We start from the raw sequence: 121,896 nt of genomic DNA, 5'->3' as shown, positions 1-121,896 counted from the left end.
GGAACCATTGCTAAGGCACAGTTTCATACAGCTTAATTAGAAAACACTGAAGTGGTTGATATACAGTGTGAAGCCTCACTTCTCAATGTATACAATTCTCAATGTGTGGTCTCAGTCAGGAACAGGCACTGATATTATGAACTGGGACAATGAATTCCATGTACATTTTAACAAAATCCCCTCATGATTCTCAGGCACATCAATTTAAGAACCAATCACTTAGGACCAGGCACTGTGGCTCATGCCTGTAATCCCAGCACTTTGGGAGTCCGAGGCAGGTCTAAACTCAGCAGTTTGAGATCAGTCTGGGCAACATGGTTCAACATTGTCTCTAGTAAAATACAGAAATCAGCTGGCTGTGGTGGCATATGCTGTTAGTCCCAGCTACCCGGGAGGCTAAGGCACGAGCACTGCTTGAACCTGAGAGGCAGAGGTTGCAGTTAGCAAAGAATATGCCACTGTACTCCAGCCTGGATGACAGAACCAAACAACTGACTCCCCGCCCCCCCCACCCCAAAAAAGGAACTAAATCACTTAGGTCAGTGCTAGGTGAACTTTCTGTGATGATCGAAAAGTTCATCAATGCTATTCAGTGTCGTAACCACTAGCCACATGTGGCTGAAGAGTATTTAAAATATGCCCAGTGAGACTGAGGAAATAAATTTTTGATTTACTTAAACATAGACAGATGTGCCTAGTAGCTACTATATTGCATGGGGCAGATCTAGATAATTTATACTGGTCAGAGGACATAGGTTTACAGATACAAACCTACAGCTACAAAAGGAAATCCACAGGAGTCACAGCCCACAGAACTGTCTTCTCCTCTTAATGAAGACAAAAGCCAGCTGTTAAAAACAATCCATTTATTGGGTTTTAAACTAGTTACACAATTGAAATAATCAGTTTGGCACTACTCTATACAGGGATTATGCCTGTGTATGCTGACACTTAAATAATGTACCAGGACCACTGCTGTGCTTAGGTCTGTATTGAGTCATTCAGCATGTAGATACTAAAAATATACTGTAGTGTTCCTTTAAGGAAGACTGTACAGGGTGTGTTGCAAGATGACATTCACCAATTTGTGAATTATTTCAACCTAGAAGATACCTTTCACTCCATAAACTTGTCATAGGCAGATGTGATGTTAGCATTGAGAGATGCACACAAAAATGTTACATAAAAGTTCAGACATTCTAATGATAAATGAACTGGAAAAAAAAAAAAAGGAAAGAAAAACCCCACATCTCAGTTTTTGTAACAAGAAAAGATAAAGAAAATAATTTAAAAACACAAAAAATGGCATTCAGTGGGTAGGAAAGCCCAAAATCACTATAATAAAGAACTACATGTGGATCTTTACAAATTACACGATGATGTTGTGTAAATGGTTGCATCTGTACAAAGTCTTGTCAATGCTATCTCTACAGTTTATACATCTCTTACATTTATATAACATATATCAAACAAGTCAATTAAATTATCAAGCCTTATTAGTCTCTCAACGATTCTGCAGGCAAAATAAAAAAGAGAGAGAACAAAATAAAAAGAAAAAAATTACAAAATGTCCACAAACACAGCAGTCTTCCATTTAGGTGGTAACAGTTTTGAGAGGGTCAAACAATAGTTGTAAAGAATACAGGGAAAAACCAACCAGTCAGGATTTTTATTGTTGTTGCTGTTTATTTTTAAAATCACACATTGAATACACACAACAATCAGAAATTTCTTCACCAAACCCCCAATTTTTTAGCAACTGGCTCTATTCAGCACCAAAAACTCCAGTCTGTGGGAGGTGCACAAATACAGACTTCACTTCTGTGTCTTGGTCGAGCAATCCATCAGGTCATTGGTTAGGTCCAAGACTTGCCCTCTTTTCCTTCCCTCTTCAAGGCTCTCCAGACCCAAGGCTCTCAAGGTTTCAGATTTACGGCCCACAGCCTGACTACCATCTAAATCTAGCAGCCATTTGGGAAGAATTCAAAATAATTTGAGATGAATAAAATGAAGGACCTGTATTACAGATGGGTATTCTCCATTCCAAGTAAATTGTTTCTTAATGAGCTCCTAGATCCTGGTCTTGGATGCCATGATCATACTGGGTAATTATTTCTAGACTGAGACTTTGTGACATTGTCAGATGCCTCAAAAAAAAAAAAAAGAAGTGATCAGTATTCTGGAAACATTTCTGGACAAGTTAGGAAACCAAATAAATAGCAACTGAGAAGCTGTGGAACGCAGACTAACGAGATCTAACACAGAAACCACCAAAATGATGAGAGCTCAGCAGAGGCAGTTTTAAAACTTGCAGAGAGCCACCACAGATGGTACCTGAGGGTGTGGAATTTTTGATGAAAAGAGCCTGAAGTGAGGACTAGTCATCTGTATCAGGGAGGAAAAAATTTCAATTAGGTAACAGGACATCCAACTCTAAAAGCCCAATGAATGAAATTCTTAATTCTTCCTATTAGAGTAGGAAGCTTCTAAGTGCTCCCTCTTTAACAGAATGGGTAAGGATCCGATGAAATATTCTCACAACTGTCTAGAACCTGGAGTCCTCAGGGCCACACAAAATGTCCCAGCTCTACCCAGGAGGCAACTAAGAATAAGATTTTTTTTCCCTTTATCTAACTATTCCCAGGCTGAGACAATAAAGGTCCAAAAGCAGTCACACATCAATTCTCTGCTTTATACCTAAAGCAGGGAGGCACAGAAAAATTTTCATTTCCAATGGCCATAGCAAAAGCCATGTTTAAAAACAAATAACCCTCCCACCCAACTTTATCTAAACATTGACATCTAAGAATGTCAGCAAAAAGAAAAAAAAAAACCTATTTCTCAGTCACCAAACCATGTGCCTGAGGATGTCATGTCTTTACATTCAGAACTTTGCTGACTTACCTTTCTATGCATAATAGCATGGTGACACAAGAAGGTCGGTGAGAACAAGCAGTTGGTCATCAGTGAATTGCTGTTTGTGTTCCTGCCAGTTGTCATGGTGAGTCCTTCGGAAATTGGATAAGGTCTTTTTTACAGTCATCTGTAAAGTAGACGAACCACATTATGTTTTAACGTCTCTGGACAATCAGGATCATACGTAGGATATTTTTAGTTAAATTACAATCCCTCTAAGACATCAGATCTCACCCATTACCAAGTGCCACCAAAACAAAAAGCCAATGAGAAGGACAAAGTCAATAGTCTTTTGAGTTACTAAAAAGCCATCATAATTTTTTATTTAACATGAGCTTCCAGTAAAACACTCTGCAATGCTATAAAAATAGAAATTTTTTCCCCGGACTTATCAGTGGCCATTTATACTAGAAATAAGAACAATAGAACAGAAATAAATTAATTCTGGGCAGATGCTCTTCCCTATATTAGCTATCCCTGTCCCTTGGAAGAGCCTATTCCTGAGGATCTTCCAATGTGATGGAGAGCTGTAAGTTGTTTCTTCCAAATGAAAAAGCTGTTCCCTGCTGAGGTCCCAGAACAGCCAACCATAGGAAGAGAGTCCTTTAGGCCTCCGCTTGAAACCAGCAGCTACAGAACAACTGTTGGTCTTCAGTCAGGGCCATAGAAACATAAAATTTATCACAATATTGACAGTACTTTACTTCCATTGGACTGGGAGGGATAGAGGCTACAATAATTTCCTCACTACCAAAAAATCTCATATACATGGGAGCAAGGTCTCTGTAATTTTTAAATAATTAATGGTGAGTAGACTAAGCCCTGGCAGAGGCAGCAGCTTTATGAAAGCAGTAGTTCAGAGAATATAGGAAATTATTATTATAGTTTTTTATAAAACATCACTGATACTACAGGTACAAACTAATAAGGAAATATTGTACCTCAATAGGCTGAGGATCATTTAGATGTGCACTGAGATTCATGAGGAGCTGGGGCATCCAGGTAGGAACATCATAAGGACTAGAAAGGACACATGCACCAAGTCCTAGCACCCCAGCATGGCGTTTGACCAACTCTGCAAAGAAAACAGCATCATATGTGCACATATTTACATGTCTCTAATGTACTTATTACAGTGAGATAAAATTAGTTTTCAATTGTGTTGTTTTCAATATGTGAATTTCTGCATTTAAAATGAATCTACAGGTATCCATATCAAAAACTTGACTTTGAGGTCAAACTGAAAATAATCCCGTATTTAAGAAATTGTTGGTCTGACACAGTGGCTCAAACCTGCAATCCCAGCACTTTGGGAGGCCAGCATTGGAAGGTCACTCGAGGCCAGGAATTTGAGACCAGCCAGGGCAACAAAGTGAGACCATCTCTCCAAAAAAAATGTATGAAAAATTAACTGGCAGACAGGCAGGGTGGCTCATGCCTGTAATCCCAGTATGCTGAGGGACCAAGGTGGGCGGATCACCTGAGATCAGAAGTTCAAGACCATCTTGGCCACCATGGTGAAACCCTGTCTCTACTAGGAATAAAAAAATTACCTGGATGTAATAGCATGTGTAGTCCCAGCTACCCAGAGGCTGAGGCATGAGAATCATTTGAACTTGGGAGGCAGAGGTTGCAGTGAGCCAAGATTGTACCACTGCACTCCAGCCTGGGAGACAGAGCAAGGCTCTGTATCAAAAAAGAAAAGAAAAGAAAAAAAATTAGCTGGGCATGGCAGTGCATGTCTGTGGTTCCAGTTGGACAAGAGGTTGAGGCAGGTGAACTGTCTGAGCCTGGGAGGTCAAGGCTGCAGTGAGCCATGTTCAAAACCACTGCACTCCAAGGAGGGCGACAGAGCAAGATCTTAACTCAAAAAAAAAAAAAAAAAAAGATTTCCATAGTTGTTCATCAATAACAGCATAATTGTACCTAGGCCTATGCAATCCCTGATTCTAAAACAATCTCCAATCAAAATCAGTGTTTTTTCTGGATGTGACGACCCTACCCAGAATACATCAATTCATTAGTTTTTTAACACACAATGTATGAAGAATATCTATTTCTTAAAACAGAGAATTGCAGCATGTCTGTGTGCTAAAGGGTCTCTATTCTTTCTGTAAAGTGCTTTCAAATCTCTCAGTTTCTCAATAAAGCTGTATGTGATCATATGTTTTAGAGTATATTACATATTACATGTGTATGGAAAGTAGGAAGCTGAAGGTAAGGAAAAGAGAATTTGAACTGGTCAAAATTGTGAACAATACCATTTGGTGTAACAAACACCTAAAAATACTTTGCACTTTACCATTAAAAAATATATATATATAATTCTCAGGCCGGGAACTGTGGCTCACGCCTGTAATCCCAGCATCCTGGAAGGTCCAGGTGGGCTCATCACTTGAGGCCAGGAATTCAAGACCAGCCTGATCAACATGGTGAAACCCTATCTCTACGAAAAAGCAGCTGGGCATGGTAGTGCACCTCTAATCCCAGCTACTAGGCTGGCAGAGGCATAAGAATCGCCTGAACCTAGGAGGTGGAGGTTGCAGGGGGCCGAGACTGTGCCACTGCACTCCAGCCTGGCTAACAGTGGAAGATCTTGTTTCGAAAAAATACATATTATAAAATGTATTTATAATATATATATTTTATATATATAATTCCAAAAAGCAAAGATACTAGAATGTACATTGATGTTTTATTGGATTCTGTTATTAGGTAACTTTGTGACCTAATTAAGACACTAACCAGCAGTAAAAGCTTTATATTCTAAACACTTCCTCTAAATTCAATAAAATTCCTACTTACTATTAACCTTTATATGTATTTTCTATTATGATTACAGTTAATGGTGGCAAGATAAGATGCATCTTTGTAATCACATTTACATTTCTCTTTAAACGTGACATAGTAGTCAGATCTTATTCTCGTGTTTATCTTGTGTCTGTATTCAATTAGACTGGAATCTCCTGCAATGACTCCGAACCCTCTCACCAAATGAATAATGAAGTACCAAATACTCCTCTCTCCAATAAAAACAAGGCTTGCTTTGTTTACTTGTTTTTTTTCTGTTAGTACATCTACACCTAAGTTCTAAATTCCAAAAACAGGTTTTTTACACCCTCCAAAATAACTAATTCTGGATCTCTCTTTTTTATGAAGCTATTTTGGTTGTGGGGTAGACTGATTATAATTAGGTAGCAGTTCTACATATGGACCTGCTTTGTATCTACCTCAGTTTTAGCTTTTGTACATTCCAAGTCCTGCTTTCTATATGAAAAGTTCCTCAAAAGAAGGGAAAACTTCCCAGTACCTAGCATAGACCTGGGCACATATAAGTATTCAATAAATATTTGTTGAGTAAGCCTGGTTAACCCTCATTCATTCCCAAAAGGATATGTGTGTTTTCTACCAGCAACGTTACCTGCAGAAGGAATGGTATCTCCTACAGAACCAGGGTCTCGCTTTCTTTTCTTAGGTAGTTTTGTTTTGCAAAGTTGCTCAAAATGAATCTGCATAGGACTGTCCATGGTGAGGAAGTTACACTGCAGCAGGCCGCTTAAGGTGGTAGCAGCCATTTCTCGAACCTGTAGAGATAATAATTTCTATTAGAACTGACATTCTAAGTCTGAGGGAATAATGGAGGATAGGGGGTACCATGGGAACTGGGGTGAAAACCTTCCTGAAATTACATGCAAATTTTGTGTATGCTCTTTGGCAGTTTCTTAATAGAGATTTCAGCAGATTCTCAAAGGGTTTGTGGCCTCATAATGGATAAAAACTACATTAGGGTTATGAGCATCAACTTTTACTTATTTTAGCAAAATTAAATTTCTCCATAAATTATCTTCCCTGCTGATAGCTCTCATCAGGGCTGCAACTGTAAAAGCAGTGCCAGAGCCTGACATTAAGATCAAGTTTTCCTAGACTCTACATCTCTGAAGGCCACTGCTATAGCTCTTTTTGTTAGCAGCAAAGACACAGACCAACCTAATTTCTGTAATTGGCATACATCATAGAGACTTACATCCCGGTTAATTTTTAGGAATTTCACAAGCTGTTGTCAGACTATAAACACAGTTTATATATACAAGTACTAAATGAAGTGTGTACACAGTCCATTTCAAATTGGAATGGTAATTCAACTTTGGGGAAACAAAAAAAGCAGTAAAAAGGCATCCCCATTTCACATATAAATTACAAATATTTCTGTTTAACATTCATGATACACAATGATAATTTTAAAAAACAAATGTTTTGCTCTGTTGCATTCCTTTAAAAGGTTGTTCACAAGTTTATCATCATCATCTGTCAAGAACATAACATTTTCTTTGCTACATTCATTACACTAGCATGCAAAATACATTATAAAATGTTTTACTGGTTGCGCTCTTTCCTATAAAGCTTATATGCCACAACTTATTTGCATATTTAACTACTGATTAGATGGCTTTCACATTCTCAATACTATGCTATAAATATTCTTAATTTGTGTAAATTTTCACATTATATATTTTCACTCGGCTAATTTTCTATTTTTTTGTAGACACAGGGTCTCACTTTATTGTCCAGGCTGGTCTTGAACTCCTGCGCTCAAGCATTCTCCTGCCTTGGCCTCCCCAAAGTGTTGGCATTACAGGCGTAAACCTCTGTGCCTGGCCTGCAGTATATTTTCTTAGATTACAAAAACTGGGATTAATAAATTTAAAGATATAACAATTTTCCTATTAATTTTATGGCTATTAGTTGCTTTTCAAAAAAGCTAGTGCTAACATGATACAAAAATGTGAACTAGCAGTTATACCTTTCACTGCTTATCACTATTACACATTTTTGTTTTCTGAGGGGAGGAAAACACTAAATTGGGAGGAGGTAAAAATGCCTCATTATTATTTCAAGTTTGCATTTTCCTGGTCATTGAGAGGTATAACTTTTCACTGTTTATAGCATGTACTGTCCCTATCTGTATACATTATTATACTACCACCACTATTCTACAAAGTCTTCATGATTCTTGTAGTCAGATATGTACGTTTTGATGTGATACCTATTAACCCAAAGGCTTAGAAAGTCATCTCTGCTCCTATTATGTTCCTATAAATAATATTCAAAACCACTTTCTCCTAATTTTTTTAACTTAAAAAAATGAAAGAGGGGAAGTTTCTTTACTATCTCAAAAGTATATTGTAATATGAGATGTTATTTATTTTTTTCTCCAAATTGCTAACAAGTGATCCCCAACACCTCCAACTGATTTATGCTCTTTCCCAGTGGTAGGGTCTACTTTTGAGATATTTTACCCCAGGGCAAATGTCTATAATTAACTTTAAAAGTGAGGAAAGAAGAATACATTTAGCCTTCTCAGCTAAAAACATACTATTTTCCTCTATTTCTAAGAATTTTCCCTTAAATACAGTAAGATTCTCTTCAAACAGTTCTCATTTATATAACATAGTTCTTTTTCCCATACTATCAATGAATAGAATTTAATTATTACTGCTTTTGGTATTACATGTTGCTTTAAAAATGTGATAGTTTTAATGAACATCATGATTATGTTTATATAACAGCTGTGTTTAAACCTCTATATTATGGAAAAAAATATAAAAATAATGTATAAGGCCAAGACAGGTAGACTGTTGAGCCCAGAAGTTTGAGACCAGTCTGGGCAACAGGGTGAAACCTCACCTCTACAAAAATACAAAAAAAGTAATTCGGTGTGGTGGCGAGTGCCCAGAATCCCAGCGACTCAGGAAGACTGAGGTGGGAGGATCACTTGAGCTCAGGAGGCAGTAGTTGCAGTAGCCGTAACTGTGTCACTGCACTACAGCCTGGGCAGCAGAGCAAGACTCGGTCTCAAGAAACAAACAAACAAAAAACCCATAAAAATGTTCTAAAAGAAGCTCCTAAAACTACATTTTTATTGCAAGTTGTATAATAATTTGTAAGAAACAATGACATAGTCTCAATTTTCCCACTCCTTTAGCATAGTTTTAAAGAACACAATAAAAATTAGAAAAAAAAATCATAGCTGCAAATATTTTAACTGAAGCCTGTTGGAGTCATTATAACCAGACTGTGAGTACCACTGGAACTAGGAGAAATTTCCATTCCTAGTTTCCTGTGAATAAATCTATTTTCAATGCTAGTAAGTATATAAAATACTGTGAGTACTACAAGAAAAAAACTATAAAGTCCACAAAATAAGCAAAATATTCACAAAAAATTACATTTTCTTTTCTTAATGCCAACTTAAGAAGTAGTATCTCATGCCATATTTACTACAACATGCTTCTTACATTAGACTGTATGTGATAATACATTATCTTTTTGTACAAAACATTAATGCAACCTCACCACAAAAGTTACCTTTAATTTCTCTACCAAAGAAAAAGAAAGAACGCCAACCTCATCTGAAGTCTACTGGATAGCAGCATCTATGTGCAGATTTTTACTCCCTTTCCAACTGCCATCATGCACATTCTCATTAGTTCCTTAAAAATCAGTAGAATGAGTCGGGCAATTATAATCATCATGCCCAATTTCTCATGGTTAATAAAACTTGGGCTCACAAGTATTATTTGCCCAATTGCAAAGACAGAATGAAAACATGCTCAATTTTTCTTCCATTTGTATTATAAGGAATCATGATTAGGGTATCAAAACTACTCACATAGAGCTATGTTAAAATTAAAGTTACTTTTATTTAATGTTTTTGAGACAAGATCTCGCTCTGCTGCCCAGGCTGAGTGCAATAGTGTAATCAAAGCTCAACCTCCAGGCTTAAGTAATCCTTCCACCTCAGCCTCCTAGATAGCTGGGACCAGAGGCACACACCATCGCATCTAGCTCATTCTTGAGTATTTTGTAGAAACAGCCTTGCTACATTATCCAGCTGGTCTCAAACTCTTGGCCTCAGGTGATCTCACTGACATGGTCTCTCAAAGTGTTCAGGTTATAAGTATAAACAACTGCACCTGGCCACAAATACTTCTTAAAAAGGGAACCATGATGGTTTTTTAAAAAAATTGACTGAATTGGCTGGGTGCAGTGGCTTACGCCTATAATCCCAGAACTTTGGGAGGCCGAGGAGGGTAGATCAAGAGATCAAGAGATCGAGACCATCCTGGTCAACAAGGTGAAATCCCATCTCTATTAAAAATACAAAAATCAGCTGGGCATGGTAGTACGTGCCTGTAGCCCCAGCTACTCAGGGGGCTGAGGCAGGAGAATTGCTTTAACCCAGAAGGCAGAGGTTGCGGTGAGCCGAGATCGTGCCATTGCACTCCAGTCTGCGTAACAACAGCAAAACTCCATCTCAAAAAAAAAAAAAATTGACCGAATTTCCATTTTCTATAAATTAAATTTTACCTCTAGTTGTTCATCCTCCAAAAGACTTATAACCAGCCACCTGATATCTTTAACTGCATCTTCATTGTTTAGGAAAATAAAGAGGTTATAAAATACCATGGTCTGGAGGTAGGTCAGTACTGTGTATCTTGCATGCCAAGAACTGCTTCTTGCTGTCTGTGAATGAGAAATAAATATAAACGATAAAAGCAGTACTGATGAAAACATGAGATGACAGTAACATTAAACCCAAACAATGTAATATTCTAATTTAACTCTATTTTCACAGGTATAGTTAGGACAAGCTCATCTTCTATTTCCTTATAAATAAAAGGTTGAATGAGGCTGGGTATGGTGGCTCATGCCTGTAATCCCAGTACTTTGGGAGGCGAGTGAGGTGGGTGGATCACCTGAGGTCAGGAGTCTGAGATAAGCCTGGCCAACACGGTGAAATCCCCATCTCCATTACAAATACTAAAATTAGCTGGGTGTTGTGGCAGGCAGCTGTAATCCCAGCTACTTGGGAGGCTGAATCATGAGAATCTCGTGAACCCGGAGGTTGCAGTGAGCAGAGATGGTGCCACTGCACTCCAGCCTGGCCAGCAGAGAGAGACTCTGTCTCAAAAACAAAAACAAACAACAAAAAAACCACACAAATGTAAAAGTCAATTTCAGAAAAGACAATTAGTCATGATTAATGGCTCTTAACTCCTCTGAGGATGGCACATTATTTTACTTTTGGTAGCAGCAGTAGGGTCTAGAAAGCAAATTATTAATGACTTAAATTCTACTACAAAGAAATAACATTTTAGGTTGTTGAAAATATTTTCCAGTGTGGTTATCAAATTTAAAATGTGAAAGCTATAGGGAGATGTCTACTTCTATATAACATGTGCAATGTCTGGATAAAGCTGACCATATGGTATACTAATGTTGCAGGCAGAAAATGTATATTCACTATAGATCTCTCTAGAATAGACCAGGTCATAGATGTGAGGAAAACAAAGGGGAACTGGCAGAAAGGAATCACCATCCCCGTTCCTCATAAGCACTTTTAATCCAAAGCACTTAATAATGAATTAGCTCTCTGCATAGTTTTGGCTTGAGTGACTTGCCCAAGGTCACAAAGATGGTGGCAGAGCCGGGCACAGAATCTAGGTCTGTTTCTTTGGTCAATATGTATGCCTTCTCTTATACTAAATGAAAATTCAAAACAAACAAAATCAGGTACTGTGTGCATTGTAGCCAACTGTGAAATTCTTAGAATGGTAAACCAAAATCCTAATCAAAAGACATAAATATTATAAACAGTCTTACTTGTTTTAGCACCTGAAGTACCAAAGGCACTTGATGAGGGTAAAGCAACCCCTGAGACATTAATGATAAACATAACTTTGCATCTCTTTTCAGTTCATCGTAGCTATTGTCATTTTCCACTGGGGCAATCTAAAAAAATGTAAAAAGGACAAAAATAGAAAAATAATTGCCATTAAGTACAAAGGCATCCTATATAAGAGATAACACATTTTTACTTTTAACAATGTTTATGGGAAATTTCAAATATATACAAAATTACAGAATAGTATATGAACCCCCATGAGCCAATCACCTCTTCAAAAATGACAAACCCATAGATAATCTTTTGTTTCACTGTTTGCTCGCCTCTGACTTCCATTCCCCAATGAAATTATTTGAAACAAATCCCTATTTTATCCTAAATATTTTGTTATTTCTAAAAGGTAACCGACATCATGACACACAAAACTTCATTAGTTATAAAGCAAAAAAAAAAAAAAAAAAAAAAAAGAAGTATTTGGCAGCACTCAGATTTCCCCTATTATCACATTCATGTGTTATTACAACTGTTTTTTGAAATCAGGTTTAACATAATGACCACATATCGTAATTACTTGGTACGTTTCATAAAGCTCTTTTGGTGCATACATTCCCTACACTATCTTTTAAAATCCCTTGCTCTGTATTTTTTTTCCTCAGAGGACAAAGGCTGTGTCTGTTGTTTTGTAGTTTCCATCACTGTGGCCTTCCCTGATTACATCCCTGCACTGATATTCCTTGGCCCCAGTAAGTTCTATAAAATGGCTGCTAGATCTAAAGGTCTGATTTTATTCAAGTTTCATTTTTTGGGCACAACATTAAGTGATGCTGTGTATTTCTTTCATTGATATTTAGTTTTCTCTTCCTGTTATAATCCATTACAAAAAGAGAGGCTTGAGAAATGGTCACTCCTTCTTCATAATTAGCGAGAATACTTAAATATACAAAAGCTTTCCCTCATTCAGAATGATTTCCCTTCTGTCCTCCAAAAGTAAATAGCAATTTTTTAAGAGTATCATTATGAATTACAACAAATCTGACAGCTGTAGCCATTGCCACTTTTGTTTTTCTTTTTTTGAGACAGGGCCTTCCACTGTAGCCCAGGCTGGAGTATCGTGGCACAACCATGGCTCACTGTAGCCTCAACTTTCTGGCGTTGGTGAATCTTCCACCTCAGCCTTCCAAGTAGCTGGGAGCACAGGCATGCACTACCATGCCCAGCTAATTTTTTTTTTTTTTTAATTTTTTTGTAGAGACTGTGTTGCCCATGCTGGTCTCAAACTCCTGGGCTTGAGCAGTCTTCCTGCTTTGGCCTCCTAAAGTGCTGAGATTACAGGCATGAACCACTGTACCCAGTACCCTTATTTGTTTTAATGAAGAAATCAGGTTTGTCTGGTACCATACTTTGATTATGAATGTATGCTGTTTGATGCCTTAAATTCGTTTTAAATCTTTTAAAAGTATACCCTTGCATATTCAGTAGGGGAAAACTTTAATCAAATTTGCTAAGCGACTCTGGGCACTAAGTTACAGGGATATCATTAGGCCAGCACAGGTAATAGAACAAGACTTAGTCTCTACAAAAAACAAAAAATAAAAAAAAGTAGCTGGGCATGGTGGCACATGCCTACAGTCCTTGGGAGGGTGAGGTGAGAAGACTGCTTGAGCCCAGGAGTTCAATGTTACAGTGAGTTTTGATTATACCACTGCACTCTAGCCTGGGTGACAAATTGGTACCGTCTGTTAAAAAAAAAAAACAAAAACCAGTGGCTCACGCCAATAATCCCAGCACTTTGGGAGGCTGAGGTGGATCATGAGGTCAGGAGTTCGAGACCAGCTTGACCAGCATGGTGAAACCCCACCCCGTCTTGACTAAAAATACAAAAATTAGCTGGGTGTGAGAGCACCTCTAACACCGGCTACTCAAGGGGCAGGAGAAGTGCTTAAACCAGGGAGGCAGAGGTTGCAATGAGCCGAGATCACACCACTGCATTGCACTCCAGCCTGGGTGACAGAGTGAGACTCCACCTAAAAAAACCCAAAAAGTTCGCTAAGGTAAATTATGTCTATTAAACACTGGACAAATCACCATAGTGAATTAATACACTCAGTTTGAACTTATTGTTAAAAAAATTACTCTGACATTTGTTAAAATCATTAGGAAAACTTTATTCGGACACATGAGGGGTAGGAGGATTCCTCCTAAACTAACTTAACAGGATTCTTGTGAAAGGCAGAACAGGGCAATCAGATACCAAGGGTGGGGGATTCTTTCTAAACTAAATTAGAGTCTTGCTAAAACTGGACCAAAGACAAGAGAGGCCAAAGACAGGACCCAAGGATGAGATGCAGTCAGAAAGAGGGCTCACAACAGCTGATGAAAGTTTGGTCAAGGAGAGCCTTTGTCATAACAAGGGCATGATGAAGTTCTTGTTTGTTTTAGGCATGCGAAGATATTTTATAATGCTGAGTTTTTAATATTTTACCTCAGTTGATATAATCCTTGGTATTTTAGAAAAAAAAAAAAAAAGATTTATTTTTGCAAATTAAAACCACAGTGAGTTATGTATTTTCACCTGTCCTATTGGCAAAAATCATGATGTTTAATATCATACTGTAAAGCTGAGTATCTGAGGAAATAGCCAATAAAGAGGGGTGTGGAGCAGCATCTAGCCAAAGCACATATTCATTTACTTTATACTGGCAATGTACATCTACGCTCCTACCTCACAGATATACTGGCAAATACATGAAATGACTCACCAAGATCTACACTGCAGCATTATTTCAAAAGCACAAGACTGGAAATAATTCAGATATCTATTGGATCTGGAGACTGCCTGGTTAAATAAACTGTAGTACATCCTTGTAGTTTAGATATCCTATTATTACAAGGTAATCCCTTAAAAATCTCTTCAGGAAAAAAATGCAAATGCATAATGAAGTATGTGAACCTCACTGTTTAACTGTCTGGCAGGATACATACTTAGAACAGTGACTTTTAAAAACAGGGTAATATATGCTTTCTGGGATGTATAAAAATCAAATTTATAGTAACTGCAACAGAAATCAAGAGCTTTCACATGAGAGGTAAAAGATACAAAAATACAAGTGGTTCAATAAAATCTTAGTAATCACAAGTTTGAATTGAAAATGTCAGTATGAGCTATTTCTCTTTAGAAAATGTGCTGTGTCTACCAAATAAGCCCAGAAACACTAATCAACTCAGTAACAATGAATATCCCCTGAGTCTGGGAGATTGCGGCTGTAGTGAGCTATGATCATGCCACTGCACCCCAGCCTGAGTGACTGAGCAAGACCCTGTCTCAAAAAAAAAAAAAAGGAAGTAAAATTGACCATTAATTACTGAACATCAATTGGTGTTATATCAAAATACATTATTTTTTAGCCCTGGCATGTGACAAAAATTACTTCATGAATTTACTTCCATTCCAGTAGGAATTGTGTTTTTAAAGGTTAAAAAAAATTACAGAAGTATAAACTCAACAAGGAGATTCAAAGCCCTGCCTTGTTGGTGTGGGTGAGGAAGAACATGGTGGAAGTAATTTAACCACATCTCCATAATGGCAGGACACCCACAGTAAAGTAACTTAAATTGGAAAATCAAAAATGAGCAGTATAAGGGCATTTCCTTAGACAAAAAGAGGTATGCAAAAGCTTAAAAGTGGTAAACTTGAGCTGGGCAGAGCAGCTCGTGCCCGTAATCCCAGCACTTTGGAGACCAAGGCGCGAGGATCACTTGAAGCCAGGAGTTTGACAGCAGCCTGCGCCACTGTTAGTGAGACCCTGTCTCTACAAAAAATAAAATTAGCTGGGTGTGGTGGCACTGGCACACAAATGTAATTCCAGCTACACAAGAGACTGAGGTGGGAGGATCACTTAAGCCCAGGAGTTTGAGGCCAGCCTGGACAATATGGTGAGATATCACCATCTCTTAAAAAAAAAAAAAATGCAGATACATCTCTTTTGCCCAGCAATTTGATACCTATGAAGTATCCTACAAATATGCTCACATGTACAAGATACTTAAGAAGGGTCAAAGGTGCTATCAACAGAAAATTGGTTAAATTTTTAAATGATGGCACAATTTTGTCATAAAAAGAAGCAATTTTGTGAACTGATATGAAAAGACAGACATGATATACTGAGCTAAAAAACAAAATCAACTTGCAGAATTAAATAATTGTTATTCAAAAAACAATTTCACAAACACATTTGTAGGTTATAGCAGAGACACATTTATATGATGGTCAAAGGTATAAAAGGACACACACCAACCAAGTCAGGGTACAAACGGTAAATACTCAACAGTTCAAATCTCTAGGCATTATAGGTAGAGTTGTTTTCCTTGTCGTTTTATTCACACCTCAGTAGATATGAGGTGATTTAGAGTTTGGGTAGTTAACTGGAGTATAAAAAAGAAGATATTCATTTGCTGGCAAGGTCTGTTACCACCAGAATTTAAGATGACTCACTCGTCTTTTGAATCAGCAGTCTCTCTTCCCACTATTATGAAAAAAATGGGTTTTTCTAATGAAATTAAGACAATATTCTCAACTACAGCATAAGCGAAAATATTCTACTAAAAATGGTAAAATTCTAAAACCTGATAAATTTTACCATGGAGATTATATACTAAACTATGTTAACCAGTAGAAAATGCTATCCATTTAGTTAGCAAAGGAATGACCTTACATTTTTCTCCTGATTATTGAAAAAATAACTTTTCTTTCTTTATTTATTTTTTTTTTTGAGACAGAGATTTGCTCTTGTTACCCAAGCTGGAGTGCAATGGCGCGATCTCAGCTCACGGCAACCTCTTCCTCCTGGGTTCAGGCAATTCTCCTGCCTCAGCCTCCTGATAGCTGGGATTACAGGCACGTGCCACCATGCCCAGCTAATTTTTTGTATTTTTAGTAGAGATGGGGTTTCGCCATGTTTACCAAGATGGTCACGATCTCTTGACCTCGTGATCCACGTGCCTCGGCCTCCCAAAGTGCTGGGATTACAGGCGTGAGCCACCGCGCCTGGCCCGAAAAAATAATTTTTCTAAAGAAATAGGATCAATGAAAAAAGGAAAAAAAAGAGAAAAAAAGAAATAGGATCAATGTGAGGTGACTGTATCCAATGTGCCACAGCATTTGTACATTCTTCTCTAAGTTTCACATATACAAAACTATAGTGGTGGATTTGAGCATTGCCTGAAGTTTGAAACTTAGGATAAAATACCTCTCCTCCCACCTGACCACCACTATTTGAGCCCTTAATTGTTCCAAATTAAAATTCAGCTAAAGAGTAGTAAAATGGTAAGTATGTACTTTACCACTAAGCTCTCTGCTTTACAGATATGTCATTTCACCCTTCTAACAATTCTGTGAGGGATACTGATATTAAACTCACTCTCTTTCTAGAAAAAGAGACAAGTTCAAAAGCTTGTGCAAGGTCACAAAGAAAGCACCTGTCACAGGCAGGATTTTTTTTTAAACTGTCACCCAGGCTGCAGTGCAGTGGCCAGATCTTGGCTCACTGCAGGCTCCACCTCCCGGGTTCAAGTGATTCTCCTGCCTCAGCCTCTTGGGTAGCTGGGACTACAGGTATGTGCCACCATGCCTGGCTAATTTTTATATTTTTGGTACAGATTGGGTTTCACCATGTGGTTCAGGCTGGTCTCAAACTCCTGATATCAAGTGATCTGCCTGTCTTGGCCTCCCAAAGGGCTGGGATTACATGTGTGAGCCACATGTCTGACCTACAGGTAGGATTTTGAACTAGGACTCTATTTACCCCAAGGCCAAGGCTTTGTAAGATATTCTTGGTTGGAAAACTTCTTCCTTTAATCTTAAAAATATGAAGACTCTTAGACCAGAATAGTCAAGTTTATATATAGAAAATATAAATTTAATACATATATATTTCAAGGTTTTTTATAGATACAACACTGCTTTTTATGGGATAGGATAAATAAGATTTTTTAACAGAACAGCCAATGTACCATATGTTTCTTACAACAATGTGTTAGCTGAAGTAGATCCAGCATTTTCACTTATGGTGATTTATCCTATAAAAAATATGTGCAAAGTACAAAAGATATGTACAAGATGTTCACTGTATCATTAATGAGGAACATGTACACCGTGTTTACCATGTGCCTGATGCTGCTTTAAGGACTTTGCATATGCAATCACCCCTTATTCTCTCAATTTAGGATGCTATTTGCTAATGGCAACCCAGGAATTGGAAAATGCACATAATTCCTTGTAATCAGACTCCACCACTCACTCCTCAATTTGGATAATGAAGGTCATGTATTAACTCATTTAATCCTCATAACATCCTCAGGAGATGGGTGGTATTATTATCAACATTTTACTGATAAACGGGATAAAGTTGAATTAGTTGCCCATGATTACATAATTAGTTCATGGGCCATGGAGATGAGTTTGATCCAGGCAGCCTGGCTCAAAACTTCATGTTGTCAATGACTCCACTCACTGCCTCTCTTGTTGTCTATCTAGTGAACAACTGTGATAAAACCAAACATCTACTACTAGAGAGCACACTGGATTTTAAATTCTAAAAGCCTCATAAGAAATACAGATATCTACTTTCTCATGTGGAAAGGTACATAAAAGATATTGATCAGGTTAATAAAAAGAAAGCTGCAGAACTACTGGCATGACCCTAGTGAGAAACAACTGTGTAGAAAAGTAGCATTTGAGGAAATATAAATACAACTATGAACAGTGGCTGTCAGATATCATACACAATTAGTCTTTTCAGTCTTACAGACTTTGTATGAGTATGTACTGCTTTTATAAACTCACAGTAATTTCAAGAAAAAAAAGACATATAAGAAAGATTAATGGTAATGGTAGTTATTTATGAATATTTCCCTTCAACTTTCTAAACTTTCTCTCAATAGGTATGTATTTCTTTTAAAAGGAGAGAAATTAAATTTACACCATTACTGAAATTTTCTACAAACTTCAAGTACCTCTTGTTGCCCAGGCTGGAGTGCAATGGCGTGATCTCGCCTCACCACAACCTTTGCCTCCCAGGTTCAAGTGATTCTCCTGCCTCAGCCTCCCGAGTAGCTGGGACTACAGGCACATGTCACCACACCCAGCTAATTTTTCATATTTTTAGTAGAAACGGGGTTTCTCCAGGTTGGTCAGGCTGGTCCCAAACTTCTGACCTCAGGTGATCTGCCCACTTTGGCCTCCCAAAGTGCTGGGATTTCAGGTGTGAGCCACCGTGCCCAGCCTTAATCTAGTCCTCTTAGATGGTTCTAATTTAGTTCATATAAAGTTATGACACATATGCTAACTGAATCATCTTTATTCGTTGTGTTTTCATCACCCTAACCTCTGAACACTGGCTCAATTCTTATACTTCTTTTTTCCCCCCATCTATACCCATCCCCTTGATGATCTCATTCAATTTCATGGTTTTAAATACCATCTATGTTGATGACACTGAAGTCTGTACCACCAGGCTGCACTGCTCCACTGAACTCTGAATGTTTACCCATTATCTTCACTTATAAGCAGCATCACATTAAAAGCATCTTCATTTAGAGGTCTTATAAGTATCCAAAATATGTTGAAAAGGGAATTTCTGACCTCCTCTTGAACTCCTTCTGTGCTCTTCAAATGGTTTAGTACACAGGTTTCTTTTAAATACTGCTCTTTATCCTGACACTCTACACATCTGATTTATGTGCAAAATAACTACGATATAATGCCTTTGTACATGTGGCCCCATTCATCATGATGGCCTAGGAGATTCTAAACCTCAATGTTAGTGTATCCAGGTAAGATGTGAGGCTTCTCAATAGCAACTTATACTGTACAGCTCTCTAATGATCTAAATTTTTCATAAACTTCAAGTGGATTCAAATCATCCTTCTACCAACCTCACTCTTACATGCTTGCCTGTATTTGTTCTGAATGAAAGAAAAGGGATGGAACCCCAGCTATCCTAACAATCATTGCACATTATGAGTTTATAAATGTTCTATATCCGCTTAGTATGTGACAGAGTAAAAATATTTAAGTACTGGGCAGACAAATCCCACATACACCAAAGACCTACAGGTAAGAAAGACTTATATACTAGCAGCTACTGCCCACTTTTATACCCCAAAAGATCCTAGGGACGTTCATGGGTATCATTCTCTGCATAGCATTCTTAAAGTATTTTAGTAATATAATCTTTGAAAGTTACTGGTACAGTTATCTGTTTGTAATTTCCTAGAGACAAAGTATACTATAGCAAATCAAAAGTTTAGTATGCCATTTGTTAATCAATCAACAATAATAAAGGCCCTCCTCCTTAGGTAATAACTGCACCGATGAAAAAAAATCAAAAAGTGGTGATGTTTGTGTAAAGCCTTTCAAATATACAATTAACAATGTTTTCTTAATCACAGCCAACCATATCATTATTGCAAACTAGATTTTGGAAACTAACGAGTCAACCTGTGACCTTAGTTGTATTAGCTGCATCCCGAATGGATGATTAGATAAAACCACTTCAAGCCATGCCTTTCATTAACAAAATGGCGTTATGTGATACCAGAGGCAAATGATTTCCTGCAGATATTTGTTAGAAACAGTTACAGGCCCTTTAACACTGTAAAATAAACACAATATACTGAATACTTTTATTTGTAGATTACATTGAGTAAAGAAGTCAGAAATGGGTATATTAAAAATTTTCTTTGTAGCTTTTAACTATCAATAGCCCCTCTAATCTGCTATTACTCAGAAAATAACCTGCTATCAGGCAAAACAATGTTCTGTTAAATTTTAATGTAACTGTCAAAATCCTGCTATCACCTAATATTAAAAACATAATTTCAACGAATATTAAACCACTATCCACTAATGATTTTCCACTGATCATTCTACTTTTTAGTGATCTAAGCAATATTTACACATTGTCTGAAGAACTTCAACCATCAGACAATGAACACAAATTCCTTATGAAGGTCAAAAGGAGATGCATTGTTAATTTCAGCCATAACCTTACCTTAAAAAACAAAGGCAGAAGCTGAAGTTGTTCTGTGACTGCTGTAGAAAAGGATCTTCCTGCACTTGCCATCAGCCATTTCAATACTATTTTGAAAACAAAGATGCAGAATAAGTCTTTGCTATTCATTTACAGACCACAAAGTAGAACAATACTGTAATGTTAGTGTCAGCCACTCTAATAGCTCCTTGATGTTACAAAAGAGATCACCTATGTTACTTCATAAATTAGACACTTATTGAGAAGCAGTATAACAGCACCCAAATTAAAATTTAAAGCTTTTGTGCAAAAAAAGATACTACCTAGAGAGTAAAAAGACAACCCACAGAATAGAAAATATTTCTAAATTGTGTATCTAATAAAGGATTGATACTAGAATATATAAAGAACTAAAACTCAAAAACAACAAAACAATCTATTCAGAAATGGGCTGGTACTACAGGTGTGCACCATGCCTGTAATTCCAGTACTTCTGGAGGCCAAGGTAGGAGGAGCCCTTGAGCCCAGGAGTTCAAGACCAACTTGTGCAACATATGAAACCCACTGTCTCTAGAAAATATTTTAAAATTGCCAGGTGTGGTGGCTCACGCCTGTAATCTTAGCACTTTGGGAGACTGAGGCAGGCAGATCACCTGAGGTCAGGAGTTCAAGACCAGCCTGACCAACATGGAGAAACCCTGTCTCTCTTAAAAAAAAAAAAAAAAAAAAAAAAATAGCTGGATGTGGTGGTAAACACCTGTAGTCCCAGCTACTCAGGAGGCTCAAATGGGAGGATCTCTTGAGACCTGGAGGTTGAGGCTGCACTGAGCAGCCTGGATGACAGTGAGACCTTGTCTCCAAAAAAAAAAGGCAGCAGAGGGGTGGGTAATGAATGACACGAGTAGATATTTCTCCAAACAAGATACACAAATGGCCAATAAAGATTCTCAATATCAGTAATCTTTAGGGAACTACAAACCAAAACCACAAGATACCTCTTCATATCCACTAAGATGGCTCTACTTTAAAAAAGCAAGCAAGCAAACAAACAAACAGAACACAAGTGGTGAGAACACAGAACCCTTGTGCATTTGCAGAATGGAATGTAAAATGGTGCAGCTACTGTGGAAGAGTCTGGCCGCTCTTCAAAAACATAAGCACAGAAATACCACATGGTCTAACAACTCTACTTCTAGGTACATAACCTAAAGAACTGAAAGCAGGAACTTAAACAGGTACTTATACAAACATCAATGTTCAGAGCAGCATTAGTCACAATAGCCAAACGTGGAAACAACTCAAATGTCCATCAAACAGATGAATGTGTAACAGATGAATAATATAACATGAATGAGAAATTCATTCATTCAACTTGAAAATACTACATAACATGAAATAAGCCAGAGACAAAAAGATCTACGATCCAACTTATGTGAGCTATCTAGAATGGGCAAATTCAGAAACAGAAAGTTGACAGTGGTTGCAAAGGATGTGGAGAGGGGAAAATGAAGTGTTGTTAAAGGGTACAGACTTTCAGTTTTCTATGATGAAAAGGATTCTGGAGAAAAATGGTGGTGATGGTTGCACAAGGGTGTGAATGTATGTAATGCCACTGAACTGCACACTTAAATGGTTAAAATAGTACATTTTTCATTATGTCTATTTTACCACAATAATAAAAAAAAGTGGTGGAAAAACTGCACAGGGTAATCACATAAATGTTTTCAATTGAGTTTCTACTAATTTTACCCACTCACTGGTTTTCAAGAGTTTAATGCCCTGAGTGCGTTCATCTTCTTCACCAATTCCATTTTCCTCCATAACATGGTTCTGAATTTCTTCATCCACATCCATGAGAGGTTTCAATTTCTCCAGAATTCGAGCAGTAAACTCAGGGACATGAGGCGACGTGGTTGGCGCGGTATTTGGCAAAGAAACATCTATCATGAATATGTAGGTCAGCACACTGCAAAATAAAATACTTAATAATAGGAAAAGGTGCAACATTATAAATAAAAATGAGGACCAAAAGTTATGACCCAATCAAAGTAAACTGTCCCAAGACAATTCCTGGAGTGGGTCTTAGATTATGCCTCTGTGTAAAAGAAGCCTTATAAACAGGTGTTGTGACTGCTCATCTCTGGCTTCTGAGCACACTGCTGTACTAGCTTATATTCAGAGTGTTTCATCTTGTTTCCCACGACACAATAGCAAACAATTTGAAAAAGACACCGTGACACCCAATGACAACATAACCAGCATGTATTATTAGCTATTACAATGACAATTAAAAAGAAAAAGAATTCGAGAAGTATACCACAGAGAAAACAGTACCTACCTTCCTATTCTTTCTCTGACATTTTTGTAAACCTGGGTGAGTTTGGGTTCCAAGTACTTTAGTAGTCTGTGCAATAGTTCAGGCACCCTCCATTCTTGCTGGGCAAGGCCACCTTGTAGTACATAAAGTCGGCTAAAATTAAAGCATAGTAGCATTATATTGGAGGCCCTTTCTGCCTTTACATATTGGCAATACAGATAGACAATATCTGTATTTCACTTAAAACTTTTTCATTTTCTCAACTAATAAATAATGTAATATCTACAATTCAAAATAGCCTCTTTATGATGATTCTATTTTTCCTACATTATTTTCTCTGTATTCACGTTTCATCTCCACTACTAGACAACTGAAATACTGACTTAAGAATATTCAGGGAGTAATCTTTAAACATCAGAATTCAAGTTTTCTCACTAATTAAGTACTTCTTTTTAATGAAATTATCCATATTTCTAATGCCTAACTTTCTACAGCACCATATGCCCCAACCAAGGCAGTTTTTCCTTAAAATGATTACTCTCTCTTTGTATCTTTTAAGCAGGAAAAAGTGAAAAATAAGATATGATGAAATTAATATTGTTACGATACAAAAGGCAATTCCAATAAAAGATATGACAGCAAAGAATGCTGACTCTAATTTGTGTTTAAGTTGCTTAGGTTCCCTACATCTTACTTACTTATCCAACTGATAAATAACTCTAAGTATCATATGTTGTATGGAACCAGATCACATCACCTTCCAGAACAAAGTAATTATTTCATCTAGACTTTACAAGTATAGACCATTCATTTCCATTTATACATCAGTTAACACAAACTGCTGTATACCTCATAGATTTTTTTTGTGTTAACCTCACAGATTTTTAAAAAAATTTACCACGCATCTACAAACGATCCTCCTTCTCCACTCAACGGTGATTCCAACAGCAGTTCAAAAAGCCAATGAAGTTTCCGGGGATCTCTGCTTTCCTGTGTTTAAAATATGAAGTAACAATTAAACAGGGGATCTACAATTCTGTAAATAAATCATATTCAGTTATTTAATTTTATTTTTGAGAACAGATCTAACTCAGTTGCCCAGGCTGGAATGAAGTGGTGTGATTACCTCCCAAGCTCAAGTAATCCACCAGCCTCACACTCTCAAGTAGCTGGGTGACTACACCTGGCTAATTTTTTGTTTTTTTTTTTTTTTTGAGACGAAGTTTCACCCTTCTTACCCAGGCAGGAGTGCAATGGCGTGATCTCGGCTCACCGCAACCTCCGCCTCTGGGATTCAGGCAATTCTCCTGCCTCAGCCTCCTGAGTAGCTGGGATTACAGGCACGCGCCACCGTGCCCAGCTAATTTTTGTATTTTTAGTAGAGATGGGGTTTTACTATGTTGACCAGGATGGTCTCGATCTCTTGACCTCGTGATCCACCCGCCTCGGCCTCCCAAAGCGCAGGGATTACAGGCGTGAGCCACCGCGCCCAGCCCTGGTTTTTTTTTTTTTATAAAGACAGAGTCTCCCTATGTTGCCCAGGCTGTTCTCCAACTCCTGGCCCCAAGCAATTTTCCTGCCTCAGCATCCCCCCAAAGTGCTACAATTAAAGATGAGAGCCACTGCACCCGGCCATATTCAATTATTTTAGAAATACTAAAAACATATGTAAGTATAGTCACCCCTTGGCATTTGTGGCAGACTGGTTCCAGAACACCCTTAGGATACCAAAATCCACAATGTTCAAGTCTGATGGTGTAGTATTTACAATAACCTGTGCACATCCTTCCTGTACACTAAGTCTTCTCTAAAGTATTTGTAATACTAATACAATGCAAATAGTTGTTATACTGTATTGGTTATGGGATAATGACAAGAAAAAAAGGTCTATACATGTTCACTAAAGACACAACTATCCTTCTCCCTTGGTCCCCTGCAAATATTCTCCATCTCAGGTTGGTTGAAACCACAGATGTGGAACTCATGTATATGGAAGGCTGGCGGTATAGAAGAAGAAAATCAAATGAAAACTGATAGGTGACTCAAATTCAAGTATAATTATCATAGCTCATGTTAACAGTAAGAAAACTGTTGACAGCTAACTGGATTATCTTCAGTCAAAGTACACAAGCTATGGATGTATCTGGTATAAAAAAATAATACCTAGGCCAGGTACAGTGGCTCACGCCTGTTAATGCTAACACTTAGGGAGGCTGAGGCAGGTGGATCATGAGGTCAGGAGATTGAGACCATCCAGGCTAACACAGTAAAACCCCGTCTCTACGAAAAACACAAAAAATCAGCTGGGCACGCTGCACACACCGGTAGTCCCAGCTACTCGGGAGGCTGAGGCAAGAGAATCTCTTGAACCCAGAAGGCAGAGGTTGCAGTGAGCTAAGATGGCATCACTGCACTACAGCCTGCGCGACAGAGCAGGACTCTGTCTCAAGAAAAAAAAAATCTATAAACTTGTATGATGTGGCTTTTACTATACGTAAGTTACATTTCCAAATACATGATTGTCACTTAATTTTAAAATGCATTACCACAGCAGAGAAGATATAATAATCACTTAAGAGTTATCTCTCAAGACTCATATGAAAGGCTAAATGGAACCATCTCCAATTACATAAGATGACAGAAGTATGAACAAACTTTCAAGATTCAAGAAGTGAGTTACCTCACTTAGAATAATAGTCTCTAGGCCAGACAAGGTGGCTCATGCCTGTAATCCTAGCACTTTAGGAGGCCAAGGCAGATGGGATCACCTGAGGTTAGGAGTTCAAGACCAGCCTGGCCAACGTGGTGAAACCCCCATCTCTACTACAAATACAAAAATTATCCAGGTGTGGTGGTTGCCACCTGTAATCCCAGCTACCTGGGAGGCTGAGGCAAGAGAATCGCTAGAACCTGGGAGGCGGAGGTTGCAGGGAGCAGAGAATGCACCATTGCACTCCAGCCTGGGCAACAAGAGTGAAATTCCATCAAAAAAAACAAAAAACAAACAAACCAAGTATCTAATCCCATGGAAATAAAAAATTTAAAAACAAAACCAAAAAAGACTGAAGAAATGTTATGAAAGTTCACACACTTTGAGAGACAGTATCAAACATTATTTTGAATAGATTAGTTAGACAAAGAAAGATGTTGGAGAACTTACACAGGACGTTGCTATACAAGCTCCCCAGTCATTGTAAGTTTCTACGGTAATGTTGGACAGTGCTGTTCTAAGCAGAGGGCACAGAAGCTCCCAAAGCTTCTCCACCTACTCAAAACAAAATATATGGTTAAGAGTTAGTGACACTCAGAACTCTTCAAATATCTTTCTTTACCTGGAAATGTACACACACACACACACACACCAGCGCTACATCATTTACTCTATTGCCCAGACTAGAGTACAGTGGCACAATCATACCTCAATGCAGTCTTAAGCTTCTGAGTTCAAGTGATCCACTCGCTTTAGCCTTCCAAGTAGCATGGACCATAAGTGTGTGCCACTATACCCAGTAATTTTTTTTTTAATTTTTCATAAAGATAGGATCTTCTGGTCAGGAACGGTGGCTCACACCTACAATGCCAGCACTTTGGGAGACCAAGGTGGGTGGATCACGAGGTCAGGAGCTCGAGACCAGTCTGGCCAACACAGTGAAACCCTGTCCCTACTAAAAATACAAAAAATTAGCCAAGTGTGGTAGTGTGTGTGCCTGTAATCCCAGCAACTTGGGAGACTGAGGCAGGAGAATCACATGAACCCAGGAGGCAGAGGTTGCAGAACCGAGATTGCTCCATTGCACTCCAGCTGGGGCGATAATGTGAGACTCTCACTCAAAAAAAGACAGGATCTTCTATGTTGCCCAGGCTGGTCTTGAACTACTACCCTCAAGCAATCTTCTCACCCTGGCCTCCCAAAGTGCTGGAATTATAGGCATGAACCAGCATGCTTGGCCCTAATTATTTTTTAAAGCACCTGAATAATCCAGGAAAGTACCTTACTTCCTTATCCTCATACATATCCAAGTATAGGTGAATTTTTTTCCCCCAAAAATATTCAGAAAAGAGTAAATACTTTATACGGCTCTTAAAAAAAAATCTCTTGGCTGCGTGCAGTGGCTCGTGCCTATAATCCCAGCACTTTGGGAGAGTGAGGCAGAGGGATCCCTTGAGATCAGGAGTTTGAGACCAGCTTGGCCAACATGGCGAAACCCTGCCTCTACTAAAAATACAAAAATTAGCTGGGTGTGTCGGTACGTGCCTCGGGAGGCTGAGGTTGCAGTGAGCTGAGATCATCCCACTGTACTCCAGCCTGGTCAACGAGCGAGACTCCGTCTCAAAAAAAACAAAATAAAAATTTCTCATATAACTGATATTCTTAAAAATCTTGTATAATAGTACACTAGGCTGAAACAAAACCTCAATCAAGCCCTCAATGTTTATCAAGATCATTGGATTAAAACTTAAAAGAGGCAATGGTATTTAAACTTAATTTAGTAATTAGCCTGAGACATATCTTCAAATTCCAAGTCTTGGATAAACAGCCCTTAAAAACATGTACAGTTGTGCAGAGACTGCATTTATACACATAGATTTTCTTATAGGTTAATGAGCATACAAATCACCTTGAGGTCTTGATAAAATGTAGACTGATTAGGCCTGGCATGGTGGCTCAAGCCTGTAATCCAAGCACTTTGGAGGCCAAGGTGGGCGGATCACCTGAGGTCGGGAGTTCAACACCAGCCTGACCAACATGGTGAAACCCCATCTTTATAATTAAAAAAAAAAAAAAATGTAGACAGATTAATCTCAGGTGGGCCTGAGATCTTACTTACCCAACAAGCTCCCAAGTGCTAACCCTGCTGCAGGTCCATGGACTGTACTTTAAAAAGGACACACCTTGATTTCATCATTACACTGTGTGCATGTATCAAAATATCACATGTACCCCACAAACATGAACAGTTACTATTATTAATTTTTTAAGTTCCTAAAAAACATGAAAATTAAAAAAAAAAAAAAAAAATGAATTAAGGCCAGGCACAGTAGCTCATACCTGAAATCCCAGCACTTTGGGAGGCCAAGGTAGGCAGATCATTTGAGGCCAGGAGTTTGAGACCAGCCTGGCCAACATGGAGAAACCCCACCTGTATTAAAAATACAAAAATTAGCCTGATATGATGGTGCATGCCTGTAATCCCAGCTACTCAGGTGGCTGAGGCATTGCTTGAACTGGGGAGGTGGAGGTTCCAGTGAGCCATGATCACACCACTGTACTCCAGACTGGGTGACAGAGTAAGACTCTAGCTACAAAAATAAAAAAATAAAAAAAAAAAAAAGAATTAATCAGCAAAAAGGGTTTGAGACAAAATGTCCAGTGGCAGCACTGTTTTGATTTTACCAAAAAAAGCTTTACTCAATGAAGTTACAAGGAAAGATTTGTTTTGCAAAACAGGTAACTCAAGAGTGGCTTTAGTAATGTAATAAGTGACAAGAATACATGTGACATTTTAAAATAAAATTGTTTCTGGCCAGGCACAGTGGCTCACGCCTATAATCCCAGCACTTTGGGAGGCCGAGGCGGGTAGATCACGAGGTCAAGAGATCAAGACCATCCTGGTCAACAAGGTGAAACCCCGTCTCTACTAAAAATACAAAAATTAGCTTGGCATGGTGGTATGCACCTGTAGTCCCAGCTACTCGGGAGGCTGAGGCAGGAGAATTGCCTGAACCCAGAAGGCGGAGGTTGCGGTGAGCCGAGATCGTGCCATTGCACTCTAGTCTGGTAACAACAGCGAAATGGAGTCTCAAAAAAAAAAAAAATTTGTTTCTTATAAGCAAAAGTGTTCGCAGTCCTCCTAAAAGTTGACCAGAACCCTATTTGTGTTTCCTCTTTGATAAAATAGTGGTCTAGCTTATGTTCAGGTATTACTGGCATTTGACCAGGTTATTTTTAGTCTGGTGCATTTTGCTAACAAACTATCCTTAAGGAGGTGTGTGAAAACTAAATCTTACAATTAAAAAGAGGGATACTCTAAAAGGGAGAGTCAAACTCCAACTACCTAGAAGACTAGGCAAGTAATATTAATGAAAAGGAGGCTAAGAGAAAGAACTTAATGAGAAGATGGAATGGCTTCATGAAGAGAGAAGCACACATGTACCATCAGCGAAGTGACACAGTGCAATAATGCAGGACCAGAGTTCCAGGATCTTCTTCTTCTTCAAGACAAACTGGAATTCTTTTTTTTTTTTTTTTAATTTTTCCCCCAATGTGGGTAAATACTCATTAGGTTGTAATTGGTAATCAAAAGCAATGTCTACATATCAGCATATTTTATATCACTGAACATTTCATATTTTAATTATCAGTATCTAATGTGTTGGGAATTGCTACCAAAATGGATAATATAGCTTTAACAGGAAATGTTCTGTACAAATATTAAGACATCACCTTTTCAAATGTCCAATGCTTAGAACCTCTGATTAAACCAGCTATAATTTCTGCAACACATCGCTGGGTGCTTTCATGTGAATCTGCAACCAAACGTTCTAAATGGGGCTTCAGAACTGGCAGGAAGGCATCATCAAAATTCCTAAATATACCCTATAAAACAAAGACAGCTCTTCAGTATTCAAATGACTATGATCTCAATTATGATTATAATATGCCTGTAATTATTCTGTACATTACGAATGTGCTTCAAAACTCTAAGCACTCTCCCCTTTAGAACTAACTGCTTTAACAATGCCGGTAAGTTAAATAGTCAAGAATACTGTCATTTTACACATCACATTAAAACGTAAACACTGAAACAGACATTAGTAATCTTTCTGACTGATTAAAGTATCACACTTCAAAAAAAAAGCTACCAAACATAAAACACAAAGTTATTTTTTTTCTTTCTAGTGTCAATTAAAACAAACATTTAAGATAAATACATTTATCCCTTGGTGTACATGGGTAACTGGTTTCAAGATCCCCACCCCAGATTTCCAAAATGTTCAAGTCCCTTACATAAAACGGTATACTTGCATATAACCTATATACATCCTCCTGTGTATTTTATATCATCTTACGAGTACTTACAATACCTAATACAATGTTTGCTAACTGTATTATGTATTGTTATGTAAATACTTGTTATAATGTGTTGTTTAGGGAATAATGACAACAATGACAAGAAAATAACTGTACATATTCAGTGTAAATTCCAGTGCCATTTTACATAAAAACAGACTTTTAATCGAATATTTAAAAGTTATGAACCTACAAACTGAACAGTCACTAAGCATTACAAAGAGGATATGTAAATAATACACTTACCTTAAAGAGACAAAAACGTCGTGGATTAAACTTATCTTTTCCTTTTCTGTCTTCTAATGATAGAAAAGTAATTAACTGTTCAACAAATTTGGGATCAGAAAAATGATCAAATATAATCTGTTCTGCCTATAAAGTTAAAAAGAAGAATAATATTCAGGGTTTAAAATCCACTTAAAAACATTATTCTGAAAAAGTTAAAATTACAAGATTTTGACACTCAAATGTAGGCTGTATTTTTGTTTCAATGAATTTTTAGTTCTCATAGACTACAATGATTAAAGCTAAATCAGTAAGAATAAGCTAAAAGTTTTCCTGCAGATTCTCAAGTTTGAATCCTGTTTCTCACATTGTGAATTAAAAATCAACAAATGTTCTGCTTGGGAAATGAAGACTAAAAACTACTGTGATACTTGGTGTGCAATTTATTAAAATCCCCGAAACTATAAATCAAGTCCCAAAAATCACTTCTGTATTTAAGAAACACCAGAAGTTAAAAGGTAGACCATTTAGAATCAGAAAATGTTATACCACCATTAACTTTAGGAATATATAAACTTAAAAACCCTTTGTCAATTTTCTTTTCTTTTAAGACAGGGTCTCACTCTGTCACCCAGGCTGGAGTGCAGTGGCACAATCATGGCTCATTGCAGCCTCCACTTTCTTGGCTGAGGTGATTTTCCCACCTCAGCCTCCCAAGTAGCTGGGAATACAGGTATGCACAACCACACCCAGCTAATTTTTTTATTTCTTGTAGAGATAAGGTTTTGCCATGTTGCTCAGGATAATCTCAAATGCCTGGGCTCAAGTGATCCACCTGTCTCACACTTTCAAAGTGTTGAGATTACAGTCATGTGTGTCATGGTTCCCAGCCAAGTCAAGTCAACTTTCAAAGTGAAGTAAATTAAAAGAAGTTTAAGAAGTTTTAACCAAAACCTACCAACATGTATTTATGGAGTACCCATAATTTAGATGCAATAGAAAACTAAAAATCAGTTACTAACTTTTCCTTCAAAAAGCCTGTATCAGAACTGATATAAGGAATGAGCAGCAAACTACATAATGCAGTAGCCAAGGGAGTGCTGAATGAGGTAGTAACTCAATCTTAGATCCATCAAGATCTATGTCAACTGGCACTAGTATAAAGGGGTTGGGGAGAAAGGATTACAGTCACCAATATTTATGCAGTGCTATACTGAAAAACACAAATTATATTAAGAAAAAAACAAAGAAGAACTGAAGTGAGGTTGAGATAAATCAGTGGCCAAAAATAAGATGCATTTTAACCATGGTGAAATGGAATGCTTACCTCTGTCATATCCTCCCTGCTTCTGCCAAGCTTAGGCTGCTCTTCCACACCAGCATAAACAACCATATTCCTATATAGTAAGAGTTCATATTTATAATACGCATAGAAAAAAATATTAGAGCTTCATGGATAAAAGCATTAGAAGGCACTTTTAATGAACTCTAACTAGATGCTAAGTTGGGGAAATTAGTACAGCAATAACAGTCTAGGTCTTAAAAATCTATCAGATCACTGTGTCCTAAAGACAAATAGAGTCAGTAAGAGAGAAAAATAAGTATTTCTCTGGGTTGGTTTAGGCATATGTATTATCAATAGGTAGGAATATAATTTTGAGCAGCTATTAACAACCTCCTTAGCCACATAATCATGGGATTCAGAAAGGCTAAGGGTTTTAGTACAGGAAAGAGGCAGGAATGAGGCATAGCATTGGCAGGAGCAAAAGAAAGAGAGGACTAGAGAAGGGGAAAGAGAAAAGAACCTTCAAGTGCCTCGGAACCTCCCCCAGAATTGAAATATGATAAAACAGTTACATCAAAGGCATTTAATGATAAGGTCCGCATTAAGTTACTACTTACTTTGGCCAGGTGTAGTATCCCCAATGAGTTTTTTCCACAAAGCAACTTGACTCCCATTCTTTTTTAGTTCTTGGTATAGTTTTGCTATCATAATGCAACCAATGATTATCAGGCCTATCACCAGCAATAATTTGAGTGGGTTTAGGATATCCACCTAAGGAAAAGACAATGACATTTTGATGAATTTAAAAACATTCACCCAACAATTATTCTCCTAGTTCAATCAACAGTACCAGTGTAACTTTGTCTTCACAATACAACACTATTAAATTTTCTCAAGGCAAGACCACACCAATATGAGAAACTGCGGGCACATTTCAAAATAGAAAAGATGGGATTATCTACTAAATTGTGTTGAGTCACTTATTTTGGGGGAGAAGATCAAGTATAAAACATAATTTTATGTCAACTATTTAGATCTGAAATAATTTCAGACTTAACAGAGCTCAACGAATTCCCACATATCTTTCACCAAGGCACACCAAATTTTGACACTGTACCATGCATACTTTGATATTCTCTCTCTCCACACACACATACTTATCAAAACTATGAGAATAAACTATTGATACCACCTCAAATAACCAAAATATAATTCTAAAAAAAAATTTACATTAATACAGTAGAATTATTTCATCAATAGACTTTACTCTAATTTTGACAGCTGTCCCACTGAATGTACTTTTTATATATTAAAAAAAAAATTTAGGCTGGGCACTGTGGTTCACGCTTGTAATCCCAGCTCTTAGGGAGGGAGAGGCAGGAGGACAGCTTAAGCCCAGAAGTTCGAGACCTGCCTGGGCAATATAGCGAGACCCCACTCTCCACAAAAAGGAAAAAAAAAAAAAATTAAAAATTTTTCTTCTGGACTACAATCCAATCCAGGATTAAACATTGCATTAAAGAAAATAAAGATATCATATAATTAATGCAATGTTTTAATCTTGAATTGGAGACCAGAAACATTTTATTCTTTTGAAAAATTCTGGTAATACAGTAAGGTATAAGGAAGAAAATTCACCTTGTCCCTAATCCCACAACCCAGAGAGAAACATTTAACAAACTAATAACAGGAATTTAAGTATTTGAAATATAGTTGATGAAATAATTATTATAATTGTTTAGTGGGTGAGATAAATAATATGAAGACAGAAATAGTCAATCTATTTTTGTAAATACTTATCACTAGCTTTTGATAAGTCAACTGTTTCCTTCATAATGTTATTTCATATTTTGTGTTAATATCCATAGAACAACATTTGAGGTCAAGAACTAGAATTTATACATTACAAGAAAATTTTCTGATTTTTATTGGAAAGCACTATTAATTGTTTTCGTAGTACTCACTGATTTCACAAGGGTTAATGGTCAGCTTTTTGTGCGTTCTTTTTAGCTGTTTAAGGATACCGGCAACAGCTGAGATAGCCATCTAGAAAAGAAAACAGGTAAAGGTATGCAATCATAAAAAAATTTTAAATCCCTTCAACGGTTGCCTCCTTTACTCAAAGCACAACTGGATTCTGTTTCTTTAAAAAAACACCTCACCTATTGACATCTGGCAGTACAGCCATATGAGTGCTAATCTGACTTGGAATGAATTATTTGCAGTTCTTACTCCACAATCTTGACCCATGCAAGTCTCTTGAACTAAAAGAACTTTGACACTTTCTTTGTTAAACCAATACCTGCTCATTCTTCAAATCTTAGCCTCAGGGTATATGTAAAGGTCTTTCTCCAATGTATCAGCTTAGGCCATCTGCCCAACCCCTACCTCACCTCTAACACTTGGGAGAGCAAAAAGCTGTACCCTCAGGTTTCTTGTGCCTCCTGAAACACTGCACACCTAATTTTCTAATTTTTCAATCGTTCCCATTAGCCTATAAACTTATTCCCTGCTATATCCCCAGTGTTCAAACACAGGGACTAAACATGTCCCTATATATTTGTTAGATGAATCATTATCATCTCTAAACCAATAGGGGGAGATCTCAAATCAATATACTTCAAGATATTTATTAACCAAGTATGTATTGTTTGTGAAGAATTTAAAGACTTCAAGTACGTACATATTCTTAAATCCAAGACTGGAGCTAAAACAAGGTACCTACCTTTCTAACTACGATTGCATCATGGTTGAGATTCTCAACAAAAAACCGTATGGCGCGAAGAGGCAACACTCGGTCATCTCTCAGCAGTAGAGACAGCAGCCCAATGCCTATATGTTCAAATTTCCAGGGCCTTAAAAGAGGGAGAAATGACAAAGTATATCACACATAAAATCACAAGAAAAAAATATCTGTATGTGAAACACATTATAATTTTAAGTTGCTCAAGAATTAAAAAAGGTCTACTGAAGAACACTGCTCCTACCATTAATCTCAAACTTTCCCTCCATCTCCTCTCCTCTTAATCTGCTGCCAAATACACAAACCAGAGTATAATTTTTTTTTTTTTGGTGACACAGTCATTCATAGCCTTCATGTAGAAAACACCTGTAGTATTTAAGACAAATGCTGTGAGAATTATAAAAATCTTTTCCACTTACAGGTTTCTTTGCTCCACACCATCTAGCAAGGCGTCTACCAAATTTTCATAGTTCCTTAAAAAAAAAGAAATCAGGTGAGGTATTATTTTACTATAATTCTAAAACGAACATCAAAAAATATTACAGAAATTCAAATTCTAGCCTAATTCACTCTCTGTCCTCACTTCTCACCACCTGACTGTAAAGGACCTGGTGAGAAACAAGCCAGAATTAAAGTAGACAGGTGAACAGAGATGCTGGGAAAAGCTCATAAAGGGCTAGGGAGAGGAAACTTAACTTTTCCTGAGTGGACATGCACAAGTAACTCTGTAAGCAGTAATCTATTAATTGGCCGTAATACACGTACACACACACACACACACACACACACAAATACACCAGGTATCTGAAATATATTAGGTAGGCTATAAGAGTTTATTATATATAGACATTCCATAAAACAAATAGGCATACTCATATACTAATTTTAAGGCAAAGACAAAATCAAGTTAGGAAGACCCTTGAGTGTCATCACTGAAGCACTGAAGTGCTTTGGTACCGAGAATCCAAAAACAATTATTAAAATCCTGATACCAAATTTGACCAAAAAGTCATTACTATTATCTTATACAAGAACTATAAAATGATACATTTGTTAAGCTTGAATTTAGGATTTAATGACTGATGTGTACCAGTTATGTAGTTTCTGAAATATTACTACCTTTAAAAAATGAAAGATAACTCACTAGAAAAAAAGATATGATAGTGAAATAACTTTATGCTTTGTTTATTTGAGACAGGGTCTAGCTCTGTTACTCTGATTGTGCAATGGCACAATCTCTGCTCACTGTAATCTCTGCCTCCTAGGTTCAAGCAATCCTCCCACCTCAACCTCCAGAGTAGACGGGGCTATAAGCATGTGCCACCATGCCTGGCTAATTTTTGTATTTTTTGTACAGACAGGGGTTAACCATATTGCCAAGGCTGGTCTCAAACTCCTGAGCTCAAGCGATCCTCCCACCTCAGCCTCTCAAAGTGCTGTGATGACAGGCATAAGCCACCGCATTTGGACTTATTTTTAAGATGGTGTTTTATAACTCCAGAGCTTAAAAAGGAAAAGTAGAAACTTTTGTAATAATTATCTCTAAACTTTTTTGTATTTTTTTCAGAAGTCAATGTGTAAACATCATTAAGCAGTTATGGTATACATCTGTATTTCAGAGATGTTAAAAACTTACGGCCAGGCACGTTGGCTCACGCCTACAATCCCAGCACTTTGGGAGGCCAAGGTTGGCAAATCACTTGAGGTCAGGAGTTTGAGAGCAGCCTGGCCAATGTGGCGAAACTCCATCTCTACTAAAAATACAAAAATTAGCTGGGTGTGGTGGTGCATGCCTGTAATCTCAACTACTTGGGAGGCTGACACACAAGAATCGTTTACACCTGAGAGGTGGAGGTTGCAGTAAGCCAAGATTATGTCACTGTACTCCAGCCTGGGCGACAGAGCATGACTGTCTCAAAAAAACCCAAAATTTACTATCTATAACGTCATCTACTGAAGCACACCATGCATCAATTACCTTACGGCATCAGCATTCTTTTCTTGTTGGCGTTTAAGTCCTTCCTTAATTTTTTCTGGGCTAAGCAATATCTGGTTGATAGAGGGATTTTTTGACTGCTGAAGTAATTCCGCTATTGCAACACATGATTTTGGAATCTTGTTAAAAAGAAAAAAGCAGGAAAAAAAATGAAGTTCTGATGCATACTACGTCGATGAACCTGGAAAATGTTATGCTAAGAGGCCAGACACAAAAGTCCACATATTTTCTTATTCTATTTATATAAAATATTTAATAATGGGCAAATTTGTTGAGAAAGAAAGTGGTTTCCGGGGGCTTCGGGTATGGAAGAATGGCAAGCGACTGCTATTAGTTACTGGTTTTCTTCTGGGGTGATGAAACATTGTGGAGGTCAGAAATGGTGGCTCATATCTGTAATCCCAGCACTTTGGGAGGCCAAGGTGGGAGGACTGCTTGCAGCCAGGAGTTCAAGACCAGCCCTGGGAACATAGCAAGACCCTCGTCTGTATAAAAAAAATTTTTAATTAGCTGGGCGTGGTGGTGCATACGTAGTCCTAGTTACTTGCAAAGTGGAGGCAGGGGATGATTATGCCACGGCATGCTAGCCTTGGGGGACAGAATGAGAATGAGAAAAAAAGAAAAAGAAAAATGTTCTGGAATTCGAGTGGTTACACAGTGCTGTGACTATACTATTGTGGATACAACCTGTACATATTAAAGGGGTGATCTTTATGATATGTGAATTATATCTCAATTAAACATTTTCTTCTAAAAAATATAGGCCAGGCACAATGGCTCACGCCTGTAATCCCAGCATGTTGGGAGGCTGATGTGGGTGGATCACAAGGTCAGGAGTTCGAGACCAGCCTGGCCAATATGGTGAAACCCCATCTCTACTAAAAATATAAAAACTAGCTGGGTGTGGTGGCACGCGCCTGTAGTCACAGTTACTCCAGAGGCTGAGGCAGGAGAGATGCAGTGAGCTGAGATCGCGCCACTGCACTCCAGCCTGAGCAGCAGAGGGAGACTCCGTCTCAAAAAAAAAAAAAAAAAAAAAAAGAAAGAAAAGTAGAATCTAATGACAGTCGCAAATAGCAAGGCTGTGTTTAATTTAAAAGGTATACATTTATAGCAGTGGTTTTTAAAACAGGGGAGGGATGTCAACCATAGTCCCTTTGGCAAGAGAGGGATTCTAATACGCTCACCCCCACATTCTGAGGGGGTATAAATACAGATTTGCAAGTTCTTAGAAAATCTGCTATAACGCTCAACCTGAGCACTACTGAAAGTTATATTCTTTATTCTTTCATTTGTCAAATCATTCTATTTTACTTTTCTTCACTATAAACTACGAACTCAGTAGTTGATCTTTTGTGACTCTGGCTAGCATGGTAAACCTCCTAAAATATAATTCTATGAAAAAATGAAGCTGTGGGTACACACAAAATAAGGGTGAATACAACAAATTAATAATCCTTTGTGGAGCCCTGGCTGTCTCCCCACCACGCTCCAACCTGCTACTCTATCCTGTTATCTATAATAATGATCAATGAAAGTACAAAAAGCAAACAGGTAACAAATGCTTTAAAAAAAAAAAAAAACCACACTGGAATCAAATGCCAAGAATATTACTGGAAAAAAGGCAAGAAAAACAAAGGGCATTTTAACAAGGCAGGATTTCCACTAAGACTTGAATAAGAGAATGGTTTTGCTTACTGTGAAGTCCAGGCCAATTGTTTCATACTGCCTGTGAATCTTTTCTGCAAGATCATCGAACAGTCTCACTATTGATGGCTTTTCCAGGGACATTGCTTGGCTAAGCCCTGAAGAAACAATCGCTGGCCAAGTCTGTACAATACAGTCCCAATCATGAAGGTTTGCCAAGCACACACCACTGTGATTTCCAAGTAGACAATACAAGGCACCCTGCAGGAAAAAAAAAAAAAATTTTATATGGGAAGTAAGAGACATCATGTAGGTGTAGCCAACGCACCTACATGTTGGTTTTAAATGTGTATTGATTACTTAAATGCTTAACATTGGTTAGGAAAATATGTTCACATATTTAACATGTTGCTTTTAGAAACACGAGCCTCACATTTAAGTGGCATCCATTAATATTTTTTTCTAGGTTATTTAATACAGAGTTTGGGACAAGTGAGGTGGCTCATGCCTGTAATTCTTGCATTTTGGGAGGCCAAAGCAGGCAGATCGCTTGAGCTCAGGAATTCAAGATCAGCCTGGGCAACATGGTGAAACCTCTTCTCCACAAAAAATATAAAAGTAAGCTGGGCATGGTGGCACACGCCTGTGGTCTCTGTTACTCAGGAGACTGAGGTGGAAGGATCACTGGATCCTATAAGGTCAAGGCTACAATGAGCCATGTTTGTGCCACTGTACTCCCGGTCTGGGTGACAGCCAGACCCTGCCTCCAAAAAGAAAAAAAAATTTGCTCAAAGAATGCCTATTAATAAGGTAATAAAGAAATGTAAGGATGTTTCTAAGAACATATATTCCATTCTAATTTTCTTCAACTATATCACAAAAAACACAAAATGTGCTACTCTTAAAATTTAGAGTCTAATGTTTGATGTCTGAAATAATTTAGTGAATAGTTAACACGTGGTTGCTGAGTAATTTACAAAGTACACAAACTAAACGATACTGCGTATTTATTACTCATAAAAGTCCAATTAATCACAATGATTCCAATGACAGCAAGTATCCTTTGATGACAGCAGCTATCATTTCTACAATGCTCCTTTTTCCTAAAAAAGAGTTACTAGTATCAAAACATTTGATTTCACCTCACTTGATTCCAATCTAGCTTGTTACCCACCTTGTATTCCGTTCCTCTGTACAGGTTCTCCATAAGGTCACTGAAAACCCTGATTTTGCCAACCTAATAAGATATTTTCCTATTTTGACTGTACTTGAGCTCTCTAATTTTGTCAATTTACACTGCTCTCATTAAGGTCAACAACAGAATAGTCAATGAGTCAAACCTACACTCTCGAATTGTACATCTGCATCAGGGGTCAGCAAGTATTTTCTATAAAGGGTCAGAGAGTAAACAGCAAGGCCATTGTCTCTGTCTCAACTACTCTTCTCTGCCACTGTAGAGTGAAAGTAACCACACATAATGAACATGACTGTGTTTCAATAAAAGTTTTGCAAAAGCAAGCAACTGAGCCTAAGCTACAGTTTATTGACATCTCTGTCTTACAAGCTTCATGGAACATGTTTAGGGCTCATCTTAATTATCTACAAAAAGCAATGACTCTACTCATTAAGTCTTCCTTCTAGAAAGACCTCGCCTTGCCTTCTGTGATTCTTCCTTATATCTTGATACCTTTCTGACCTCTCCAGTGTCACTCAGCTCTTCTATTTGTCTTCTAAAGGAGTTTCTCAACATATGCCCCTTGCTCCTCTTCTTAATCTCCTCCCAGGCTTTCTTATCCATGCCTATAGCTTTCAATCACCATCAACATAAACGGAAATGGTACCTTCAAACTCAGATGTCTAACTGTCCACTTGATGCTCCTCTTAGTTCACTGCAACCACTTCAAATTAAACTAGTCCAAATTAACTATGTCATCTATGCTACACACACACACACACACACACACTCTCTCTCTCTCTCTCTCTCTCTCTCTCTCTCTGATGTGCCCAATGACTAACTGTATGATCCAAAAGCTTAGACATTTTGACATTTCCTTTTTTCAGTTCCCTCATTTTCTTTTTTTTTTTAAAGACAGGGTTTCATCATGTTGGCCAGGCTGGTCTTGAACCTCAGGTGATCTGTCCGCCTGGCCAGTTCCCTCATTTTCAATCACCAAGTCCTATCTGTTCTCACTCCTAAATCACTCTCAATCTATTTCTTTCTACCTGACAGTATAAGTAATCATTATCTATTACCTATACTCTATTACATCCCCGTAGGACGTAGTATTTGCCTAATCTTGTATCATTTCCTTTCTTCTCTACTCCAGTTACATAAGCTTCCATACCATCGCTCAAACTTACCATATTTCTTCCTTCCTGTCTTAAACCGTTCCTTCATGCTGGTCATGCTTCCCTAAACTTTTTGGTCCTTCATCCCCCTCTCCAATAGGCCAGCCAGGCTACTTGGCCACTAGCACTCAAGATAAATAATTCTTTTCCTCAGGGAAGTCTGCTTCTTATATTTTCTTTATCATAATACTGATCACAGAGGTAAATAAGTAAATAATGAGTCTCCTCATATTGGTATAAAAAAAGTTGATTATATAAAAAAATAAAATGAACGAACAGATGCAATAAAGCAAATACAGGAAAATCTTAAAAAACAGAATCTCAGTGGTGAAGATATGGATGTTTACTGTAGAACTATTTCAACTTTTCAGTATGTTTGAAAATTTTTACAGTAAAACAGAAAAAAATCCCTAACCTTGAATTGCTGCTGTGTGACATCTTGTCTATCAGGCCGTAAGAACTCCAAAACCAAGGGAATTATATCTCTGCAACAGAAGTTGTAAGCTCCCAAGGCAGCAAAAAATGTTTGCTGAGCCTTATTTCTCACCTGGAGGAAGTATTATTAACAAAGGACTTTTATTAAATAGTAAAGTACAAAGCACTATAAATTATCAAAAACAGTGATAATTTAAATGTTTTTCTAATTAACAAAAAAAAATTCAAAGCACATACCCTAAAACACAAGTAAATGATTATATTTATCCATATATCAAAAGGGGAGCACATTACCACCAACCAAATCCATGGTTTAGGTTACAATGATTGAAATGTGTTTGATAAAGGGAAGACGGAATAGAAGCAATGTGCATTATTTGCTCAGTAACATAGCTACAAGTTATCAGCATACTACTACATCTTTTATTCTGAATTACTGTTGATATCAAGAGCAGATTTTCACTTTTGTCCACACAAAGAAAATTAAAGAATTTCCAGGAACTTAAATAAGCCAAAACAACTTAATCTTTTTAAGGCAAACCTTAAGTACAGTCTCACATATTTCTGACCCAAACAAAACATTCAGTATAAATTTACAACTTATGAACTAGTTAAACAGTAACAGAAAATAAATGGTTATAGTAAAAACAACACATTGTACATATTTCAAACTTTTTTTTTTTGAGATGGAGTCTCACTCTGTCACCCAGTCTGGAGTGTAGTGACACAATCTTGGCTCACCACAATTTCTGCCTCCCAGGTTCAAGTAATTCTTCTGTCTCAGCCTCCCATGTAGCTGGGGCTACAGGTGGATGCCACCCTACACCCAGCTAAGTTTCGTATTTTTAGTAGGGCTGGGTTTCACCATGCTGCCGGGTTGGTCTTGAACTCCTGATCTCAAGTGATTCACCATGCTTGGCCTCAAACTCATTTTAAACATTACTTTAGAGTCTCTGAGTTAGAGGGTAGGTACAGGTTGAGTATCTTTTATCTAAAATGCTCAGGTGGCCAGGCATGGGGGTTCACACCTGTAATCCCAACACTGTGAGAGGTCCAGGTGGGCAGATTGCTTGAGGCCAGGAGTTTGAGGCCAGCCTGGGAAACAGAGCGAGACCTTGTCTCTACTAAAATTGAAAATAATTAGTCTGGCATTGTGGTGCACACCTGTAATCCCAGCTATTCCAGAGGCTGAGGTAAGATGATCGCTTGAGCTCAAGCTTGAGCTCAAGCCTACAGTAAGCTGTGATCACACCACTGCACCACATCCTAACAGAGAAAGACCTTGTCTCAAAAAATAAAAATAAAGTAAATAAATGCTCAGGACAAAAAATGTTTTGGATTTGAGGTTTCTTCACATTTTGAAATATGTGGATTATAAACTTAGTGGGCGAACATCCCAAATCCAAAAATCTGAAATCTGAAATGCTCCAATAAACAAGAAGTTTTGGATACTAGAGCATTTTTGGTTTCCAATGCTCAACCTGTAGCTAATTTACATTATTTTACAAGATAGAATAATTGGTTGCACATGAATCTCTTTTTCCAGTTCTCTGAGCTTGGAGATAATCTCTTGTTCCTACAGTATCTTAAAGAATGGACCTCACAATTCATGTGGTAGCAGCTTCCTAAAACCCAAGCATAATATCTAGAAGGAACTATGTGGCCTTCATAGTCTGGACTTCAAAATCTGATTGAAGTGCCAACAATATCACACTAGCACTATCTTTCAAATTAAAAAAAAAAAAAATGAGAAGCAATTATAAACAGAAACATTAAGCATTAGAAAAAAATGACTAGCAAACTTAGCTTGAATACATTTGCAATTTGAAAGCTGTATTTTATGCTAATATGAATTAAGAGAGCCTAGCTTTTGGTTCCGGTTTTCTTACTTCCTGGATGTGTGACCTATGGGAGAAATTATTTAAACTCTCTTGTTAAAAGCAGGATAGTAAGAATGCATGTAATCAAATGGGAGGGAAGGAGAGTGCAGTGTTTGCATGAGCCTTACCTGACTGTATGAACTTGTAGATAAGCGAAGAAGATCTCTGATCATATCTTGATGTATCTTTTTATATTCACAACCCTCAACAGTTAGTGTCCGTAGCTAAGAAAACAAGTGCAAAGTATTTGCTAGAATTTAATTATGACAACACAATTAAACACTCATCTGGAAAACTGGCATTTTAAAAAGCCACCATGACTGAAAAAAATATTTACCTCATGCTGTAACATTACTCTATCAATCAACAGTGCTCTGATATGTTGTTTTTTCCCATGGAGCTGGAAAACAAAGTAGCAAGAAACACTTCAATATTTTCCCTAAACGACTTCCACAATGAATGCCTCTAAATACCTTAATAAGGACCAAAAAGGCCCATGGTAGGCTGGTGAGTGGTGGTGGTTGTTTCCGTTATCCTAAAGACTTCAGGCTTATATAAAAATAAGCTATTTTAATTAATGTTATGGCTAATAGCAGAAATATCCCCCTTTTAAATAGTCCATACAACACCCTGTTTTTCTCTAATAGTTTACCATTAGACCCAACGCAGGGGAAAGCAACAGAGTTGTGCTCTTATTCAGTAAAATATTAAGAGTACAAAAACAGCCTACTAAGAAAATTGTTCAACTTGTTAAATCTATAAATAGCCACAGCCTTTCAGGGTAATCATTAATGTTTACTACAAAATACACTATCTTTCAGATTTCTAAAAGGTATCATTTAAGCTTTTGCTACATAATCTTCTACCCAGTCATCAAAGGCAGATATTTGAGGCTCAAAGACTGTTGCTCTTTCACACCATAGCTTATTGATCATCAAACCTCCTAATTCTACCATTTCCTTTCCTTTCCTTTTTTTTTTTGAGATAGGGTTTCATTTTTGCTACCCAGGTTGGAGTACAATGGCGCAATCCTGGCTCACTGCAACCTCCACCTCCCAGGTTGAAGTGATTCTCCTGCCTCAGCCTCCCAAGTAGCTGGGATTTTACAGGCATGAGCCATCACTCCCAGCTAATGTCGTACTTTTAATAGAGATGGGGTTTTTCCATGTTGGTCAGGCTGTTCTTGAACTCCTGACCTCAGGTGATCCACCTGCCTTGGCCTCCTGAAGTGCTGGGATTACAGACATGAGCCACCATACCCAGTAAATTCGATCATTTTCAAAACATGTGATCTCCAATTCAACACCGGTGACTTGACTCAGGCTGTGGTTTTCACACGGACTGTAATAGTTTGACTTCCTTTCTTACTTACAGTATCAGTCTCTTTGTAATTATTGATCACAGTGGTGGCAGAGCTTTTTAACATTTAGTGAGTTGAATGTTGACGTTTCCAATATGCAAATCTACTTAAGAACTGTTCATGTAACTCCCACTGATGAATATAAAACTAAAACATTTTCTCGTAAGAAAGTATAAACAATCTAGTTTACCCCCTACAGCCGCTGGCCCCTAAAGCATGCCATGTTTTCGTATCTCCTTGCCCTTTTTACATGCCACTCTTCTAAAGTATCTAGCAACTACTGTCTAAAGAATGAACTCACACAACCCTTTTAGACTCAATTTCAGTAAAAGTTTCTAGTATAAGAAAACTGCCATAAACGTCTCCTGGCTTATGATGACACTCTTTCTTCCATGGTCCCAAAGAAGCTTACACTGTCTTCTATGCAGCATAAATACAATACAAGACATCTTTTTCACAGATTTACATAAAGTAAAATGCTTTAAATTCATGCCTGTAGATATTCCTCCCTATTTTTAAATTCCTTCAAGCTCTTACAAGGTAGCCTCAATGGTATTGTCCAAATTCTCACTGAACGTTTAGAGACTATCATGGAAACAGAGAGAAGATTCTGTATTTAAAAAAAAAAAAAATACATTTTTTCTTGGCTCACTGCAATCTCTGTCTCCCGGGTTCAAGTGATTTTCCTGCCTCAGCCTCCCAAGTAGCTGACATTATAGGTGCCCGCTACCATGCCCGGCTAATTTTTGTATTTTTAGTAGAGTTGGGATTTCACCATGTTGGCCAGGCTCAATCTCCTGACCTTGTGATCTGCCTGCCTCGGCCTCTCACAAAGTGCTGAGATTACAGGCATGAGCCACTGCACCCAGCCACCTTTTACATATTTTAAATCTACTCTTTTTCCTTTTAGGGAAATTTCCTCTATATGCTGAATAATACCCAAATTAGGAGGTTATTACATATACCTTTAAAAAAAATTAGTGCAGACTTTTAGGTGAAAATACTGACCCGATTTTCCATTGATTTTTTTACTAAGTTGAAGCTTTTCCATCGGGAGTCAAATTCATGCTTGTGAGATCCTTGGAATTGCAAAAGGTCTCCAATAATCTGTGTCAAAGAGTTTCAAATTGTATTTGCAAGCCATCAATCCAAGCCTGATCATATTAATAATTATGTAACTATTAAATGACAACTGTACCTTTATAATAAGAAACAATGACTTGGTATCATCTTCTGAATTATCAAGTATGTGGTCTATATTGGGAGAAGGAAAAGGATTTTGTTTAAAATATTTTGAACTACCATAAGAATCTTGAGGCATTGGTCAAGAATCCATTAGTTAAGGAAATAAAAATCACTGCCAATATTCTCACCATTTGGAATAAAAAACATAAATATGTGCATGCTATAGATTAAAATTCCAAAATAATTAGAAGAAAAAAGTTAAGTGTACAGATATACTTACTAAGCAGTTTCCTTATAACTCTAGCAATTGCTTCTCGGTGGTTCTCTCGAGACATATCTATTTTGGGAAAAATAAAAAGGTATTTTAGACACTGAATGCTCCTCAGACTATTAAAGTTTATATCAACAGGTTAGGTCAAGAAGGGATAAAGTATTGGAGAAAAAACAAATGTGTCTGCCTTTACATAGTTGGATTAGTGGCTAGGCATGTTACAGAAACTTCTAAAACCTCTACATTTAAATTACCTGCTTATGAGCTGTCTGTCATGCTTCAAGCAAAATAATAATCATAATAAATAAAATGACCTGCTTATAAAACTTCAAGGGGCAAGAAGGTGGGAGGGGCAACGCGAATAAAAACCATCTTATCTTTGCCAATATTTCAAAGGTTCTAGTCACTAATTAGAGATAAAAATCCATGGAATTGTTTTTTTTTGTTTTTTTTTTGTCAGGTGGTGTGCATCTGTGGGCTGGTCTGATGACCTCAGTTAGGTGGGTAGATCTCTTCATGGAGAAAACACAACAACAGGAACGGGGGTTTGGTCTCCTGTAGGAGTTCCCCCAATCCCAGGTTTCCGGCACCAAATGTCAAAACTCACACTTTGAATGAAGAGAGCCCCCCCAAACAGGCTTTGTGTAAGCAACATGGCTGTTTAGTCACCTGGATGCAGGTGGGCTAAGGCTGAAAAGGGCATTAGCCAATCCATGGAATTTTCTGATTAGTTGTGGGTGACCTAAATCAAGCAATTACACCTTAGCAATTAATGTATGTAATTAACTTTAGTGTTAATCCAGCAATAAGAAAGGGTGCTAAATTTCTATTTAATGTTAAATTCAGATCAATAACAATAAAATGTTTTATGTAAATGTTACTATAAAACTTAATTTACTAGGAAAGTACAAAGTTCATTCAAATACAGGGTTACAATACTCCTATTGACAACAAATGTATAAGTGCTAAAATAATTTTAAACATAAATTAACATTACAATATATAAAAGCCTACCTTTGTACATAGAAAGCATTCAAATACAGATTGACTTTGTTTAAACCAAAACAAAGATTGACCCAATTTCTTACTGATTGTTCTTTATATAATAATTTTCCAGTTTCTCCAAAACAGGCAAAAATGACTGCTGTGTAATTAATATTTTTTTATATATCAAAAAACAGAGTAGGAACATCACAATACAAAACTACTTCATTTTAGGCTGGGCATGGTGGCTCACACTTGTAATCCTAGCACTCTGGGAGGTGGAGGTGGGTGGATCACTTGAGGTCAGGAGCTGAAGACCAGCCTGGCCACCAGAGTGAAACTCTGTCTCTACTAAAAATATAAAAATTAGCCAGGTTTGGTGGCGCATGCCTGTAATCCTAGCTACCTGGGAGGCTGAAGCAGGAGAACCATGTGAACCTGGGAGGCAGGGGTTGCAGTGGGCAGAGATCTCGTCACCACACTCCAGCCTGGGCAACAGAGTGAGACTCCGTCTCAAACAAACAAACTAAAAAACTACTTCATACTTCATTGTAGTCCTTGTAGAGTTACTACCAAAAATAGTCTATACAGATTTACTCAGATTAGGATTCACATACCATATTCAAGTCCAGTATACAACTTTGTCTCTTCCAAGGACACCATACTTGATACTCTGTATAAAAACAAGAGTGCTTGCATTTATTAATAATACCAATATGAAGTATTAAAGGGGCTGGAGTGTTTAAACCAAAACAAAGATAATGTTCTTTCCCACCTTCAGTGGGAAAAATCAATCTACCTTTCTCAAGGTTAATGCTGTTTCAGTAAGAATCACGTTATTTATCTTAAAGAAAAAATTTAGTCACTTCAGGAGGTCTCCTAAAGAAACATAATATTGATATCCAATATTCAAATGTAAAAGATTAAATGTGATGATTAACATTGATATAAAGAAAAGTCAGCTTAATAATGGCACAACAGGTAAAACTCACAAATTTTATTATTATTTTTTTTAATTTTAAGACTAGTCAAGTGCAGAGTGAGAAGGGGGGAAAGAGTAGAACAAGGAGTTTGATCTGTAACTGTGAACAATCAATTGAGATAATTCACTACCTTCGGACCAGCCAAAACTCACAAATTTTACTGAAGCATATGAATGAGACAAGCTTATTCAGATAATCATTACCTTTCCTCTTAAAATCAGTCAAATGCATTTCTCCTAATACATACAGTAAAAAGACACTCTTTTCAAAGAAATTCAGAGGTTAAAAATCACTGTTTGCTAATTAAAGATCTGCCATAAAGAATTATGTTGCCACAATCAGAGACTACCCTGAGCCTGTAAGGGGTAGCCCTGCTCCACAAGGCTACCACAAGCAGACCCAGGTAGTTAAATTCAATAAAGGGTTAAAAGTCACTTTTTACATATGCAAGAACAGATTTTATAGTCAAATGAGAATTTATATATCTGAAATCTACCTTTACCTCAGTGAAAAAATATACCTCAATTTTCAACATTTTATTTCAAAATATGAGATTCAATTCAAAGCTTTTTTTAAACAAAGAGATACATTCTAAAAGGAAAAACAGGCACAAATGAGGCAAGCAAATACAGGGTTAATAAACAACAATCTTATTATTATTGCTAATCACCAATGAACTGCACAGCACTTACCATGAAGAAAACAATATTTTTAAATCAATACATCCCCAGTTATATTGTCTACCCCCAACAAGTAGCTGAATTAAATGGGTTATCTCTACCTAAATATTTGACAGTTATGAATTCAGGTATTTATCTAAGTAACAGGTAAAAACAGATTTCTAAAATGTCAGTATGTTCCTCATCATAACCTAGTACTGAGGGCAGCAACAATACCTTCTCAAGTTTCAAAACCAAGCCTACAGAGACAAAGAATGGCTTCTTTTTCACTAACTTATTTCAAAGCTCATTAATATTTTATATTAATAGCATCATCAAACATCAATTTGCTTTTTCAGACTTTTAAGATCAAATTTCTCTTAAAATTTGGTTTTCCTTCAACCACTGGCAAATTTGAACATTCTATATCTTTTTGCATGATCAAAAATACGTTATGTATCCAAAATCTGTTAGTAAAAAATAAAATCAGATTCCTTTACATGAACTTCAAGTGTTTACTGAAATTAAATTTCATCAAAGAGAAAAGGCCTGTACTCAACAGTAACAAGAATAAAGCACAGGAGGGTTCCCACCCTTCCCCACCCCACCCATTGTTAAAGCAAGGGGAAGTGATTGCTATGAGCCATCCCATAAGACTATGGTCGCCTCACTGCTGCCATAAACACTTAGTTTTCTGAAGTAGAAATTTACAGTCTGCAGCTTACCCAGTCTGTATCTAATGCCATATAATATTAAATCAAGCAGGAATTTTAATTACTGTCACTTTAGTTATTCTTGTATTACACAAATAAGAGAAAGCATTCTTTATAGCCAATTATTCTGCAAAGTTTTTAGCATATCAAAAAAGCCTGTTATTTGGGAATTCGAAGCTTTTCCTCTAAAGAGTCCAGATACCAAATACCTAAAAATCCATGTGACACTTTGCATTGTTTCCTTATCAGGGCATTTGAAAAATTATCACTTATGCTGACTACTTTGAAAAATCCTGTGTAAGATTGTAAAGTATTAAGTAATGTATCTTAAATAAAAGGCTTATCTTCTTCCTGTACTTTTAAAACTTGGATTAAAATACAGCTTCCATATCTCCGACATAGTTGACCTTTGAACAACACAGGCGTGGATCTACTTACAAAAAGATTTTTTTCAACTTAATGTGTTAGCAGGATAAGAAATCTACACATATGGAGGGCTGACGTTTTGTGCATTTGAGTTCTTCAGGGCCTACTGTGTGTGGCACTTGAGTATGAGTGGATTTTGGTATGCCAGGGGTCCAATCTCCCAACTACACTGAGGGAAGACTATATATAGGACATATCTGGGTAGTATACATTACAGCTTTTATTTATTTTTATCCACCATAATTTGATCTCCTCTTGCCTACCACAAATTAACTGGATTAACACATTTTTACAGTAAATGTTTCTCAGCAAATGTAGCTATTTATTTTTTTCAAGACAAGGTCTCCTTCTTCCACCCAGGCTCCGTGTAGTGGTATGATCATGGCTCACTGCAGCCCCAACCTTCCAGGCTCAAGTGGACCCGCCCACACCTCAGGCTCTTGAGTAGCTGGTACTACAGATGCACACCACCACGCCAGCTAATTTATATATTTATTTATTTGGTTCAGACCGGGTCTCCCTGTGGTGCCCAAGCTGGTCTCAAATGCCTGGCCCCAAGTAATCCCATCCCCACCTCTCAAAGCACCGGGATTACAGGCATGAGCCACAATGCCCTACCTCTCTGATCTTTAGAAGATTTTTTGCTAAAAGAAATCTCTATCCATTACCCAAGTAAAATATTATGACTGTATCTCTTTGTGACATTATAGATCTAGTTGTGCCCAGGATGTAATCTCTGACATATAAAACTGTTCTGGTAATTTTTAGCTATGCACATAACCTTAAGTGAATAGACTTAAGGCACTGTCTTACAGATCTATATTCTGACTAAAAGCTATAGTAACAATATGTGCAACTGAAATCAAATTCCATCACCACCTTCCCCTTCCCCATGTGAAATCCATTGTATTCATTCATTGGTTCGTTTTATAAACTAGTATCATTTAATCTAAGGAACAATACAATACAAAAAAATAATTCCAGCACCACATATTGTAAATAACACCATCTATATAATAATAATAAAGTTAAATCTGCTTCATAGCTTCTAGATAGTACCAAGCCACCTAACTTATAATAAAATGTGTTAAAATATTTGTACCACTAAAAAAAGACCTATAAATTTACTATACTATTCATACCACTAGATGGCAACCTTCTTTAGATATGATTAGAGAAGAACTATGAAAATAATCACTGCTAGGAAAGAAGGGTTGGTGAAAAAGAATAGTAACATAAAAACAAAATATATAATACAAATCACATATGTAAATGAAAGCTGGGTGAATTGTCTTCCAACAGCTGTAAATAATAATATAAAATACTTCCTGTGTATAAGTGAAAGAATATCCTATCTTCTCAATAACACTTCCCCTTTCAAATGAAAATAAATTTCAAAGATGTAAAATCAAGCCACTAATAGATTTTTTTCCCTTCAAAGTACAGCTGCCAAGTGAACAAAGAGTTGCTAAGAGAAATCTTACACACTGCCAGATTTTAAATTAACTCTGAAAATAAGAACTATTTTATTTCCGTGTCTGACATACAAACTTTTAAAAATAAATGAAAACAGTCAGAAGGTGAAATAAGGAGAAAACAGGGTTACTCACCGTGGAGTAGTAACTGTTTCCTTTTCTGTGTGCAGCTCCCCCAGCAGAGCTGGGTAGTTTCCTGGAGGTGCCAAGAGAGGTTAGCTAGCCCTGCCCCTCATTGCATAAGCAACACATCCTTTCACATATCAATGAAATGGTCTCACTATTAGACCTTAAGTATGAATTTCTTCCAGTGAAAAGTTAGTAAAAGCTGAGAGCCTAAGGATGATTCAACTAAAAATGATGCAATAAATCTATCAGAGGAAAGGGGGCACAAAGTAAAGAAATATTTTGAGATGAAAAATGACTCCTCTACCTTGAGTAACCCTGTTTTTTAGATGTTAGTTCTTTGCATCCTGTGATAGCTGGTTAGACCTAAAAGATTATTTAGAGAATGGACTGCAAAAGGAAAAATTAATGATGATTTCAGGATTAAAGGCAAGTGTCCAAAATTCCTGTGAGTCTGGAAAGACATAATCCAACTTCCACGTCTATAAAAGTAGAACTATGAATATAAACTATACCACAAATATTTCTCTTAAAACACTATCTAAAGGTTCCAAGAGCAAACTAGATCCTATTTTAAGACTAATTCAGCAACCTGTGGTATCTGACAAAAACTGTTAAAAACTCAAATTGTTTTCAATGGTACTAAATAAGAGAAGAATTTAACCTTAATTACCCACAACGACTTTATTATATCCGTCCTTTGAAACTGTAAAGTTTACAGTAAGTATAAGATATTTAGTAACCCTACATTGCTAGAGGCCTAAAGGTACACAGTATCCCCAAAGTGGATATCATTAGGTAGATCATTTACTTTTATGCTTAGGACTTGGTTTTTTATTTTTTGTCAGTCTCTAGTATAATAACATAGCACAGAAGATAGGTTTTCCCATTTAGTAGCCATTTTCCTGAACAATGAGATTTAAAAACCATCCCACATACCCTAATAGGACTAAGTTAGATATTCTCACAGGAAAACTAACAAGTAAAACCAAGCTTTGGCTGGGTGTGGTGGCTCATGCCTGCCTGTAATCCCAGCAATTTTGGAGGTCAAAGTGGACAGATCACTTGAGGTCAGGAGTTTGAGACCACCCTGGCCAACATGGTGAAACCCTGCCTCTACAAAAAATACAAAAATTAGCTGGGCATGGTAACACATGCCTGCAGTCCCAGCTACACAGGAGCTGATGCGAGAGGATCATTTAAGCCCAGGAGATGGAGGGTGCAGCGAGTGAACCAAGATTGTGCCACTGCACTCCAACCTGGGTAACAGGTTGAGACCATATCTCAAAAAAAAAAAAAAAAAAAAAAAGGCCAGGTGTGATGGCTCACACCTGTAATCCTAGCACTTTGGGAGGCCGAGGTAGAAGGATCACTTGAGCTCAGAGACCAGCCTGAGCAACATAGTGAGATCTCATCTCTGTTTTGTTTTTTAAGAAGAAAAAAAAAAGTAAACTAAGCTTCTAGGTATTTAAAAAAAATTTTTGTATCACTGTATTCTTTCTTCTAGAAGACAAAGTCTACTAATACGTGTACAAGTCAATCTTAATAATGAGTAATGGACAAAAAAAATTATAGCAGCTAGAATTTTAGATAACTAAGATTTATGTAAGTTTAAATGTTTTAAAAAGGAATTACACGAGGCTAAATGTGGTGGCTCACGCCTGTAATCCCAGCATTTTTGGAGTTCGAGGTAGGTGAATCACCTGAGGTCAGGAGTTTGCAACCAGCCTGGCCAACATGGTAAAACCCTGTCTCTACTAAAAATACAAAAAAAATTAGCCAGGCATGGTGGCATATGCCTGCAATACCAGCTACTCAGGAGGGTGAGGCTGGAGAATTGCTTGAACCCAGGAGGCAGAGGCTGTAGTGAGCCAAGACAGCACCATTGCACTCTGGCCTGGATGACAAGAGCAAAACTCCACCTCAAGAAAAATTAAAATAGAAAAATTAGCCAGGTGTGGTGGTGGGCACCTATAATCCCAGCTACTTGAGAGGCTGAGGCAGGAGAATCACTTATACCCGGGAAGTGGAGGTCACAATAAGTCGAAATCACACCACTGCACTCTAGCCTGGGCAACAGAGCAAGACTCCATCTCAAAAAAACAAACAAACAAAAACCAACAACAATAGTGAGTTACTATGTGCTTCTAAAAACTGGTCTGATATTTCATAAAATGTATAATGTCTCATAATACCACAGCCAAACTGTTATTAACAATAGATATTTTCCTCAGACATCTTAGGCATTTTACTAAAATATTCTTTACACTTAGGTGCTTCATTTTCTCTCATATATTTTCCCATTTCCTATGGAGTAACTAATGTCTTAAGAGTTTTCTCTTCCTCTACTAATTTCAAACTGATCTGCTAATAATCACCATAAATTATGCTACGGATATTCATTCTTCACACCAGGCAGTATGAACTCCTATCATAGAACAATGGAACCATCTATTGAAATTATTCTATTAGTTTTTTCAAATCAAATCCGATTTAGAAGATTTTAATAATTACTAGCCTATGTTAAAATAAGCATTTTAGAAATTTTAAAGGCTATTTTATTTTATGATACTTTGTGAGAATTTACTATTAAAAAAAGGTAAAAATGTTAGACATAGGAAATAAATGTAAAAAGTTACACTTTGTCCAAAAAAAGTTTTAGCTGAAGGTAATGCTAGTTATAAATTAAATACAATTCTATTAAGAACTTTTAAAAGTCAAAGGAATTGCCAAAAGATGCCCTCTTTTGGCAATTCAAAGGCAAAGAGCTGTTCGTTTATTCTTAATTCTCTTTTATATAATCATTATCCCCCATATATACATGTAACTAAAAAGAACCCTAAAAATATGTATTATTCAATGATTTTTAAAATTGAAGTTTTACTGTATTATTTAATTATATGTATTAGGAAGCATATTTTTATCTATATATGTTTAAATCCATAAACATTATATAAGTATATTTAACATAGTTTTTTTATTACTTCATTACATTATTAAATTAAATGTCCACTCTAAATGTGAAAGTGCTAAAATGCGAAAACTTTCAGGCTAAATTTATCTTTCCTCTTTTACTTTTCTGGGAAAAGCCTATGAAAGGATACTCAAGATCAATTTTATAGCTTATAATATGCAGTATTATTAGGGTATTCATCAGATCGTAATATACTCTTCCTTATTAAAATGTACTTCATTATACAAAAACCTAACTGGCCTTATAATAATCAAATATATGAAACTTTCGTCATGATACACATTTATTTCAAAGGATAAAGCCTTTCGTTTCAATTCACTATTATACTGTACATGGCATCGAGACACAGGCTGATAGAAACTGCAAGAAAAGTCCCTCGGCCTTTTTAGCTGACCCTTCTGCAGTGCATCCTAATGATCACTTAGTACTAAAAATTTACTAACATGAAAAACACATGTTTTTTAAATAAATTATGGGATTAAATGACCACAATTCAAACTGTTGACACCTTCAAGCAGAACTCAATTTGCTGATGTGCTAAGTGTGGTAAGTATGAAATAGCTTTCTGCATGCCATAAAAGGGTCAAGTTCTTACTGTATTATACACTGTTAAGATCATAGGTAAAAATCAAAACTTTTAAGCCTCTTATTTTAAAATGTTGTTCAAAATCAAACTTTTTTAACAGAAGTGAATTTTGGTACAATTTCTCTTATATCAAACAGCAAAACTAATGAAAAACAAAAGTTCTTTAAAAAGAGTTTGGCAAATTCCTAGAAACATTTAACACAGATTTCCTTACCTGAAATGACCCTAACTTCTCCTTCTTAAACTTAATACTGTAAGAAGTTCAATGTCCAAGAACATTTGGAGTGGAAAAAAAAAAAAAAAGGGAAATGCATGACTCCAAACAATGACTATACAAAAAGTATGGGGAAGACATGTAAGCCACATTTTGAAAGCACTTCTTGAGGGTTTTTAGCATTTTTGTTGTAAAATTAGTAAATCATTTTCCCTTTTGTGTTTTCTGAGGGGGAAGAGGTACTTACTCATTTGAATATGATTTATACGTGATTTTCATTAACTGGCTTAGTAACGAGATACTGACGTTGAAAAAAATGATCTTAGTCTATTTAAACTATCATCTATCTACTTAATAATTAAGCTAAAATTAATACATACTGCTTTTATTCTATCTAGTTTTTGAGACAGGGTCTCACTCTATTGCCCAGACTAGAGTACAGCAGCATGATCTCGGCTCACTGCATCCTATGACTCTTGGGCACAAAATCCTCCCACCTCAGCTGGAACTATAGGTATGTGCCACCATGCCCAGCTCATTTTTGTATTTTTTGTAGTGGCAGGGGTTTGCCATGTCGTCCAGGCTGATCTCGAACTCCTGCACTCAAGGGATCCATATGCTTCATTAGCCACTGCACTGGGTCTCTGCTGATTTTATTCTAACTTAATTTTTTTCACCTTAAGTGGTAGAACTAACAGTGGATTCAATTTAGCTATTCATTTAAAGTAAGAATACTCTGAAAGACTTAAAAATAATAAAAACAAATTGGTAGATACAAAAAGTTCAAAATCATAATAAGATTGAAGAAATTTTTATTTTTCAAAAAAGTGTTTTTCCTACAAAATCCTAATTCAACATTTGCTGCAAACAAAAGAAAACTGTATTTTTAGTTTTTAAAAGAACATATTTATCTTAATTAACTAAGTATTGTAACAAATTAACTTATCTCCACAGTTGGTATTTTAAAATTAATAACTAAAGTTATTCTATCCTGGTACCATGTGAAAATTTGAATAAATCCTTCAGGTTTATAGACCTAAATTGTGCCTCAGTTATTTTTGACCTTAACAATAACAAATAAAATGGTTAAAGTAATACAGAAATAACAACAATAACAATATCAAACCAATAACTCATTAAGTGACTAAGACTTAAAATATATGCTAAGTTGCAAAATAAAGTACTTATTTTTACTTACAAGTTAGTAACTGGCTCTCCTTTCAACGGAGGTAGGAGGTTTCCAGAGCCAATTAAACAGTTGTGCACTATAGTCAGACTCTGTAGAATATCATCTCTAGAAAAATCAAAAGACATTTTCTTATTTTAGAAGAATCCAAATCCCTATTTAACAAGCCTGCTAGAGTCTAGCACAAAAGTTTTATCATGTGGTGATATAAATGATTAAGGTAAAGAAATAGCAAACGTCTTCAGTTTACCAACTTAATAGTAAAGAGCATTTTGAAAACAACCCAATAAAATCTTAGCTGAGTCTAAGAAAACAGGCATTCCTTTCAAAGGGGGCATATCTGCACACAGTTGCCAAAATATACACAAGTGAAACTGCTAAGTAGAAGTTACTAAAAAAAATTAGAAAAAGAAACCCAGAATTTTTGTGTTTAAAATGTTTAAGTGTTGTCAAATTTTCTGTTATACATTACATTAAATGGTTTTCTAAGTACAGGCACAGCAGATTTCGAAACACACATTGAAAATGAATACATGATATATGGCACGAATCAAGGCATAAAAGATTTATTTAGTCTGCAACTGAATATCTCTAATTATAAAATAAAACCAACCTAGACATTTCAAGTTTGCCGTCCCCACAGTGCTGGAGTTTGATGAGCTCAGGCTGAAGAAAGGAGTCCAAAAGATAAAATGCAAAAGACACTTCTTCTGAAGAAGGAACATGCCACTGGATTCCCAGATTCCACAAGTCCCCGGGTTTGCCCCAGTCCTAGAATAGAACAGCATCTACTCAGCAAGTTGAGAAACTGTCAAAGCCACCTGGCACATACATATATACAATTTTTAAAATTTAAAAGAAAATGTACACATAATCCAAACCCAAGCTAGCAAATGATACACAAAAAAGTAGCATGAAAACAACATCTTATTGTCTCTTCATTATCACTCCTGAAAAAAGTCTCCCTGAAGAGTGAGTACTCATTATAATACAAGTTTGCTCTACGAGTGACGATGAGTTAATATGAGGCTGTTTATTTAAGCAATAAAATTATATGAAACTATAGACATTAGATATGGCATATATACCAAGTTGTTTCACATACCACTAAGAAAGAAAAACAGAGTTTCAGTTCCATGCAAAGTGAGACAGCACAAGTTTCATACACTTCATAGTTTTAATAAACAATTTTAAAAATAAAAGACTAACATCTTTACATGCAAGAAAAAAAATAACACTTTGAATCCCTTAAAACAAGAAATCAACATATCCTTGAATCCTAAATGATTGAAAATGCTTGCCTTGATAGGAAAGTATTCAGAAGGAGGCTTGTCAAAGCCACCTGGCACACTGCAGTATTCTGTAGGGTAGATAAGTGTGGTAGAACGAAGAAGATGATGCAAAAGGTTACAAGACAGAGTGTAACCCTGCTTACAGGTTAAATGTAGGGTTCTTTGGAGAATCTTTACAAGCTGCTCCCTATAAAGAAGCAACTTCCTTCCATCCACTCGAGTAATCTAAAAGGGGAGAAAAAAATAGTTGGAGATATTTGGGTTAAAAGACCAAGAATCAATAATTAATGCGAAGTTCAACATTTGGCCACTAACATAGTCTAAAATAGTGTTTCTCTAAATGACTTCAATTAATTTTAGGACTGTCATTTTAACTGCATTCTAATAATTAATTCTTTTTAAAAATCAAACACATTTTCTGAGCCTAAGCTTTCATGCACCATAGTAACATCCCTTTCAAATGAGTCTATTCTCCTAAGGAGACTAAACCTAATTAAACTTCTGAAAATACTGATAAAGAAAACTGAAGTTTGATTGATGGCCAAATTTAAAATGTAGACCAAAAAAATTCCCATATCAAATCAACTTTTTCAATTAATAAGTTACCCATATTAGAACTAACCAGTAAAACTAAGTTAAGTAGATGGCTGAACATGCAGTGATGAGCTACACCACTTATTTGACAATGAGAGTATGAAATACTCTGACTTTCTGAAGCCTCATCAAGAAATTTCCAAAACTTCTGACTTTCCATTTGCTTTATAGTCATTTTGTCAGAAAGAGCTATATCCTAAAAGCAAGTCAATATATTCATAGTCATGTTTCTTAATCCGAAGATTTACAATACCTCAGACAAAAGTTGAAGATTCCACAGTAATTCCTTGTCTAGCTCTTCATCATTTAATACATCATCATCTAAAAACAGCAAAATAGTATCACGGGGGAAAAAACCATGCATTCAACTAAATACAGCATTTTAAAATATTTCTATTTATTATTTCTAATAGCTGAGGGAAGCCTCTTTTAGAAGACTTTCCTCATTAAAATAATTTTCTTTTATGTTCTATAAGATGAGCTTCATGAAGAAGAAATAAAAAGTCTTCCCAAAAGGAGATAAGAGTTTTCAAGAAAATAAACACGCCAACCAAGACTTCTGTCCCTCTGTATCTTACAAAATAACTGATATTTTTAAAGGTAACCTCTGGATGGTGGTTGTATTATAATAATAATAATAATAATAATAATAATAATACTAAAGTAACATTTTTAAGCTACTGCCAAACTGGATGATAACTTTTTTGGAGACAATTTCTCCCCAAATTGCAAATCAAAATATTGTGTAGCTAATGTCATTAACAGAGTTTTAGAAACCAAGAAAAAAACTTATGATGATCTTATGACTTACTCATTGTAAGCTGAGTTATAACACTGCAGCAGTGAGGAACAAAGAGCTTCAGAGATTCTTCTGGGCAGCACTGAAAATGTATTTGTACAAATAAGTTTTTTTAAAAGGCAAATATATACTAGCGTATTTTCAGTGGCAACTAAAGACTATAAATAAGCAGCTACTGAAAAACTTTGTATTCTAAGCATACCAGCACCTCTGAAATAATTAACCATATAAGCTTGTCGATTGTTAAGTCATGAATTCATCAGTTCAAAAAACTAAACTCACCTTTACAGCAGCGCGGCACATGTCTGCCACCATGCGACCTGCTACTCTTGTTTCAAATATATGTGAAGTAGAAAAATTAAAAACCTTCTGAAGGGCCACCTGTTAAGATATGTAAGAAATGAAAATGTCTAATGAGCAATTTTTAGAAAATTAAACATTTTATAGAACATAAAAGAAAATTATAAATATATTTAGACAATTCCAAAAATAAGCAAATAGGCAATTTTAACTATCTGATTTTATAAGAACGTCATTTTATAATAATGTCACATTCAGGTCTAAGAACAATCTTTCCCCATGATCCTAACTTGAACAAAACATTTGAGGTATTGGGTGGGTGCAGTGGCTCACACCTGTAATCCTAACACTTTGGGAAGCCAAGGCAGAAGGATCACTTGACATCAGGAGTTCAAGACCAGCCTGGCCAACATGGCAAAACCCTGTCTCCACTAAAAATGCAAAACTTGGCCAAGCATGGTGGTGCATGCCTGTAGTCCCAGCTGCTCAGGAGGCTGAGGCATGAGAATGGCTTGAACCTGGAAGGCAGAGGTTGCAGTGACCAAGATCATACCACTGTACTCCATCCCAGGTGACAGGGTGAGACTCTGTCTCACAAAAAAATAAAATAAAAGATTTGAGGTGCAAGATTTTACTTGCTAAAGAAACCTTACACATAAAATTATACCTGGTGGAAGCAAATGCAATTTAATTATCTTTTTGGCTTATTCAATATAACAAAAAAAGTTTTTTTAATACCTAATACAATTTGTCATCCTGAGAACTACAGACTAGACATCTATTCTTACCCTAAAATACTAGAAGCAGTCTATTTATTTTACAGTCATGTCACAAAACTTTAATTTACTTGCTCAATGAAAGATGAGTTCCAAAACCGGGTTAACAATACTGAAAAGTTTAAACAACTCCTACTGGTTAAACAAGAGATGATTTGTGTTCCTTTCTTTATGCTAACATAATCATAGTATTTATTTTACCCAGCTGCAAGGCAGTTTGGCTTTTAACCAGGATTAACATATTTAACAGTGGTAATTACAGATGATGGGAGAATAGAAATGAAAATAAAGTGTAGTCCTAAAGGCTATAGATAATAGGTACCATACTACAGATAACAGGTACCAATCAATATAGAATAAGTGAATGCTTACTGAATGTCTTATGAGGATAACTACTCCCAATCCATCAGTTAATCTTAGGATTTAATTTCTATCATGGGAGTGATATCATAAGCAATTTCTAAAACTCAGCTGAGTAATTATTTTTAATTGTAAAATTAAAAAATTCAGTTGTTTCTTGTTGTTCATGGTAGTCATGTTCTATAAATTTGCTGTGACCACTGAACTAGTAAATACTAACCACTGCTCCTGGGGAAATACAGGATTATGTTCCTGTGAACCTATGGTCAGTCACAACATTTTCATCAACTCATCAATACATAATCCTGAGTGTGTTTCTGTTTACAGACAGTTTATTTAATACACATTGCTGATTCACTAACATTTAATCCACAATCAACAGCACTATAACTCATGCCTGTTGATGCTTACCTAGCACAGTGTTCTCCCATTAGACACAGCGCAACTCTCATGCTTAGAAACCCTCGAACCCCTTTAAACACTAAACTCTTGGGGGCCATTTTTGACATTTTTAAACAGCAGAATCACCAACAAAAAGCACAACAACAATGTAAAAACGTGGCATTAAGTAGATCGCAAAGGGACAGTTGCTTAAGTGGAGCTGGATATAAGACGGCAGAGTGCCTTGTTTGCTCTCAGCTGAGAACACATACATCAGGTGTACATGAGATCAAATTGAGATCAAGTTTAGGTAACTAAATTTTTGTCACTCACAAAAGCTTTGATTTTGGCATTACAAATGATTTGAGTAAGTAGGTAAATTTGCAAATACGAAATCTGCAAATAATGAGGAGCAACTGTACATTTCTTTAAAACTTAAGTATAAAGGTAAAGTGCATGATATACACAAAGTAACTTGAAGTCAATTTTTAAACATCAAATGAAACTTAAAAGTTGGAAGTTTATTTTTTGCAGCAATGTTCTTACCATAAATATTTCTTTGGAACACTGGGTAAGGATTGTACTAAACGTAGAAGACAGACCTAATTCGACCAAACTCTCCAAGTGTGTCATTTTCTCAGTTTCTGTCTCTTCTCTTGTTTGCTCCAATGTGCTACTTTCTATAAGTCCAAAGCATCTAAATAATCCAAACAAAGCATAATTTCAGCAAGTAAAATCTGGTTTGACATTTTTGGTGGTGATCAGGTTACTCTCTATCGTCTTAACTATTCTAGTGACAGCTACTTAATTTCTACATGGTTCAAAAATCAATTACCCTTCTATAACTTCAGAAGCACCCGCAGTAGCTAAATAAAAGTTATAATGCAGCAATAAACTAAAGTTTTGGGAACAGAAGAGTCATTTTCTAGAATGTCAGCTAAACATTGGTGTTGGTTACAAGCTCACCTGTCCATAAACTGTAAGACGAAATCCTCCAATTCAGCTGTGGCTGAGCAAAGTTCTCGTTCCACCTATAATATCCCAATGTGGAGAAAGATTACATATAGCCTTTGTTTATTTCCTGAACTAACAAAACTCAATTATTGCCTAACAAATGTATCTATACTAAATTATTATACTGAGAAACAGCACCATACTTGCATATCAATTTAGAACAACTTGATCTACTACTTTTTAGGAATCAAAGAAAGAAGAAATTAATGTTATTTTACAAGAGCCAAATACAGAAGTAAAGAAGCTATCTTTATTATAAATTCAGTTTTTCAAACTGCTGATATATGTAAAGTCTAATCTCTCACTACTTGAATGTCCAAAAAACACGTATGCTCGTGACTGGGGACACTGGCTGGCTGGCGAGATGCTGTGGCTCATGCCTGTAATCCTAGCACTTTGGGAGGCCGAAGTGAGCAGATCACTTGAGGTCAAGAGTTCAAGACCATGGACAACATGGCAAAACCCTGTCACTACTAAAAATACACACACAAAAAATTAGCCAGGCATGGTGGCACATGCCTGTAATCCCAGCTACTTTGGAGGATAAGACACAAGAATCACTTGAACCCAGGAGGGCAGAGGCTGCAGTGATCCAAGATGGCACTACTGGACTCCAGCCTAGGCGACATGCTTCCAATAAAGAAAATAGTTCTGAGGGCCAGGTGTGGAGGCTCACACCTGTAATCCCAGCATTTTAGGAGGGGTGGGAGGATTACTTGAGGCCAGATCATGAGGTCAAGTGATTGAGACCAGCCTGGCCAACATGGTGAAACCCTGTCTCTACTGAAAATATTAAAAGTTAGCCAGGCATGGTGGTGCACACCTGTAGTACCAGCAACTCAGGAGGCTGAGGCAGGAGAATCAATTGAACCCAGGAGGTGGAGGTTGCAGTGAGCCAAGATGGCACCACCACATTCTAGCCTGAGCAACAGAGCGAGACTCCATCTCCAAAAAAAAAAGGGGGGGTTCTGAAAGAGTCAAATAGGGAAGAAGAAAATCTATCTTCTTTAGATGTCAATCTCTTGGATAGATTACTAACCTAAGATGATGGAAAAATAAAATACCACCATCTTTTGCTTAACAAAATATTTAAAAGTGACAGTAAACTGAAATATACCTCCAGATGTCAGATATTGATAGAAATGGCCTATTTTTGAGCCACCTCCTATGGTGGGTGCTCTGCAGGCTCTTTTGCCAGTGATGGCTTGGCCCTCTGTATGTGCCATGCTAGTCATAAAATAGTAATTTTAACTTTGTAGAAACTATCCAAAGTAGTTTCTAAACTGTCAAGTGTTGCTATGCATATGCAATAATAATCAGAACATCATTAACTCTTTTATAACCATAAAACGCCCTTACTTCTGTGAGGTCATTTCTTTCTTGTAGTACAGATGAACAATCTACTAAAGGCACCAGAGTAGAAAATGTTGCTATGAACTGGAATGTGATCTGTGGGAAGATACAAATGATGTTCAACACATTACGAAATTCGAATTCAGAAATACAAGTACACCATGAACTACAATAAATTATCCCAGTAAATTTCCTCAATCAAAACCCTACAAGTTTTTCTGGATATTCCTCACTTAGAATTGAACATTTTAAGGTTCTTCATAATTAACTAGCAGTTGGCCAGGCACGGTGGCGCAGACCTGTAATCCACAACTTTGGGAGACCGACTCAGGTGGATCAATTGAGGTTAGGAATTCCAGACCAGCTTGGCCAACATGGTGAAACCCTGTCACTACTAAAAATACAAAAACTAGCCAGGCGTGGCAGCATGTGCCCATAATCCGAGCTACCTGGGAGGCTGAGGCAAGAGAACCAGTGGAACTCGGGAGGCGGAGACTGCAGTGAGCTGAGATAGTGTCACTGCACTCCAGCCTAGGTGACAGAGCAAGACTCCATCTCAGATAGATAGATAGACAGACAGACAGACAGATGATAGATAGCTGTTACTTTAGTAATGAAATTATACATTTGTTTTCATATAGTTATTTATTAGGCTTAAGCACAAAGTTCTCCAACCTTTTGTCAATGAGAAGTTACTTTGCCTCCCACCTAAATAAGGAGCTTTAACTAAAGATAAATAGAACATGCTAATGCAGAAGCCAGAGACCAGAAAAAAAGGGTAGATGACCAAAGTGCTAAGTCAGAAGACATGTGTAAGCATGATTTAGCACTTTATACCCAGTAACTTTTCATTATACCCCCTCACCAGTGTAAGTGAAGTACAACTGATCATACACTATGATTTTTAATTTCCCTATTTAAGAAAAATAGTAAATATACAATAAGCTTTAAAACATCATTGTATAACCATTAAATGTATACAGGTTATGGCAAATTACTAAGAAAGGCTTTATACAGACCAACTGTCCATAGATCTAAACTTGGGCATCTGCAGATATAAGGCTGTTATCATTAACAGTTTTTATACCATACTATGTTTTAACAGTATCTGAAGACAAATTTAAAATATGTCAATTTACACAATTATAACTTTAAAATTAGGCAAAATCACCAATATACTCACCATGCATTTACTAAAGTCATTTGGATCCACCCCAGGCAATGCTCTCATCAACAGAGGTAGCATATGTGTTGGACCTTCAGGAAACCATCTGCCCCCTGATACCAAACTGCGGGCTACTCCAATTACACAACTTAAAGTAGCTGTGAGCTGGTGAGGTTCTGTTAATGTCTCTAATGCAGGATACGTTCTACAGTTTGAAAACAGATTTTTTGAAGTTTCCATCATAGATATGCATAATGCCATAATACATTAAATATAATACATTCCTAAACTGCACTTTGACTTAAAGGCTTATAGTCAGCAAAATACTTAGAGTGAAAATTTGCTTTCAAAGTTAACAGAATTACAGTAGTCCCCTTATCTGCAGTTTTACTTTCTGTAGTTTCAGTTAACAAAGGTTAATCAATTACAGTGTCCTAACAGTGAGAGACCATATTCACATTACTTGTATTATATTAACAATATATTGTTATAATTGTTCTATTTTATGATTGTTGTGCCTCATACTCTGCCTAATTTATAAATTAAACTTTATCACAGGTATGCACATACATAAAAAAACATAGTACACAAAGGGTTCAGTACTATCCACGGTATGCACTGGGGTCTTCAAACATATCTCTCACCAATAAGAGGAGACACTACTGTACACAAATAAAGGCAAGATAAACAGATTATTTACTGTACATGTCCCCTATCCTCTGCCAACTTACCAACTCTTTTCATGCAAATTCTATGTGAAAAAAAGAACACAAACTGGTAGATGCCGGGTGTGATGACTCACCCTACCTTTTGGGGAGGCCAAGGCAGGCAGATCACCGCAGGGCAGGAGTACGAGACCAGCCTGGCCAACACGGTGAAAACCTGTCTCTACTATGATTACAAAAATTAGCTGGGTGTGGTGGCGCATGCATGCAATCCCAGCTACCTGGGAGGCTGAGGCAGGAGAATTGCCTGAACCTGGGAGGCAGAGGTTGCGGTAATCCAAGATTATGCCATTGCACTACAGCCTGGGTGACAGAGCAAGACTCTGTCTCAAAACACCACAAAACAAAAAGAACATCAACTGGTAGATACTGCATTGCTTTAGCCATCCTAATATCATTATACTAATCTAATGGTCACTCTGTGGAATAACAAGTTAAAATATTCTACTCTTTTTATTTTGAGATGGAGTCTCGCTCTGTCACCCAGACTGGAGTGCAGTGGTGCGATCTCAGCTCACTGCAACTTCCACCTCTTGGGTTCAAGTGATTCTCCTGCCTCAGCCTCCTGAGTAGCTGGGACTACAGGTGCGTGCCACCACACCCAGCTAATTTTTTGTATTTTTAGTAGAGATGGGGTTTCACCCTCTTGGCCAGGATGGTCTTAATCTCTTGACCTCAAGATCCGCCCACCTCAGCTTCCCAGAGTGCTGGGATTACAGGTGTGAGCCACCACACTTGGCCACAAATACTCTACTCTTTCTTTCCTCCCAGCACCCCCAAACCTGCAGTCAGGGTCTCATTCTGTCCCAGGCTGCAGTGCAGTGGCCTGGTCACAGCTCACTGCAGCCTCCACACTGCCCAGCTCAGGTAATCCTCCCACCTTGGCTTCTCGAGTAGCTGGGACTACTGGCATATGTCACCACTCCCGGCTAATTTGTATATTTTTTTTTTTGTAGAGACAGAGTTCACCATGTTGCCCAGGCTGGTCTCAAACTCCTGAACTCAAACAATCTATCTGCCTCAGACTCCCAAAGTGTTAGGAATACAAGCATGAGCCACCACACCCAGCTGCTTATTTTTTTTTTTTAATGGAGAAAACACACCAAATTCTTAAACAGAAGCTTTCTTGGAAATGTTAAACTAAGTGTCTAAAATTTCTCTTCTACATTTTTAATTTTTTAGAAAGTTTTGCTTTTATTAAAAATAAAATCCTTGGCTGGGCATGGTGGCTCATGTCTGTAATCCCAGCACTTTGGGAGGCCAAGTCAGGTGGATTGCTTTAGGTCAGGAGTTCAAGATCAGCCTGACCACCATGGTAAAACCCCCTCTACTAAAAATACAAAAATTAGCCGGGCGTGGTGGTCCACACCTGTAATCCCAGCTACTTGGGAGGCTGAGGCAGGAGCATCACTTGAACCTGGGAGGCAGAAGTTGCAGTGAGCTGAGATTGTGCCAATGCACTCCAGCCTGGGTGACAGAGCCAGAGTCCATCTCAAAAAAAACAAAACATTAACAAAAATTTCTTTAAAGTCATGCCACTTCAAAGCAGCACAAAATTACAATTGAAAGTATCAAAAAAATGTCATCGTATTGTCAATTTGGTCTATTAAAAATTTATCTTGGCCAAGCATTCAACATAATTTAATATGCTGATATTAAATTTGTCCAAAATTTTAGGACTAAAGAAAAATGTGATGAGTCTATTTATTTATAAGCTTTGTTCTTTCTAAAAATGTAGCTCACTATTCATAATTAATCAGCTGAAAAACACAAAGAAAAGGGGAAGTAAAGAAACATCAAAACACTCCAAACTTCAAAATTTTAGCTAAGCAAAACAGATGAAGTTCCTCCTCTCCAAGGAGCATCAGGGAAACTGCCATTAACTGTTAGCTTCTGCTATTCTGTAGAGGCCAAGAAGCAAAGAATACTGTGGGGTGAAGACAGACAGGAAACTGCCTATCTTCCCCTGCTCCATTTCCTAATTAAGTTCTATATGCTGGAAGAGTTTCAATGCCCCAAGATAGATAGATAGACAGACAGACAGACAGACACACACACACACACACACACACACACACAAGGTTGGGAAAATGAAGTACGACCTAACTTAAATAAAAATGGCAATGAGGGTAGGTAACGCACCATAAACAGTTGAAAATTACAGATAATGGAGGCCCACTTTGGTTAAGATCTTGAAAATGGTACTCTTCCCCAACTAACTGCCAATACTTAATCCATCTCAACAGGAAGTCAGAAACTAGGCGATAATTGAAATTCTACCACTAGGGACCTTGGACAAATTTTTATGGAACTCAGTGGCTAGATCCTTCTGAGCTCCAAAAAACAAACATATTTTCTCTTTATTTGATGAACACATTTAAAGAGAGATCACAAAGCTTAAGTTCAGATAGTAGAGGAAGCAGAGGTATAAGAGAAAGCTTGAGTAATTTGCTCTTGAACAAATTACTTTAAAAATTACTCTCAAAAATTAAGAGTAGGCTGGGGACAGTGACTCACGCCTGTAATCCCAGCACTCTGGGAAGCCAAAGCAAGTGGATCACCTGAGGTCAGGAGTTCGAGACCAGCCTGGCCAACATGGTGAAATACCATCTCTACTAAAAATACAAAAATTAGCTGGGTATGGCAGTAGGTGCCTCTGATGCCAGCTACTCAGGAGACTAAGGCAGGAGAATCCTTGAACCCAGAAGGTAGAGGCTGCAGTGAGCCAAGATTGCAAGACTGCACTCTAGCCTGGGCAATCGGAGTGAAACTTCATCTCAAAAAAAAAAAGCAAAGTTGCTGTCTCTCTCTTTGTAAGTACATCATGCTTATTCTGTGACAATGGCTAGGCAAGTAAAGAGTTATTTTCATTACTATTTCAACATACAAAACAAAATGAATATAATAAAATTTACACTGTAAAAATAACACATCTGAATATACAATACATAAAAATAGTAATTTTCTTCTCTATCACTGATTCTAAGAAATAAAAGAAATCCAAAAACCACTTTCACTACCATCTTCTCAATCCTTAGTGACACTCAACATTTGGATCTAAAAGAAAAGCCAGATCTTAATTCATAAGCAAATAACTTTTTTTTCATATTTGCAACAAGCCTTTATTGTAAATAAAGTAAGACACATTGCAGGGATTAGGGCATGGATATATATTTGGAGCAAACTACAAAGATATACAAATGGAAATAAACGTACAAAAAATCTTCAGGGTCATTAACATTAGATAAGTGCAAAGTATCACAGTGTCATATGACTGTGCATTAATACCTATTAGAATAGCTAAAATAAAACACAGTGACAATGCCAAATGCTGGCAAGGATGTGGAGAAACTGCATGTCATAAATTGTTGGTGGAGTTGTAAATGATGCATACACCTTGAAAAACAGTTCGGCAGGTTTGTTTTTTTTTAATAAATACAGATAATTAATATGCAACTACCATAACCCCAATTACACTCCTGGTCATAAGCAAATAATTTTGGTAACTAAAATGTGTGAATAACCCAAAAGATGTATGTTACACATTTTATCTCAATTTTTTCCTCTCCAATAAACCCTTATCAAGTTATCAATCATTATATTATAATGTCTTGCTTCTCCCTCTAGGAACAGGAATAAGCACCGAAAAAGCAAAACAGAACCACAGAAGAGAAGAGAATCAATCAGAATGGACCAAAAGTAAAACGTAGCTATGGCTGAGACTCCCGCTAAACACTTACCTTTCAAGTACAGGGGGTATTACTAATTCAGGTCTCATGAGTGCAAGATTCTGCAAAGCCTGGGCTGCTTCTAGACTACCAGTTTTGCTAAACATAGCCAAGAGGACAGGCTGAATAATGCATTGTACAAAGTCTGTAACATCTTGATCAGTAAGCTTGTGGCTATCAGGCACAGGAGTTAACCAAGAGGGCTTCTTGTATCTTTCACGATGCAATCTTCTAACAACACTGTTTGGCAACCGCTGAAGTAGTTTCATTAACTTGTTCTGGGGACACAGAAGCAAAAGTTCTAAGCAGGTTCTACTTTCCCACATAGATATTCGTGGTTGCTCTCTAGCTTCTCGAGAAGATTTTTAAAATAACAGTTCTTATTATCTTATTACAAAGAACTGTACTGCATAACTAGATAGAATTAAACACTGTTACCAATGAATGATTCCTATTAACAAAAATGAGCTGTAAATTTCAGTCTAAAAAAATTTCTAGCATATAAATTTTCCATTACATGAAAGCCATTTTAACTGGACAACTTAAAAACAACAAAAACAGATGACTGGATAAAACTGGAAAGATGGTTCCATGTTCCGTGGTATTTTTGTTATCATTTTTTTACTAAAATGAGGCATGCTTTTAGCAGTTACCACATTAATATAGTCTTATTTAATTTATATGTTCTACAACACAGTATTTTAATTTAAATGTAAGCAGTTACATATAGCCAAAGCTATGGAGGACAGAAAATTATTACAGGTCACACAATAGGCAACAGTCAAGTATGACTACATCTTTAAAGATTCCAAGCCCTATAATGCAAAATGAAGTTACTCACCAGCCAGCGCCCATTATTTGAAGGATGGTAAAAAGATGAGATACTGTTAAACAGACCAGCTAAGTGCTTTTGCACTAGCTTACTTGGTCCACCCTGTCCAGATAAAAGAGTAAAAATGTCAGTACCCACATCATACTGTAAAAATACAGAGGTCAACAGGCGCAAGCCTATATATAATTCACTACTGTGGTTTATAGCCAACTTGCTGACAAAAATCAATTCTATCTTTAAATAAGAGTCAAAGACAATTCTCTGATGAACTTCATGCAAATCAACTCAAAATATTCTACTACAAATAAGGGCAGCTTACTTGAATCAAAATAGAAAACTAAAAAAATACCTGTCAATTTAGGATAACAGTGTATTTTACTGTTCTGCAGTATATAACCTGGATACTAAAATTTATCACTAAGATTAGCATCTTAAAATTGCCAAGAATGCTAACATCAGGCATAAAAAACATTTTTGAAATGACTCAATAAGTAAACTTTTCAGTGTATGAAATGGAGAGGGGAAGAGTTTAATAAATGTATTCAAATGATTACTTCTAAATGGCTAAAAATGATCAAACTTGTTATATTTGACCACATTGTAACTCAAAAGAAAAATATTTTTATTTCTTGATCTACTGCCCAAACAAGCAAACAAAACAACCAATCAAACAACAACATAACCTGGGAGACAAATGAGGAAAAAACCTAGTTTTCATCTTATCAAGTTGAATGGCCCTGGAATAAAGGACTAAAACTCGGACTTCAAACCTCCTATCTGTGTCATGATGATCTTCTTTCAAGAAATAGCATAAACCTAAAATAAAATGTCAAATTATATTAGGAATAAATATGTCTTCCTGCCAAAATGAAATCCACATACGTTTCCCAATCTACTAACGAGAATAGGATAACCACTCAGAGACTATAATACCGTAAGAAAAAGTCCACAAAATATTCAAAATTCTAACATAATTAGCAGTATTGATTTTTATTATATTTTCAGTTAAAAAAAAAAGAAGCATCAGCCAGGTGCAGTGGCTGATGCCTGTAATCCCAGCACTCTGGGAGGCTGAGGTAGGCAGGTCACTTGAGGTCAGGAGTTCGAGACCAGCCTGGCCAACATGGTGAAACCATGTCTCGACAAAAAACACAAAAATTAGCCAAGCATGGTGGCAGGTGCCTGTAGTCCCAACTACTCGGGAGGCTGTGGCAAGAGAATCGCTTGAACCTGGGAGGTGGAGGCTGCAGTGACCTGAGATCACAACATTGCACTCCAGCCTGGGTGACAGAGCAAGACTTTGTCTTCAAAAAAACAAAAAAAGTGTCTCCTTCTGTTGCCCAGGGTGGAGAGTGGTGCTCAGTGGAGCCTCAACCTCCTAGGCTCAAGCGATCCTCCCACCTCAGCCTGCTGAGTAGCTAGGACCACAGGCACATGCTACCATGCCTGTGCTCTCACCATGTTGCCCAGGTTGATCTCAAACTCCTGGGTTCGAGTTATCCTCCCATCTTGGCTTCCCAAAGTGCTAGGATTACAGGTGTGAGCCTTGGGACTTAGCCATATTTTCACATATAACACAAAATGAAGCTGCCAATGAGAACTCTGTGTGAAAGCAGAGCAAAATTCACTCAAATAATAATACTAATCAGTACCCGATTCTGCAGCCCCCCAAAATCCAGTTTCAACTCTGCATATGTAAGACAGTAAACACTCTTCAGTGTTTGCTCCTACTCGTTAAGAAAAATGGGATTTTTTCCTCTGTTTAACAATAAAATGGCAAAAACAAGGGGAGCTTAAATTTGTTTTTCTTACAATGAAATTTAAGAGGCAAGCTTCTAAATAAAAAAAAAAAACCTGTCTTTTCCACAGAAACAAACTAATATGTAAAACAGAATAATAATTCACAAATAGCTGCAGAAGCAATATGAATAAGCTAGGAAATTATAATAGAAAGTTGTTCTGATATTCTTATTTGAAAGATGACACTGAAATACAAGCTTGTGGATATGTCTTTACTTTTCTTTAATGATGTCAACAAAATAATCCTTCACATATCTCCCTTCACTAACATTGTTTTGTTAGTAAGCTTTACGCTCAATATAATGTTTTATGTGAACATTAACAGTGAGTATAAGTAACGGAGTCTGAGCACATGCAAATCCCAAGTTGTAATCCTACCTTGGGAAAGTCTTTTGGGCTACAAGCCTGGTTCCCAGACAGTAAAAATGTCAGACATTGTGAATCCCTCAAAACTCTTGATTTCCGACTCTATTTATAATGTCCATTGGTTAGGGAGATTTAGAAATGGTATAACTATATTCTGGATTTAATAAACATGAGCTAGCTACATCAGAAAATATCCAAGAATCAAGTCACCAAGCAAGTTACTATTATCAACTTCTATGACTATACAGAATTTTTATAACGTTAACACAAAATAGGGGTAAACTATAGAAAACAAATAAAATGTATTACAAACCATCATGGCGGTGATCCATATTACAGCATGACCTATATCATAAGCATTTGTTAAAAATCTTGGGACTAACACTTGACTGCTTCCCACTGGGAGGTTCAAGCTTCTCAGAATTCTTGTAAATATCTTTAAAAAAAAAAATTAAGGATATTTACAGACATAAAAATAATTCTTTAACTTAGTAAGTACTGTATATTAGTGTTACTAAAGATACTCTCATTTTATCACAAGGGTTTTTAAGTAGAATTACATAGTATTTAATAACTTTATTCTTTAAAAATTACATATAAACAGATGTGCTGTATGACATTCTGAGGTCACAGGCACATGGACATAAAGCAGTTGTGTCCATGTATCCAAAGAACAGACAAATGTTGCATTTATGGTTAAATATAAAAAGGCAAAAACATACACACTATGGCTAAACATGAAATATTTTGACTTCTTTCCTGTCCCAAATGCACAAATAATTTTTCCTAAGCTCCTATTCCATGTATGCAGAATAGCACCAACCTAAATTCAAGTATCTTCTAGCAGATTGCTTTCCCCCTCAAAATTTTAATGTGGATTTGATTTTTTTCCCTAGAGAATCTGTATTTTAGTCAGTCACTTAACAATTATATTTTAACAAAATTAAATTTAAATCCCAAATCTATCATTACCAATAGGTAGGGGCCCAAAGGTGGGGAAGGACAATTTCTCTTCCTCAATTAGTTTCTAATGGCCAAACAAAACAGGAAGAACGCACAAGCAAAAGCGAACAGAGCATTTCTTTTCAGCTACTCCCCAGCTTCGCTCTAATGTAAGTGTGTGCATCAGAATCACCAGGAGATCCCACCCCAGCACTACTGAAACTCTAAGCACAGTGATTCTACTGCCAAGTGAAGTAATACTGAACATGCAATGTTAAGAAGCACTATACCTCAAGCATCTAACTTTATTTACTCTAGGAAAATAAATAATGTGATCTAAAAAGTGGGCAACACTGTGGAGTACCAACCAATTACAATACACAAAATCCATTGGAAGGTACAAATGTACGATGCTCTTAATAATACAGTGAGTACTTTACAAATTACTGTCACTCATAATTCATGTAATCCATAGGAAAAAAACACACATTTATGATAGCTTAGTATGTTCTAATTACCTTCTGAAAAGGTAACTGGACCCAGCCATGTAAATTATTTATATATATTTTTAACAATGATCAAAGAAAATTTTACGTACCACTTGGAATTAGCATAGAAAAAAACATTTCTTCTTTATGACATAAAATTGTTGTTCGTGCTACTGTATTTATGTTCAAAATGTTCTGTTTTTGAGATGGAGTCTCGCTCTGTCACCCAGGCAGCTGGAATGCAGTGGTGCTATCTCAGCTCACTGCAACCTGAGCCTCCCGGGTTCAACCTACTCTCCTGCCTCAGCCTCCCAAGCAGCTGGGGTAACAGGTGCCCACCTCCAGGCTTATTTTTCGTAATTTTTTTCCCCAAAAATGTTCTTAATTACCTTTGGTACATATGGATCCCAATCTATGTACCCTATATTATCTGTAGCCAATCGAGCAAAGAGATTTACTAGTTGCTGAAAGTAAACAAAAAACACAAAGTTAACACATTTGTTGTTTTTTAACCGTCATAGTCACACCCCTCATCCATTTGTTCTTTTCAGCAATCATTAGTGCAATCTACTTAAATATATAGTTTGACTTAAGTTTTTTTAAAGCCTCCAAATTTAAATTGATTCATGTCACATATTTAACTCAGTTGCAGTTAAAATGCTTCTGAAAAGGAAAATGACAAAGCACCATCCACAATGAAGACAGAAAAGGAAATTTTAATCCAACAAATATGCAGAAAACATCCACTATATGTCCAGCACCATGATAGCACAGGTACCAAACAAAACAAACAGGATCTTACATTTCATGCATTTTACAATACATCCTTACACTCCTAAATATTGATAAAACCAAAATAAATGTATACTGTTAGAACACAATAAAATAACATAAAATGAAAAGAAATTATCATGACATGGCTAACAGCCAATCCTAAGGAACTTCAAGTTACTTGTCAAATAGGATTTATCTTCAAATTAAAAAGTATAGGGAGAAAAAGGGAATACTTACCCCCTCCCACTGTGGGAGATTTTGCACTGAAACCCAAAGGCCAATTAATTCATCAAACCAAAGTCTAAAGAAGAAAAATGTTATGAATAGGAAGTGATTTTAGAAAGTAGTTCAATGCCAGGTATCCTTTGTCTTTTTTACATTATTATTCTTACTGATGACTACATAACTAGAAGAAATAATACTGAAAGTTACAAACTTAATAAAACAAAGGAGTATTTCTTGTCTAAATATTCCTTTCCTGATTTATGCTAAAAAATATGATCTCACATATTAAACTCCTGCTTCATTACTAAATACTGTCCATTCCTATTTAACAACTGTTTTCAGTTTTCTACTTCCTTTTCCCTGCCTTTCTCCTTTATCTGTTTTCCTGTTATTACCTCTTCTGGCAATTCTCTCTTTCTTTTCTCTTAATTTTTTAAATTAAAGCACTCATCTTATTTGGGTGTCATTCAAGTGTTATTCTCTCTTTACTTTCTATCTTATGTTTAACCGTTTCAGCCTTAACATACTTGAAGTATAGGCCAGGCACAGTGGCTCACGCCTGTAATCCAAGCACTTTGGAGGCCGAGGCGGGCAGATCACCTGAGGTCGGGAGTTCAAGACCAGCCTGACCAACACGGTGAAACCCTGTCTTAAAAAAAAGAAAAAGAAAAAAAAACATACTTCAAGTATAATAAACTTGAAGTACAACACTAGCTGAGTTTGCAAAAAGATTTTTCTACTTGTTATTGCTTTACTAGCTTCTTCGTCTGTATTTCCTGCTGTATTTTTAGAATTTGTCAAGATACGCATATACTTACTTAAAACCTTTATGATGAAGTTCTGGAGGAAGGGAGGTAGGAAGAAATATTTCAAAATAAGTGATGGCCTTTTGCATTGTTACATCAAAAGGGCACATTAAAGGTCGCCATTCTTCTAGCATCTCAGAGGTGGCATCTGCTGGAAAGTATCTAATAGAAAAAGGAGGTTTTCATGTATCTGATCATTGGCTAAAAGCTCTACAGCAATATATAACTAACCAAAAGGCCGGGGAAGGAGGAGAATATATGTCATAGGATTTAACACAGTCTACAAATGTCCAAGCAATTAAACATTTCACAACACTAAAATAAATTCCCCAGTCAGGCACACCGGTTCATGCCTGTAATTCCAGCACTTTGGGAAGTCAAGGTCCGTGGATCACCTGAGCCCAGGAGTTCAAGACTGGCTTGGGCAAAATAGTAAACCCCAGTCTCTACAAAAATTGCCAGATGTGATGTAGTCCCAGCTACTCAGCTGGGGTGGGAGGATCACTAGAGCCCAGGAGATCGAGGCTGCAGTAAGCTAAGATTGCGCCATTATACTCCAACCTGAGAAACAGAGTGAGCCTCCATCTCAAAAAATAAAAATTTCCCCATCCTACTTGGATAAATTCTCCTCTTGTCTAAGGGAACTTTTCTAAACACTATGAAGTTGATAAAAATCACATAAAATCCGAGTCACTCAAATTACCTACAAAATTAAACAGGATATTTGTTTTACTTCCTTTGTGCTATGTAACAGCAATCGGAAAAAAGAAAAAAAAAACTTGACATAAAGAATCCAGTCTAGCCAGGTGTGGTGGCTCACACCTGTAATCCCAGCACTTTGGGAGGCCAATGGGGGTAGATCGCGAGGTCAGGAGTTAAAGACCAGCCTGACAAACAAGGTGAAACCCTGTCTCCACTAAAAATACAAAAAAATTATCTGGGTGTGGTGGTGCATGCCGGTAAATCCCACTACTCAGGAAGCTGAGGCAGGAGAATCACTTGAACCCAGGAGGCGGAGGTTGCAGTGAGCCGAGATCACACCACTGCACTCCAGCCTGGGCAACAGAGCGAGACTCTGTCTCAAAACACACACACACACACACACACACACACACACACACACACAACCAAAAACAAACAAATAAAAAATCCAGTCTAAAAAGGAAAAGGATAACCAGTAGATGAGAAAGAGAAAAACAACCCAGCAATCTCTAGGCATGTTGGATAAACCATTTACCTTCCTTGGACCAAAGTCCTTCCCTATAAGAGAAGTCTACATGCTGTGATATTCCATAACTGTATGAAATGGGCAGGAATGTCTCTGGAGTAGATTTACAAAATTAAAATCCAAAATGTGCATATACACACAAAATGAAGGCAAATAAAGAGGACACATGTATAACTGCTAAATACACCTTAACTGGTTTATTTTATTCCTTTTTTTAAAGACAGAGTCTCACTATGTTGCCTAGGCTGTCAGCTTCCCAAGTAGCTGGTACTACAGGCAAGCACCACTGCACCCAGCCTTAAGAGGTTTAAAATATGACTAGCATATGAAAAATTCTGATTCTTCCCAAAGAAGTTAGGAAACCCCTTCAAATACACCCATAAGCTTGGCCCACACATCCCATTATATCTTCATATACTTGAGTTAATTAAAATCATATTGCAATCTTCTATGTGAAAAATAAACTTACATGTCTAATAATACTTCTCTTGAGTTCACAAAGTGTTTATGTGCCAGGTCCCTGTGTAACAGGTTGGAATTTCAAAAAAAAAAAAAAAAAAAACAACCCATAACAAACTATGCTCCACCTTCAAAGATCAATATTAATTCCACTTCTTAAGTTTTCTGAGTCAATTGTTAACCCTGTAATCCACAATAAAAACTTGGGAGTTCTCTGAATTACCTATGAACCAGTAAGTACTGAAGTGATAATCAAGTTTCCAGTGAGGAAACACATGCCAAGAGGGTAACTGCCTCCCATAAAATGACACTGTTCATTGCTGACTTATGACTCAGGGTCAATCTGAAGTCACCTGAGAGACAGTTATCTCATATTCTGAAAATACATTTGCCCCACATTAAGTAATACAGAAGGTCAGCAAGAAATACCTGATTTAGTAAATATGTATTTAAAATTCATATAGCAAGCATATAATGATTTTTACCAAAAAGGATTCACTGATTCCATACCATCTAAACAGTCTTAGACTTACTTGATAACAATAAAGGTTCAAGTACATAAAACTGAGCTTTAATTAAAACTAAGATAACCCAAAAAATAATAATTAAAATTAAATTTATCCATGCTCATCTTTAATCATATGAATATGATAACTGGTTGGTAGTGGTGGCTCGCGCCTATAATCTCAATGCTTTGGGAGGCCAAGGTGGGAGGATTGCTTGAGGCCAAGAGTTTAAGACCAGCCTGGGTAACACAGCAAGACCCCACTCTCTACAAAAAATATTAAAATAAAAATGAAAGATTATGGGATATTCAAAGTTACATATTCTACTGAAACAGAACATAGTTGAAAAAACTTATGAACCACCTTCTTGGCATTACTCATATTTTCTATCTGAATAAGAAATAACAATTCTCTAGGAAATGCTTCCAAATAAAGATGATTATATGTTAAGTACGGTATTCTTAATTTATAATGGATGACTTTAAAATTTCTAAATTTCTAAATGAAATCTGAGAAGCTCGGTTCATGAACTGGAAATGGTATGTTGTGCTCCGTGACTAACATCACAAAGTCAGAAACTATTTATACTTTTCATTTCCTCTTGAAACCATACTAAAGATGTGAAAAAGCCCACAGAAACAACAAGAGGCTTTATAAATTGAGAAGCTACTTACGGTCGGCAGCTTTTCACGAGTGTTTTGAGAATATTTTCTACAGAACTGGAGGGGAAAGCCATTTGATAAATTAGATTAGTGTATTTTAAGAACACATCTAATTCAATTAATAATCTCTAAGATAAGCTCATACATTCAGATTATTATTTGTTTATATGTAATAACTAAGCCTTCCCTTTCATACAGACAGAATTCTCTAAACTTCTTACTCTACTCTTTCCTTTGCCCTCATTTCACTGTCTCTGGTATGAACTAAAGAAAAAAATGTTACACTGGGGAAAGAACAAATTGTTTTCAGTCTTTACAAAGTAGGCAGCAATGACTATACACCATACTTATCAACAGAGTGGCTTAAAGCTTCAAATAATTTTTACTAAAATACTTTTATATCAAAACACAAGCAACAGACATACCAAAATCTGGGTGTTTCCATCAGAAATTAGCTTTCACAACCAATTGATGAGAGTTTTCTAACCCTCCAAGGCACTTTACTGCCAGCAACAATTATCAATAAGAGCATCTCTTTGAGCAGGTACTTATAAAGTTAGTTGAGTAACATTTAAAATTATAACTTACTTTCCAACATACAGTTGCCTAAAGTGAATGTAAAAGACCAACACAAAAATGTGTGTATGAATTTATAATCAACATTTCTGTTTTAATGAAAAGGCCAATGCGTACTGGTTTAAACACACGACCAGGATGGAGTATTTAAATATTTACTACTAGATCACAGTCAAGTGGTCAAATGCAAACAAACAATACAAACAATGGAGCACTAGGTAATTTTGAACTGGAATTTTAAAATACATGTGTGACTACTTACAGTATGATATGTTCAAGTAAAAAATAAAATTCCCCAGATCTCAAAAACATTTATTTATTTATGGAAAAACAGTAACTTTCAGGCAATGTCTCCACCTGACACTTTCACATTAAGCTTTTTGAAATTCTTAAGTCCAGAAATCTATCCAACTTCTCTGAAAGTTTAGGAACTAATATGCAAAGAAATTCCAAGGAATAACAAAAAGCGAACTCATAAAAAAAAAATCAATCTATTATGTAACCAAGAAAGAAAACTATAATCTCATTACTTAGAGCAGTGGAAATCCTCTTTAATTTCAAAACTACTCAGAGAATAATTACCTGAAGAGGCAACCAGGCTACAACTCATGAGATGACTTCTAAAATAAAAAAGAAACCACGCAGCCAAAGGGTCATCAATAAGCACTGTCTCTGATCATGAGAGGGAGGTTCTACTTTTTCTCACAAAAAGGCTAAGCAATTCAAAAACACAGTTTAGAGAACATCTAAGTTTGCCAGTTTAAAAAAAAAAAAAAAAAGAGCAAAATAAAATTGAAAAAAAAAAAAGGGCAAACTTCTATCCAACTACATTTAAAGCTCCCTGAAGACCACGGCTGTGATTTTTATTTCTGGGCATTTCCAAAGTGCTTATAACAAGGCTATCTGCTCATATATATCTATACTTATCTGTTGATTTATAATACTCAATAAACACTTTATAACAGAGCAACAAAAAGTATAGATCTTGGGTCTTCTTTTAGTTCAGATTGAAGAATCCCATTTAGTAATGAAGTATAGAATTAAAACGTAAAGTTTAAAGAGCCAACTAGTTTTAAACTACATGCTCAATTTACATGCAGATTTTTAAAAGGTAATTCTACAATTGTTAATTTTTATCATGAAAATGAACATAAGGTATATAATTGTATCGGTCCTAACATTCGTGTTCTCATTAACATTACATTTATTTTATTGGTTCTGTGCTACACTACACAGAAAACCTGCTGTGTAGAAACTTTGCTATACCAACATACTTTCGCGTAATGTAAAAAATGATTCTACAAAGGAAGTCATAAAAGGCTGCAAAGCTACATGTTTTCTCCAGTTCTCTTCACACTTCAGAAGAATAGGAAGTTAATTATAACACTTGATAGAGTCACTTCACTTATTAGAGGATTAGGGTATGTGGGAATGTAATTTAATTAATCTAAATAAAGTCAGTTTCAACCCCTTCTTACATATAAGGCCTGTACCAATGGATTGATGCTGTTTATCCAGGAAAGGGTACAATCTCTCTAACCTGTGATATCTGTATAGTGACCTTTTGTGATTCTTGTAATCTCTCAAGATGAAGGGAACAATGTTTCTGTTTAAAAATAAAATAAAAGGTTAAGGCTAGATGCTACTAGACTATATTTCACTAATTTTTAGAGTGAGTGAACAATCACTAAATACTTTCCAACTGCTGGAAATGTATAATATTAAAGTGATAACAATTCAAAACACTTTTTCTTTTTTAAATCAAAAGGGATCTACAGAGTGACTAAGCTTTGGAAGGGTTTTCTCATACCCTATTTCCTCTTTAAAAAGATATGTTAGGTTGAAAAAGAAAGCCACAGGAGAGCGTATAATGGTTTACATTTTGGGCTTGGAGTCAGACAGATCTGAATTTGAGACGGTTCTGCTACTTCCTAGTTGTATAATATAGCTCAGTTTTTTTCATCAATATGAGCAATACCTACCTCTCATAAAGCTGTTACAAAAATTAAATAAGATAATGTATAGAAAGCAGTTATGTGGCCCAGAATTAAGGACAATAAATGTTAATTATTATTTCATACTCAGCCATAATAAATGTATTCTCAATTTCCTTAAGAATTAAAATGTTGTGCTTATTTTGCTCTTACATTGATTCCACTGCCTCTGAGTAACTATTAATTTACAATTTAGAACATAACATCAAAATAGGAAATTCCTTCACAACTGTCACCTTATTATTAAAGGTAGAAAGTGAGTTCTTGTCCCAGTTCTTAAGCTTTTATTCCAGTTTCAACCAATGATTATGTGTCAATTTTCCTCTCTGGACCTCGATTTCCTTAGGATGACATTAACAAAGTAAACGTCAAGTATTAGCAGATAAGCCTGGGGAAAGCCAATAGCCTTAGCCTCCAGTTACTGAGAGAGTTAACTCATATAAACTTGGAGGTTTATGCCTCCTGCCTCCTTGGCCTTTTTAGGACAATATTCACTTCTAAACCAGAGAAAAGTGTAGCAAATGATAACATTCAATGTGAGAGTAAACTAGACCACTCATAGCAAGAAGCACTTGCAGCTACACTTGACAGTTCTTGAACTAAAGTTAAACTTTAGAATAATATTTGCTTTTTCATAAATGAACTGGTTAATTGTACCAATGGAATATTCCATATATATATGCCTTTATCCACTTAAAATTTAATGCTACTTATACAGTATGTTTTTCTTGAACCTGAGCCAAACCCTTCATCTAGAAGTCAGTTTTACTTCCTTTCTCTATATCTAAACAAATCCACTATAAGTTAGTTAAACATTATCCATCTCATATCTAACCTCCAAAATCTCATACTGCTCAGTTAAACTAGCAAGTAGTCATTTTTCGTAGCCACTTCACTCAAAATTAGGGCCAAGATAATTTCACCATAAAGAAAGGTATAAATAATAAGTGCAACTTTTCCCTTACTGATGCACATTAATGTTGACTTTTCATTAACATTACTTTTAAAAGGTATACCTGTACGGCAAATGTTAGGAAATTATAGTAATCCTTACCACTCATGTAAAAAGAGCATGCATCATTGTTTTAAATGACAATAAATAAGCCTGATCAACTTAAAACTAATTTTTAAAACTGCTCTTAAAAAAGATCCGTTTTTAAAGAAAGATCATTGTAGCACAGAAACAACTTTTACAAGAAATACTATCAAAATCATTAATAAAATTTTGTTAGAAAAAAAATTTTTTTTTTTTTGAGATGGAGTCTCACTCTGCCCAGGCTGGAGTGCAGTGGTATGATCTCGGTTCAATGCAGCCTTCCTGGTTCCAGCGATTCTCCTACCTTAGCCTCCCAGGCAGCTGGGATTACAGGTACATGCACCACACCCAGCTATTTTTTAGTAGAGATGGGGTTTCACCATGTTGGCCAGCCTGGTCTTGAACTCCTGACCTCAGGTAATCTGCCCGACTCAGCCTCCCAAAGTGCTAGAATTACAGGTGTGAGACACCACACCCGGCTGAATTTTGTTAAAATTTTTAATTTCCAAATAAAAGAACATTTTTAAAAACAAATAGGTTGTTCTTCAAATACTACCTTTAAAAATCACTGCAAATACCATATTAATCATCACGGTTTACAACCATAAAATCTTTTAAATTTCAACAGTTTCTCAGAGAAATTACTCTCATCAATCGATTATCGTACCAAATTTTGTAGCTAGAGTTCTTCCCTGAGCTGCTGGTAGTAATTTAAACTCCTAAGTATCGTCACATGTGCCAAGAAACCCCAAACAGAGGTCTGGAAAATGTAGTTTCCATGTGATAAGCGCAGGAAGCTCAGGACCAAGGATTTAACTGTATCTTAAAGAGCACCAATTCAAAAGGATCTTTGATAGATCGATAGAAAAACAAATGCCATAAACAAGTACCAGAAAAAGAAAATATCAAATTTCTCCAGAGGCTGAAAAAAAAAAAAAATTAGAATACTACTATATGATACCCTTAGAACAATATATATAAAAGAAAATACTTTCAAACATAAATTTAAAAAAAATAGTAGGCCAGACACAGTGGCCCACGCCTGTAATCCAGAACTTTGGGAGGCTGAGGTGGGTAGATCATGAGGTCAGGAGTTCAAGACCAGCCTGGCCAAGATGGTAGAACCCCATCTCTACTAAAAATACAAAAATTAGCTGAGCATGTTGGCGGATGTTTATAATCCCAGCTACTCCGGAGGTGAATTGCTTGAACCCAAGAGGCAGAGGTTGCAGTGAGCCGAAATCGTGTCACTGCCCTGCAACCTGGGTGACAGAGTGAGACTCTGTCTCAAAAAAAAAAGTAGTAAACAAGTTATATAGGCCCAAGCTACTCATGATGCAAATATGAAAACCTTTCCTACCACTCACAAAAAACAAATTAGTGGTAATAAAACTAAACAAACATCCGGGCACGGTGGCTCACACCTGTAACCCCAGCACTTTGGGAGGCCGAGGCGGGTGGATCACTTGAGGTCAGGAGTTCGAGACCAGCCTGGCTAACATAGTGAAACCCCATCTCTTAAAAAAATAAAATAAAGCTAAATAAACAAATTTATATACACGTAGTAATTGAAATATGAATTGTTTGTGCCCATTTGTAAAATCACATCTATGTATAATTTCTCCCACATTTTGTTAATAGCAACACCATTAGTGTGCTTCCGAAACTATAACTTACAATATGCTACTCAAAGTAGATGTATTGGACATTGTTTTATGAAATAAAACCGTGTCCTTAAGATTCAAAAGCTTCATTTATGAAGTAAATAATAATTCTTATATCACTAACAATTCACATTCATCTCCTTTTCAATTTTACATCTTCTATTGAATAAAAACCATTATCAATTATTTCTCCAGGAGAAAGTAGAGTGAGATGAGAATAAAGAGACTAAAAATGGTCTTTTGCCCTTGAGGCAAAGAGAAAACTAGAAGGAGGAAGTAAGAGAGAGAGGAGGGAAACAGGGAGGAAAAGGCATGAAGAGGAAGGGAAAGGTAAAGAGTAAGGGAAGAGAGCAAAGTTGATAATCTTTGCTTCAACCAATAGAATTAGCTTTTAAAATCGTGTTGAAATACATGCCACTCTAAGCAGCGATTTCAATAAGGACAAAAACATAGGGCGTATGAGTTTAAAATTTGAAAGACAGTTAACAAATGAAGCAATCTTTCACTTTTGATTATAAAAATAGCATTCTAAAAATAGTATGAACACATGCAGTCAGCTGACGCAAGTGTTTCAAAATGTGGCAGAATATATCTAAGATGAAAAAACTCAAAATTGTCAGAGTAGGTAAAGAGGTATAGGTAGGTTACATGATTTACGAATTTTAATTTAGAATAATTACAATTACAAAATGAAATGCTGAGTCTGTTAAGAGTTGAGAGTCAGTGCTGTGTTTCAGTCACAACGTCTCTTCAAAAGATCAAGAACTGCTATGGTAAAACTTTTAAGGACAAGGATTATGTGACATTTTAGGAAGAGACATGGTAAAGGTAACTAATAAGCACTGACTGACCATACTAATAGGAAATTTCCAGACAAACAGCTCTTATCACTGAAGAGGAAAGTCATAGATATATATTAAGGATCACACAGGACTTTAAAAGCAGCAAGTGCCTTTGCAAAGGTAGACACTTAAGGCAGGAAAGTAGGACGATTGGTTTTGAAGCTGTAAGTAAGAAGACATACTGAAGAACAGGGTATCACTGAAGAAACTGCTTCACCTCCTCCTTTCATTTACAAAGTACTTTCAGAGGAATTATCAGCCAAGAAAAATCTCAGAAAGATAACTGCTCTGAACACAGTTCAAAGGTCCCTGAGATCTATGAAAACGGAAAGCCTGTCTATGGCCATACCACCGTGAATGCGACCACTCTCATCTGAAATGGTGAAGCCAGTGAGCAATTCCCTGACCTCATTTTTTTTTTTTTTGAGACAGGGTCTCACTATGTTGCCCAGGCTGGAGTGCAGTGGCTATTCATAGGTATGATCCCACTACTGATCAGCACAGGAGTTTTGACTGGCTCCGTTTCCAAACTGGGCAGGTTCACCCCTCCTTAGGCAACCTGGTGGTCCCCCACTCCCAGGAGGTCACTGTGATGCCAAACTTAGTGCGGACACCCAGTGGGCATAGCGCACTACAGCCCAGAACTCCTGGGCTCAAGAGATCCTCCCATCTCAGCCTCCCGAGTAGCTGGGACTACAGGCATGCGCCACCGCGCCTGGCCCGACCTCATATGTAAAGAAGACTCAGTCAAACCAGTATAGGTCATGGTCTCTGTGGCAAAATAACACCCAAAAGGAATCTTTGCAAACAAAGCTTTCATATTGAATTTTGAGTTTTAATAACAAATATTTGGGTCAGGTGTAGTGGCTCACGCCTATAATCCCAGTACTTTGGGAGGCCAAGGCAGGAGGATCACTTGAGTCCAGGAGTTCAAGACCAGCCTGGGCAACAGTGAAGACTCTGTTGCTACGAATAAAAAAAGTTTAAAAATTAGCTGGGCATGGTGGCACATGCCTTTGGTCCCAGCTGCTCAGGAGGCTGAGGCAGCAGGACTGCTTGAGCCCAGGAGGTCAAAGCTGTGGCAAGCCAAGATCTTGCCATTGCACTCCAGCCTGGGCAACAGAGCAAGACCCAGTCAAGCAAGCAAGCAAAGAAAAGAAAGGAAAGAAAAAAAGAAAAGGAATGAAGAGAGAAAGAGGGAAGGAGGGACTTAGTTTATAAGAAAAAGAAAATTAATACAGGCTTAGAGAATAATGCTCTTCAAAAAATGAATATATAAGTATATGACAAATGACTGTAAAAAATGAGAGGAAACAGCTATTTAAAACTGAAGTGGCCAGGCACAGTGGCTCATGCCTATAATCCCAGCACTTTGGGAGGCCAAGGTGGGTGAATCACCTGAGTTCAGGTGTATGCGACCAGCCTGGCCAATATGGTAAAACCCCATCTTTACTAAAAATACAAAAATTAGCCAGGCGTGGTGATGTCCGCCTGTAATCCCAGCTGCTTGGGAGGCTGAGGCACGAGAATCACTTGAACCCAGGAAGCGGAGGTTGCAGTGCGTTAAGATCATGCCACTGCACTCCAGCCTGAGCCACAGAGTGAGACGCTGTCTCAAAACAAAACAGAAGAAAAAATTTCCTTAAAAAAAAAAAAAAAATCACAAATTTAAAAGAATGATAAACCACCCAGGCACCGTTACTCAGGCCTATAATCCCAGCATTTTGGGAGGCCAAGGCAGGTGGATCACTTGAGGTGGGAACTTGAGACAAGCCTGGACAACATGGTGAAACCCCATCTCTAAAATTTTTTTAAAAATACAAAAATTAACCGGGCATGGTGGCATGTGCCTGTAATCCCAGCTACTCGTGAGGCTGAAGCAGAAGAATCGCTTGAACCCAGGAGGCAGAGGACACAGTGAGCTGAGATTGTGCCACTGCACTCCAGCCTGGACGACAGAGCGAGACTCTGTCTCAAAAACAAAAAAATGATAAGCCAAACATGTTAAAACTGTGAAAATTAAAAGCTAGACCACAACTAGAAAGAAATGATAGCTGTCAGTCAAGTATGAAATCGCTTTAACCAAAAAAGGCAGATGATACTTTATTATATAAACTCAGAATAAAATATAAAACCAAAAATTAGGTCTCAAAAGAGGCAGGATGGAGGTGCAAGTCAATGATCTGCAAGAGTGATGCAGCTTCAGATACAGTTTACAGAGGGCAATTGGTTCAGAAGTCAAATTACATAGCAACAGGCACATTAACATATTCACTGTTTCTTTCAAACAACCCAATATTGTTCAATCACGACCAACCCCCCAAAAGACCCCATGTACTCCCAATAAGTGCTTTAAATGGAAACACTTACTTAGGAAACCAATTTAATCCCAGGTGCTCTGTCTTGGAATATAAGATTCTTTCTACCATGTCATAAAGTGGTCTCCAGGGTAACTCCAAATCATCTCTTGAAAGAAGTTCCTTTTTCCTACAAAGTAAAATTAAATACCTATGTACGCTTATATGCACAGATGTGTGTATACCATAAATACTACACAGGGACAGTTCAATGTTGCTACTCATTACAGTGGGTTTTGCTTTTCCTCATCCACAGTTACTCACTGGCAGAACATAGTATTAGGAAGAATCATGCACCCGATTCTTGCTGCTGCTCAAACCTCAAAGAGCACCAGATACAAGGGGGCATTTAAACTTGTGTCACCATTATTGTAGATTAAATTTCATGTTTTCCCACACTATGGAATATTTAATGTTTCCAGCATGGAGCTGGATGCTTCAGGATAAGCAGAAGAATCTTTGGGAGGCCAGGGCAGGTAGATCACGAGGTCAGGAGATGAAGACCATCATGGCCAGCATGGTAAAGCCCTGTCTCTACTAAAAATACAAAATTAAGCTGTGCATAGTGGCACATGCCTGTAATCCCAGCTACTAGGAAGGCTGAGGCAGGAGAATCACAGTTTGCAGTGAGTAGAGATCCCACCACTGCACTCCAACCTGGCAACAAAGCGAGACTCAGTCTCAAAAAAAGAATCTATGATCCTTGGATTGTCTTCTCAAGGAACTTAACGATCTATAAAAGGGTAAGTTCAATGGGTGCTAGAGAACAGACTCCATCATGGAAGAGATGGAATTTTAATTAAAAGGTTAATTAACACATTGGATGAAACTTATGATAATGTTTCTGCAATCATTTTCCAAACTGGCAAGTTGAGACTTAGTCTTCTCACCAAAAGCACTTAATCCTCATTACCTAAAACCCGGAAGAAACAAACCAACCTTAACAGAAGTCTTTGGAATAGACTTACTTTAACAAGTTGATCAAAAGGCGGGCAAATCCCTGCATCATGCTGATTTCCAGTTTTGGAATTGATACCAGCTCATACAATAACTTAATAAAAAGAACATGATCTTTTTTGCTAAATTTTCTCCCATAAAGTCGAATATACCTGCAAGAGAAAAACAGATATACCCTTTAAAAACAGGTATGATGATACAGCCATGTTCATTGCAGTGTTATCCATACAAACCAAGATGTAGATGCAACCTGAATGTCCACAGAAGGATGAATGGATAAAGAAAATGTGGCATATGTAATATGATGGATTATTATCGTTTTTCCTTTTTTTAAAAAAAACATTTCATGGAAAACTGTATTGGTTTTCTGGATAGAAATGGGAATTTATTTGCCAGGAAGGATGATTCCATCATACTTCAGCTAGAACCAATTGACGAGGATGATTCAGTCTTAAAAAAGAAGGCAATCTGGTCATAAGCTGCAGCATGGAAGAACCTTAAGTGAAATAAGCTAGTCACAAAAGACAAATACTGTATAGGTATCTACAGTAATCAAACTCATAGAAACAGGAAGTAGAATAGTGGTTGCCAGGGGTTGAAAGGAAGGGGAAATGGAGAGCTGCTATTCAATGGGTATAGTTTCAGTTATGCAAAATAAAAAAGTCATACAGCAATGTATATGTGGTTAATAATATGCAAATAAATTTGATATATATATATTTTTGAGACGGAGTTTCTCTCTTGTTACCCAGACTGGAGTGCAATGGCGTGATCTCAGCTCACCACAACCTCCGCCTCCTGGGTTCAGGCAATTCTCCTGCCTCAGCCTCCTGAGTAGCTGGGATTACAGGCACGTGCCACCATGCCCAGCTAATTTTTTGTATTTTTAGTAGAGACGGGGTTTCACCATGTTGACCAGGATGGTCTCCATCTCTTGACCTCGTGATCCACCCGCCTCGGCCTCCCAAAGTGCTGGGATTACAGGCTTGAGCCACCGTGCCCGGCAAATTTGATATTTTTAATAATTTTTAAAAATAGGTATAACGATTTCAAATGTCTTTGATGGTTCAGTATATCTATTCTCATTGTTATGCAGTAAGGAATTATTCCGTACTTTAATCAAGAGATTAGCAGGCCAGGCAAAGTAGCTTATGCCTGTAATCCCAGCACTTTGAGAGGCTAAAGAGGGACGGTCTCTTGAACCCAGGAGTTCAAGACCAGCCTGGGTAACAGGGAAAAACCTAATCTCTACAACAAATACAAAATATTAGCCAGGCACGATGGTGTGCACCTGTGGTCCCAGTTACTCAGGAGGCTGAGGTGGGAGGATCACTGGAGCCCAGGAAGTCAAGGGAACAGTGAGCTGTGATCGCACCACTGTGCTCCAAACAGCCTAGGCGACAGAGTGAGACCTTGTCTCCAAAAGAAAAAAAAAAGAGAGATAAAGAGATTACCAAATAATTATTTTAATAACAAAGTATTTATAATAATAACTGGCTGTCATTAACATCTACTTACCAATTAAAACACTGCTCTCTTATTGTACTATTTATTTCTGTCAACTTATAATTATTACAATTAGGTTACTACCAAAAATAACTTAAGGAATATTTTTATAATAATTATTAATTATATATTAGTTATAAATAATTTAAGGAATAAATTAATATTTTATCTCAAAATTAAATTTTAATTTCTATAATCAATGTAATCAAAAGCACCAACTTTAAGAAAACGGTGTCCTAAAACCCAAGAACAACAAATCACAGCATATTTAAGAATTCAGAAGTAACTGATCCAAACAAGTTACTTTTTTGAAACCTTTTGAGGGGGATTATTTTATTAAATACATTAAATACATAAGTCAATGGGGGAAAAGAGCATTTGTATTCCTTGTAAGATCTTTAATGCTCCCCTAGCACCTAAGATCAAATTAAACTTAAATTTAACTTTTTTTTTTTTTTTTTTCAGGCAGAGTCTTGCTGTATCACCCAGGCTGGAGTGCAGTGACGTGATCTTCACTCACTGCAGCCTCAGCCTCCCAGGTTCAAACACTTCTCCTGACTCAGCCTCCTGAGTAGCTATGATTATAAGTGCCTGCCACCACACTCGGTTAACTTTTGTATTTTTAGTACAGACAGGGTTTCACCATGTTGGCCAGGCTGGCCTCAAACTCCTGACCTTGTGATCCACCCACCTCAGCCTCCCAAAGTGCTGGGATTACAGCTGTGAGCCACCGTGCCCAGCACTTATATTTAATTTCTAAAATTAGGGCATCTAACTGCTTTTATCTTCCATAAATTCTTCAAAATTTTTGGTTCACTGGCTATTTTCTCATGCTGTTCTGAATTTATTCAGCTCTTTTCTGTCATTTCAAGGTATAATTTCATGATCTCATGTTAGTACTATAAGCCAGCAAGTATAGAGGGAAGAGCAATGAGACCTGAGATCTTGTTTTGACTCTGCTAGTACAGGTTCAATACTCTTAATCTGAAAATCCAAAACCCTCCAAAATCCAAAACTTCCTGAGCAACAACATGACACTCAAAGGAAATGCTCATGGAGCTTTCCAATTTCTGATTTTTGGATTTGAGATGCTCAATCGGTAAGTATATAATGCAGATATTATAAAACCCCTAAAAATCCGAAATCCTAAATGTTTCTGGTCCCAGAATTTCAGATAAGGGACATTCAAATTATCGTTAAAGTTTCTTAAACACCCTAAAATGGTAACACACACAGATTACTAAAGACAAAAGATTCCACATCTAAAGATATTAGTATTTTGGGCTGTTGAATAAGCATAATGATACAGCCTTCTGACACCTCATTCAATTTCACTCTAAATTTAGGAGCAAAATCCAGAACCATTAAAATCTTATTTTAAATGAAAACAAACAATCTCCCTAAAAACTGGCACATGTTTTAGATACAGACAGAAGACATCAAGGAAAAATTCCCTGCTTTCAGTGGCTGCTGCAGGCCTTGTCAAGATTCCAGATGCCAGCCAGGCATAGTGGCTCACCCCTGTAATCCCAGCATTTTGGGAGGCCGAGGCAGGCGGATCACGAGGTCAAGAGATCGAGACCACCCTGGCCAACACGGTGAAACCCCATCACTACCAAAAATACAAAAATTAGCTGAGCATGGTGGTGCACGCCTGTAGTCCCAGCTACTCTGGAGGCTGAAGAAGGGGAATTGCATGAGCCCAAGAGGGGGAGGTTGCAGTGAGCCAAGATCACACCACTGCACTCCAGCCTGGGCAACACAGCAAGAGTTAACTCCATCTAAAAAAAATAAAATAAAATTGGCCAGGTATGGTGGTGGGTGCCTGCAATTCCAGCTTCTTGGTTGGCTGAGGCACGAGAATCGCTTGAACACGGGAGGCAGAGGTTGCAGTTAACCAGGATCGTGCTAGTGTACTCCAAACAAAAAGGTTCCAGATGCCCCTGAAGTCATGCACTCATTGTCCCCTGTGGTTAGGATACTTCTGCAGAAAACTGGAGAAACACTGTACTCTAAGCCAGCAGTCCCCAACCTTTTTGGTACCAGGGAGAATTTCTTAAGGAGCGCACAGGCTAGATCCCTTGCAATGGGCAGTTCACAACAGGATTTGAGCTCCTATGAGAATCTAACACCCACTAATATGACAGGAGGCAGACCTCAGGCGGTAATGCTCAATCACCTGCCAACTGCTCCCTCCTGCTGTTGCAGCCCAGCTCCTAACAGGCCAGGGACCCACACCAGTCCCCAGGCTTGGAGTTGGGGGGACCCCTGCTCTAAGCCACTGAAGTAACTTAGCTACAGCCCATTGTTTTCATTGCAGCAGACAACTATACATTTAACCTTAATTGGGGACATAAAATTAACAAAGCTCAAATTTTAATACTATAAAAGAGCCCAATAGGAGGATTCCTAGAAAGCCTGCAGCTGTTGACAAATCTAAAGATTTTGGAGGGACTCCTCAGAAATCTATTTCCCCCAGCTCCTTGCCAACCAGCAAGTGGTTCTATCAAAATGTGGCCGAAGAGATTTGTTTTAAAAGAACACAAAAGTACTAACCATAAAAAGAAAATTAGTCAATTGGTCTTTATGATAAAGAACTTCTAGCCACAATAAGACAACATTAAAAGTAAAAAGTCCAGTCAGATATCTAAAATACATATATTTGACAAAGAACTCACATTCAAATTACATAAAGAACTACTACAAACTAAGAAAAAGACACAAACAATCCAATTAAAAATGGGCAAAAAAGGCTGGGCACAGTACACCTGTAATCCCAGCATTTTGGGAGGCAAAGGCGAGAGGATCAACTGAGCTCAGGAGTTCAAGACCAGCCTGAGCAACATGGTGAAACCCCATCGTTATTTAAGAAAAAAAAAGAACTACGCAGGGTAACTGTTTAAAATGCATATTCTTGGGATCCAAAAATCCAAGGAATGTTATATCTCAGTAAAGCTGTTTTTTTTTTTCTTTTAAGGCGACTGAAAAATAAATTCCTGGAATGCTAGAGTGGAGACTACCAATCTTCATTTTTTAGACTACTCTGGTTTGATTTTTGTGTACATTTGAGTTCCAAAACCCTACTTTAGACTGTAACTACAGATGATCCATTCCCTTTTTCCAGTCAATTTTCACATTAGGTTTTGGGACTAAACATTACTATTAGGTGTTCCAAAATATCTGAAAATCCTGGTAATAATCATGATTGAATGTGACTGATATAGAGTATTTCTTTCAACTATCCAGAATATATGGATGACAAGTCATTTTGTTCCATTCTCCCACAGGGGAAGAAAAAAAGGTAGTAAAAGATAATACAATAGCAATTCCAGCTGCTTCCTCCTCACAGCCCTGCAGTGTCAAATGACTTAATTTTTAATCACAAGAAAGACAGTGGGCCAGGTGCCGTGGCTCACACCTGAAATCCCAGTATTTTGGAAGGCAAGGGCAGGAGAATCACTTGAACCCAGGAGTTCAACACCAGCCTGGGCAACATAATGAGACCTCCATCTCTATTACATATATTAAAAAATTTAATAAAAAAATTAATAAAAATCCTACAACTAGCAATATATCTTGAGTAAGTAATTCAGGCCAGGCACAATGGCTCTCACCTGTAATCCCACCACCTTGGGAGGCTGAGGCAAGCAGATCACTTAAGGTCAGGAGTTCAAGATCAGCCTGGCGAACATGGCAAAACCCCCGAATCTTCTAAAAAAAATACAAAAATTAGCTGGGCATAGCGGCAGGCGCCTGTAGTCCCAGCTACTCAGGAGGCTGAAGCAAGAGAATCTGTTGAACTCGGGAGGCGGAGGTTGCAGTGAGCCAAGATTGAGCTGCTGCACTCCAGCCTGGGTAACAGAGAGACTTGTATCAAATAATAATAATAATAATAATAATTCAGAATATCAAAGTCAAAATGCCAAAATGGGCTAGGCATTGTGGCTCACACCTATAATCCTAGCACTCTGGGAAGTTGAGAAGGAAAGATCACTTGAGACCAGGAATTCAAGACTGGTCTGGGCAACACAGGGAGACCCCATCTCTGCAAAAAAATCGCCAGGTGTGATGGCACATGCCTGTGGTCCCAGCTACTTGGGAGGCTGAAGCAAGAGGAGCATTTGAGTCTGGAATGTCGAGGCTGCACTGAGCCATAATCTTGCCACTGCATTTCAGCCTCGGTAAGAGAGTAAGATTAGCCTGACTATCCAACAATAAAAAATTTTTAAAAAGGCAAATGCACATAAGTAATTTTCAAAATTTCCTGAAAAAAGTCTAAAAATATATATGAGAATGGCTTGTTAAAATGTGGCTTACTCCGCTGGACCAAGCTTTTCCAATCCGTGGCCCAGGATTGCTCTGAATGGGGCCCAACACAAATTCATAATTTCGTTAAAACATTTAGTTTTTTTTTTGGAAATTTATTTATTTATTTAGGCGGAGTTTTGCTCTTGTTGCCCAGGCTGGAGTGCAACAGTGCAATCTCGGCTCACTGAAACCTCCTCCTCCCAGGTTCAAGCGATTCTCCTGCCTCAGCCTCCAGAATAGCTGGGATTACAGGCATGTGCCACCATATCCCGCTAATTTGGCATTGTTAGTAGAGAAAGAGTTTCACCACGTTGGTCAGGCTGCTCTCAAACTCCCAACACTTCAAGTGATCTGCCCATCTCAGCCTCCCAAAGTGCTGGGATTACCAATGTGGAGCCACCACGCCCTATCTTTTCGTGCAATTTTTTTAAGCTTATCAGCCATCATTAGCATTAATGTATTTTATGTGTGGCCCAAGACAATTCTTCCAATGCAGCCCAGGGAGGCTAAAAGATTAGAGACCCCTGCTTTAGACTGTATAAGGCAGTCATTTAAAATTATGTTTTCAAATAAACTTTAGTAGAATATGAAATGAAATATAATATTTTTAAAGCAAAGTACAAAATAATATGACCATAACTAAATAAAAATACATAATCATTCAAGTAAAAAGAAATCAAGCAGACCAGGCATGGTGGCTTGCACCTGCAATACCAGCACTTTTGGAAGCCAAGGCAGGCAGATTGCTTGAGTCCAGCCTGGGCAACACTGAGAGACCTCACGTCTGCAAAACATACAAAAATTAGCTGGGCATGATAGTATATGTATATGTCTGTAGTCCCAGCTACTCAGGATGCTGAGGTGGGAAGATCGGTGGGGACTGGGAAGCAAACGTTGCAATGTGCCAAGATCGTGCCACTGCACTCCAACCTAGGCAACAGTGAGACCTTAGTATCAAACACACACACACACACGCACACACATACACACACAGAGAGAGAAAAAAAAAGTAAATACCATAAAATATTATCTCTGGGAGCCAGATGCAGTGGCTCACGCCTGTAATCCTGGTACTTTGAGAGGCTGAGACAAGCAGATCGCTTGGGACCAGAAGATCAAGACCAGCCTAGGCAACACGGCAAAATCCCATCTCTACAAAAATTTAAATATTTTTTGAGATAGAGTCTCGTTTTGTTGCCCAGGATGGAGTGCCGTGGCACAATCTTGACTCACAGGAATCTCTACCTCCTGGGTTAAGCAATTCTCTACCTCAGCCTCCTAAGTGGCTGGGATTACAGGCCCTGTCACCACACCCAGCTAATTTTTGTATTTTTAGTAGAGACGGGGTTTCATCATCTTGGCCAGGCTGGTCTTGAACTCCTGACCTTGTGATCTTCCTGCCTCAGCCTTCCACAGTGCTAGGATTACAGTTGTGAGCCACCGTGCCCAGCCCTAAAAAAAATTTTTTTTAACTACCTCTGGGTGGTAAAACTGAGTGATTTTCCTATTTTTCAAAACACATTTTCAGTTTTTTTCACTTTTTAAAAGTAATCAGGCCAGACGAGGTGGCTAGGGCCTGTAATCCCAGCACATTGGGAGACCGAGGCGGGCAGATCACCTGAGGTCAGGAGTTCAAGACCAGCCTGGCCAACAGAGTGAAACCCCATCTCCACTAAAAATACAAAAATTAGCCCAGTTTGGTGGCGGGCGTCTATAATCCCAGCTACTTGGGAGGCTGAGGAAGGAGAATCGCTTGAACCCCGGAGGCAGAGGTTGCAGTGAGCTGATATAGTGCCACCTAGGCAACAGAGCTAGACTCCGTCTCAAGACAAAAACAAAAACAAAACGCTATTTCTGTGGCAAGGAGAAACAACTAACAGAATAGAATGTCCTATGTTTCCATTTTAGCTTGCTTTGCAGCTATCAACATAACTCTGGATAGAACATTTATTGATTTCAACATAGCCAAGTGAGCAGAAACAGCATGGTTCTACAAGTCTGTTAAGAATTCAAACTGCTCTGTCAGTCCATTGGGGAAGTCATTTAATCTTTGCAAAATCTGGCTTTCTCCACAAGGCTATGGTGACAGACTGATCAATGTACATGAAAGATGCTATAACTTAACTGATTTTCAGTGGGACTCTGGGTACCAGTTGCTTTTCAACTTTTTTTTTTATGTTCCCCAGATGTATCGGTTGGTTTGAAAAACACTGGAATCTAATAAAGTGATGAGAACGCAATAATATCATCCCTAAGTATACATGGGGATTGGTTTCAGAACCTCCCACAGACACCAAAGTCCACAGATTCTCAATCCCTTGTGTAAAATGGTATATTATTTGCATAAAACCTAGATGCATCCTCCCATATGCTTTAAATAATCTCTAGATTACTTCCACTTAATAAAATGCCTTTACATCACTCACTTTATTCACGTACATTCAATATCGTATTTGACATGTGGTTAATTCAAGTTTTGCTTTCTGGAATTCCGTAGATTTTTCTTTCTGTCGCCCAGGCTGCATGCAGTGGTGCGATTATGGCTCACTGCAGCCTCGACCTCCTGTGCTCAAGCAATCCTCCCATCTCAGCCTCCCAAGTAGCTGGGACTACAGATGCAGGCTACCACATCCATCTAATTTTTAAATTTTTTTTGTAGAGTTGGGGTCTCCCAGTGTTGCCAGGGCTGGTCCTACATTCCTGGGCTCAGACACTCCTGCCTCAGCCTCCAAAAGTGCTGGGATTATAGACATGAGCCACCACGTTTGGCCATCTTCTGGGTATTTTCAATTCTGGGTTAAATCCACAGATGCAGAACCCACAAATACAGAGGGCCTATTGTGCATGCTTTTAAAAGTCTATTTAAATCATTAAAAATATGACACTTCCACTTTGCTGGGGAGGTGAGGAAAAAATGATACTAAATACAACCCATTTCAATTTATGTCTTTAGTTAGTTATGAAGCTAAATAGATTTTAAGAATCTATTTTGCTCACTATATATATTTTAAGAATCTCTTTTGTACACTATATATATTTTCATGTGAATTATCTGTTCTATCCTTGAAAGCCTATCTATCCTTTAAGAATTCCCTTCTTCATTAAGTCTTCTCAACCAAATGCCCGATCTGTTCTCTTTCCCCTTAATAGCTAATAGCTTGTACTAAACTTGAGTATTTTTCACATTCTAACTTATAAATATGTATATATGATTTTATTTCTTTAGATGACTGACAGTCACTTGGGGAAAGGGATCATGCCGCTCTACACCTACTTAAGAAATCCAGAACTCTAGAGATTAAACAAGGGGAACATTCTGAGAAAACATTTTTTTTTTTTTTGAGACGGAATCTCACTCTGTCGTCAGGCTAGAGTGCAGTGGTGCGATCTCAGGCTCACTGCAACTTCCGACTCCCTGGTTCAAGCGACTCTCCTGCCTCAGCCTTTCAGGTAGCTGAGATTACCGGCAGGAGCCACCACAACCAACTAACTTTTGTATTTTTAGTAGAGAAGAGGTTGGCTCGGATGGTCTTGATCTCCTAACCTCATGATTCAACTGCCTTGGCCTCCCAAAGTGTTGGGATTACAGGTGTGAGCCACTGCACCCAGACCTGAGAAACATTTTTTAAATGACTGAATGTACAAGTATACTTTGAAGAATATACTGGCTTACATAATCGCAAAGATCTTACTAGGACTAATTCTTTTCTTTTTTGGAGATGAATCTCGCTCTGTCACCGAGGCTGGAGTGCAGTGGTGCAATCTCAGCTCATCACAACCTCTACCTCCTGGGTTTGTGATTCTCCTGCCTCAGTCTTCTGAGTAGCTGAGATTCAGCCTTCTCAGTAGCTGGGATCACAGGCATGCGCCACCACGCCTGGCTAATTTTTGCATTTTTTGTAGAGACGGGTTTCACCATCTTGGTCAGGCTAGTTTCAAACTCCTGATCTTGTGATCCACCTGTGTCAGCCTCCCCAACTGCTGGGATTACAGGTGTGAGCTACCACACTTGGCCAGGATTAATTCTTAAAACACATACACACACAAATCTCAAACTAACAATAAATATTCAACCACATTAAACAAATTGGGTTTAAAATGTGGGGGTTTCTAAAAAGCACTTTAAAAAAACAGGTCTATGGGTAGGGCATGATGGCTCACACCTGTAATCCTAGCACTTTGAGAGGCCAAGGTGGGCAGATCACCTGTCAGGAGATCGAGACTAGCCTGACTAACATGGAGAAACCCCATCTCTACTAAAAAGACAAAATTAGCCAGGTGTGGTAGCACACGCCTGTAATCCCAGCTGCTCGGCAGGCTGAGACAAGAGAATCACTTGAACCTGGGAGACACAGGTTGCAATGAGCCAAGATCACACCATTCCACTCCAGCCTGGGCAACAAGACCGAAACTCTTATCTCAAAAAAAACCAAAAAAAAACATTCCTGATGAAAGGCTCTAAAGGGACAAAGAGTTCAAAGGCATATACTTCTCTTTATCTCCATCCACCACAGGCTAATAAATACTTACTGAAGTTTCAACATATTGCAGTTCAAAAACTAACACAATTTCTGGACTAATCAAGTCATTCACCATTAATACTTAATAAAGATCCCACTATCCTTTTCCCAGTTGTTTCTCTCTTGAGACATGGATAAAGGGAATGATTTCTTGAAATGCTTTCTGGGTGTCATTTATAAGATAGATATAGCAACAGGCAATGAAAATATAAAAATAAATTCCCTGAAGCATACAGCCTAGAGAGACAGGTAACTGATTATTTCAACATGATGTTCCGAGTATAATTTTTTTTTTTTTGAGACAGGCTAGAGTGCAGTAGCACAATCACAGCTCACTGCAACCTCAATCACTGGGCCCAGTGATCTTCCCACCTCAGCCACCTAGGTACCACCTAGTAGTACTACAGGTGTGTACCACCACACCAGCTACTTGTATTTTTTGTACAGACAGGGTTTCACCATGTTGGCCAGGCTGCTCTCAAATTCCTGGGCTCCAGCAATCTTCCTGTCTTGGCCTCCCAAAGTGCTGAGATTACAGGTGTGAGCCACTGCACCAGGCCCAGAGAACAGATTTTTAACAGCTGTTTGGCTAATTTGCCCATTAATGTTTCTGTACCCCCAAATTAAATGGTTTACTCTGAATTTCTCCTTATCTAACCAAATCCTTCCTCAAAACTAGAGGTTAGCCGTTCCCTGGGTAGAATTTCCCAGGCTATACAGCTTTCCTTTCTATGGACATAGTGGTCAAGGGCAAGACCTTTGAGGTTATCAGGCTAATTGGCTGTAACATAGCCTCTGCTATGATTGAATGCTTATATCCCCTCAAAAATTCATGCTGAAACCCTAATCCCCAACATGACAGTATTTGGAAATGAGACTTTTGGCAGGCAGTCTTGAAGGTGGAGACCTCATCATGGCATTACTACCTGATAAGAAGACTCACAAAGGGCTTGCTTCCATTCCCTCCCCTGCCCCCAGTCAGGTGAGGACAGCAAGAAGGCACTGGCTGTCTATCTGCCACAAGTGGACCCTCACCAATACCCCCTTCATGCTGACACCCTGATCTTGGACGTCCAGCCTCTAGAACTGAGAGAAGCAAATGTCTGTTGTTTAAGCTACTCAGTCTATGGTATTCTGTTATAGCAGCCCAAGCCGACTAAGACAACCTTATTCAGCCCAAGCCGACTAAGACAACCTTATTAAGTCTCATTTCTTCCATGCTAAAACTATGATAAATATGCCTACAGGCCTGCAGGGGCCTGGCAAGGCAGCTGGGCAGGTGGCCCCTCTAAAAAAACAAACAAACAAATCTAGTTCATAGGGTTGTAGATGAGAATAAAATGAAATAACGAATGTAAAGCACTTAGCACAGTGCTGGCACATTATGACCCCTAAATATAAGGTAGTATTTATGTCACTCATTTAACCTTCTATTAATGTTATCTTTTATGACCCCTCAGGTTATTGATACTATAAAAACTGTTATAGGGCCGGGCGCGGTGGCTGAAGCCTGTAATCCCAGCACTTTGGGAGGCTGAGGCGGGTGGATCACGAGGTCAAGAGATTGAGACCATTCTGGTCAACATGCTGAAACCCCGTCTCTACTAAAAATACAAAAAATTAGCTGGGCATAGTGGTGCGTGCCTGTAATCCCAGCTACTCGGGAGGCTGAGGCAGGAGAATTGCCTGAACCCAGGAGGCGGAGGTTGCGGTGAGCCGAGATTGCGCCATTGCACTCCAGCCTGGGTAACAAGAGCGAAACTCCATCTCAAAAAAAGAAAAAAAAAACTGTTATAACTTTCATTTTCATCCCTTATATCCTTAAATCTCAGTAAGTGTTCACTATGTGATCTTAAGTACAGAAAGAAACCTGTTAAACCAGCAGCTTTCAAAGTTTTTAGCCATAACCCATAATAATAAATATATCATAACCCCGTACACACATACACATATATGTACTGAGCCAAAGGACATGAACTTTCAACCTCACCACTTCCAAATGCATTCTAATGATTCTAATCTTGTTCACTCACAACAAAACAAAAAATGGTCAGTGTCTTCCAAATTGATTTCACAACCCTTTTCTTGTGACCCACAATTTGGAAAACTATGTAATACACATAGTTTTTACATTGCGGTCCACAAAATTGAGGTACCCTCAAAAACACAAAGTGAAAAGGTCTCAAGATAATTCTGCCTACTTAATTATGAGGATTTTTTTTTTAAAAATCACCTTTCTAAATCATTCCTGAACTTGTTAAATAATATTCCACTTGCCATACACAGAATAAAAATGTCCATTTGTTTTATGTTTACAAAAACAGACACAATTTGTTGCTTGCAAGTGAGCTATCCATCCCAACTAAACTCTTCATAAATCTGCCCCAAAATTACTAACTTCATTCAAAAGCCACCTGAGTAGAGAAATAAAAGAATTTCTGCCTGAAAATACATACACTCACGTGGTAAGTTTGCACTCATAAAATTTCCTGCTCTAAAAACTTAGACTTCAACAATGGCTTAAAAAAGAAAATCAGCAGCAGGGTTGCAAAAATTAATTAATTTAATTAAAAAGTGCCAAAAAATGAAATGAAACACGCACATGTAACAGTCCAAAGATTACAAACACATTCCACTTAGACTGTCTACCATTAGAAGTTTTTTATTTTTATTTTTATTTTTTTGAGAAGGAGTTTCGCTGTTGTTACCCAGACTGGAGTGCAATGGCATGAACTCGGCTCACCGCAACCTCTGCCTCCTAGGTTCAAGCAATTCTCCTCCCTCAGCCTCCCGAGTAGCTGGGACAACAGGCACACACGACCATGCCCAGCTAATTTTTTTATTTTCAGTAGAGACTAGGTTTCACCTTGTTGACCAGGATGGTCTCAATCTCTTGACCTCGTGATCCACCCGCCTCGGCTTCCCAAAGTGCTGGGATTACAGGTGTGAGCCACTGTGCCGGGCCCCCATTAGAAGATTTAAAGCATTTTTAAAAATACTTTTTAGTGTTTTTGTTGTTGTTGTTGTTGTTGAGACAGGGTCTGGCTGTGTTGTCCAGGCTGGAGTGCAGTGGCATAATCTTGGCTCACCTCAACCTCTGCCTCCCAGGTTCAAGCCAGTCTCCCAACTCAGCCTCCCAAATAACTGGAACTACCAGCATATGTTACCATGCCCAGCTAATATTTGTATTTTTTCTAGAGATGGGGCTTCACTATGTTGCCCAGGCTGGTCTTGAACTCCTGAGTTCATGTTATCTACCCACCTCAGCATCCCAAAGTGCTAGGATTCACAGGCATGAGGAACCTCATCCAGTTTCATTTTTAATAATTCTTAAGCAGTCTTCAACTTGTTTGCATTATAATACTATTCCCATACCCACTTCACAGCTGCAGTGGTGCTAGGTGTTTTTTTTGAAAAGGATAAAAAGTATTACATTTTTAATCTAAAAAATTTAGGATCTGCGTATCACCAAAAAAGCCAAATTGGCATAATACAATGATGACCACTACTAAAATTTAATGATTTATCTATCAAAAAATTATACTAGCCGGGTGCGGTGGCTCGTCCCTGTAATCCCAGCACCTGGGGAGGCTGAGAAGGTGAATCACTTGAGATCAGGAGTTCAAGTCCAGTCTAGCTAACAGGGAGAAAACCCATCTCTACTAAAACCATAAAAATTAGCAGGGCATGGTGGCAGACACCTGCCTGTAATCCCAGCTACTTGGGAGGCTGAGGCAGGAGAATCACTTGAACCCAAGAGGCAGAGGTTGCAGTGAGCCAAGATCATGCCACTGCACTCCAGCCTGGGCAACAGAGCGAAACTGTCTCAAAAAAAAAAAAAAATTCATTGTAGAGAATGGAACATAAGCAGGGTGCAGTGGTGCGTGCCTGTAGTCCCAGCTACTAGAGAAGCTGGGGTGAGAGGATTGCTTGAGTCCAGGAGTTCTGGGCTGTAGTGCAATATGCCAATGGTGTGTCCGCACTAAGTTCAGCATCAATATGGTGACCTCCCAGGAGTCAGGGACCACCAGGTTGCCTAAAGAGGGGTGAACCAGTTGAACCGGCCCAGGTTGGAAACAGAGCAGGTCAAAACTCCCATGCTGATCAGTAGTGGGATCGTGCCTGTTAATAGCCACTGCACTCCAGCCTGGGCAACATAGCAAGATCCATCTCTGAAAAAAAAAGAGAGAGAGAATGTAACATAAGTATACAAAAAATACAAAAGCATGGACAAGGGATCAAGAGAGTATACTTAAAGAGAAGAAAAGTTAAGTGTAAACCAAATATGGAAGCAGCCAACCTCAAGGTTCCAAATGGGAATATTTGTAGTATGTGCTCTTGTAACGTTCAAGTAGGGGTCTCAATAAATGTAGGGGGTTTTTGTTGCTGTTGTTTGCTTACTGTTGCTTTTATTACCATGATCTCAGTTTGGTGTTCATACAGAATGAGGTTTTGATCTAATTTTCTACAAAGGTTAGTGAGAAACACATATTTGAATTTTTGTATTTAAAAAGAAGTGAAGAGGGGCTAGGTGCACTGGCTTATGTTTGTAATCCCAGCACTTTGGGAGGGTGACGTGGGAAGATTACTTGAGCCCAGGAGTTTGAGACCAGCCCTGGCAACAGAGTGAGATCCTGTGTCTACAAAAATAAAAATAAAATAATAAAACCTTAGCTGGGTGTGCTGCTACATGCCCAGGGTCCCAGCTACTCTGAAGGCTGGGATGGGATGATAGCTTGAGCCTGGGAGGTTGAGGGTGCAGTAAGCTGTGACGGTGCCACTGCACTCTAACCTGGGTGACAGATAAAGACACTGTCTCAAAATAAGGGGATGAAGAGGGAGAAGGGGATTCTTTAAAGTAAGTCTCTTTTAACAGAAAAAAGTTAATTCCCAGGTTCCATGATAAGAAAAACAGTTCTGGCCGGGTGTGGTGGCTCACGCCTATAAGCCCAGCACTTTAGGAGGATCGCAAGGTTTAAGAGATCGAGACCATTCTGACCAACATGGTGAACCCCCCCCACTCCGTCTCTAAAAATGCAAAAATTAGCTGGGCGTGGTGGCGCACGCGTGTAGTCCCAGCTACTTGGGAGGCTGAGGCAGGAGAATTGCTTGAACCCAGGAGGTGGAGGTTGCAGTGAGCCAAGATTGCGCCACTGCACTCCAGCCTAGTGCCTGGGCAAGACTCTGTCTCAAAAAAAAAAAAAAAAAAAAACCAAAAACCAGTTCTCAGAAGTTATATGCTCATTTACAAGCTTGCCTAAAAAAACAATAAAAATTTGCCTCCATTTCAATTAAGGACATATATTTCAAATACAATTTTATTCTGCAGCACTGCAGAAAGAACACCTAGGAAAACCATTCTTAAAGAACCTTCAGATCTCAGAAGAACATCAAATGATACATTTTTTTTTCTAACTGCCTTTCTTAGTGTCTCAAAGTAAGGCATTAAAACACACTAGTCAGAATGAGATTTTCTTTTCAAATAATACATTCAGAATTCCTATCTTCTTCAAATTTTTTGGTGAAGTTACCACCTAGCCTGGTCTGTCCTAAATGAACAAAAATATGCACTAAAAGAATGCACACATACCATAGGCGGTGGCTCACACATGTAATCCCAACACTTTCAGGAGACCAAGGTGGGATCTCTTGAGCCCAAGAGTTCAAGGCCAGCCTGAGCAACACAGCAAGACTCTGTCTCTACAAAAACTTTAAAAATTAGCTTGGCGTGGTGGTACATGTCTGTAGTCCAAGCTACTCAGGAGGCTGAGGTGGGAGGATCACTCAAGCCCAGGAGCTCAAGGCTAAAACAGGGAGTTATTGCACTCCCTGTGTTTCCAGCCTGGGTGACAGACCAAGACTATCTCTTCAAAAAAACCACACACACAACAAGAGCACATTGGGACTTCCAGAGGGCAGAAAATCTTCACTGATACATCCCAAACGCCAAAACCAGTGCCCAGCTCATGCAATGTACTAAAAAAAAAATGTGTTCAAAGAAGACTGACATCTGTCTCTGGTACATTGTGTTAATCATGACTGTGCACTAACCTATGAGCCTCTGTGTCATTTTTTAATGAAGGTAACTTAAAAGAGTACTTGTCACCCCAGGACTCAGTCTAAGTCTTCAAAGGTAAGACGCAGAAATGAAAGATGTCATAATGGGAAAACGTTCATTAATCAACTATTATAGTAAACCTTAGACAAAACAATACAAATGAAATGGAAACTCAATAGTAAAACCATAAATTTGGCAAAGAAGCAGAACCTCATGAGATTGATCAAAGTGATAATAGATGTTAATATTTTCAGGTTTTATAATAGTATTGGCATTACTTTTTTTAAAAAAATTCCTTTTCCTGGCCGGGCGCGGTGGCTCACTCCTATAATCCCAGCACTTTGGGAGGCCGAGGCGGGTGGATCACGAGGTCAAGAGATCAAGACCGTCCTGGTCAATGAGGTGAAACCCTGTCTCTACTAAAAATGGCGCAGCCTGTAATCCCAGCTACTCAGGAGGCTGAGGCAGGAGAATTGCTTGAACCCAGAAGGCAGAGGTTGCAGTGAGCTGAGATCGTGCCATTGCACTCCAGTCTGGGTAACAACAGCGAAACTCCATCTCAAAAGAAAAAAAAAAAAATTCCTTTTCCTTTAAAGATACATAATGGAAACATTTGTGAATAAAGTAATATGCTTCAAAAACAATGGGGAAAGGGGATGATAAAAAGAATGTAACTTGCCATGAGTTAACTGATGATGGGTAACAAGGTTCATTATATTATTATCTTCTTTTGTATATTTTTGGTATTATTCATGACAAAAATCGTTTAATGAATAGAGAGTTTAAATACTAAAATCTTCAAATCAGAAACACACATATGCTTATTGGCCAGTGATGTTCAGGAAGAAACAGTCAGTAAACTAGTGAAAAGAAAACTGACAAGCTGTTTTCAAGAAATTATTGAGAGGTTCCTGGAAAATGGTAAGGGCCTCAAATATTTTTGAAAAAAAGTATATGTATGACAGTGTCATGAAAAGTCAAATGTGTGCATGTATAGGGACACAGGGTATATGGGAACTCTACACTTTCCATTCAACTTTGCTGTGAACCTAAAAACTGCTCTCAGCAATAAAATTTATTATTTTTGAAAAAATCATTAGGAAATACGTCTTCTTGTACAACTTTGTCAAAAAAATTCATGTTCTCCAAAATCACTTACTTTTTTTCTCCTTCATGTTCTCCAAAATCACTTACTTTTTTTCTCCCTATGGAAAATCAACTTTCTCACTACAAAGAAATCTTGGTTCCCATTTTGAATGATCACTTATTAACTAAGACCATAGTTAATCTGCTATCACTCTCTATAACTGGTTCTCACTGATAAGTTTGGTAATTTGTTAAGATTTCAAGATTCTTTTACAAATAAAACCACTTGCATTTACTGCGTACTTCAATTTCAGTACTATAATCATTAAATACTCTTAAGTGTCTCGTAACAGACAATGCAGATTCCGCAGTTAGCATTTCCTTTCTTTCCCAACACAGGGATGATCTGAATGTGGGTGCTCCAGTGGCCACTTGTTACTTTCCACAAGAGGAGGTCTGTGTATTCGATAACTCATACCTTGACTACACTTAAGTTTCTGGTGGTTATGTAATCTAATTAAATATGGTATGTGGTATCAACTGGGATAATTGATCCAGGAAGGCTATATAATATTTGTAATAATAAACAACTGTACTTGTAATTCTAAAGGGTGCCACAGTTTAATTAGCAAATAAAATGACTTCATAGTATAATACAGGCACTTAATATAAAACAATACAGAACATGTCACTGTAGCAAAAAAGGGAACTAAATTTGCTTCATATTACACCAAACCCATATACTTTACTAAAATTCTGTTTAAACACACACACACCCGCACGTGCACACACACGAATCATGGATGGGATAAATTGTAAGAAATAATAACCCATTCACTTACTCTCCCTCCTTTTCCCTCCCTTTCGTCCAGACTAGTTGAAAAGGAACACAGAGCTAGAAAGGCCAAGTGATTTTTTTCTTTTTTTAAGACAAGAGTCTCCCTCTATCGCCCAGGCTGGAGTTCAGTGGCGCAATCTCCGCTCACTGTAGCCTCTGCCTCCCAGGTTCAAGCGATTCTTCTGCCTCAGCCTCCCCAGTAGTTGGGATTACAGGTAAGTGCTTATTTTTGTATTTTTAGTAGAGACTGGGTTTCACCACGTTGGCCAGGGAACTCGTGGCCTCAAATAATCCCAGACTTCCAAAGGGCAGGATTACAGGCATTGAGCCACCATACCCAGAGCACCCAAGTGATTTTTCAAATAGTATGCTTTTTGGAGCCCAGAGGAAGTTTCAGGAGTTCTACTATCAAGGGAGAATTTTTTTTTAACCAGTAGGGTTTTAATTTGCCTGAATTAAACGTGAATCCAATTTCACGTTTAATTTTTTTTTTTTTTTTTTTTTTGAGATGGAGTCTTGATCTGTCGCCCAGGCTGGAGTGCACTGGCATGATCTTGGCTCACTGCAACCTCTACCTCCCAGGTTCAAGCAATTCTCCTGCCTCAGCCTCCTGAGTAGCTGGGATTATGATGCCAGGCCAATTTTTGTATTTTTAGTAGAGACAGCTTTTCATCATGTTTGTCAGGCTAGCGTGGAACTCCTAACTTCATGATCTGCCCCCCAGGCTTCCCAAAGTGCTGGGATTACAGGCGTGACAAAATCAAGTTTTAAGAATACCTTTCTTTAGACTGGGCGTGCAGCTCATGGCTATAATCCCAGCACTTTGGGAGGCCGAGGCGGGCGGATCACGGGAGATTGAGACCAGCCTGGCTAACACAGTGAAACCCCATCTCTTTAAAAAAAATTAAAAATTTAAATTTAAATTTAAAAAAAAGAATACCTTTCTTCAACTCCCTTCATTCTCATATTTCTGTTTGTTTGTTTGTTTGAGACGGAGTTTCGCTCTTGTTACCCAGGCTGGAGTGCAGTGGCGTGATCTCAGCTCACCGCAACCTCCGCATCCTGGGTTCAAGCAATTCTCCTGCCTCAACCTCCCAAGTAGCTGGAACTACAGGTGCGCACCACCATGCCCAGCTAATTTTTGTATTTTTAGTAGAGGTGGGGTTTCACCATGTTGACCAGGATGGTCTCGATCTCTTGACCTCGTGATCCACCCGCCTCGGCCTCCCAAAGTGCTGGGATTATAGGCATGAGCCATCGCACCCGGCCCATTCTCATATTTCACTTACAGTGTCCATGAGCTGTCTGCCATTGTCCAAAGACCATTAATTTGTTCTTACTTTCTCCGTTTCCTCAACTTCTCTGATTTGTTTACCACTTTATTAAAAATTTGCTTTGTGAGTTATTACATCACACAACCGCTCTTGATCAGACAGTTCTAGTACTTTAAACTGCCTGTACTGGAGAGCCTATATCACATGGCCAAGTATTTAAATCTATAGAAATAACCTTCTTCAGAGATGCTAAAAAGATCTGAAAGTCTCAAAATGGATTTAAACTATTAAAAATGAAGAAAAAAGTCAAAAAAGGCTGGGCGTAGTAGGTCATACCTATAATCCCAGCACTTTGGGAGGCCAATGGGGGCACATCACCTGGGTTCGAGACCACCCTTTGCCAACATGGTGAAACACCATCCCTACTAAAAATACAAAAATTAGCCTGGTATGGCAGTGCACGCTTGTAATCCCAGCCACTCAGGAGGCTGAGGCAGAAGAATCATTTGAACCAGGGAGGTAGAGGTTGCAGTGAGCCGAGACTGTGCCACTGCACTCCAGTCTGGGCCACAGAGCAAGACTATCTCAAAAAAAAAAAAAAAAGCCAAAAAGAGGGAACAAATTTTATCTCCCAAACCAGAACTTGGTCCCAGACACACCTCTGATGTCCTGATTAGGGGGTGCACATTTCTGGTCGGGGAGACAGTTCCAGTGCCTCTCAACTGCATTTACACTTTGCTCTTTAGGAATGTACTTGATCTGTGCAACTGTTTACCAGTACTTTACAAACTCTTCAAACAGTTCTTGTACAAAGATACACACATTGACTGATGTGAGGCTTGACAGGATTAAAAAAATAAAACTGCAGAATACCATAGCAGAAACGGTTCTCAATTATTTAGTCCAGGCGGGGTGCAGTGGTTCACACATGTAATCTCAGCACTCTGGGAGGCCGAGGTGAGCAAATCACTTGAGGTCAGGAGTTCAAGCCTAGTCTGACCAATATGGTGAAACTCTGTCTCTACTAAAAATAAAAAAATTAGCCGGGTGTGGTGGAACTTGCCTATAATCCCACCTACTTGGGAGACTGAGGCAGGAGAATCGCTTAAATCTGAGAGGCAGAGGTTGCTGTGAGCCCACTGCACTCCAGCATGGGTGACAGAACGAGACTCCATCTCAAAAAAAAAAAGAATTATTTAGTCTAGTTCCCTCATTTCAGGCACAAGAATACTGAAACACATGATTAAGTAACTTTCCCACAGTCTCAGAGCTAGTGGGAAAAACTAGATTTTCTTTTCATTACCACTTTCTATTTTCTGAAGTACTAAATATGATCACCACTCAGCTTTCGTCACACGTTTTGGCATTATTCAGATGCTCACTTATGCAACACAGAAGACTTAAAAAACAACAAGCACAACTATAAACAGGTCACCTTAACATGACTTAGGGAAAAAAAAAAACCACACACCCAACCAAAATCACAATATGTCCCATCGCGTTCAAAATATCTCATAGTGCAATCCCACCAATCAGTTTCCAGCATCTAACCACTATTCCAAAACAAAATTCTACCCGATAGCATTTCTTGCTGGTTATTTAGATATAAACTTAATACCATGGGTTCATGGGTATTAAAGCCATCAAGCTATCTGCAATTCATCCCTAAACACTAAACAATTAGCTCCACTGTTATTTTTAGCCCTTTCTAGGTAAAAACTTTTTACCTAATAAGCCAAACAATAACAAAACTGGGTGCTAACTTACCAAACTTGATAACAGTAAATACTTCAGAAAACAATGGTTAATTAGGCGTTGGTAGATTCTAGGTTCATAAATCCACACCAGACATGTCTTGGCACCATGGCATATTTATATACTGTACATCTAAAAAAAAGCTGTTTATGTCCCCATAAATGGTAGGTATTCTCTGGCAAGTCTAATCCAAGTGATTAAAATGGGGAATTACTGTAACAAAGTGACTATTTTTACTGTGCCTGAGGAACACGAAAACCTAGGAGGCTCACTTGAAAGAGCATTTGGATTTTAACTATTTATACTCTTTTTTGACTAACCGTGGTTCTTTTCCCTGTTGCATTCCTGCTTCTGCCCCTCAACCCCATTCTCTGAAGAATCCTAACACCAAAAACTTCTTTATACTCTAGTCAACAAGAGTTGTTAACCTTGACATTTCATGATCACTCTTTGAAGAGGGAAAATTACATGTTTTAGTTTTGTTTCTTTTTAATTAAAAAGGTAACTACTCCCACCCACCCCTCAAGTAGAAATGAGAAATTTGTCAGAGGCCCCCTAATAACTGTCAAAGAAGAATCATCCAGTGAAGAAATATAGACAAGACTATTATAAAACCCTGAGTCATCACTCAGTTCAATCAGCAGATTTGGGTAAACACTGAATAACTGACTTCGTTTTGTGTGTTCACCCATCCATATCCACATGCGTGAACATACCATGTTACCAGATTTTATGTACAGTTAACCAAACAAGATACAGCAAAATTCTTTCTTAAAAAGCTCTTTGGATACAGTAAAGATGCCCACCCAGCAAGTAAATCTAACTTTTTCCCCCGACTGTATTTTAACTAGTTTTTTTTTTTTTTTTTTTCTAATTTCACTGACACTATTGTTTGAAGCTACTTTATAAAGAACAACATAACTCCTGAAGCTGATTTAGGTAATCTATGTTATCTGAGCAACTCAACAAATTAACTCAAGCCTGATACCAATATCGCCCTAAACATCCTGACAGCGCTCTTCCCTGTTTTTTTCAGTATCTTAAAGGTCTCTTCAAAAGAAATGTCACGACAGGAGCAACACATAATCCTCAGAATCTTAAACAACATTGTCAACATTAACGTCTAAGACGTTAACCTCAAGAATGAGGTCTGACTTTTCAATCAACTCCGCCAGGTCTGAGCGAGCCCCAAAAAAGCAGAACCCCTAAGTTTCCCTATGGCTTCCTTTCCATACAGAAAGTTACTAGACGCCAATGGAGATGTGAAGAGCTGGGGATCGCAGGGGAAGGAAGAATCAGAGGAAGCACAGACAGAAGTCAAGAAGTCAAGGAACTCCCCCAAAGACAAATCCTCTGTGCCCCGCCTCTCCCGTGCGCAAAGGTCCAAAGAGGACTCTTGGGAACGGCTCACCTCTCTTCCTCGGGGCTCGGGCCCTCCCCCAGGGCCCCGCAAGTCGGAAGACAACAACCCGAACGCTTCGGGAGAAGCAGCTGGGGAGGACGTGGATGGCGGGTGACCCGGGAAGTCCCGTAGTAAAGTGGCAAGGAGGACGGCTTGAGTGCTCCACTGGCTCTGTCATGACCGTGGGACCACCGCTCGGGGACAGCTCCAGCGAGTACAGAGCTAAGGGTCCAGCCCTCTGGATAAGGAGCACCCACCCCCGACACCTTTTATTGAGGGTTTCCGCCTCGCCTGGGCCGCAGGCCGGGGCACACTTACGTGGAGAGTTTCCTGGTCCAGAAGAGGCCCCCGGGCCATAGCTCTTGGAGCTGCACGGCCCGGCCCAGGTTGCATTTGATCTGGGCCAGCAGCAAATCGGACTCGGCGTCTAGGCGCTCGGCGTAGGGCAGGAGCTTGTTGTAGACGATTTCCTTCTGCGGGACGAAGCCCCGTGGGCCCGGCTCTGGACGCCCGCCGGGATCCCTGGACTCTCCGCCTCCCGCCCGCTCGGCCGGCTCCATGAGCCCAGGGACACCCCACCCCACCCCCTCCCACCCTAGCCCTCCCCGACCCCCACCCCTCTCCGGGCTCCGCCTCCTCCGCGTCTTCGTCGCCTTGCGGCCGCCGGCGGCCCCGTCGTCCTCGGACCGATCGCTAGGCCCCCTTCCTTGGCCAGCGTGCTGCTGGGCCCCGCGCGGTTCCCGGTTCGTTGGCGGCGGCAGTGGCCGCTCTGCCCGCCCCTCACCGGCTCGGCTGGTGACGCTGCAGCCGCGGGGCCCAGAGGTTCCGGACAGGCCTCAAGTCACTTCCGGGGCGGGGCGGGGCGGGGCGACGGCGTAATGGGAGGAGGTGGTAGCGGCAGCTGGAGCCCAGGGGCCGCGCCTTCCTCGCCGTAGGCTAGGCTCGGAGCCTCCAGCGCCTGGCCTCACTGGCCCAGCGCGAGGCTGCCCCACCGGAAACACGAGGCCGAATTCCAAGCTATTGTCCTGCCTCGCTGGGGGTCGCGCACTGGCCCCGGCAGTCCACCGGAGCCCCAGTCGCCGCGGGTGGCTGCGGTCGGCAGCCGAGTTGGCCTGGTCCCCCTAGCCGGGCAGTCCCGGCTTCTAGGTTACAGGGGTTTATGAAAAAGTCCACGTACCCACTTGCTCCTTATAGATTTATTTACTCCATCCCACTTGTTCCTTCTAGATTTATTTATAATTCTGTCTCTGTTAAGACCCCATCTTTCTGGTATTCTGGCCGCCTTCAAAGAAAATAGTTACTCACTGAATAAATACTAATTGAACAACTGTTGTGTGTAAGGCACTCTGTTTAGCCTATTGAAATGGAAAGTTTAACCTGGTTTCCGCCCTTCCAAGGACTTAGTCTAGCAGAGATAAAGACGTGAATTACAAGATAATGCTCTTAATTGCTAGATAAGTACAGGAAGCCTTGGGAACTCTACAAAGAAGTTTAAGCAAGGGGGTTGAGAGGGAGATACTTAAAATAAGCTGTAAGGGTTGAGTGCAAAGTTGGTTAGAAAAAGGAGGGAGGCGCTGGGCGCGGTGGCTCACTCCTGTAATACCAGCACTTCGGGAGGCCGGGGCGGGAGGGTCGCCTGAGATCAGGAGTTCGAGACCAGCCTGGCCAGCATGCTGAAACCCCGTCTCTACTAAAAATACAAAAATTAGCTGGGCGTGGTGGCAGATGGCTGTAATCCCAGCTACTCGGGAAGCTGAGGCAGGAGAATCGCTTGAACCCGGGAAGTGGAGGCACCAGTGAGCCGACATCACGCCATTGCACTCCAGCCTGGGCAACAGCCCGAGACTCAGACTCAAAAGAAAATAAAAAGGAGGGAGAGTCGGGCATGGTGGCTCACGTTGGAAATCCCAGCACTTTGGGAGGCCAAGGCGGGTGGATTACCTGAGGTCAGGAGTTTGAGGCCATCCTGGCTAACATGGTGAAACCGCGTTTCTACTAAAAATACAATAAAATAGCCAGGCGTGGTGGCGCGCACCTGTAATCACAGCTACTCCCGAGACTGAGACAGGAGAATCGCTTGGACCCGGAAGGCGAAGGCTGCAGTGAGCGGAGATCGCACCATTGCACTCCAGCTTGGGCAAGGAGATCGAAACTCCGTCTCAGAAAAAGAAAAAGGAGGGAGGAGAACGTGTATTTCAGCTGAGAACAGTTCTGAGGTTGCAAGCATGTATTCTAGAAATTCAAAGTTTAAAATAGCGCAAGACAGGAGAGGGAGAAATGAGACTGAGAAGGAAATCCTAAGGAATTCAGAGCTTTATCCTAAAGACAAACTTCCAAAAGATGTTAAGCATAGCAGCGGAATAATATAATTTACATCGTTTAAGAATCACTCCTTAGACTTGATCCTCCAAAAAACAAACAAACAAAAGAATCAGTCTGGCTTCAGCTGGAAAATGGGTTGGAACAGACAAGATTGGGAAATGGAGGGAACAGACAAGATTGGGAAATGGAGGACCCTTAAGGTGTGGCATAATCATGGCCTGAATGTCAGTTAAAATTGTTTGAGAGCTACTTCGGCAGAATGGCTTGGGCTTAGTAGTTGACTGCATGCGAAAAATGAAAAAGAAAAGAGACAAGATGATGCAAGGTAGATAGTGAAGTCCTTCACTGAGATAAAGAACACAGCAGGAACAACTTAAGAGGCAGAATGTCTGTGGGATGGGTATGTTGACATATGTATCAGGAAGGTGATCTAAACTGGGTTGCAGATTAGCATGTAGGTGGACAAAAGGGAAGGAAATATACAATATGAAAAAAATGGGGCCCTTGAGAAATCTCCTCCCACTTCAGCCTCCTAAGTGGCTGGGACTACAGGTGCACACTACCATGCCTGGCTAATTTTTAATTTCTTGTAGAGGCAGAGTCAATGTGTTGCCCAGACAGGTGTTGAACTCCTGGGCTCAAGCAGTTTGCCCGCTTTAGCCCCACAAAGTGCTGGGATTACAGGGGTTAGCCATCACACCTGGTCAGAAACATAATCTTCAGAAGTATTTTAATTATATTAGAATGATTCATTCTAGTATAATCAAATATCCAGACTTCAGCTGAATTGCAGTTATTAAAAGAACAAGAATATAAGATTTGGTCTGAGGACTTAGGAGGAAAAAATGCCCAAAGTGCTGGATTACAGGCATGAGCCACCGTAACTGGCTGAGAAATGTTGAGTTTTTTCTAGTTCCTGTATGATTTTCAAGTTTTGAATTTTTTGTTCCAAAATCATTTTCTTCCAGCCACTGTATCCACTTCACTTCATTTGAACTACAGTATATTTGGAGTTCAGTTTCTCCTAAGGAAAATCATAGCTAAAGGAATGAATTTTTCTCTAATTATTTTAGAAATTTGTTAGACATTCTGTTATTTCACTAAAATGTACCTAGATGTGAGTTCCTTTTTATTTATTTTGTGGGGATTTTTTTTTTATTCATCAATTATTCAAAATTTTCACTATTGTATTTTTATAATTTCTTTGTACTCTTCCCCTTGTAGAATTCCTATTAGAAATTTGTTGTACTGCCAGGCACATTGGCTCACTCCTGTAATCCCTGCACTTTGGGAGGCCAAGGTGGGCGGATCATGAAGTCAGGAGATCAAGATCATCCTTACTAACACAGTGAAAAGCCATCTCTACTAAAAATACAAAAAATTAGCTGAGTGTGGTGTCACCTGCTTGTAGTCCCCGCTACTCAAGAGCTGAGGCAGGAGAATTGCTTGAATCCAGGAGGCGGAGGTTGCAGTGAGCTGAGATTGCACCACTGCACTCCAGCCTGGGCAACAGACTGAGACTCTGTCTCCAAAAAAAAAAAAAAAAAGAGTATAGCATATACACTCATGTACAGTACATTATACTTGATAATAATAATAAATGACTGTTGCTAGTTTGTGTATTTGCTATACTATACTTTTTATTGTTATTTTAGACTATACTCCTTCTACTTATTTTTTTTAAAAAGGTAACTGTAAAAAAGCCTCAGGCAGGTCCTTCAGGAGGTATTTGATGATCTTCTAGTGAGACAAGATGCAGAGGTAGAAGAGAGTGATATCAATTATCTTGACCCTGTGTACGCTGAGGCTAATGTGTGTGTTTGTGTCTGCAATGTTTTTTTTCTTTTTTCTTGAGAAGGAGTCTTGCTCTGTTACCAGGCTGGAGTGCAATGGCACAATCTCGGCTCACTGCAACCTCCGCCTCCTGGGTTCAAGCGATTCCTCTGTTTCAGTCTCTCGAGTAGCTGGGACCACAGGCGCGTGCCACTGCGCCCGGCTAAATTTTGTATTTTTAGTAGAGACGGGGTTTCACCATGGCCAGAATGGTCTTGAACTCTTGACCTCGTGATCCACCCACCTCAGCAAGTGTCTGCATTTTTAATTAAAAAAAAAATTAAAAAGAAAGAATATATAAAAATAGAAAAGAAAAGAAAAAGTAAGGATACAAAAATACTTTGTGCAGCAGTACAATGTGTGTGTTTTTTTGTTTTTTGGTGGTTTTTTTTTTTTTTTTTAGATGGAGTCTCACTCTGCGGCCCAGGCTGGAGTGCAGTGGTGTAAACTTGGCTCCCTGCAACCTCCGCTTCAAGGGGTCCTCCCACCTCAGCCTCTCTAGTAGCTAGAATTAGAGGCATGTGCCACCATGCCTGGCTGTTTTGTATTTTTAGTGGAGACAAGGTTTTACCATGTTGGCCAGGCTGGTCTGGAGCTTCTTGCCTCAAGTGACCCACCCACCTTGGCCTCCCAAAGTGCTGGAATTATAGGCGTGAGCCACCACACCTGGGCTAATGTGTTTGTTTTTTAAGCTAAGTATTATTATAAAAGAGTAAAAAAGTCAAAATTTAAAAGTTCATAGCTGGCCACCATGGCTCACATCTGTAATCCCAGCACTTCGTGAGACCAAGGCAGGAGGTTCCCTTGAGCCCAGGAATTCAAGGCCAGCCCTAGCAACATAGCAATACTCCAACTCAACAAAAAAAATGAAAACTTAGCCAGGCGTGGTGGCATGTGCCTGTAGTCCCAGCTACTTGGGAGGCTGAAGTGGGAGATTGCTTAAACCTGGGGATGGAGGATGCAGTGAGCCAGAATCTCACCACTGTATTCCAATCTGGGAGACAGAGTGAGACCCTGCCTCAAAACAAATTTTTTTTTTTAATAGAATGAAAAAGTTACAGTAAGCTAAATTTAATTTATTATTGAAGAAAGAAAATACTGAGACCAGACACTGCAGCTCACACCTGTAATTCCAGCACTGTTGGAGGCCAAGACAGAAGGATCGCTTGAGCTAGGGGTTCAAGACCAGCCTGAGCAATGAGGTGAGGAAAAAAAAAAAAGAAAAGAAAATACAGTTTATAAATTTACTGTAGCCTAAATATACCGTGTTTATAAATTCTACTGTAATATATAGTGAAATCCCAGGCCTTCACATTCACTCACAGCTCACTCAGTCACTGACCCAACCTAGAGTAACTTCTAGTCCTGTAGACTCCTTCATGGTAAGTGCCCTATATAGGTGTACTCTTTTTTTTTTTTCTTTTTAGATAGGGTTTCACTCTGTGGCCCAGGTTGGAGTGCAATGGTGCAATCACAGCTCATTGCAGACTCAACCTCCTAGGCTCAGGTGATCCTCCCACCTCAGCCTCCTGAGTAGTTTTGTCTACAGGTGTGTACCACCATACCCTGCTAATATTCTATTTTTTGTAGAAATGGGATTTTGCCATGTTGCCCAGCCTAGTCTCGAACTCCTGGGCTCAAGCCATTCACCTACCTCCACCTCATAAAGTGCTGGAATTACAAGTATTAGCCACCATACCTGGCCAGGTGTACCATTTTTTATATTTTATACTGTATTTTTACTGCACTTCTTCTATGTTTAGAGACACAACTACTTACCGTTGTGTTACAATTGCCTGCAGTATTCAGTACAGACATGCTGTACAGGTTTGTAGCCTAGAAGTGCTACTGGTGGAGTGTGTTGAGGTTTTTGGCATTTCGAATAATGCTTTTGACAAAACACACAAAGCAAGGAAAGAATGAAGCAACAAAAGTAGAGATTTATTAAAAATGAAACTACACTCCACACGGTGGGAGTGGGCTGAGCATAGGGGCTCAAGAGGCCCATAACAAAATTTTCTGGGGTTAAAATACCCTCTGGTTGTTTCCCATGGGTCACTTGGTGTACACTCTATGTAAATAAAGTAGTGGCCCACAATCAGTCTGATTGGTTGTGGAAAGCAACCAATCAGAGGTTGAAGTGAAGTTACAAAGTTACACTCCTATGCAAAAGAAGGCTTGGCCTGCAATCAGTCTGATTGGTTGGAGAAAGCAACCAGTCAGAGATACTTTCAGTTTTCCATTTGTGGCATAGAAAAAGGGGAAGGAGTTTGCAAAGGGAGTGCCTCTGGTCCTTTTGTTACTTACTTTTGAAAAGTTGGAGTTTTCCTTTAGATTTAGTTCTAGGAAGTCAGCATGAATTAGCCTTAGGTTACCTGCCAGCAGACCCTATTCTCCTGCCTCAGAAACAATAGGCTACACCATACGGGCAAGATGTATAATAGGACACATAATCCAGGTTTGTATAGGTACACTGTGATGTTTGTACAATGATGAAATCACCTAACAATACATTTCAAAGACATAGTTCTATCGTTAAGTGGCTTTTTTAATGATAAAAATTTACTAAAACATGTATTTGATATTTAAATACTAAAAGAGTTTTTCAACACCATCAAGGCTCTTTGTATTTCTTCTTTTTGACAAGCTGTGAATAATGTAGGAGGTGACAGCTTCCCTCATAATCAAATATAGTAAAGAAATGTACTGTAATTTTTAATGGTAGTTGAAGAAATTTACAATAGAGTCAGTGAAGAGAAAATAACTAATGCACAAAAAGGACGTATACTCTTTCCACCTACCCCTCAGTTTTTGTATGTGTAAATAGAAGATGCTTTGCTCACAGGCAGACAATGGGATTGTCTGTATGCATAATTTGAATAGCCAGCAAGACATTCACACTTGATCACATCTGATATATGAAATGCTATTATTTCCAATCTGTTTCTTTATACTAAGCAGAATATCTTTTGAAATTTACAGATACATAAGAGGGCTAATATATCAAATCCCTAGTTCTCCAGAGTGTATTATGTATTCATTAATTCAGTAAACATTTATTTATGCCCCCAGAGTGCCAAATCAGAGATCATTACATGAATAACACAGTACTTGTCCTCAAGCAGTTCACTTTCTAGTAGACTGACAGATATGAAAACAGACAAAATTATAACCAAATGACATCTGGGATTTTCCCACATCTCAAGATCGCTAGATAAAACTAATTCACACTCCCTCCGACCCACTGTCTACAATTCAATCCATTATCCAATAGTCTTGTCTATTTTGAAAGATGAGACTTATATTTTTATGGTCACTCTCATCTCTAACCTTTGACTCCTGCTAAACTACCCCTGTTGAGTGATTGTCTTAGCATGAAGCTTCTGTTGTCACAGTTTGGCACTGCTTCAACTCAAACGTTAAACCTGGCTATTTTCCTTGATTTTCACAATTTCCATACAACAAATCCTTCACTCGAGACTGTGTGTATGTGTGTGTGTGTGTGTGTGTCTGTGTGTATGTGTGTGTTTGTTTGTGTGTATGTGAATAGGTTAAGGGAGAACCAGGGATTTATATGCTGGAACTATGAACAACCTAAAGTTAGCATGAAATAACCCTTTTCCTAAGGATCCATTTCTGCATGGTTCCTGTTATTATGGAGTTCACTGGTTAGAGAGGGGCAGCCAGACAGTGAACAAGCTCCTTTATAGGTACTTAGTTATAATTTTGTTAGATGCTTTAATAGGATAGATGTTGCTCTGGTTATGTAGAACAGGGGGACCCAGACTAGGATGGGAGGCCTAGACCAAATTCTTTGAGGAAGCAACATTTGATGAATGAAGACTTGGGGAGAAGGATGATTAGAAATGATGCAGCTAAGAAAATAGTGTGGGCCAGGCACGCTCATACCTGTTATCCCAGCACTTTGGGAGGCCAAGGTAGGAGGGTCACTTGAGCTCAGGAGTTGAAAACCATGGCAAAACCCCAACTCTATAAAAAACACAAAAATTAGCTGGGTGTGGTGGCATGTGCCTGTAGTGCCAACTACTTGGGAGGCTGAGGTAGAAGAATTGCTTGAACCCAGGAGGTTGAGGCCGCATTGAGCTGTGATTGCCGCCACTGCAATCCAGCCTGGGCAGCAGAGCAAGGCCCTGTCTCAAAAAAGGAAAGGGAAGAAAAGGAACGAAAGGAAAGGGAAGGGAAGGGAAAGGAAGGGGAGGGGAGGGGAGGGGAGGGGAAGGGAGAGGAGGGGAGGGGAAGAGGAGGGGAGGGGGGAGAGGAGGGGGAGGGGGAATGGAAGCTTGAGGTAGAGGAAGAATTTGGCTTGTATGAGAAATTAAAAATAAAAACACCTATATGCTCGCTCCCTGTTTTTCACAGGTGTTTTTATTTTTAATTTCTCATACAAGCCAATATTAAGAATAGTACATATGGCTAAAGCGGAGTTAGATCATGTAGCACCTTATAAATTCGGTTAAGAATTTTGGATTTTTCCTGAAAAGCTATTTCAGATATGTCAATACAGTGCTATGGGTAGTAACCAAATACCTGGAGGAAGCTGAAGGGGTGGCAATTGATTGATCAAATCTTGAAGGCAAGTGGATAAGCATATTCCCAGCAGAGGCATCAGTATGTAGAAAGACCAAGTGTTTTCAGTGGGCCCAGTTAGGCCAGGGAACAATGGTCCGCCCACCTCGGCCTCCCAAAGAGCTAGGATTATAGGCGTGAGGCACTGCACCCAGCCAAACTTCTTTTTTAAATTAGTTATCCAGTCTCTGATTTCCTTTATAACAATGCAAATGGACTAGGACAACTACACAGCAATGAGAATAAAAAATGCACAAATACGGCGAGGCGCGGTGGCTCACTCCTGTAATCCCAGTACTTTAGGAGGCTGAGGCGGGCAAATCACTTGAGGTCAGCAGTTCAAGACCAACCTGGCCAACATGGTGAAACACCATCTTTAAAAATAAATATATAAATTAATGAATTAATTTAAAATGCACGAATACATGGAATAATATGGATGAATCTTGAAAACATAATGTTGAAGCAAAAGTAGACACACAAGAGCATGTTCTATATGATTCTGTTTCTGTGTTGTAGCAGGCAAAACTAATTTGTGATATGAGAAGTTCACAAAGTGGTCACACCTAAGGGTAGGGCACAGAACGGAAGAGGACACGGAAAGGGCTTCTGAAGTTCTGGTTATGTTCTGTTTCTCCATCTGGGAGCTGGTTACATGAGCGTGGTTAGTATGTTAAAATTAATTGAGCTATACATTTAGGATACATACTTTTTTATAGATGTGGATCATGCTTTTATATATGTATACAAAGTTAAAAGAAAGGAAGCAGTTCAGACGTTTTTACGAAGTGTAGGCTCCTAATTCCCATTTAGCAAAGAGAACAAAGTAGTTTATCTACAGGTTTTTGTGTAAACACAAGTTTTAGTTTCTCTGGGACAAATGCACAGCAGTGCAATTGCTGGGTCAAACGGTAGTTGTGTGTTTCGTTTTGTAAAGAAAAAACTGCCAAACTGTTTTCTAGAGTAGCTGTATCATTTTACCTTCTCATCAGCAATGTATGAGCAATCCAGTTTCTCTGCCAAAACCTGATGTTGTCACTACTTTTTATTTTAGCTATTCTGATAAGCGTGCAGTGATCTCACTGTGGATTTAATTTGCATTCTCCTAATAAGTAATGATGTTGAACAGGAACATGCTTTTATGTGCTTATTTACCATTTTATATCCTCTTTGGTGAAATACCTGCTCATGTTTTTTGCATGTTTTCTAATTGGATTGCTTGTGTTGTTTTTTTGGTTTTTTTGATTGCTTGTTTTTTTTTACTGTTGAGTTTTGAGAGTCCTTTATATAATCCAGATACTATTCTTTTGTCAGAGGTGTGGTTTGCACATGTTTATTTCTGTAGCTTGTCTTTCATTCTCTTAATGGGGTCTTTTGCAGAGCAAAAGTTTTTAATTTTGAAGAGGTACATTGTGTCAATTTTTCCTTTAATGTGTCAAACCTTTAGTCTGAAATCTAAGAACTAGGTTGGATGTGGTGTTGCACACCTGAAATCCTAGTGACTCAGGGGGCTGAAGCAGGAGGATTACTTGAGTCCAGGAGTTCAAGACCAACCTGTGCAACATAGCGAGACTTCATCTCATATTAAAATAACAATAATAATAATCTAAAAACTCTTTGCCTAGTCCTAGATTCCAAATTTTTTTTTCTAAAGCTTTTATAGTTTTATGTTTTACATTTAAGTTTGTGGTTCATCATTAGTTAATTTTTTTTTGTTTAATTAATTTTTACATGTGGCATGACATTTAGGTCAAGGTTTATGTTTTGCTTATGAATGTCCAAGTCAGTTTTATTTTTTATTTGTTATTATTTTTAGACAGGGTCTTGCTCTGTCCCCCAGGCTGGAGTGCAGTGGCGCAATATCGGCTCAATGCAATCCCTGCCTTCTGGGTTCAAGAGATTCTCCCTGCCTTCGGCTCCTTAATAGCTGGGATTACAGGTGCGCACCACCATACCTGGCTAATTTTTTTGTATTTTTAGTAGAGATGGGGTTTTGCCACATTGGCCAGGCTGGTCTTGAACCCCTGACCTCAGGTGATCCGCCTGCCGCAGCCTCCCAAAGTGCTGGGATGACAGTAAGCCACTGCACCCAGCCTATAATTTCATTTTAAATAACACCATCTGAAGGCCACCAAGAGTCTAGTCCCAGTAAGACTACTGTAAACCCAGTCATTTCTTTTCAGTCATTATTCAAACATGCAGTGGAAAGACCATCAGGTCCGCAGGTGCCTGCTGGCACCATCCACCATTATGATCTACTGTGAGCCAATACTTAAATAAGAAGACATACCATTCAATAACAAAAAGTAAGATTTGTAGACAATTCTCTTTTTTTTTTCCCCACAGATAAGGACTCCCAGGCTCAAGCAATCCTCCTGCCTCAGCCTTCCAAAGTGCTAGAATTATAGACATGAGCCACCATGCCCCACCTGACAATTCTTGAGTCAGATATTAGTAAAGCAAAGAATATATGTGCCTAGTTCCTTTAGGGCATAGTCCTGCTATAATGCACCTAAGGTATGTATTTAGGTCACTTATGGTAGTGGTCATCTGTAATGTTTTTGGCTGCCCGGCATCTGAACCCACTTGCTAGATTTGAGTCATCTCCCATTATCTAGGTCTTGGTGGAATGTAGGCTCTGACCTCTAACTTTAGAAGTCTAAGGGATGAGATTTACCCTCTATTAACTCCCCTGACAGCCTTGTGACCCAGATTTAGCCACTGTGTTCATTGAGTCTTGAGTAAGCGATGCCAAGATGAAGGGATGATAAGTGATACTGGATCTGTGGTAGCTATGGTATTAGCGGTTTGGCATTGTGGCTGTGTTTATTGTGAGCAGTGCCACCTACAGTGGTCACTATGTCAAATACTAGAGATGTCATATGTTGGTAGTGGCAGCAGCATCTCCACCAGAGTGTTCCTGCCACTCCTACTCCCTTGGTTCCAGCCAATTGTTTCAGAATGTTTCTCATTACTTCCATGAGTTACATAAACCTTTTTTTTTTTTTGAGATGGAGTCTCTCTCTATTGCCCAGGCTGGAGTGCAGTGGTGCAATCTCAACTCACTGCAACCTCTGCCTTCTGAGTTCAAGAAATTCTCCTGCCTCAGCCTCCGGAGTAGCTGAGTCTACAAGTGTGCATCACCACATCTGGCTAATTTTTGTATTTTTAGTAGAGACAAGGTTTCACCATGTTGGCCGGGCTGGTTTTGAACTTCTGACCTCAAGTGATGCGCCTGCCTCGGCCTCCCAAAGTGTTGGGATTACAGCTGTCAGCCACCATGCTTGGCATATAACAATTTTCAGGCTGGGCACAGTGGCTCATGCCTGTAATCCTAGCACTGTGTGAGGCCAAGGCAGGCGGATCACTTGCAGTCAGAAGTTCGAGACCAGCCTGACCAAGATGGTAAAGCCCCATCTCTATTAAAAAAAAAAAAAAAGAAACACTTTTCAGTAAATTCACCTTCCATTTAAGTTAGGCAGAGTTCACTTCTAACAATCAAGATAGTTGATATATCAAGAATCCTGGCCAGGCACGGTGGCTCACACCTGTAATCCCAGCACCTTGGGAGACCAAGGCAAGTGGATCACCTGAAGTCAGGAATTCAAGACCAGCTGGCCAACATAGTGAAACCCCATCTATACTAAATATACAAAAATTAGCTGGGCGTGGTGGCGGCGCCTG

At 38.4% G+C, this 121,896-nt stretch overlaps 1 protein-coding gene and 1 non-coding gene across 14 annotated transcripts; both read right to left on the bottom strand.

Annotated features, from left to right (window-relative positions):
• Positions 1-851: 851 nt before the first annotated feature.
• On the bottom strand, positions 852-110,264 carry PSME4 (proteasome activator subunit 4). Of its 13 annotated transcripts, XM_035272593.3 has the most exons (50): positions 110,087-110,264; positions 109,789-109,943; positions 86,735-86,875; positions 85,780-85,896; positions 79,414-79,479; positions 77,310-77,354; positions 76,140-76,190; positions 74,455-74,604; positions 73,649-73,712; positions 73,027-73,101; positions 71,521-71,643; positions 69,051-69,143; positions 68,222-68,487; positions 63,775-63,961; positions 62,598-62,687; positions 61,191-61,255; positions 60,771-60,921; positions 58,690-58,788; positions 58,420-58,489; positions 57,862-57,929; positions 57,024-57,239; positions 56,336-56,493; positions 55,735-55,830; positions 46,998-47,053; positions 45,406-45,462; positions 45,139-45,194; positions 44,949-45,047; positions 42,918-42,980; positions 42,709-42,804; positions 40,681-40,812; positions 37,968-38,177; positions 36,252-36,388; positions 34,693-34,746; positions 34,256-34,385; positions 33,495-33,576; positions 32,148-32,301; positions 31,573-31,642; positions 30,267-30,392; positions 29,394-29,546; positions 26,109-26,213; positions 23,847-23,938; positions 22,970-23,101; positions 22,389-22,597; positions 20,653-20,738; positions 11,581-11,709; positions 10,285-10,440; positions 6,338-6,500; positions 3,858-3,991; positions 2,905-3,043; positions 852-2,385 (listed from the first exon to the last, which is right to left on the bottom strand). In XM_035272593.3, exons 3-49 carry the CDS (start codon positions 86,773-86,775, stop codon positions 2,909-2,911), a joined length of 5,307 nt encoding a protein of 1,768 aa, XP_035128484.1. In that variant the 5' UTR covers positions 86,776-86,875; positions 109,789-109,943; positions 110,087-110,264; the 3' UTR covers positions 852-2,385; positions 2,905-2,908. The 13 variants fall into 13 exon arrangements, with proteins under 13 accessions (XP_035128484.1, XP_035128485.1, XP_078205482.1 ...); XM_035272594.3 differs by lacking the exon at positions 76,140-76,190; XM_078349356.1 differs by lacking the exon at positions 79,414-79,479.
• On the bottom strand, positions 3,449-3,581 carry LOC118147606 (small nucleolar RNA SNORA2/SNORA34 family). The gene has a single exon (XR_004734048.1). It is a non-coding gene; the product is annotated as a small nucleolar RNA SNORA2/SNORA34 family (small nucleolar RNA).
• Positions 110,265-121,896: the final 11,632 nt, after the last annotated feature.

Source organism: Callithrix jacchus, chromosome 14 (genome assembly GCF_049354715.1).
Source record: "Callithrix jacchus isolate 240 chromosome 14, calJac240_pri, whole genome shotgun sequence".
Classification (NCBI taxonomy): Eukaryota; Metazoa; Chordata; class Mammalia; order Primates; family Cebidae; genus Callithrix; species Callithrix jacchus.
The sequence above is the reverse complement of the archived record's forward strand: the minus strand, read 5'-3'. Positions and strand labels throughout refer to the sequence as shown.

Coding starts and splice junctions, on each gene's coding strand:
- PSME4 (XM_035272590.3), bottom strand. CDS start 110,030: ATGGAGCCGGCCGAGCGGGCGGGAGGCGGAGAGTCCAGGGATCCCGGC. Junction 71,644..73,026: donor GGGATCCATATGTACCAAAG/GTAATTAAGAAC, acceptor TTTTTTTTAAAG/ATATTTACAAGAATTCTGAG. Junction 63,962..68,221: donor ATACCCCCTGTACTTGAAAG/GTAAGTGTTTAG, acceptor TTCAAACTGTAG/AACGTATCCTGCATTAGAGA.